The sequence below is a fragment of the Phaenicophaeus curvirostris genome, chromosome 5, assembly GCF_032191515.1.
Source record: "Phaenicophaeus curvirostris isolate KB17595 chromosome 5, BPBGC_Pcur_1.0, whole genome shotgun sequence".
Lineage (NCBI taxonomy): Eukaryota > Metazoa > Chordata > Aves > Cuculiformes > Cuculidae > Phaenicophaeus > Phaenicophaeus curvirostris.
In genome coordinates this window covers 69,474,666-69,614,985 of record NC_091396.1, presented here as the reverse complement: position 1 = coordinate 69,614,985, position 140,320 = coordinate 69,474,666, and the positions used below count along the sequence as shown (strand labels likewise).

The window sequence follows — 140,320 nt, the reverse complement described above, 5'->3', positions numbered from 1 at the left end:
GGCTGCTCCTTCACTGGGGATTCCTCATCCCAGCAGCTGTAATTTGCATTGAAACACAGGTAGTAAAAAAAATTGCCTTAACTGGCAGCTTGCTAGAAACACCCCCCAGCAGAGCCAGAAAAGCTGCATTGTGCCCTACTTTGGGACCTAAAAAGCAGTAGGTGACAAACAGCAGCAAGGAAAGCATGAACGGTGTCCCAAAACCCAGAGCGATGCTCCAGCAGAGCATGGAAAAGGAAAATCAGCTGGTGGGCACACCGTGTCCTCCACGAGCCCCAGCAGCGTGGGGACTGCTGAGCTCCCTGAAGCCCTGGCACCCCCTGAAGAACACAGGGCACTGGGAGAAACAAGTGATGATTAAATCCTTGCAACTAAAGCAATTCAATGGAAGAACTCAAGCAGCTGCCAGCAGTGTGACTGGAGCTGCAGGACCAGGGATTTTAGGAAAAACACAACTCAAGCCATGAGAAATTTAACCAGGAAACAGCACCAGTCATGGGGGAAACCAGGCAGCCAGGGCAAGGCTGAGCATCTCCCATGAACCCTAGAAGTTATGACTGAAGAGGATGCTACAGTGGTTCCAACAAGCTCAGAGCAAGGTCTCCAGGAAGGCACACAAGCCCTGGAAGGTCTATAGGCTCAAATCTCTTGACACCTGGAAGGCGGGTTTGGATGTGGTTTGGGTTTTCTAGGTTTTGAATCGCCATAATAAAAATACTACTAGCATAGAAAGCATGGAAGCTGTACATGAGCAAATCACTGCTACACCTTGGAAGCCCCAATACTCGGCTCATTCCTTTGTCTTGCAATAAAATGCTTTTTCCCACCACCACCAGCACTCCCATGAGCATCAGCAGCAGCGCTGAGGGGACACAAGGACAAACAGAGAATCTCTGCCCCCCAAAAAACTACTATAGCTTCCATCAAGTTACTTGTGGCACCACAGAAAGGGTCATTTTCTCCTAGAAGTCTCATGGAGCTCCACAAAAGGAGGGAGATGCAAATAGACCCTTGTAGCAAAGGGCTCACAACAAATGCCAAGAACACTAAAAAGTCCAACAGGGTTTTTCACAACAACCTTTTAGCAATGGACACAAAAGCCTTCAAGCCACCAGCTGGAAAATCAAGAAACAAAAACAAAGAAACAAAAAAAAAAGAGCCACAGACAAAGCAGGGGAAGAGTGAGCTTACCCAGGTTCAGACTGAGTAAGGGCTTCTAGGAGATAAGACAGGGACCCCAGCAGAGGAAAAGACACACAGACCCTTCCAGAGGTAGAACAGATCAGAGACAAGTCACAAGACTTTAGAAAACTTTCCCCCTTCCCAGGGAGCCCCAAACGCAGGGGTGCTCCACGGGGGATGGTGAACCAGGGATGTATGGTGAACAAAACACAAGCAGAGCCCTCACCAACCTGATGCATCCAGCAGATTCCAGCCAGGGGAGGCTACGGAGACCAGCAGTCACCTCTGAGAGCCTGGTCATACCCAATCAAGGTGAAGCGACCAGCCCGGTCTAGAATCCAAGGCAGCAAGAAGATACAGCAACCCACAACATGGGTCTGGGCTGAAAGCAGGAGACTAGATGCAAGCACATCACTAGCAAAGCTCTGAGTGGTGTCCAGGCTGGAGCTTAAATGGAGGTCGGTCTGTGCAGGAGGGGGTGGGGCTGCAAGATGATGAGGCTCCAGATGGAGCTGGTGAGGGTGATGAGGCTCCAGATGGAGCTGGTGAGGGTGATGAGGCTCCAGGTGGAGCTGGTGAGGGTGATGAGGCTCCAGGTGGAGCTGGTGAGGGTGATGAGGCTCCAGGTGGAGCTGGTGAGGGTGATGAGGCTCCAGGTGGAGCTGGTGAGGGTGAAGGGCCCCTAGGTGCAGTTTGCCAGGACAATTGGGACATACAAGGGCCACATAAACCTCATGGGAGGCTTGATGTCAGTGTTGCTATGTACATTGTGCACTAAGTCAAGTAGAAAGCTGCTCTGGGGTGCTGGGGGGCAAACGCTGCTTCTTCTCTGCTTGCTTTTTTGGGGTTTTCTTAGTAGCAAGCCTGCATCTCTGTTGGATGCTTCTTCCTTCCTTCCCCCATGGGGAGCAGTGATGGCCACAGGACCCACCCCTGCAGCACCTGGGGGCGAGTTCCTCCTGTCTGAGGTTTGACACCCCAAATCTGTGCACAGCCGGGTGCTGCAGGCAGGGATGTGTCAGGGTGGGGGGCCCAGCAGGGCTGTCCCTCTGTCCCATGAGCCCTGAGGCCACTGTGACCACCAGCACTGGGCTGAGGAGGCAGAGCCACCTGCAGCGTCTGTTCTTAGGGAACTTGGTGATGTCCATGCTGGAAACAGCACCCCCAGTTGCAGCAGCATCGTGGGGACCCACAGAACTCCCACAGAGAGGAGAAAAAGCCAGCACCTTCTTCCTTTTCATAGGGAAATGAAGAAAGAACCCAGCAGCTATCAAATTCTCCCGAGTTCATTTACCAAAAAAGCATTTCTCTTGGCTTTGGTGCTGAGCTCTCCCCCAGAACCCCTCATTTCCAGCAGTGAAAAACAAACATGCAAGATCCAGGCATGAAAATCATCTCCTTGGTGCTGGGAGGGAACGTTTTGGAGCCAGTATCACAGGCACTTGCTGTAGCATCAACACCAAACTTCTGCTGCCTCTGCCTTGTTGGTTTTTTGAGCCTTTTGAGGTGACCAGAAGGGGCTTTCTGGAGCAGGACAGAGCCTGGTGAGGAGATGACAGTGGCATTTCAGAGCCCAGAGGTCCATGCAGGGGGTGGAGGTGAGAGCTCAGTTACTTGTGTTTATACAAAACGGAAGTTTTGGCACTGAGATGGAAGGTGTTGATGAATTGAACTTATAACACTCTTGCAAAATATGATGGCGTAAGCTGTTTTACACTAAGAAATGGCTGAACATGTAGTTTGTAGGAAAAAAAATAGATAAGAAATATTATCTGGTGCAGTACAAGATAAGCCTAAGAATGTGAGGACTTAAAAACAACACATTGGTTAAGAAAAATTTAATATGTAAATATTAAGGTCAGGCCCTGGCCCAGGTTGCCCAGAGCAGGGGTGGCTGCCCCATCCCTGGAGGGGTTCAAGGCCAGGTTGGATGGGGCTTGGAGCCCCTGATCCAGTGGGAGGTGTCCCTTCCAACCCAACCCATTCTGTGAGATGCCTGGGTACATTCTGAAGTGCACGCACACACCCTACCACTTCCTCTAATCCCTTTATTATGAATTATCTGCCTTGTGCAGACAAAAAAGTGCATGCAGTGCTTAAATTCCTTAAACCATAAACCCATTGTATCATCAGCCTGGTGTTTCTGAGCCTGTGTATCCACCTAATGGCGAACCCATTTTCAGGATTAAAGAGGAAAACAAAAATAACTCAGTAGCTTCCAGCTAGAAGAAAAATATATTATTCACTTCATTAATCAAAATCTAGGTCACTTGCCGAATGCACATAATATTAAGGGAGACAAATTAAATTTTTCTCTTAATAAAAGCCACTATTTCAGAAACTCATCTCTGTGCTAGGAAGCTGGTCTGCAAAAATCTCAGTGCTGCTAGCTAACTCTGATGCCTTGCTTTGAATTAAGCCCCTTGCTGTCCTTTTCCTGTGGATGTAATGATAGGGAAAGCCTTTCCACTGGACATGGCCAGTGAGGTGATGCTCTCCTAGAGGTGTAACGGGGAGAAAAGTCCTGCAGTGCCTCCTGCCCCAGGGTTGATGAGGCTGTTGAGTCTGCATGGAGGAGAACTTTCATCCTGACCATGAGAGAAAGCAAGAGACTGAGGAGAGGGGACAGGCAGGAGCCCCCCATCCCCTTGGTGTCTGGGGCTGTCCACAGCGGGCATGAGCAGCTGAGGATGGTTTCTTCCAGGGGATAGGCTGCTGGGATGCAGCTCACTGCTACACCACATCTCAGCTTAGCCTCGACTCTGTCTGTCCCAGCAAAGCCCTGGCGTGCGAGTTACACACCAGCCGGGGCTCCAGATGGACCTGATGCTCAGTCTTCTGGTGCGCGTTGTTTGTCCCTGAATTGTACACCCATTCAGGTCTGGAATGGTCTAGAGATGCAGGGAGCAGGAGGAGTAGGTCAAGGATATAACAGTGACGACCAGACCCAGGGGCAGCAAAGCAGACCAACTTCTCTCCCTGCTCAGGGAAAACATCTCTTCCCATGAAGGGCTAAACTGTGTCCACTGGGTACTTTTGAGCATCTCCCTGGTCAAGCCAGTTCGACACGTGTAAAGAAACAGTTCAATGTGCATAAAGAAACAGCTCAACACGCATAAACTACAAAAGCTGAAGCAAAACCCCAATCAGGCTCTCTGCCATCCAAGAACCCTCCTAACTGATTTTCTTTAATGAATATGAAACGCAGTGCTACAATTCTTAATTAAATTTGCATTTCTCGGTATTCAAGTACGTTGCCAGAAGATGTTCAGCCAGGTCCTTCCATGGGAGCACAGAGAGGCGTTGTAAGTTTTCAGAACTTGTCTTCCTATTTTCACTCTTAAAGCTGCTTTTTGTTCTTCGCTCTCTCAGATTGAAGCTCCAGGCACTAAGGTTTTGCAACTCATGCAAGTTCTTCCATCAGAACCGACAGAGTCTTAGAGAAAACAGCTATAATTCAAAGTTTCTTGCTTTCACTCAGCCCTTGTTTTTCTCAGCTGTCTCCAGGGCTAGCTACACTTTTTTATGCAAATGTTCTGTGATTATGCAAAAAGATCTAATTAGATTGATTGATATTGTTGTATCAACAAAACTCAGCCCTACTTTCAAATCCCCTGGAAATATCGTGTGCCAGGCAGTACCATCGTACCATCGTTTCAGGCTTTCTCTTTGGGGACTCTGGTTTGCACTCATTATTGTTTCAGAAGCAGTGGCTGCTCCTCACATCACCTTGCTTAGAGATCATATTTCTTTAATCACAGCTTCTAGTTGTGGTTGTTAATCATCTCAGGTTTTTCTGGCTCTCTCTGATGCTGCCAAGGTGAGGAGAGGGATGTTGGGCTGTGGCGCCTGCACTGAGGGCATCAATAACTGTGTTGCTGCCAGGTCTGGGGCCAGAGATGAGTATACCCCAAATTTTCCTTGAAAATACGAATTCTGGGGGTTATGTGGTGAGATCACTCCTGGCTCCTGCAGGGACAGGAGCTGGTGGCTCCCCAGGTCAGATCAATGTAGCTCATAGCTTGAAAATGAAGTTTTCTTGGGTGGAAGAAGCAGGAAAGCCCAGTCTTTAAAGACAAGCTCCCGTGTGTCTGGATGAGTTCTCGTGTAGCCTGCTGGAGGGGAGCCTGCCCACAGATTGAGCTCCAGAGGTCCCTTCTCGTCCCCACCAGCTTGTGATTCTGGGATTCTGGGATACAACCCACACATGTGGGAAAAGGATCTCTTGCGTCTTCTCACTAGCTGCACTTAGCTCAGGGCTGCACAGTGGTACGCTCTGCAGCAGGATGGGTTCACAGGCTGACACTCCAAAATCCCCCCTGTCCAGGGGGGACAAGCATCAGACAGAATAATAAATAACCTCATCCCATCCACCTGCAAATAACACCCTCACTTCACTAAAGTTCTCCGAGGATGCTCCCTGGACATGGGAGTTTTCTCCTCCATTTGTTGCCAGTGCGTTTTCTTTCCCCCAGTTTCCCAATGACTGTGTCTCAGCCTCCAGCTTAACACAGCGGTGATGATACCAGCTCCACCCCATCCAAAACACAAAACACAGGCTGTGCTGGAGACCTGATGTTGCAGTCCTTGTCACAGAGGGGCAAAGACAGCAGATGACTTCTTTTACCAGCGGCTCCATGCTGACAGGAGCAGACCTGGCCGCTATTCCCAGCCCTGTCACCGGTGCCGCAGAAGAGCCGAGATGCATTTCTGACATCTCTGTACCATCTCTTTCCCCTCTGCAAAAGAAGGGAGGGAGATGCTAATATTGACATAACTTTTTGGAGAGGCTTGGAAAATGATTAGGTTAGCATTGCTACTAAAAAATCTCCCTGTTAATTCATGTAAGTGGAAAGATTCCCATGAAACCGAGCGGGTTTAACGTTCTGCAAATACCCTGCGAGCGGAGGCAGGCGGTAGCTGGGAAAATCTGGTTAAACAACCACCAAGTGTGTTTAGGGACTCAGCTCACAGCAGGGTCCCTGCAGCTCAGACGGTTTCTGCTCGCCTAATGCTTGTATTTCAGCATATCAGAAACACCTATAGAGGGAAATAGTTGTGCCTGACAATAAAAAGAGATGCCCAGAATAGAGAGTTCAGAATAAGATCTTTGCTCAAGGATATGAGAGCTGGGGTTGACTGGGGAGCCATGTGAGCTTCTTGGCTCTTGCTACATGAGCAGGTAGCCCAGGTGGCCAAGAAGGCCAACAGCAGCCTGGCTTGGATCAGCCACGGGGTGGCCAACAGGAGCTGGGAAAGGATTGTCCCCCTGGACTCGGTGCTGCTGAGGTCGCACTTTGAATCCTGGGGAGACCTCATCACTGTCTACAACTGCCTGAAAGGAGGTGGGTGCTGGGCTCTTCTCCCAAGTAACAAGTGATAGGATGAGAGGAATTGGCCTCAAGTAGTGCCAGCAGAGGTTTAGATTGGATATTAAGAAACATTTCTTCACTGACAGAGTGGTGAAGCCCTGGCAGAGGCTGCCCAGGGTGGTGGTGGAGTCTCCAGTCCTGGAGGGGTCCAAAAAATGTGTGGCCGTGGCACTTGAGGACGTGGTTCAGTTGGCACGGTGGGACTGGGCTGATGGATGGACTGGGTGAGTTTAGGGGTCTTTTCCAACCTTAATTACTCTGATTCTGAGATTCTAGGCCCATGGGATCTTCAGGACAGATGAGGAAAAGGGCCAGCCAGTACTCAGAAATGGCCCCTGGAAGTTAAGAGAGAAGCTCTGATTTCCACTGAGAATATGAAACACAGCGCCTAAAGAAATAAGAAGAATAAAATATAACCTCGTTTGGAAAGCTGCCAGTCACCCACCCGAGGCAATAAGGAGAATAAAGATAAATACGCGACATAAGGAAAACATCAATCCTTTAAGAGAGTTGACATTTCCCCAGTATGAAGCACGAAGAAAAGCTCAAGAAGAAGGAGCAGGTCACTGCCTAGTTAAAAGGATCTGGTTTAAAGCATGTTTTTCAGTACTTCTTACTATTGCTTCTTAAGATCATAGTAAGCTATCCCAGCGCTGAAGACCATCCAGCTCTTCCTCTGTTTGAAGGATGCTTCCCAGCTCAGTGTTACCAACACGTTCTCTTGGCACATTTCTGACTGTTGTGCCAGCATTGCGAATGGAAATATTAAATAAGATTGGTTCTCACTGTTGTCTTTCGGCAAATCCACTGGTAATTCCCTCCCGCCTACAGCTTCCCCTAACGCTATTGTTTTTCAGCTCTCCTCTGGGCAATTATTCATCTCCTTGGTCAGATTATGGCTTTTCATTATTACCCGTCCCCTCCAATTTAAGCAGTAATATCCCATCTGGTACAGTGGCAACTGCTCTGTTCCCTTAGTCCCTGTATTTAACATAAACCATCCTTACTGGAAATAGAGATATTTACATGCACCTCTCTTTGGCCAGGGTGCAAATTCCCTTTAAATTCTGCCTACTCTCAAAGTGCAGAATCTCCACTTATTTCGCTATTTCTGTCTACTTTTATAAACTTTTTTATTTATATGAACATTTGGTGTTTAACAACAATAAATGAGCCTGTCTGGAAGCGCTCAGCATTGCTCTCTCTGTTTCCTGATGTCAGAGCTGCTGGATTTGGTGGTCGGTCCTTTCCCTCATTCGTTGACCTATCCCCTATTCGTTATCCCTATCTCCTTCTGAGGTTTGTTACCTTGAGACCCCATTCTATGTAGTTTTGGCACTGTGGACTCAAACAAACTGGGGTTTGTCCATGTTCAGCTCCCTGAGGTCTCCCAGCCACATAACTTCAGAACAAACTCTGAGCTTCTCAGTTTGTCCCGTTGGAATTCAAAGCTGGATGGAGAGCTTGGATTCTTCGTTTACTCCTGCCCGCCTCCCTAATTCTTTGAAGCACTGAAATTTAAACTGAAGTGACTCACAAGTGCTCGGTTCAGGGCTTTTTCTCAGACACCAATTCTTTAATGTTTTCTCCTTGCTTACCCAAACACTCAAAATGCCATTATCTCCTATTGATCAGCTGGGCTGCCAGGTACATAAATCATTTGACTGCCCTGCTCTCAGGAGTTATTGACTTGCCATTCTTGCTGCAACATTTTTTGTTGTATTTATCCATGGGAAGATAAAGTCTCTTCTACTGATTTGATTCCCATTTACCCATACAAAGGCAATAAACGTGCATACTTCCACCCACCTCCGCCCACCCCGAGGCTCTGCTGTTTCTCCACAGAATCATTTCATCCACTTTTACTGCTTTTTTTTAACCTTGTCATCCAGCTGCTCGCCCTCTTTCCTTTACCCACTGCTGTTTGTTATTATCGTTTGATTCTCCTGTCCATGGACCATGAAAGCAGGGAATTGTATTACGAGAAATATCACAAGAGGGAACAGCAAAGAATAGAATGCTTAATGCTCCTTAAATATTTTGAAAAGGATCTTCTAAATGCAGGGAGCAGAGGCTGTTGGCAATGCTCCTTCAAATTAATGCTGCTTAAATATGCCAAATTTGGCTTTGATCTTATTCATTCCAATCAGAAATGAAGCAGAGCTCTTGCTCCATTTTTTTTTTTTCTTCCTGAAAAAGATCAAACTATACCTCGTGTCCAGCAATTAACAGTTTGGGTTTGAACTCCACGAAGTTCAACATTCCACTTGAAATGCAAGGCTAGGACGCCTGTTAATGGGAAGTATATTAACCATGATTTATGCTGAGCTTAAACATTGTGGGGTGACACATTGAAGTGATTTTGACTTATTTAAAGGTCTCTGATAATTGAAAAGGCAGAACAGGGTTGCCCCTAGAAGAGGGGCGATGTGCAGTTCAGTGCATCCATCAAACCAGACTAGAGGACTTGGTTTTGAAGTGTAAAAATCCCAAGAAAATAGGTAACAGAGCGCTGTGGTGCTGCCCTCCTTGTGTGCTGCTTACTTGGTGTACCAAGTGCTTTGTGCAGGTATAAATATTGTTGTATATATAAATACACTAAAGATACTTTAGAGATCTTTCCACAAGGAAATGCTTTCAGTAAAGATCCCACATGGAAAAAGCTTCCCACCCAGGCAGGTTTTCCCAGGCAGCAGCTGCGCATCAGCTCAGCCTCAGAGCTCAGAGCTATTGCTTGCGTTGGACTTTCTCTTTAGAAAATAACAAGTCGAGCCCTTTGTAGGTGGTTAGAACATAAAATCGAGGAATATTAGTTTACCTTGCAGCCGCCAAGCTAGAAGGGAACACTGGGTGATTCATTCCCATTCCCTTTACAGCAGCATTCAGGTGCTGTAATTTGTCTTTTTTCCTGAGTGCTTTGATAAGCTGAGCTGAAGAGCATCTGCGGAAGTGTAACCACGCTCTGTGCAAATACCATGAGAGATGGAGCGTCTACTTGGTTTATCAGTGGTCCCAGCAGCTCCTTCAGCAACAGGAGGGTGCTTAGCAAGCTAAGCACCGCGTTTACCTGGGAATCCTTTATCTGCGGTGGTTGCTGTCAGGGTTGGGGAAGATGCTCTGTGCTTTGCATCCTCCAAACAGCTTTTCTCAGATAGTGATGGCATCTCAGTGCCTGTGAGGAGCTCAGGTGCTTTCTCAGAGGAGCATGTGTTACCTTGCAGGAAAATAATCATAGAATTGCAGAATGGTTTGGGTTGGAAGGGACCTTAAAGATCATCCAGTTCCCACTCCCTGCCATGGGCAGTGTCTCCTGCTGTTCCCCTGATGTACCAGGCAGGGGCATCCCCTTGGGATACTGGACCTGCCTGGTTCCTGCTGCTCATCCTTATGCTCCTGCACTGAACGGATGGGAATGTGTCCAGTAGCTCCAGCTTCCCCAGACGCCCCTTCCCAGTTCCAGCGAGCAGCTCAGCATGCGACACCCCTGCTGGGCCAGCTCTGCGTCTAACATCTGACGTGCCTAACAACAGGCATTTATTCTTTAATAAAGTTCAGCAAAAAATAGTATTTGCTTTCTGTTTCAGTGTTTCATCTCACTGCCGACTTTTATGGGATTCTCGTAAAGCTTAAAAGCTCATCTTGTAATGTAATCAAGCTAAAAAGTCATGTTATCACAACAATGTGATTGCTCATGCAATATGGTAGAGGCGGCTTAAAAAAAAACATATGTTCCCTTCACTATAGAAGAGCAACAGGATGCTGTAAAGTTGATGACTGTTGTTAAATGTCATAAATGATAATATTTTATTTAACTCCGAGTAAAACTCAGCTGACAAAAATACTTTATGGCTGCCTATTAATGTGAATAACAGCCATTCATCATCACTAATGCAGGGAACAAATCATGAGGGCCAGCTGTTTAGTAAAAAATTTATTTTGCGCTGTATTTATCTTTGCCATCCAGCCCAACGACTTCATCTTGTGTAAAGGTTCTTCCCTTGGCTTGTTTGCACTGAATATTTGATGTCACAGCTAAATGCATTCATTTCTGTTCAAGAGAAAATAAATATTTCCCTAAGTTTATCCTGGTGTCAGAATACAAACAAAATGACTAAAACTGACACACAAAGCCCATTGTAGCACTACAGTCCTCCAAACGTTCTTTTATGGCATAGGACAAAGAAGAAGCAATGACACATTTGGTCAATGAAATACATGGTCTGACACAAAAAGACAGGACTAACTCTATCGCTCAGGAACCCAAACTGGAAGATGAGGGAAGGGTGTAGACCATTTCTGACCTGTCAGCGAAACAAGGCTCCGCTCGATCACTTCCCTCAGTGCCAGTGGATGCACGTTCGAATAGAGATGTTTCCTTACCCTAGGTCAGAAAATGTCAGCGTGCAAAGGTGAGCAGGGAGTGAACAGTAAGATTCTTGTGATGCTGAAGAAATCCACGATGGAAACTTTTCAGTTATTGACCGAGGCTGGTGGTGAAGGGATCCCAAAGCTCCAGTGGGTGCTCAAAGGAACCCACTTGTTGTCAGGAGAAGACGTGGAAGGCAAACTGAGGAAAAGCCTCAACAGCCTTTCCAAAAACGCTCTGCAGGATTGCTTTGAGCTTTGGCAGCATCGTGTGCCACCTCAGAAGGAGCTGTGAAGGTGATCATAGCCGATTTTCTTCATTTGTTAAACAGAAAGGGTTAAAAGCACAGTTTGTGCCAGACTTCGTACTTCAAATAAAGAGAGGTACTCAATTTAAAGTTTGAAGAAGGAAAAAAACATAGTTCGTGTGCAAAACCATCCATGATATCAGAGATATCGGATGGTGGGCACTGAGAGAAGGCTGCAAGACATCAGGGAATTCTTACTTAGGGATCAGTAATTCCATACGTGCACTCTCCCAAGCATATGTACACAGTCATATGTCAGGAACCCTCTTCCAGCAGAGGGAGGGCTGCATTTTCAGACTATTACGCTTGACAAGAACATAAATATAAATTCCTGCAACTGTTTGCAATGCAAAGAGGATATGGATGTGCATCCCGGTCTGGGGCGTGTGTTAACCCAGCCTTCCCACCAAAATGCCTGTTTGTGCCACCACCACCCCAGGACAGCAGAAAGCAAACGCTCCCAGAGTGCTTCTGACTAAAATCTGAGGGGGCTCAGCCAGACCCTGCGCGCTGAACCCCCCACCAGCACGTCCAGGTGGTGCTGCAGCTGCAACGCCCGGTGGTGCTGGCTCTTAGGGGAGCTTGTGCAGGACTCTCCCTGGGAAAGGAGATGAGAAGAATATGGGTTCTCTGTGCCACCTTTTCCCAGCAGTAAAAAACAGGAAATGGGAACAGAAAATGTTGTATTAAGCAGCTAATTTTGCCACGGAACTCAACACGATGCGTGATGCGATGGGTGACTCACAAGTCCGATGTGCTGTGAGAAGAGGAATCACACTCAAAGCTGAGCTGGAGACGTGCACGCATAAAGAGAGGAGCAGCATGGACAAAGCCAGTTCCCGAGCAGGAGGAGGTGGGAGGAGGATGGGCTGGGCTGGAGCAGCTGCTGGGGATGGAGACGGATGCTCCACCAGCCGTCTTCACAGGTTCCCTTTGTCTGCAGCGAGTAGAAGAACTTCTGCTCACTGATTTTCTTGCAGTGTGGAGCAGCATGATTTCTTCTCCCTTCCTGCACTCTCCTTTCTCATGCACTGGCATCCTTGGTCAGAGTTCAGTTCCTGCAGACCCACTAAATCCTCTGCCCAAGGCTGTGAACGCATCCAGCTGTGAGGCAGCCGCTCAGCGTGGGCAGCAGGGAAGAGGAGCATGAAGGTTGGGCTCACGTAGCCTGTTCCTACACCTGATTTCCAGGCCTTCCCTTGCTACGGCTCCCCAGAAATATTTAGCAGGTGCTGCAACCAAGCTGACCTCTGCGGAGGGACCGAGCCGTGCACCTCTGAGCGCTGTTTTTGCCTGAGGTACCGCAGGGAGAGCAGAGCTGGAAGATGCCCATGGAGCAGAGGATGAGTCCTCTGCTGCCAGCTGAGCGGAGGATGCCAGAAATAGGGGGAAACGGTGCCCTGGGGTGCATGAGCTCCTTGCCGCTGATGGGAGGTGAAAGGGGAGCCGATACCTACGCTCACCTGTCAGAACCTCCTAGGCTCAACGGAGTCAAGCTGGCAAACCCCATCTCTCCTCAGAGGCTCTGAAAAGGTCGCTGCACATTAGTTGCTCTGTCCTCTTCTGTGCCACCAAAGCATGGGAGCCGCAGATTTTGTGGTGTAAATGGAGCCCGTGGAGGTTTCTGGCAAAAATTGATGGGACTCATGCACATCTGAGACAGAAGGAGTCTAGACAAGCACTCAGAGGACAAGGAGGCATCTCTCCCTGCAGCGCTCAGCTGGTTCAGTGCTCACAATGCTGCAATATCCCTCACCAGCCTATCAGAAATAACCGCAGCTTAACCCAGAAAGAAACCAGGAGCTGAAAACAGTGGCTGCCTCCTGACCTCTCAGCTCAAGCTTTGTAATCTGAACATAACAACATTCATAGAATCATAGAAGGGTTTGGGTTGGAAGGGACCTCAAAGCCCATCCAGTCCCACCCCTGCCATGGGCAGGGACACCTCCCACTGGATCAGGGGCTCCAAGCCCCATCCAACCTGGCCTTGAACCCCTCCAGGGATGGGGCAGCCACCCCTGCTCTGGGCAACCTGGGCCAGGGCCTCCTCACCCTCATTGCGCAGAATTTCCTCCTAACATGCAATCTAAATCTTCCCCCTTCCAATTTAAAGACATTCCTCCTCATCCTATCACTCCATGTCTTTGTAAAAAGTTCCCCCCTAGCTTTCTTCTGGCCCCTTCAGGCACTGGAAGGTCACTATAAGGTCTCCAGGTCCCTACGGAGCCTTCTCTTCTCCAGGCTGAACACCTCCAACTCTCTCAGCCTGTCCTTGTATGGGAGGACATTTATTATTCTTCATTATATGGTGCACAATGTTGTACCAAAGTATCTTCAGCAGGCTGTAACAGGGAAAAGCAGATGGAAGCCAGAGACGGGCTAATTAAGCTCGATAATAGAAATGTTAATTAAAAAACCCTGAAGAAGAAAGGACATTCTGTAATCTCCCAGTGCTCTCAAGTGAGGCAAAAATGTCCAGCTGGAAGAAACAAAGTCTAGTAAGAAAGATTTGGGAAGAGTTAGGCAGGTAGGGCTGGACTTTGCTCTGAAACCTCCGTGAGGAGGGAGCGGGGGCAAGGCAGGACCCTTCCCTGGGGGTGCAGTGGGGAGGTTTAGGCTGGACATTAGGGAAAAATTTTTCACAGAAAGGGTCATTGGTCCCTGGCAGAGGCTGCCCAGGGAGGGGGTTGAGTCCCCTTCCCTGGAGGGGTTTAAGGGACGGGTGGATGAGGTGCTGAGGGACATGGGTTAGTGATTGATGGGAATGGTTGGACTCGATGATCCGGTGGGTCTCTTCCAACCTGGTGATTCTATGATCCCGTGATTCTATGAAAGCCGCTATCAGGGCTCAACATCCCCCCTGCAGCTCCCTCCTTGCCCTGTGCCACCAGTGACCATGTCACCACTGTCCTTGAGGGTGACAAGGCTTCGAGGGGGCACTGAAGAGCAGCTCAGGGGTGCTCTTACCTCCACTGAGCGATTCCTGCCACTGGGTTCTGATTCTCACTTCCAGGAGAAGAGTTAAAAATAAGGTTAAAGCTGAATAACCCAGCAGATCATTAGTGTTTTATAAATTAGAAGGGAACTGTGAAGCAACAGTTCTCCTGAGCCCCTGCGGATGGCAGAGAACTGTCACTTCTCAGATGATTAAGCACTGCTTTTGCTGAGTGCGGGACTTAAAGTTACCTGACCTGAAGAGAAGTCAAAGCCCTCTTATTTGGAAACTTCCTTATTGCTTTGAGCTCTTTGCATCCCATCTGTGCGCCCTCTCCTCCTTGGCCACCCCCTGCCCATGTGGAGGTCCCAGTACAGGTCCCCCTGCGCGATCCTCATAACGGTGCTCAAGTAGGTTCAAACTCTCAAAAAATGCTAACCTATGGGTAAAACATGGACAAAATTTCAGCCCTGACATTCCATTTGAAGGGGTTTTTTTAAGAATTCTAGAAATATTTCTGAAAAAAATAGCTTTCAAGAGACTTTTGAGCTGATTCTGTTTGCTGGGTGCAGCCCGCCCGGAGCTGCCCCATCACGCTGCGATCTGCATCCAGGAGCCCGTGGCTGCAAAAACACCCTGGGCTGCCCTCAGCTACAATTCCTGCTCTGAATCCAGGCAAGGTGCCTTTCAGGAGGAGACTTCAGTCTCCCCCTGTGCTCTGAGAGAGTTGGGGTTGCTCAGGCTGGAGAAGAGAAGGCTCCAGGGAGACCTCTAGACCAGCTTCCAGGGCTGAAAGGGGCTCCAGGAAAGCTGGGGAGTGGCTCTTGGTCAGGGAGGACAGGGACAGGACAAGGAGAAGGGGTTTCAGCTGCAAGAGGGGAGATCGAGATGAGATTTTAGGGAGAAATGTTCATAATGAGGGTGGGGAAGCCCTGGCCCGGGTTTCCCAGAGCAGTGGAGGCTGCCCCATCCCTGGAGGGGTTCAAAGCCAGGTTGGATGGGTCTTGGAGCCCCTGATCCAATGGGAGAGTGGAACTGGATGGGCTCTGAGGTCCCCTCCAACCCAAATAATTCCATGAAACACAAACCAGTAAGTGCCACTGGGAGGCATGGAAGTGCAGGTGTGACACCAGCTCTCAGCATTGCCCCACAGAGGTTGGGGCAGGACAGGATCCACCTGAATGCACTGAAAAACCACAGCTGGGCTCTATTGTTTCCGTGCCCTGGTGTTACAGATGTAGAAAGGAGGTAATATTTGTTCTAAGCTAAATCCACCGAGAGCAGAGCTGCAACCAGCCGTCCCGGGAAGGTTCGGAGGCCAGAGAAGATTGATGGCATTTGCTGGACAAATTACTCAGCTCCCTGCAAGGCAGCTTGGTTACAGTGCTTATTAGCTGCAGTCGAGCACCAAGGCATCTGAGGAATATCAATTAGCAGGGAGGAGAGAGGTTTCAAAGACCCTCTATAATTTATCTGTGAGCTGGATTAAACTAGGAGCAGAAATTAGCTGAGTCAGCGAGTCCCTGTATTAGCTCGGTGCCCCTCCAAGATGAATATCGAAACCTTTCCTGGGCTGCTTGGAAATGAGTTCAGCTGAAACCCTATTTCATGAAACCAAATTGTCACCAGGAATGTACTGACCGGGGTGACCCTTTGATCCTGCAAAAAGCTGCTGTGGTTATTGCAGGTAATTAAAACGTGGTGCCTCGGGGAGCGGAGGGGTCCCACCTGCACAGCCAGCAAGAGGGTGCTCTGGAAATGCTGCTCAGGTTCCTCGGGGCCAGATCCTGAGCTCTGTCTCCATGCCAGCAATCACTGCAGAGCTGGCACAGGACCGGGATGGTCTCCAACCACCCGAACATCCAGCCCTGGTTTCATACTGCAACAGCAGTTAGAAAAAACACACTTCAATCAATAAGAAAGCGGTGGGGTAGATGCTGTAGAGGCTGCATCTCCACCTGTTGTGGTGGGATTTCAAGCCTTCTAGCCTGCCTTTTCCATGTTTTCTCTTTCTTTGAGCGCACATCAGTGCACAAGAAGCTCCCCAGCTTGACCGAGGACACGGTAGCATGGATGGAGGTTGTGTTCACCCTTCCTCACTGCATCCTCTGCCTCACCTCTCTCTCTCCTGCTCAGCAGCACCGTCGCTCCTCTGCCCGTGCAGCATCACTGTCCCCGTCACCCTCCACCTCCCGTCCAGTTTTGCTCATACAGGTCAGAGACCGCGGAGCCACCGACACGTTCAGAGGACCATGTCCATCCCTCCCCTCCTCGCCACTCTGCCTACAACCCGCTTTCATCCTGTCTTAGCAACGGAGACACTTCACGAGCCTCTCAATCACATGCAGCATATTCTGTAGTGTGGGAGAAGCACTCGAATTGCAGTGCCCAAAGGAACACAGAGAACACAAACCATACAACTTCTGTCAATTAATACTCATGTAGCTTTTAAGAAAGCAACCAATCTTGATTTTATTAATTTCCAGTGATGAACAATCCATTACAACTCTTGTTAAGATGTCGCAGTACTTCATTACCTGCAGTGATTTCCTGCTTCTCATCTGAACTTGTCTTGTTTGAGCTTCACTCACCCGATCTCATTAGGCATTTACCTCCCAGGTGGAAACGCTCTGTATTGTTAGTGGGTACTCAGGCAAGGATCAGATTTGTTCTTTCTTAACTCTCTTTTGAATTATCCATCCTTTCCCCATACCTTCTTTTCCTTCTGCTGTCTCTCCTCTGAGCCGGTGTTTGTCCTGATTTTCCTGATATCAGAGCTGGGCATCCCATCCAAGGCACAAGGAAACATGACCTCCATCCCCTCGCTTCTCAGATGCTCCAGTATCTGCTTCTCCCCTTCAAAACTCTTCAGCCAGCCCATAAAACTGCCTCCCTTCCTACAGCTCAGCAGCAGCCAGCACAAAGCTGATGGAACAGACATTCTCTGACCAGCTCAGTGCTGGACAAAGCTGCTCACCAGAAATTGCAGACCCCCCGAGGGGTGCAGTCTGCACAACACTCACGTTTAGTGGTGTTCTGTTTAAAGCAACGTAATTCTTAACTTCCTACCCTCCAGGGAACGGTACTATCGAACACTAAACCGTGAAGTCCTGCCAGGGCTCTACTAGATTGGCCTTCACCCTGCAAATTTTCTGCTTTACTCTTTCTCACTTTGCCCCTTCCCTCTGTTGCAAACAATATTCCACCAGTGGACCATGCTCTGCTGCTTGGAAGGACACCCTCATCCAAACACTATCAGTTCTGGAGCGTGACTTGCCTTCCATTAAGACAACAGATGCATTTACCTGTGGCTCTGTGGATGGAAAGCATGCAAAACACACCTTTGGAAGAGCCTGCTGGGAGGAGATTCACTAAACGGAGAAAATCTGGCCTGATCAGAAGCAAAAGCTGCAGATGATGTGATTTACCAAAGGAGAGCAGATCAAAGCAAGGCAGCAGCATTGCTATCAAATCCCTGCCATGGGGTGCATTGCCTCCACCTGAAGGAGCCGAGATGGTGCTCAGGATGCTCAGTCTCACAGATTCACACCTGGACACAAGGCATGACTTACCCTCTGGGATATCAGAGGGTGAGAATGACCGAGCCTCCATCAGCAGGGCACACAGACCCCCGCAGTGTGCTTGTAGACATGGGCTGGTAACAGAAAATAGAAATAAATCCTGCACCCCCGTGCTCTCTCTGCTCCCCATCGGTGTCTCAGTGAGCAATGATGCTCTGCCTGCTTAGCCAGATCTCCATGGCAACCACCCAGGCTCAAATTAGCTAATGACAGAGATAAGCTGGAGAATACTTAGGAATTTCTTATCAAATCATTACTGCCATTCCAGTTTGCTTCATTTCACAGCGCGAAAACATCTTCTTGCTTGTGCAGAAATTACCTGAGACCACACTGCGAAGTGTTTGGTTTGTGGCTTGGCTGATTTCCCCGTAACAAACCTGAGTGAATTATAAAAGATACTGAGTGCTCACAGGCACGAGAAATTGAAGTTTTATGTATGTCATTATGAAAAGCCTCTATTAACTCACCTTGAGAAGAGCACATATTAAAATGAAAATATGTCTCTTCCTTAACTGCCTGTATCTACTCACTAAATTGGCTGGTTTTTCATGCCACATACTATTATAAGTGAAATAAGTTGTTTAAAAGGTTTCTCACTGTTTATTGTTTGTCGTGTGGTTCCTAGAAAAGCAGACTCCAGCATGCGTCATGACACAGAGCGTGGCTTTGGGGCTCGCAGCCTACGTGGAGACAGACTCATGCCTGCTGACAGATCACACAATTGTTAGGTTGGAAAAGACGTCTGAGATCCTCGAGCCAAACCGTACCTGTCCACTGCAGAACCAGGTCCCTCAGCACCTCACCTGCCCGGCTTTTAAACCCTTCCAAGATGTTTGGCTCTTGACCGTGCCACCACCTCCTTGCTGGGCAGGCTCTCTGACCGCTGGGGTGAGAGGACCTCTGCTTTGCCACGTTGCTCTGCAAGTGCAAAACTCTTGGAACTATTCAGGTGTTATTTTCCATTTCCCAAATAATCCTACTTGAATTTCACAGAATTTTCCTTTCTATCTCCTTCACCCGCTGGGCTCTTGCCCCCTCCCAGGGGCTCCTGACCTTTCCTGGAAGCAGATGCGAACATGCCTTGCTCTGGTGTCTTGTGCCATCAACCTGTGTAAGGCTCCTTCTCTCGCTTGTGTGCAGCCCCAAAGCAGAGAAATCTGAAATCAATTCTCTATTTGCTGGTGCCTTGTTTAGTTTGATTTGGACTTTGCTGAGGCAATCGGGAACCAGTGATTTTCATCACCTTTGGAAAAGCTCTTGGGAAGTGACGGTGCAGGGTGCCACACGCCAACACTTGTGCCGCAGCTGTGGGGAAGGGTTCCCTCAGCCAGCGAGGCAGCCACGTGCCCCTCTTCCAAAGAACCCCTCTGCACGCCCCAAAAATCCACCAGTTATCTGAAAGCAAAAGAAAATAAATATCTGTTTGAGTTCTGCAGTTTTGGGAGGGGTCGTGAACCGACACTCTGAATTCGCTTCTGTAGGAAAACGAGGCTGGTCTCAAGCTTCCAAACTGGCCAGCTTGGTGCTTCATCTATGGAATAACATCAGAAACAGAAAACCAGCTAAATGTTAAGGATCTGTTGGAGCAAGTAGAGATGAGGCCACAAAGATGATGTGAGGGCTGGAGCAGCTCTGCTGTGAGGCCAGGCTGAGAGAGTTGGGGTTGTTCAGTCTGGAGAAGAGAAGGCTCAGGGGAGACCTTAGAGCAGCTTCCAGGGCTGAAAGGGGCTCCAGGAAAGCTGGGGAGGGGCTCTTGGTCAGGGACTGCAAGGGTGGGATGAGGGGGAGCAGTTTTATATAGGAAGGGGGAAGGCTTAGGTTAGACATTAGGAAAAATTCTTCACAATGAGGGTGGGGAGGCCCTGGCCCAGGTTGCCCAGAGCAGGGGTGGCTGCTCCATCCCTGGAGGGGTTCAAGGCCAGGTTGGATGGAGCTTGGAGCCCCTGATCCAGTGGGAGGTGTCCCTGCCCATGGCAGGGGTGGAACTGGATGAGCTTTGAGGTTCCCTCCAACTCAAACCATTCCATGATTCTATGACACCATAAGGATAATGGCCACGGATGCCACTGGGGCTTCGCTTAAGGTGACACCGGTGGCCAGGCTGCCCCTGCCCTGGTGCAGTGACACACAGGGACGCTCCCAGGGTTCAGCTGGAGCATCCAGACAGCCCCATCAAAATGCAGCATGGGCAGTAAACAGGAACAGTCCTGAGCTTGGAGAGAAAGCTGACAACTGCTGCAAGCCTTTCGCGGTCGGGATGGGTCTCCCCACGGCGTGTGGGGATCGCGCAGCAATATTTGCTCCCAGGGAGAAAAAGCGCTGCCGAGGTATTTCTTGCTGCCACAGCAAAAAAAGAAAGAAGCAGCATTCAGTGCATGCAGAGTGGAAAACAATTTTTTTAAGCCTGAAAGCGGTCTTTTTGATGCTCTTTTTTCTCAGAGTCTGTTTAGTAATGCAGCGGACTGGGAATGCGAGGGACCCTGGGAGGACACAGTCCCCTTCCAGCACAGCCACCTAGACAACAATAGGTTGCTTTGAGTGCATTTCTTAGGAATTTCTGAGTGGGTAAAAGAGAGAAGTTTTCTCTTTTTAGGCTTCGTTTCAGTGCTTTCATATTTGGACTACACCTTTCCACTCAGCATCTTCCCTGCATCCGCTGGGATAAGCATCGCGTGCTGAGGAAGAGAAAGCATGCCCGGGCTTAGCCTCCCGTGGAAAAGGACCATTATTAAATTGTTCCCTTTCTTTCCCCTTTGTAGTTCGCTGATCCTGCAAACGAAGATGACTGCTGGCTTATTGAGGCTTGTGCATCCCGGGCTGTTGCAAAGGAAATTGCCTTCTTGATCTGGATTGGTTGAGCCGGAGCAGATAAAAGGGGTTGCTGAGCAGTGGGTCAGAAAAGCCAAGCCACTGCTGTTTACAGAGTTTCTGCAGCCCTTTAAAACTTGACTTTAGCTTAAAACGAGATCCTTATTTAATGTTTGCAGTTAACTGTGGTAGATCAACGTTCTCTTCCTCTAGGCTGGAGAAGGTCAGGTTGGGTGAGCTCTGAGCAACCTGTTCGAGTTGAAGGTGTCCCTGCTCACTGCAGGGGGGTCGACTGGATGACCTTCATGGTCCCTTCCAACCCATCCATTCAATCATTCTACAAAAGAGTCACAAATATTCATTCCATCACCAAAAAATCGCATGCAGAAGGTGTGGACACAGACCTGGCCTGAGGTTCCTCCTGCCTGGAGGTGCTGCTGCACCAAGGGGCTCTCAGTGAGGGGTTCTTGGGGTTGGTCCCTTACTTTGTTGTATTTTTTTACCTTTCAAGACTGAACATATTGCCCACAACTGAAAGAAAAATAGCAACGAGGAGAGGTGTATACATCATTTGTCCATCACACGTCTTTAAAACTCATTCCCTTCTCACTCACAGTAAAAGAACTGCAAAATTATGTGAAAATAATCTCCCATCACAATAAAAATGGCTTTTTAGGTAGAGACAATTTCAAAGCAAGAAAAACAGAACGCTGTGAAATAACTCAATATTCAGGGTATCAGACCATCTTCATCAACCTGCTCTACTAAATCAACTTGTCAATAGAAAAGCTTGATTTAGTGGGTTTTGCAGAAGTGCTGTGATTCGTTATTGAAAATTCTCAGCAAATAAAGTTGTGCACACAGGCAAATCACCGCCTTCTTCCAAAATATTTGCTCGGAGATTTAATTTGGAAGTGGAATAACTTATGACATTTATTACCCGATCATTGAATGACAAGTTTAAACTTCAGTTAAATATTCAGTCTTCTTTTAATATGGTGCTTTCACTGGTTTTGTATGGCAAAGGACATTTATTATTCAAAGAATAAAGTTCATGTATTGGAAAATAAGCACAGGATGAAGAAAGTGCAATATTGGAGAGCACTGGGTGTATTTTAGCTCGACTGCAAGCTACTTTTGAGAATAATTACTCACTAAAATATTGTCCTTGGGAAAATCTTGTTAACTTGGAGCACACAGGGTAATTATGATGTACTGTAATTTCCCCAGGCCCCCACGATCGTTCCTGGTAAATGCCCAGTCAATCTCCTGTGCTGAGACACAGGACCCATCTCAAACATTTCATGTATTCCCATGGGATCACCTCACGTGACTGCTTTCATGAACTGTTAAATGCCATCTTAAAATGAAATACAACCTTTTTCCCTCCCCTATTTTCCTGTCAGGAAGCACTCTATAATTTATTTGTTCTGAACTTCTCCTGTCCAGCCTAAACTTATCCGTGGAAATTTTATATCCGCTTGTCCTTGTGCCAGCACTGCCCAGTAGGATAAATAATTCCCTTCCATCCCTGGTGTCCACCCGCCAAATGTATTTCTCCAAGGTAATCAGATCCTCTTGTAGTTCCCGCTTTGCTCATTAATTAACCCATCACACCCATCCTTTTAGCCTCACATCAGGGGAGAAGCTCTGCAGTTGAACTTATATCTTAGATAGAATTCATTTTTGCTGGGCATGAGTAGGAGACGCCGCTGGTCCAGCTCAGAGCCCAACCTCCTCCCAGCTCAGGACCCAGGACCACATCTTCTTCCACTCCTACATGCCCCCACAGCTCAGTTTAACAATGCTGGATGGTTTCTGCACCCACCCTGTGGAACAGAGCCCAGGGCACTCCGATATCCACCTGCCATCATGCGAACAGGCAAAGAAGAGAAGAGGGAACAAGCTGTCCTCACTCGCACAGATTTCATTATTTCTAAGTGCAGATTGTACCTCTCCAAGGCTCCTTCCTTTCACTTCTAATGAAGCCAAATGAATTCCTCTGTTATCTATGGAATACACGTGCGTATAAAACAAAATATTTACAAGGAGCCGGGCTGAGGGTATTTAAAATAGCAATCTGTAAGCATTTTACTAAATTAAACCTAGGAATAAAACCCAGGCTGTCTCACAGGGAAGAAGTGTTACCATCAAAAATAAACTTCCCCAGCCAGAAAGCTCCTAGAGGCACCCACTAAGAAAATCTCAGCACTAAGCATTAACACAGACACCCCAGAAAACAACATGCTTGGAACTACAGAATCACAGAATGTCCTGAGCTGGAAGGGACCCAAAGAGATCATCGAGTCTAACTCCTGTCCCTGCACAGGACACCCCAACATTCACTCCGTGGGGCTGAGGGTGGTGGCCAAACGCTTCTGGAATATTGTCAGGCTGTCCCTGGGGAGCCGTTCCAGTGCTCCACCACCCTCTGGGGGAAGAACCTTCTCCTAATCTCCAACCTAACCCTCCCTTGGCACAGCCTCCTGCCATCAGAGGTGATGTTTCACCCGTCAGTTTCCACAAGGGAGTGCAGAGCACGCGAAGCTTGAATTTCAGGTTTGCTGCAGTCGTCTTTGCGTGAGGTGGGCTTTTCCTAGGATGCGCGCGTGCGTTTGTACAACACTACAGCATCTTTTTGGCCCCCATTGAAATAAACCACATCAGACAGTCTGGGTCCATCTCCCCTCCTGCAGGACATGAGCCCTGGGACCACGGGACATGAAGCTGCCCCATGCCCTCCGTGCCGGGCAGTCAGACAGGCACCCTGGCACACACAGACAGCCCACTAGGTATTGGAGAGGCTGCCAGGGCAGTGGGGGAGTCTCCATCCCTTGAAGGGTTCAAAATATGCAAAAATGCAGCACCTGGGGACAGGGTTCAGCTGGCACAGCAGGGCTGGGCTGGCGGTTGGACTGGATGAGCAGAGAGGTCTTTTCCGACCTCAATGATTCTATTTTCTGGTGTCTTAGAGAAAAAAAACAAACCTTCCTTGGAGACCAAGCACCTCTGACCTTTCATACCTTGCAGCCTGGGGCAAACCATCACCCCCGACGTTTCTGCTTTGCCCACAATTGCTTTGGCAATTTCCACTGACACTGATACAGGCAAAGAACCAGAAACTCACCCTATAACTGGGTTTAGCGCTCTGGCTGGTCATCTAGAGACCAGGACCAGTTTCTGGATGATGTGCAGCCACCACCCCTCCCCACCAGCACCCTGGGCATCACTCATGCATCGCCCTACCCCTGAAGCTGTACCGGCTGCTGCTGCAGGCACTGGAATAGTAACAGGTCCAAAGGCCACAGATGGCTCTGCAGCCAGCTGAGACCTCCCTGGAGGGACAGGAGCAACCAGCTAGGCTGCCACGGGTCCTCCTCAGCCTTGGTGAGGTGCTTAAAAATTGCTTCTTCAGTTTCCCCACAATAAAGCTTTTTCCTCATGAGAATATATTTGTTCTTGTCCATGAAGTGCTTTGAAGATTGAAATTGCTAAATATTGTAATTTGTATCAATTATACTAGGACTGAAATTTAAATTAGAACCAGGTTTACTTTTCAGCGTAGCATCTAATAAGCTTGATGCGCTTTCTTCTAAGCCCTCTTCAGCTCGGCCCCTGGCTGCTCCCCCACCCACCTGGGAGCAGGAGCGGGCATCCCTCCCACCGTCCCGATTCCACTCCTCCACTCGAGGCTAATGAGGTGCAACGAGTAAAGATGGATCAAAGCATCCAGCAGCTTCTCGGTGTCTTTACAGCTAATGGCTGTTTGAAGGCTCATCAGCGAAGCAGATGTTGCATTTGAGCCTCGAACTGGCGTGTGGCACAAACCCCGCGCCCCGTGACGGCAGCGCCCGCGGCACAGGTGCCCCCCAGGGAGGCACCCTGATATCAGCTGCCGATTCCTGCAATGAGGAAGGAAGCATATGGGAAGTATACATCCCTTTACCGTGCTTTGTGTTTCTGTGCTGCAGTCACATCCATCTGGAACCGGTGGAGAAGGCAGGAAGAGAATATTTCATTAATTCATTTCATGCACTCCTGTCGTGGTGACGCGGCAGCCCAGAGAGGGACGAGGCAGAGGTGGCTTTACAGAGGGGCTGCCCACGTCCCTGCCCCGCTGGCCGCCCGTCCTCTGGCTGCTCCTGCTCCCCGCTTGCCCTGTGACACCTGCACCAGAAGATACCAGCGTGCAACCAGCTACAACCCATCACACACAGTTTCGTGGGCAGCACCAGCCGCTCGTGTCAGCAACTTTTCTGATCCCAGCTAGAACGGAGACATGAAAGGAGGGAGCATCCACCAAAGCCCCATCTCCTTCCTACCTGGACATAACACTAGGATGAGGCCTTAGTTTTTCTGGGAATACTACTTGTAAAAAATATCCACAAAGCTGATCCAGGGGCTGGAGCACCTCCTGTACAGGGACAGGCTGAGAGAGTGGGGTTGTTCAACCTGGAGAAGAGAAGGCTCTGGGGAGACCTTAGAGCAGCTTCCAGCACTGAAAGGGGCTCCAGGAAAGCTGGGGAGGGGCTCTTAGTCAGGGAGGGCAGGGACAGGACGAGGGGGAAGAGTTTTCAGCTGAAAGGGGGGAGATTGAGATGAGATCTTAGGGAGAAATGTTTTGCTGTGAGGGCAGGGAGGCCCTGGCCCAGGCTGCCCAGAGCAGGGGTGGCTGCCCCATCCCTGGAAGGGTTCAAGGCCAGGTTGGATGGGGCTCAGGTTCAGATTTACATCTATATTTCACCCCAAAAAAACCAAACTGCCTCTTTCTCTCCCCTCACTTTACCTGCTCATATCCAGAAGTGCCACTCAAAACCTGTCTCCCAAGAGCAACAGGCTTCACCCAAGGAATTTCTTGGTGTCTGAACCAACGACTTTTTAAGTCCACAGCCATGGCCTGGCCTGGGGACGAGGAGTAATTGGAGGGAGCGAGTGCCCCCACCCAATCCACAGCAGAGCCTCGGCGGTGCCAGCTCCCACCTGGGCAGCAAGGGATAGTTCCACGACTCACATGCACTGGACCCGCATCTCTACATTGCTTGTATTTCCTGAACAAAAATATCAGGCTGACTATTAAAGCTGAAATGAGGCATTATGAGAGCTTTTAGATTTACACAGTCAATGCTTCAAAAGAAATAGATGGCTCCATTATAATGAGAAAGAAAGAGAAACCCTTTCCAGAGCCTGTTGCAAAAATAAAATCACCATCAATGTTGTCTGCTCGACAAAAAGTCTGATTTAGGGTTTATGACAGACATGACAAAACAAGTGCTCGCTTCTCAGTATCATTCATGAGACACGACGCTGGATTGAAGAAACAGCCATAAGTAAGGCAGTAAAATTTTGTTAATTAAGCATTTAATGTGTCAGAGCCCTGGAGCTGGTGCGGGGCTTCGCTGCCGCTCTATTTTTAGTGGTCGCTGAGCTGAGCAGCAGTTCATCTGCCCACACTCGGAAATTATGGACTTGGAGTTAATTACGAATTTCAAAGAGCTACCTGAGAAAGTGGTTATTACAGCAAGGAAGAGGCTAGCAAGGCAGCCAGGGGAGAAGTGCGGCTCCAGCAGACACTCTGGAGCTCCCCAGATCTTCACCCCCTGCCCAAGAAACGCAGCACCCGCTGCCCGCGATTGGTCTGGCTTCAAGTGGCAGCCCCAGGGGAGAACACAGGGAAGAATCCTCTGCTTATGACATCCTTATTAGTGTGCACGTTGAAATGCATCAGCCTAACGAGGCCGTGCCAGTACAGCAAACCGCTGGCTCGAGCGCTGCTGGAGCCGCTGAGTATCAGAAGAATTTGGGGAGGGGAAAGAAAAGCTATTAGTTAAACCCAAAGAGTCACAAAGTAATAGTGAAGGCTGCAAAAAAATACATTGGTTTCACTAATAGCTGCTGCGTAAAATGTAAAGGGGAGAATTTAAACACACTCATATTTTATTTCAAGGCACGAGCAGCCACGAGCTACTCTCCGAGCAGCACAGACACAGCGCAGGCAAGATCTATCACAGCTCCCCGACAGGAACAGCCAAGCCACACGTTAAATTAGGCAAGAGGCAAAAAGGCACATTATTCTAAAACGCCAAAGACGCTCGGCCTCCTTTTCCCTTCAGCATCCAACCAGGTACTGCAGATGAGGCTGCAGCTGGAATTGGCTGCGATGAGAATAAAGAGGCACTCGGGGCACAGCCAGGAGAAAGCAGGGACCTCTCCACATGCCTGAGCCCCCAGGAAACCAGGGTCAAGAATATCTGATGGAGATAGCTGAAAATGTCAGTCTCTAGTAAGCTTTCAGCATTATTGCTCTTTTTGCTGTTGAAAATAGAGCTTGGGGGAAGGGTTCATCGCTGAGGCACTTGGCTGGGATGCAGGAAGCAAAGCCAGTTTCTGTCTCCACCAGATCCACCGTGGGACTTCAGGGAAATCGTTGTTTCTCATCCTCTCTCTGCCTGCAAGCCCTGTTTACATCATCCTAGCAAGGAGGCAAATTTCTAGATAATAATTGGACATACTCATAGTTATAATGCATTATGGACCCGGCAAGCAAGATAACTAACCCTCAAGCTCCATGGAGGTGGGAGAGGAAAGCAATGTATCTGTCTGCTCATCTCCTAAAGGCATCTCCATCCTCACGGCACCTACACAAGCTGCTTGCTTTACAGTCACCAGGAGTTTGGGTCAGTAATGACTTTTATTACAAAGAAAACAGCACCAGTGAGGGTAACTACCACAAACTGGTGAGCGCACGCGCTGCCCCGTTGCTGACAGCACAGACCTTTCCTAAAGCCATCACTGCGAATAATAAGGCAACACCCTGACCGCACTTGAGTTTTGTTGTGTCTCTCACAAACTGTGTCCTCTCCAGCCAGCCAGCTGCTGTGCTGATGCCCCCAACCTTCTGAACCAGCCTCTTCCAGCAGAATGGGGGGTTGTCCACGCTGGGCACACGGGGGAACAGGCACTTGATGTCGAGGGCAGCTGCTCATAAAAACTAAAACGCTGAAGACAGCAGAAGCTATCTCTGAACTTTGATCACAGTGACTACACCGTGGCAACACAGTGACACGTAATTTATTACTTGCCAAACACTCTGATGCGCTGCTAATAAAATATGTTCAATAACAGCTCTATATTTTTAAGGAGCTCAGAGCCTCTTGCAGTCAAACCCACAACTACTCATTTATTCAAGACCAAAATGTACTCAAAAGCATTCACACTGTGTATTGAACAGTCTGTTTGTGGCTGATACTCCAGGAAAACTGACGAAGAACACTTTATCCCCATGTGAAGATCTCCCAGCAGCCAGGGCTCGGGCTATCTGTGCCTGCCTGACAGCCAGGACAAAAGAGTTTCAAAGAAGCAGTTTTAACTTCCCAGCTCTTTCTGAATCCGTGATACGATTTCTCAGTGAAGTTGCTCTTCCTTTGGAAATTCTTCCAGAGCTTTTCAGGCAGGCACCTCGCTCCCTGCTCATGCCCCTCGGCGAGCACCCCTGGAGGAGTGTGGTCCTCGGTGGTGGGAGCTGGCGTCTGCCCCACCACGCTGCAGCAACCGGCCACCTCAGCAAAGCAACCAGACCACTCCGGCTCTCCTCTACATCTGTAAATCATAGAATTGTTAAGGTTGGAAAAGATCTCTAAGATCATCCAGTCCAACCATCAACACAACACCAACATGCCTACAAAACCATGTCCTGAAGCACCACAGCTGCACGTTCCTGAACCCCTAGAGGGACAGAGATGCCACCACTGCCCGGGGCAGCCTCTGCCAGGGCATCCTCGCTCTGTCAGCAAAGAAATTCTTTCTAATATCCAATCTAAAAACATCACTGGGGTTCCTCCCCAGGGTGATTCCTTTACCACTGCCTCATCCCCATGGAGCTCAGGGATTCCTGCTGCCTTCCTACTGCAGCGCGCAGCTCCCCAGCTTGCACCAAGCGATCGGGGAGCTCTTGGTTTCAGGAGGCTTTGCAGTGCCTCCCTTTCACTCCAGGCGTTCTGGATCAGTCCCACGGCCTTAACAAAGAGCAGCAGATGCAGACTTGGCTTGCAAACATTGCATCTTGAGAAGAGACGCTCGCCTCCGGGGACCAGCAGGTAGGATCTTCAATATAGTTTAATTATTCATGCTAATGCTACGGATAAACACCCTTTAAAACTATTTAACAAATACATGTAGAAGCTTTCCAACTGCAAAATGACACTCAGCTGAATTAATGAGCTGCATAAAGAGTGGGATTTATGTCTGCTGAGTTAAAGGGGGCAGGATGCCAGGTACAGTTTTAAATCTTGTCCCCGCGTGAACACTGCGAAGGAGCTGATGCCAGGAGGGCAGCCCAGAGGAGGGGCCCCTCAGCCCTCTGCTCTGCACAACCGAGAAATGCAAGACAAGCAACAAGTGCTTACAAAACACAGTGGCTGTCACATAGGAAGAGGTCTGGCCCCAAGGCATGCAAATAATCATCGATTCATAGAATCACCTGGTTGAAAAGACCTTTGAGATCAAGTCCAATCATCCCTGCTCACTACCAAACCACATCTCTGAGCATCTCATCTGCCTGTCTTCTAAGCCCTCCAGGGATGGGGACTCCACCACCTCCCTGGGCAGCCTCTGCCAGGGTCTGAGAACCCTTTCCATGAAGAAATTTTGCCTGATGTCCAATCTGAACCTCCACTGGTGCAACCTGAGGCCTTTTCCTCTTGTCCTATCGCTGTCAATTGGAAAAAAAGACCAGCAGCCACCTCACCACAACCTCCTTTCATGAAGTTTCAGCAAACAATAGAAAAGGCTGGTACCTTTGGAGAGGTTTTAATAGCTTTGTTGAAGCACTACATCCAGATCCTGGATTTAGAGTCCCAGGGTTCAGGAGCATCTTTTCTTCTCATCCTCTGCAGCAGATCCTTGTACTCTGTCCCTGGCTGAGCTGCTTTGGCAGCTGCTCCTCCAGGCTGCCCACCACTCCACCACTCAAGCTGGCTGACAGCAAATGGTCCCTTGGAGTCACCGAGTCCTAAGGAATGTAGGAGAAGCATCAGAAGGGCTGTGAATCCTGGAGAAGGAGGACAAGGTGTTCTGGGGTAGGAGGGCAGCAGCAGTCACTGCAGCGCACGCACACATGCTTGTGGGACACAGGAACATGATTTTGGGTCAGACACTCTATCCTTCTGGTCTGAGGCACTGGATCTGTACTGTGCCAAAGCATCCACCCCACCAGGAGAAGCCCTGGGCTGAGCTCCCTCAGCCACCAAGCTGGACCAGCGATGCCATGGAGGTCAGAAACCCCTTCGCTGGCTGCAGCAGAGCCCTCTGCCCCACACCTTCTGAAACTTTCCAGCAGTTTGTGGTGTGGGAAAAGCTGCTCGTTACCCAGCAGCGCTAAGCAGATGGTTCGCAGTGATGAGCATAAGGCAGTGCCGAGCTAATTGCTGCGCTAGGAACGAGAGCGCTCTTGGCAGACTGCAGCGACCAGCACGGAGCTCCTAGCCAGAGGCAAGCAAACCTCTCTGCCTCCTCCTTCCTTCAACACCCTCCTTGCAGAGGGCACGTGTTGCTCTGAGAGCAGCAGCCGCTTTTGCTCACTGCACCCATGCTGATCCCCACACGCGGCTACCGCTGCCCCAACACTCAGGATAGGGGGACGAGGACAGGGGCAGAGAAATGGGATGGGAGGGTACCAAGGGCATCCTGAAGCAAGGCAGAAATCTCTGGCTGGTGGGGAGCTCTTTCTTTGGCAACAGAGAAGAATCACCAGCTGAAAAATACAATTTGCAAGAGCTACTGTAAAGCAAGAACTGGGTGCGTACCTTGGGTTTTGTTAATCCTGAGCAATAGCAGAGCTGGGGAGAGCCCAGCAGCAGCCGTGGCTGCAGAAAAGCCCCACACCCAGAGCAGCCTACAGGCTTTCCCTGACCCCCTCCCCGCTCCACAATTAATTGTCTGGTCTTCTGTCAGAAACTGAGGCAGAAAGAGGAGAAACCATGGAAAGAGAATGAACCGCGAATGTAAAACAAATCCACCCCAATTATTCAAACAACGCTGATGAGCGTAACACTCCAGCAAATTGGGGATTTGTCCCCAGGCAGAGAGATTTCAGTTCACACAGCAGCCACCTGCCTTTTTATCTATTCCCGTCACCAAATTCTGTCTTGAGCCAACTTCTTGAGCACCCTCCCTGCTAGAACTCCTACCCCCTAGTGGAGTTTCTGCCTGCAACAGGGCTCCAGATCCCAGCTGCCATTTACACTGCAAGACCTCCAGTTCCCAAATCACAGCTCTCCTTGGCAAGGTGACCCCATCACCTCAGGTGAGGAGCTCACCCACTCTCTCCTAGGGCACCTCACCAGCATTGTCATATTAGGGCAGCAGCTCCATGAGATGCCTTGAGCTTGGAGGGTACCACAAAATAGAGAAGAAATTAGTCTGAAGGTGTAGAGCTCATTTAGGTAGAATGCAAAGCCTGGAATAGTGCTTATAGAGGTGAGGAGAATCCCGTGGCAACCCATCAAGCCCTAATGCAGACCAATAGCATCACTGTGGTCTTTCTCAGGCCTTCCAAGAGGCACGTTTCACACCTCCTGCTGCTGCAGAGCATTGCACAGACACCACAACCCCAGCCAGCCAAGGTCTTCCCCTACACATTGTTCTGTTGGCAATGGGACGTGGTCAGGTAGGATTTGCAAGTGCGTTTGGGATCTCACATTCTGTCTGTGTTCAGAAATAGCTGGGGGGAGGTAATTCCTGCCTTCCTTTCTGGGCTACTGTCTATAAAATCATGAAAAGAACCCAAAACTCCTTCCTTCCCCTCCTCCCATCACGCCCAGTGATTGTTTTCTCACTTCCATCTGGGGAAGTTCAAAGGTAGCTAATGAAGGTCCCCCCATGCTGCGCAACAATCAGCACACAGGGGAAAATTGTAGGAGCCAGATAAATCAGTGGAAGCTGGGTGCCGCTCCGATACACCTCCCTGCGCCAATTACAGCAAACAACTCTAAAACCTCGCTCTGCAAAACAAATTGTTCTTTTGCTACAAATACAGGGAGGTTTGGCTTGCAGCTGCGTGAGCCGTGTTTTCCAAGGAAATACAGAGAAAGCTTCCCCGTTCCTTTGAACAACCCGAGTAACAGAGAAAAACACAAGCAGTTCCCCCACCAAAACTGGGTTAAATTCCTATTTTTTTAAATTTAAATTTATTTAATATGCATTGATTTAATTTAAATGGATAGAATGAAGTGGAACAGCTGAAAGAGGAGAGATTGAGATGAGATTTTTAGGAAGGAATGTTTTGCTGTGAGGGTGGGGAGGCCCTGGCCCATGTTGCCCAGAGCAGGGGTGGCTGCCCCATCCCTGGAGGGGTTCAAGGCCAGGTTGGATGGGGCTTGGAGCCCCTGATCCAGTGGGAGGTGTCCCTGCCCATGGCAGGAGGTGGGACTGGATGGGTTTGAGGTCCCTTCTAACCCAAACCATTCCATGTGTCTATGATTGAATGAATTAAACGTAACAGACCAGTCTGATATCTACAGTACCTTCCTGGCACCCACAAAATTATTTACACATACAAACACAAGCCTACAGACTCAATCAACCCTCCCTTTGGCTCTCCCGCTCCAAGAGGACCTAGATTTCACCTCATCCCTGAGTCACAGCACTCTGTCTACATCCCGATCTTCCCACTATCTCCAACACCTCAGCCCTACTCATTCCCCTCTCCAAGACACAGAGCAGCCCCAGCTCTGCAGCTGGAGATGTGAAGAGAGATTTCATTCCTCTGCCCTTTCTCATCCTATTTTCTCCTACTGTTTCCTCCATCTGGTATCCTCTGCCGCATGCTTTGACCATGCCTGCAAGGTTAAACTCGTCTCCAAAACCAGACTTGTTCCCCCATTGATCTACCTGCAGGCTACAACCAAGCCAAGTCCCTTTTCAGCAGGGCTGTGAGATGTTTTCTGGAAAATCACCCTTCCCAGCCACCTCCCCACGCCTCCCATCACACCGTGCTCATCAGGTCTCACCAAGGAACATCCTCCTGACCTCAAGAAAGCACAAGAAGGAACGCAGAGCTTCTATCCCTAATTACTAACAGGCAACTTGCTTTTCTAATTTCACTTGTTCACTACGAGAGCACTGACTATCGTGGCAGATGTAGTTTTTAGAACGAGCAACCCTCTCAAAATATGTCCCCTAAAGCTAAATTTTTAAAAAGCTGTTCCAAAAGGCTGATTTCATACCATTCCAACCCTGTAGAATCATTCCAGCTCTACCCTCACCACTAACCTGGGAGCCTACAAACAGAATTTCTAATGCAGAGTTCTGAAATCTGAATATATGCTTCTTTTCACCCACACCAACATTAGAATTCTGCTCCCAGTCAGCATCAAAGGAACAGCTCACGCTCTCACCAGCAGAAGCAGCTCCTCTTGCATCAGAAATAGCCTGGTGCTCGTGAGCTTGGAGTGTGCTACAGCAAGTACCTCTTCCCATCTGGTCGAGGAGCACAGCTCAGGTGTGTGGATGGCTGGGAGAGATGCTCAGAAAAAGCAGAGTCTTTTCAGATGGTGTTGGTATAAACAGGTAGGAAGAGAGTTCACCACCCTATGTGTTTTGTCATTATCGACATGCTGCATCTTCCTTCTTTTTGCAGGAATCTCAGTAAATAGCTCTGCTCCTCTCACTCCCTTTTCAACCTCAGCTGGAGATCCTGCCTGAGATTTCAGCTGTGAGAGGATCCTCCAAATCACAATCCGATTCGTTGCCAATTAAAGTGCTTCAACTGCCAGCTGCAGAGGATTAATCCCATGGGTACTTTCATCCATCGCTCTTTAATTGGTTGAGCCTGAGTTCCTCGCTTTGAACGTCAAGGATCAAGGGTTGGGAGCACAGGAAAGGCCAGAAAATGATGAAAGTTCAAGGAGCAAATGTCTGCTCTGCTGAGGGACCTGAGGGCTGAGCTGCAGTGATTGGCCAAATACTGAAAAACCGTGAACCTCTGTACCTTCAGTTTTATTGGAAACTCCGTAAGAATATTATTCTACATCAATATTTGGTGAATGAGTGCTCAGCGTGCTGCTTGGACACCGTCATCATTTGAAGACCAGGTGATTTTATGGGAAATGGGCCAAAACACTGACCCCCAGGCACAAATGTGTCCCACGGAGCCTCAATAATCGGTCAATAACTGCTGAAAACCGCCTTGCAGACTTGAAGCTGGAGGATAAGGGTGCAGCAGTGGCAGCTTCTGGCTCATCGGGAAGATTGGCAGGAACCCAGGCAGCCTGGGAACCCTCATTAAGAAATGCTTTTGTCTTTTATACTTCTAATTTCTGGTTTAGGTTTGTCTATATTTCTAGTTACTTTCATGTCATGTGACAGATTTCCATGCTTTGTCTTTTATAGAGCTTCAAAACATTGAATGGACTTGCATTTTAAGTAGGATGTGGATTTCCAACACAAACTGTGCTTCTCCCTGAATCCCCCACTTCAAAGGACAAGAGCTCAGTGCTGGTATAAATTTCCTTTAAAATCCATAAAAACATAAAAACACAAGTTGGAGGGAAGAAAGTGAGAGCACCATGTAGCCCAAGTCATGGATAAAGCCACATCAAAGCGCATGAAATTAAGTCAAAAGGCTGCCAATGTTCATCAAATTGGCTTGAAGTCACCAAATCTGAAAAATCAAAAGGGGATTTTTTTTTTTCCTCAGGATATTTCTGTTTTCTTTCTGGAATCCAAGTGTTCAGTGCGAAAAAAAAACAGGCTGTTCAGTGTTTTGGCTTGAATAAAGGAACGTGGAGAGGGGTGGGGAGGTGGAGATCCAAATATATCGATGATGCTGATCCACAGAGCCCTGCCTCGCGCCGATGGGGGGCAAAGAGCCCTGGGGCAGGGAGGAAAAGGGAAAGTCGGGTGCTGAAGGCCAGGCTCACCCACGCTGCCTTCCCAAAACCTGCATTAAAAACCTCATTTCTTTATGTTTTAATTGCAAAATTTATCGAGGTTTTAAGCCTCTTCAGCTCACCGCCCAGCTTGTTTGGTTTGCGCGGCTCATTCCGAAGAAACCTGTGCTCTAGAGCGTTCCCGCAGCCTGCAGCTCGCAGGGAAGCTGTAATTCATGAGCCACTCCTGCTCCTTAGCAAGCTTACGCTCTTATGTGAATAATTAAAAAAAAATATATTAAGAACCCTGTGGCTGCCTACAAAGCTGTGGGTGAACTCTGTGCTCATCTGTGCTGTATGTACAGCTGAAAATCCCTTTTTAACTTGCTCTGTCACCACTAAATATGACTGCTCACACTGCACAGAACATCTTTTATGGCAGCGAGGAAAAAAAAAATAAAAAAGTAATTTGGATAAAAGAAGTGCAGAAACAAATTTCCACCAAAATCTCAGTGCAAACAAGAACCTGCTCCCCGTGCAGGGTATGTAATCAAGGTTTTATTACTTCTAAATCAGCATGGCTATGCAGAGGTGGAACGCAACCGCTGGTTAAAAATAGCTCTTTTAGTAAATTAACATCGTGAGAACATTGAATTACAAGGAAGAAAAAAGCCCAAGAGAGCAAATGAAAACTTAAAATGTAGAGGTGGAAACTCCAGGCTACAGCCATCGCGATATGTGCCCAAAATCAACTTGAAAATGCACGTAAGACCTGCCAGGAGTGACAGGACCTGTGGGGGGCAGTGAGGGGTCTGGGGGGGACACTGAGGGGGTGAAGGGGGGAGCAAGGGGGTGCTGAGAGGGCACAGAGAGGGAGCAGGAGGTATGGGGGGTTGTACTAAATCTCTATTCCTCGGCTGGGGAATTCAGAGAAGTGCTTTTTCCACAGCCCTGAGCTTATTTTCTCCCTGTAGTAGAAGAATAAAAGCAGGATAATTCTTCCATCTTCTCTTCTCTTTCTCTTCTCCTTTGAGTTATTGCTATTGGCTGTTCCAGGGTAGAGATAGCTCTGCATGTATATACAGATATACGTGTGTCTGCGTCTGTGTGTGTATATAAAACCCATCAATCACAGTAACATTTGGTTCCTTGAAAGCAGGCCAACAACAACATCAATTTTTCTTTTCTACTTATGAAATAACTCCAAGGTCAAAGTTCTCCAAATTACAATAATTTCCTGCTTTCTAGTCACGCCAAGAAAATCAGATTTAACATTTGAAGGAGCCACTTGGGTTCTTACTTCAAGAAGCAGAGGGGAAATGCACACAACGTGGATTAGACGGGGCCTTTCTGAGGGGTTTTGGGTGGTTGGGTTTGGTTTGGGTGGAACTGGATGGGCTCTGAAGTCCCTTCCAACCCAAACCATTCCACAAGTCTATGGCAGCACAGTCACTGCATCTTTTAGGAGCAGATGGAACACAAATAACATTAAGAGTAGGGAATTCTTCTAACCCAGAATGATTATTCAGTGCAAAAGGAAATACTTTGACAAGACAGTCACAACTCAAAGGGGTGGAAAGCAGGTAGACACAAAACTTTGATTTGCACCTATATATTTGAATCTGCTAATTGTGCCCTCTGGGAGCCGAGCCTTTTGAAAACAGTATTTCTTTATATGTACATGAAATAATCCCCTAATATTTCAAACATAGTCTTTATGTATAAAGTAAACATATGTTGATCAGTTATTTCTAGAAGAACATGCCATCTGCTAGTTGACAACACATTCCTTTGAGTGCAGTGATTAGTGATGGGTGAAAGTGGAAAACCGTCTTCTACAAAATTTTGCTCACTTGTAGATGATTTTTTCAGTTTAGAATCCAAAAATATAAATCATAAAAAATGATCCAGAGGTTATTTAATCTGACCCGTGGTTCTGAGGAGAGAACACCTCAACAGATGTTCTCTAACCTGCTCTTGCAAACAGCCGCCGGTGGACACGCCAGAGCCTCCTAGCCAGCCGTCAGTGTTTTACAAGTCGAACCATTTCAGCTTTATTTCAGGTTAATCAGATGCATGATTTAGGCAAAATCTAATTGTGTTGTGGTAGGAACGAGTGATTAAAATATAACTGCAAGAAATGTTGAGACAAAAATTGAATTCGAACTGAAAAGAATTGGTGTTTTAATTTCCAACTCTGACTAGGATGAGGGGGAATGAGTTTAAGCTGAAAGAGGAGTGAGGCTTGGCACCCACCCCGTCCAGCAGGGTCTTACTCTGCATGGTTTAGTGTTTGATAGGAATGGTTGGACTCGATGATCCGGTGGGTCTCTTCCAACTTGGTTATTCTATAATTCTATGATTCTAAGTGCAGGAACGAGCTAAGAGCTTTCCTCACCACGAGCACAGAGCGTGCCAGGGGTCGCAGCAACCAGCAAAGCAGAAAAACAGTATTTTATGTTGTTTTTCTGGCTGGTTACACACAGACCTGCAGAGAGGATCGATTCAGAAGGGTACGGCCAGGGGAAGGGAGGTAAAAAAGGAACGCTTCCCAAAGTCACTCGAAGTGAACACCAACCCTTTTGCTCTCAGGTAGCTGCAAAGGTCTCGTTCGTCCACCTAATTCATTCGGTGGCGAGGTCAGTGTGCTCTCTTCAACCCCACAACTGCCCCAAACCGTTCCATGATTCTATGATTATATAATTATCTGAAAATAACAGAAAACTGTTCCAAATATTTTATTTTCTTAATAGAATAGTTTCAGCTGACAGGGACCCGTGACAACCCCCTACTCCAACTGCCCGACCACTTGAGGCTGACGAACATTTAAAGGGCATTGTTTAAATGCCTGTTCAACACTGACAGGCTTGGAGCATTGACCACCTCTCCAGGAAGCCTGTTCCAGGGTTTGATCACCCTCTTTGAGCCCCAACACTGAGCCACCATGGAGAAAACCAGTGTGGGAGCCGTAGGCTTTCTGGGTGGTCTCGCAGTACCTCTATCAGAGCGAACAGCAGTGATTCAGCAGGTACACATCCATCATATCAACATTTAGATTTTGCAACATGAGCTATGTGGCCATAAACCTTACAGGAAAATAACAAGGCTTGTAGAACGTGTCATGGCAAAGCCAGGACAGAACTATCTGAAGACTTCCAAGAGTGGGCAGAACATACGTTAATGATAGGAAGAAGAGATCGCTGCGCGTTACTGACAGTATAAAGTGTTAGTAATTCCTTAGATATTATTTTGCTCAGTTTACTTGTTTCCATGGCATATAAATGTACTGATTTAACACCTAATGACCAGCTCACAGAAATACATATGCAGCGCTTTTCCTCCTCTAATGATACTTCCCACGTTCCTAATGGCCATAAGTGCGCGGCTGAAGAAAGGCTGGGATAATCACATTATATATTACAGCCATTTAGTTGTAGAAATGAAGCATGAAATAAACCCTTTAGTTCATTAGCCCTGGTACAGTAGCACAGCGTGAGGCTGCTATCCATAATCACCGGTAATCCACGCTTAACCTGTGGCATTCTTTATTACCAGACCCATGAAGCAGCTCAGCTCATCCTGGAAATGCAACGGGTGCCCCTAGGAAGTGGCTTTTAGGAGGGAAGAGGCTGTATTTCATAACGCCGCGTGGGGCATCAACTGGGAACATCTGGATATCCCCAGTGGGGCCCAACGGAGACAGGGATAGGAATGGGAAAGAGGGGAAAGGAGAGTCCTCCTGCCCCTGTGCTCCAGGCAGCTCAGACCCTTGGTGCGATGTGGTTTCTGGGCTGGGTGCTGCTTGAGGGCCACAATATAGGAACTTCCAGTTCCACAACAGAGAAAGGGATTCTCTTCTGGGATTCAGGAAACATCCTTGGGTTACTTGTAGAAGCATAATTCCATAGTTTTTTGTGACTAATGCCAAGCTACATCTCTGTTCTGAGGTTTAGTATGTGGAAAGCTGAGTTATGATCCAGCTTTAAGGAGTCTGATCCATAAAGCTTCCAGTGGCACAAGAGCACGTCCAGCTGCCCTGAGACACCTGGGGAGAAGGACAACAAACACTCCGATCACAAGAAAAAAATCGACCTGGCCAGAGCTTCGTATTGGTTGTGAGGTCCTTTGTTCTGAGTTTCTGGGCTCTGAAAACAGAAGAGGTATAAACCCTAGAGCCAAGAGCCACAGCGGCTGCTGAGCCCTGTGGGGACGTGCATCTCTGCAGCATCAGCAGGAGGCACACGGACACATGCTGTGGGGCTTCTCCTCCACCACTGCCCAGTAAAACAGCCCAATGCAAAACAGGTTGTTGTTGGCGACACAAGCCTGGGGCAGCAGCCTACGCAGCATCTTCCTTTTACCCCAGCACCCCGGGCAGGGCTGCAGAGGAGGGATGGCAGAAGACCAATCTGTAACCCTCTCAGTCAGCACTGGGCAGCACCGGCTGCAACATCTCGCTTCCCACCTCCAGCCGATGAAGTTTCCTGCAGGGAATTTCAGCTAAGGAAGGGCAGGGTCAAATTGTTATCATCTGAGGGCTCAGGATGAAGCACAGCACCACCACGTTCCCAGAGCAGAACCCTTTTTTCCCCCACAGTGTGGTCCCTCGCTGGGAGAAGGTGATGCCAGGACTTTCAGGCAAGTCAATCTTGTTGACCAAATAGTCATGAAACAGTTTCGTTTCACTAAAAGCAAATTGAGTAAAATCAACATGCAAGAAGGCAACTAGTTATAAACTGATCTGTAAACAAAGCAAAGGTGCACAGCAACCAGGGGATCAGACTCAGGCATCATGGGTTTAGGGGAGGAAGGTCCTTCCTGACCAAACCAATCCCCCTCTATGAGAAGTTTGCACATGCCACCAACTTGGATGGAAGTGTTGTTCTGCTTGAGGGTGTGGAGGGTCTGCAGAGGGATCTGGCCAGGCTGGATCCATGGGATGGAGGGCAGGAGGCTCTGCAGAGGGATCTGAACAGACTGGATCCATGGGATGGAGGGCAGGAGGCTCTGCAGAGGGATCTGAACAGACTGGATCCATGGGCCAAGGCCAACAGGATGGAGTTCAACAAGGCTGAGTGCCAGGTCCTGCACTTGGGTCACAAGAACCCCGTGCAGCTCCAGGCTTCAGAAGAGCAGCTCAACAGAAAAGGACCTGGGGATGGTGGTTGACAGTGGCTGAGCATGAGCCAGCAGTGGCCCAGGTGGCCAAGAAGGCCAGCAGCATCCTGGCTTACATCAGCTGTGGTGTGGCCAGCAGGAGCCAGGAAGGATCAACTCTTGGACTCAGTGCCGGTGAGGCTACACCTCAAATCCTGGGTTCAGTTCTGGGTCCCTCAATCCAAGAAGGACACTGAGGGGCTGGAGCGTGTCCAGAGAAGGGAACGGAATTGGGGAACGGTCTGGAGCCCAGGGGATCTGGGAGCATCTGAGGGACCTGGGGCTGTTTAGCCTGGAGAAGAGGAGGCTGAGGGGAGACCTCATTGCCCTCTGCAGCTCCAGCTCAGCGTACCAGCAGCACCACTTTATTTTCCTTCTGCAAACCAAAGCCTTTTCATAGAATCATAGAATCACCAGGTTGGAAATGACCGACCAGATCATCGAGTCCAACCATTCCCATCAATCACTAACCCATGTCCCTCAGCACCTCGTCCACCCGTCCCTTAAACCCCTCCAGGGAAGGTGACTCAACCCCCTCCCTGGGCAGCCTCTGCCAATGCCCAATGACATTTTCCGTGAAATTTTTTTTGCTAATGTCCAGTTTTGTTTCATATCCATCTTTATTTCTTTTTTTGCCATCTCTGCCCACATCACAGCGCGACCACAAGGTCTGGCAGAGGACTTGACTGCACCCCCTTGGGAGAGAAGGTGTCAAAACATCCAAAACAGACATGACCGAAGAGCTAGAAACCTGGCTTTTTTTTTTTTTTATCATCTCTTCTTTTAACAGTCACCTGGTAATGATGAGAAAAAATGGTATTTTCCAAAGAGGAACAGAAGGCACTTGTAGGCATTCCAGGACAAGAGAATATTTCAACACATATGCCGTAAAATAGGTGCGTATTATCTACAGTATTATTCTGTGGCTCAAATTGTTCTGTCTTTTTTAGGGAAAAAAACGAGACAGTTTCCATTGGAGGGCAGGGACTACATCTCCTTTAATAATTTCATGCCAAACCATGTAAAATCTAACTCCTGTTCCTGTGTTCTTTCAAATCTGCACCCGGTAGAATAGAAAAGGACCAAAAAAAAAGTGTTTAGAAGAACTCATTTTCATGCTCTGCAGGCTCTAACCTTGTCTCCAAAAGCCAAGGTTGATGCGTCCCATGCCAAATTAAATTGAAGATGTATGCAGTAATGAAAAGGGTAGCATTCCATGAAAATCCCCACTTTTCAGTTAAAGAGGCCATGGTTTATTAGGTATGCAAAAATTACAATGTCAGGGTAACTTTGCAAGTTTAAGCTTTTTTCCTAAACGCTCAAGTCTTTTGCTGGAAGGAAGAACCTAGCTTGAGGTTTTCATCCTCTGTTACCTGGATACCCTGCTTCAAAGAGAAAATTGCTCTAACAAAACCACAGCATTTGTCTTCTAAAATGAGAAGGAAACACCCACTGATGGGGGGAAATGAGGATCCCTTGGCAGGGTGGGGACCAAGCATCCCCTGATGGGGTGGGGGAAGAGAATTCCCTGACAGGAGGGAACGGAGCGTCTCCCAAGGGGATGTGGGCCAAGCATCCCCTGATGGGGAGGGGATCAAGGGGATCTCCAACCGGATGGGGACTGAGCATCCCCCACCAAGGTGGGGATTGAGCATCTCCCCACAACCTCAGCACAGAGAAGTTCATGACTACGTGGTGAGACATCAGCGGAAATTTCTGTAACCTGAGAAGATTTTGCTTCCCAAGGTGGAATAAAAGCCCTGACTTCCAGATCTGGATGTAGCGTTTGACCTATTTACATGAATTCCCTCGCTGTGAGCAAGCTACAAATGAGAACAAGAGCTCGTTACCGTCTGCATAGCTAGAGGAGCACCCGAGGGAGGCCGGGAAAAGCAGATCCCTGGGTCAGGGAAGCAGCAATTAAATGCAGTCACTGAGGTATTGGTGGCTGCGCTTATAAATACTATATACTAGGGGTTTCAATTATTTATAGATATTTATGTATATATCTAAACATATCTTATGTATACTATGTGTATATAACATACAGTAGATATATTATATATACTATGTGTATATAACATATATTTTATATATATTAATATGTATAGTATGCATATATAATATGTATATTCTATATATTAATAGACTAGGTGTGATCCCACATGACTCAGGGCATTTTCTGTCCCATCCCTTCTGCTTCGGGGCAGAGGGCAGGGGAACAGAAAGGGTAAATGATATTTTACTGCATTTGCAGAGTGAACCTCTACGCGAACAAATGGAAAAGAGGAGCAGATTCAAACTGATTGCCACCACTCTAAGCTGCAGAGGACATTTAATCATCATTTCCCTTCCAAAGGGAAAATGATATGAGAAATCTGCAGGGCCTGAGATTTGCATCTAAGGCCAATGTGCTTTCCCTTTCTCATCTCCATTCCCCTTAAATCTTTTATAAGGGTCATTAAGGAATGTTGTGCATAGCACAGTCATAGCAAATAAACTTATGCCCATTGCCAGCTGCCTGGAGCGCGGCAGGAGATCAGATAGATATTTTGGTACCCCTGAAAGCTTCCAGCAAGAGCAGGATGTTCTGCACAAGCCATTCCAGGCAAGACCCTGCCTCTCCACAAGAAAGATCCTCAGCAAGCTTGCTGATGACACCAAGCTGCAGGGCATGGTTCACACGCTGGAGGGAAGAGAAGGAATCCACAGGAACCTGGACAGGCTGGAGAGATGGGGCTCTGTGAACCTCATGGAGTTCAATGAGGCCAAGAACAAGGTCTTGCACCCGGGTCGGGGCAATCCCAAGCACAGATACAGGCTGGTGGATGAAGGGTTTGAGAGCAGCCCTGAGGAGAAGGACTTGGGGCTGCAGGTGGGTGAGAAGCGACATATGAGGTGGCAATGTGTGCTCACAGACCAGAAACCAACCATGTCCTGGGCTGCCTCCAAAGCAGTGGGACCAGCAGAGAGGGAGGGGATCCTGTATCTCTGCCATGCTTGAGAGACACCCAACCTGGACCCCTCATCCAGTTCTGGAGTCCTCAGCACAGGAAGGACATGGAGCTGTTGGAGCGAGTCCAGAGGGGACCAAGGAGATGATCCAAGGGCTGGAGCAGCTCTGCTCTGAGGACAGGCTGAGAGAGTTGGAGTTCTTCAACCTGGAGAAGAGAAGGCTCCCAGGAGACCTTAGAGCAGCTTCCAGTGCTGAAAGGGGCTCCAGGAAAGCTGGGGAGGGGCTCTTGATGGGGGAGGGCAGGGACAGGATGAGGGTGAATGGTTTTAAGCTGAAAGAGGGGAGATTGAGGTGAGATCTTAGGGAGAACAATTTTCCTGTGAGGGTGAGGAGGCCCTGGCCGAAGTTGCCCAGAGCAGGGGTGGCTGCCCCATCCCTGGAGGGGTTCAAGGCCAGGTTGGATGGGGCTTGGAGCCCCTGATCCAGTGGGAGGTGTCCCTGCCCAGGGCAGGGGTGGGACTGGGTGGGCTTTGAGGTCCCTTCCAACCCAAACCATTCCAGGATTCTATGATTCACCAAGTGTTCCACACCACCCCACTGCCTCGGTTCCCACGGCTCCACCCTCTCAGCTCCTTCATTCCCCAGTTATTGCATCAAAAAGCAAATTAGAGCACACTGCCCAGCACAGGCAAGTGCAGGCAATGCAAGAAGCCCTTCCTGACACCGTGGCCATCACACACGCCTGCAGGCCACCCCTGCGAGAAGCCTGCTTGCTGCTGATGCTGTGGTGAGGAGCAGCATTGGCCTTGGCCGTGCCTTCTCCTGCACAGGGCTCTCCAGACCCCTGGCTGTCCTTGGAGTGTGAGATTATCCCATGAAGACCTTCAGACATGGCTTGTAAGCCATAACAAGTTGGTATAATTCATATTTGCTCCACATGAAACCTGCATAAGCGAACCAGGGGCTTTGTGCCTTGTGGTGGTTTGATGTGTGCTCCCCATAGGGGTCGGGGAAGCACCGCTGTAATTTATTCATATCCAGGCAAGCAAGTCTCATTAAGTAGTAAAACCTGCATGTGGAAAAAGCATGTGCCATGGAGTGCTGGGTGCTCTTTAATGAAGAAAAATGAGGCCGCCACCAAATACAGATTCACAGAACCACTTGGTTGGAAAAGACCTTTGAGATCATTGAGTCCAACCGTACCTGGCCACTACTAAACCAGATCCCTGAGCACCTCATCTGCTCGTCTTCTAAACCCCTCCAGGGATGGGGACTCCACCACCTCCCTGGGCAGCCTCTGCCAGGGCGCGGGAACCGTTTCCATAATGACATTGCTCCTGATGTCCAATCCGAACCCGCCCTGGTGCAGCTTGAGGCCATTCCCTCTCATCACTGTCACTTGGGAGAAGACACCGCGAACCACCTCACCACAAACTCCTTTCAGGCAGTTGTAGAGAGTGATAAGGTCTCCCCTCAGCCTCCTTTTCTCCAGGTCCTTTAGCTTCTCCCTATCACCCTTGTTCTCCAGCCCCTTCCCCGGCTCTGTTCCCCTTCTTTGGATGCACCCTGGCCCCTCGATGTCCTTCTTGTACTGAGGGGCCCAAAACTGAACCCAGGATTGGAGGTGCAGCCTCACCAGCACTGAGTCCAGGGGTTGATCCTTCCAGCTCCTGTTCAGCCACTGTCAATCAGCACCCCAGGATCCTTCTGTACAAGGCAGGGGGAGCCGGATCTCTTAAAGATTTTCTCCTCAGGGCAGTTGTTCCCTGCTCCCAGTCATGTTTCAGGACTTCTGCAGCGTGTCCCTCCCACCCTTCATGGTCAGGCTCCTCTCAGAACGCTGCCCAGCGGTGGTACAGGTGCTGCCCCACCAGCCCCAAGCACTTTGTGTTATTCCCATCTATGCAGGGCTGCATCCTTCCCACGTCCAGGCTCCACCGGCACAGCGCTCGAGGCTTTTCGGACCTCTGGCTCGCCTCCCGAGGACAGTTAAGCCACGGATTTTCATCTTGCTTAGCATCCATCACCGAGAATAAAGTAAAAATCCTGCCATCATCTTTTCCTTATTTTTGGTGCAGTCGACGAGCTGTTTCTCTGCTTCAGGCCAAGCGAATTACAGATGATTCAGGACTGCATATGAAATACCAGTCTGTATTCAAAATTCCCTTTCTATTTTAATGCATTTGAGGTTCAGCTGGCTGTTCGCAGGGAAAGGAATAGCACGGGCCAGCTGTGTGGTAAGACGGGCTTCAATCAAACAGCAGCCTGGAGGGAAACGGCTTGGGTCGGAGCCTTCCCCGCTGCCCCAGGGCTTCCATGTAGGAACCCCTCCACTTCTTGATGAAGATGTGCTAAAAAGTAGATTTTTTTAGGTTATCAAATGGTCAGGTTAAAGGAGTCCAGGTGAGTTTGTTATGATTCTTCACCAACGAGAACAGAGAATCACAGATTCATAGCATCATTAAGATTGCAAAAGACCTCTCAGATCACCAAGTGCAGCTGTCAGCCCAACCCCACCGTGCCGACTAAACCAAAGTGCCACAGCCACCCAGTTTTTGAACCCCTCCATTTCTTCACCACTTCTGGTTTTCTTCATCATTCTGTCAGTGAAGAAATTGTTCCTAATATCCAGTCAACGGCTCAAAGTCCATAATGAAGATCCATGACTAGCAGTGTCCCTCAGGGGTCTGTACTGGGACCGGTGCTGTTTAATATCTTCACCAATGATACTGACATCGAGATCGAGGGCACCCTCAGCAAGTTTGCAGATGACACCAAGCTGAGTGGGGCAGTTGCCACACCAGAAGGACGAGATGTCATCCAGAGGGACCAGGACAGGCTGGAGCAGCGGGGCTGTGAGAACATCATGAGGTTCAACAGGGCCAAGTGCAAAGTCCTGCACCTGGGCTGGGGCAATCCTCGATTTCAGTACATGATGGGGGAGAATGTGATTGAGAGCAGCCCTGAGGAGAAGGACTTGGGGTGCTGGTTGATGAGAAGCTCAACAGGAGCCAGCAATGTGTGCTCGCAGCCCAGAAACCAACCATGTCCTGGGCTGCATCAAAAGAAGCGTGGCCAGCAGGCTGAACGAAGTGATTCTGCCTCTCTGTTCCTCTCTTGTGAGACCTCATCTGGAGTCCTGTGTCCAGTTCTGGAATCCTCTACATAATAAGGATATGGAGCTGTTGGAACGGGTCCAGAGGAGGCTACAAGGATGATTCGAGGGCTGGAGCACCTTCCATAGGAGGACAGGCTGAAAGAGTTGGGGTTGTTCAGCCTGGAGAAGAGAGGGCTCCAAGGAGATCCTACAGCAACCTTCTGGTACCTGAAAGGGGTTACAGGAAAGCTGGAGAGGGATGATTCATTAAGGCTCGTGGTGAAAGGACAAAGAAGAACGGCTATAAACTGGAGAGGGGCAGATTTAGACTGGACATTAGGAAGAATTTCTTCACCATGAGAGTGGTGAGGCACTAGAACAGGTTGCCAAGGCAGGCTGTGGCTGCCCCATCCCTGGAGGTGTTCAAGGCCAGGCTGGATGGGGCTTGGAGCCCCTGATCCAGTGGGAGGTGTCCCTGCCCATGACAGGGGTGGAACTAGATGATCTTTAAGGTCCCTTCCAACCCAAACTATCCTCTCATCCTCTCACCTGTTACTTGGTTGAAGGGCCCAGGACCCACCTCACCACAACCTCTTCCAGCAGCGGCAGAGAGCGATGAGATGCCCCAGGCCCCTCAGCCACTCCTCCTAAGACTTGTGCTCTAGATGAATCGTGCCCTCCACACATGGTGGGACACCCTTGGTCATCACCACAGCCCTGGGAGCCCACTGGCAGCATTGCTACAGAGGCTTCTGAGAGCCACACTTGGCCCGGGGGCCACCCCTGCCTGCAAACATCCAGCCCTTGCACACACCCAGGGGATTAAATGTCCCATTATTTTTCATTGAAATATTTGTCATGCCTACTGAAACACCTCTCCAAAAGCACTGATATTTATCTAGCATATTGAAAAATCATTTTAATTCTCAGAAAATCTATATTTCCCCCCTCCCTGGCAACCTGGCATAGATAAAAAAACAATGAACAATTCTCATTTGTTTCATGCATTTTTGAACACTGTGGCAACCACTGTCAGAAAATTTAATCATGGTACTTTCATAATGTTTATTTTGCTCCATGGAGCACGGCCGGGGCAAACACAACTTCCCTACAGTCATATGAAAAGATAGCCCAGTACTTCATGAAGATGTGATACTGAAAAGACCTGCAGAAATTAAAGCTTACAATTGGAAGTGGAACATTAATTGCACCCTTCTTGTGCTCTTAGAACTACCTGGAATGGTTTGAGTTGGAAGGGACCTCCAAGCCCATCCAGTCCCACCCCTGCCATGGGCAGGGACACCTCCCACTGGATCAGGGGCTCCAAGCCCCATCCAACCTGGCCTTGAACCCCTCCAGGGATGGGGCAGCCACCCCTGCTCTGGGCAGCCTGGGCCAGGGACCCTCTCAGGAAAACATTTCTTCCTAAGGTTTCATCTCAATCTCCCCTCTTTCAGATGAAAACCATTCCCCCTCATCCTATCCCTGCCCTCCCTGACCAAGAGCCCCTCTCCAGCTTTCCTGGAGCCTCTTTCAGAGCTGGAAGCTTCTCCAAGATCTCCTTGGAGCTTTCTTTTCTCCAGGTTGAAGAACTCCAACTCTCTCAGCCTGTCCTCAGAGCAGAGGTGCTGCATTGCAGAGGTGCTCCTGCCCTTGGATCATCTCTGTGGCCTCCTCCAGAGCCATTCCAACAGTCCCATCTCCTTCTTATGTTGGGGATTCCAGAGCTGGATGCAGGACTCCAGATGAGGTCTCAGGAGAGCGGAGCAGAGGGGAGGAATCACTTCCCTCAACCTGCTGGCCACACTGCTTCAAATGCAGCCCAGGACACCGTTGTTGTCTGGGCTGTGAGCACACATTATCATAGAATCACAGAATGGTTTGGGTTAGAAGGGACTTTAAAGATCATTCAATTCCAACCAGCTCATGTCAAGCTTCTCATCCCCCAGCACCCCGAGCCCTTCTCCTTGGGTTTGCTCTCACTCACATCATCCCCTAGCCTGTATTGAAACCATGGATTGCCCCGACCTCTTCCCTGCACCTAATTTAAAGCTTTCTTGTGGCAGGTAAGTTTGCCATCATGTTCAGAAATGCACTTCCTGGCTGTGTAGGGAAAGGGTAAATGAATCTCAAAAACTGCACTTCATGTGAGGCACTTAGTTATCGTTAAACTAATTCCACTTATATCAGATGTGAAACTGCCTCCGGGTTCATATATCTCAGCCTCACTTACCTGGATTTAGCAGATAATAATAAAGGAACCATTATACGTCTATAGCACCATCTGTGCTCTTCCACTGCTCGGCATCGCTAATTAATTCTGCCCTGAACAGCCTCCTGGACCGGCCACGGGCACACGCAGGTACCAGCCGTGAGTCCCAGGCCACCTTTCCTTCGAGGTAATTCATTTGCGTTTGACATTTCAGAGTTCTCCGGCTTCATAAAATTTATTTCTAACTTGTTTCATGTAAATCAAATTGCAGGAGACTCCTGCCTCCAGATTATAAATGATCACATTAAACCAGAAGATGCTCTTGGCCACGAGGACTCTAAAGAATGTCATTTTGTACAGTTCTTTATTTTTTCTTTGTGGAGAGGGAACTTTGTATATTCCCAAATCAAGTCCTTTCCACATTCGTCTAAATAGAGATTGTGAGTTAGCACATGGAGTATTCTGGTGAGACTCCCCTGCAGTGCATCCAGTTCTGGAGGCCTCAGCTCAGGAAGGAGATGGAGCTGTTGGAGCAAGTCCAGAGGAGGCCACGGAGATGATCCAAGGGCTGGAGCAGCTCTGCTGAGGCCAGGCTGAGGGAGTTGGGGTTCAGCCTGCAGAAGAGAAGGCTCCAGGGCGACCTCAGAGCAGCTTCCAGCACTGAAAGGGGCTCCAAGAAAGCTGGGGAGGGGCTCTGATTCAGGGAAGGAAGGGATAGGACAAGGGAAAAGGGTTTTCAACTGCAAGAGGGGAGCTTGAGACGAGATCTCAGGGAGAACACTTTTGCTGTGAGGGTGATGAGGCCCTGGCCCAGGTTGCCCAGAGCAGGGGTGGCTGCCGCATCCCTGGAGGGGTTCAAGGCCAGGTTGGATGGGGCTTGGAGCCCCTGATCCAGTGGGAGGTGTCCCTGCCCATGGCAGGGGTGGAACTGGATGGGCTTTGAGGTCCCTTCCAACCCAAACCATTCCATGATTCTATGATTGAGAGGGCTGGCGGGTAATGCCCTCCCAGGCACCCACAGTTAGGGTAGAAAATGCTAAAATCTAGTCCCTGCACCCAGGAAGGATTTGGGGAGATTAAACCATGGATACAAGCCAGTGTTTTGATCACGGTCAAGGAAGGAAACTGATTGATCAGGCAGCCAAGCAAAATCTCCATCCCCTCCTGAGAGCATCCTGCAGGGGGGACCCCCTTAGTGCCCACGCCCTGGGGGTCCCCAGGCCCTGGTGGCCACTGGTCCAGCCCCTGGAGCCCCAAGGTGAACGGGCAAAGAAAGAGGATCAGCTCAGACTGCCCCAGCCCAGCTCACACTGCTCCGGTCCAGGTGCCTCAGGCTGCTTTTTTCTTGTTTCTTTTAATTAAGCAGGAAAACATCTCCCTGCGCTGAAGGTAATTGGCAATGCAGCCTGGGCACCGAGGAACTCTGTAAAAATTAACGTGGGAGCCTAAATTAGTTTCAGCATTTTTAAGTTGCTGAAGTGCACAGGGGAAAAAACCAACCAAAAACCAATGCAGCAGCAAGAAATATTCGCTCTGAGCTTGGTTTGCTTGAGGCTGCAGGGAGGGAGGAGGGAATCCTGAGCAGCCCCAACCCCACAGCTTCCAGCCAGCTCAGCCAGAGTCAACACAGCACCAGATCTGAAACATCAAGACCAGCCGTGCCCGGGGGCACCTACAGCCACTGCTCCAGTCCCGGCTGCCCCTCGCACATCTCCGTTTCGGGGCTGATCCACATCTGGGCACTATACAAGCCCTTCGGAGAGGTCTCGGTGCCTCCTGCTCCTGGGGAGGACGCCAAGCGGGTGATGCTCCTGCTGTGTCACCATGGACAACTGGGATTTAGGATCATGGGATCACAGAATCGTTACAGTTGGAACGATCATCCAGTCCAACCTCCATCCCAGATATTTCTAGGGAAATATGTGTGTCCCCCCTGGGGTGGCAGGACCCGCGGGAGAGCGCTGGGGCACTTAATCCTGGAGCTGTCAGATCCACCTTTAGGGGAAAAGGGAGAGTACCCTACATCATGATGCTTTAGCTGAACAGGACTGAGGGAAGCACAAAGCTGGAGGCTTTGGTGGATGAGGTGTATAAATAAGGAAAACACTCTGGTTACCAAGCGCACATCCTGGAGATGTTCTCCTGCCCCACATCGATTTAATCACTCTTCCCTGAAGACCGAAGCACTCCCCCAGCCACGGTTGCTCAGCCACAGCTCAAAGCACTGGAGCACCCTGGGGAGAGAGAGAAGGAGGGCAGAGCATGTCCTCTCCCTTCCACCACCTCCACCCAGAGCTCCAGCCTGTGCCAGGACTTCCCCACCACCCTCACAGGAAAACATTTCTCCCTTATATCTAATCCAAATCTCCCCTCTTTCAGCCAAAAACCGCTCCCCATCGTCCTACCCCTGCGCTCCCTGATCGAGAGTCCCCACCTGCAAGCATCGGACACACTCAGGTTGAACCCGAATCCCCCAGGTCTGGCACAGCCTCCAGTTCACCCAAATCTCCTGCCTATTTTAAGGCATTTATTTAAAATTAAGTTTTGTGTGCAAGTTTATTAAAGAAATGTGGTTTATGGATTTAATTAAAGCACTGCATATGAGACCTTGCTAATCCTGTTTGTGCTGCAACTGTATTAAAGTGCTAAAAATCAATATATTTGAGTTTAAATATTTTATTATGGCAAGCTGTTAAATATTAATGATGTAACGAGCAATCAGTGTCACCGATTCTGTCTGTTCTGTAGGAAATCTGCAGGAAATCAGGTAAAAAATAACTATCACTGCTCATTTCGGTGGCCAGACAGATTATTTGTATCTTGGTTCAGGAAACAAATGTCGTTGGTGATCTGCTAATCAAGTAAGTCATGAAAGCACCTCCCCGCGGCTGTTCCCCACCTCGGTACCCAAGGATGGGGAGGCACAGGTAGCAGAGCAGGGCTGGAGGGTCAGGAACACGTTCTCACACACCAGCCGCCAAGGTGCAAGACGTGACGTTGCATCGTGTCAGATGCCGTGTCCTCACCTACTACTCTGTGGCCCCAGGGACACCCTCAGCTCTCATCTCACCAATTGCTCCAGCAGAAAATTGACCATTTTCAGCCTTTCTCGTGGTTTTTGGATTTTGGGTTTGTTTTTTTTTCTGTGTTGCTCCCACGGGGAAAGTTCTAGTAAATTCATAAAATTGTAGAATGATTGAATTGTCTGTTTGGAAAAGACCCTTCAAATCATCGAGTCCAACTGTCTCTGCCCACGGCTAAACCAGATCCCTGAGCACCTCATCTCCCCGTCTTTTAAACCCCTCCAGGGATGGGGACTCCACCACCTCCCTGGGCTCTTCCCAAGCCTGGAGTTGCCGGGGTTGTCGTGGTGACCCAAATACACAACCCAACACTCAGACTTGTTGAACCCCACATGGCTGGTCACAGCCCATCGATCCAACCTGCCCAGAGCCCTCTGTGAAACCTTCCTGCCCTCCAGCAGATCAGGGCACCTGATGATCCGGTGGGTCTTTTCCAACCTGGTGATCCTATGATTCTGTGATTCTATCTGCAAACTGCCTGAGGCAAGCAGGTGGCTGCAGCCCCGCTGGCTCATTAACACACAAACATCATCTCGAACCTTCCTGGGGCAGATAAAAGGCTATTTTTAACACCCTAAATCTGGCAGCAGCAGCCATCTGTGGCCTGATGGATCAGCAGTGCTCTCCCCCTCCGAAGGTCACCGCCAGCTGCCAAAGAACTTTAGAAGTTTTACACCCAGTCCTTGTCCCTGAGATGAACAATCCTTAACGACGATTCTGCTCAGAGAATGTCAAATTATCCTACACAAAATGAACCGCAAACACGGGTTTGGTAATCATATTTTCGAGAGATCGGAGTTTATTAATATACATGATCTTGTAAAACCTGGCTCCTGCGGAACAGCAATGAAGGAGGCAATTTGTTTGCAATCAACTCCTAATTCTAGAGCAAGTCAATCTTCCTCGCCATCCTGGCACCTCCCATGGAGCACACGGCGGGGTGATTCCCACCCAGCCCAGCCTCTCCGCCGTGCCTTGCTCCGGGGAGGACAGCGGGTGACGATGCTCCCAGGGAAGGGGGCTGAATGTCAGGAGAAGGACAACCCCAAGGCGTGGGTGGACGAGGTGCTACGGGGCATGGGTTAGTGTTTGATAGGAATGGTTGGACTCGATGATCCGGTGAGTCTCTTCCAACCTGGTTATTTTATGATTCTATGATTCTATGATCAGCTGCTTTTGGAGCACGTTCCATAGCTGACCATCGTTAACTGTGGTTTTAAGTCCATCTCCAGGCTTAAGTGAGGTGGGAACTATCTGATCATTTGAAGATATTGGCCGTGGACACGTTGGCCGTACAAACATCCATGTCTGAGGCAGTCTGGCCACAGTCCCATCACTGCTTCAGCCACCCCTTAGGGTGCTGCACCCCACAGTGCTGCTCTGCAGGTGGCTGATGTGCAGCCTCTGAGGCTCCATCAACTCTTGGTCACAGCCCAGGGTGCATCCAGACTCCTGAAGCATCTCCAGTGTCCACCTGAAAGCAGGGCACGGGGGGGACACAAGGACCACGAACCTCTGTGCGTGGTACGATGCTGCTGGGAGCAACACAAGCCTTAGCAGCTTTATCCAAAAATATGGGTCCTCTCCCATTTCAAAGCTAGATGTGACTACCTTAGGCTTCCATTCCTCCCGTGGTACAAAGACTCACCACTCCAGTGCTGTGCCTGGGGCTCGGGGACCCCTGGGTGCCCCTTTCCTTGCTCACCAGTCCTCACATTCAGCGTCTGTTTGCACGTTTCCTTCATGGGAGGTAGTTAACACCCTCCCAGGGAAATTTATGCATTGAGTTTCTGACATGGACGTGTTCATCAGGACCGTGCATCTAACTGTTAATCTGACTAATAGGGCTGAAATGTCACACTAATAGCGACTCCCGTGCCTTGTGGTTTTCTCCTATCAGTCAACCCCTCATTAACCGGGAATTGGAAATATTTATCTCTTCCCACACTGTGCATCTTTTTCTCAAACATGATCTAAGTTGACATTTCCAAGGGGTGAAAAGGCACCAGGGATGGTTGGACTCGATGATCCAGTGGGTCTCTTCCAACCTGGTTATTCTATGATTCCATGATTCTATGATGGGGCAGGAGACCAGCCTGGCATGGGGATGGGGTCTGGAGCCCAAGAACAGGTCAGGGGAGGTCATCTACTGGGTTTCGGATCTCAACTCTCCTTCAGACATGGGCATGAGGCCATTCCTGGTCTCAAGGTGGGACTAGATCTTGGTTCCTTTACTGGAGGACAGTGCATCCGTGGCCAGCTCCACCCCAGTCCAGACACGGTGGGGAACCCCATCCCCTGTCCCCACCAATCCCTAGATGAGATCTGGCAGCAGCTCCTCCAAGCAGAGCTGTGGTCTGTCCTGCTGCCCTGCACCTCAGTTCACAGCTTCCACACAAGGGGGAGAAGGAGCAGGTGCTGAGCTCTTCCCTCTGGTGACCAATGACTGGATCCAAGACAATGGCAGGAAGATAGCATGGGAGGGTTAGGCTGGACATCAGGAGAAGGTTGTTTCCCCAGAGGGTGGTGGAGCACTGGATCAGCTCCCCAGGGAAGGAGCCACAGCGGGATGGGGACAGGGGTCCATCCCCTGCCCGCAGCAGGAGGAGAAAGCACAGCCCTCAACTCCCAGAATTCTGCTGTCGCTTCTCACTAGTGCGTTTTCAGAAATGTTATTTCTACTTTTCAGTTTGTGTTTTCCAGGTTTTTTTCTAGGAAAACAGAAGAGTGGAAAGGGAAAAGAAAAAAAAAAAGAAAGAAACAAACAAACGATCAAATGGAACGGATTCTGCTTGAAAAGTTGTTAAAATGTTCCAATGGAGAAAAACCAAGTGCCTGTAACTCCTACCACTGGATGCAGTGATTTTTCCTACTCTTGTTAGAACATCCCTTCCACCAAGGGAGATCCTTGGCCATTACATTAAGATTTTTGCTATGAGGAAAATCCCACCTTTGCAATTCAAACCGAACATGGTGTCCTCGTTCCTGACACACGCCCTCCCGGCGGCGCTGAGCCCCCGGCTCTAGAGGCAGCTCGGCTCCTGTGGGTGTCCCAGCGAGGACGAAGGAGCACAGCTGATGGGATGCTCTACGCCATCTCCCAGCTCTGCCCCGGAGGGACAGAATCATGGAACAATTGAAGTTGGAAAAGACCTCTAAGTTCATCCAGTCCAACCATCAGCCCAACCCCACCATGCTGACTGAACCCTGTTTCCAAGTGCTGTGGTCACACAGTTTTCAAACCTCTCCAGGGATGGAGACTCCACCACCTCCCCGGGCAGCCTCTGCCAGGGCTTCACCCCTCTGTCAGGAAACAAATATTTCTTAATATCCAATCTCAACCTCCCTGGCACAACTTGAGACCATCTCCTCTCATCCCATCCCTTGTTAACTGGGAGAAGAACCCAGCACGCATCTCACCACAACCTCCTCTCAGGTAGTTGGAGAGAGCAATGAGGTCTCCCCTCAGCCTCCTCTTCTCCAGGCTAAACACCCCCAGCTCTCTCAGGCCCACCCTTGTTCTCCAGACCCTTCATCAGCTTCATTGAGCTCCTCCAGGAGCTTCAAGGTCCTGCAGAAGCTCCAAGCTTGGCTCTTGGATTCTCCCAGGGCAGCAGATTCCTGCAGGACCCTGAGCCGGGACCAACGCTCCCTGAGCGCTACTGATAGAACAGCTGAGTTTGCCAGTGATTGTCCTCTGGACATACTGTTGCAAATCTTTAGCTGAAAAAGGGGAGATTGAGATGAGATCTTAGGGAGAAATGTTCTCCTGTGGGGGTGGGGAGGCCCTGGCCCAGGCTGCCCAGAGCAGGGGTGGCTGCCCCATCCCTGGAGGGGTTCAAGGCCAGGTTGGATGGGGCTTGGAGCCCCTGATCCAGTGGGAGGTGTCCCTGACCATGGCAGGGGTGGGACTGGATGGGCTTTGAGGTCCCTTCCAACCCAAACCATTCTGCTTTGGCTGACTGGGAGGGGGACCAGGAGGAGCCACCCAGACCCCTGGGGGACCCCTCCAGCTGAGCCCAACCCCAGCCCAGGGTCCTGCCCTGGGTCCCCGGCCAAGGCACCTTCTCCCTTTCTGGAGAGATGCGCGAGAAGCTCATTCGGGAGGTTTCAGGCGGAGGCAGGAGCTATGATGGAGCTTTGCTACCATCTGCCGGCCCCACCGGGCAGCTCAGAGCCCAGGGCTGGACCAAAAGAAGCTTCTGCCCCTCGGCTTCAGTCCCAAACGCGGATCAGAGCCTCCCGGCAGCCGCTCTCCCAGCAGAGGCTCCTTGTTCCGTCCTCCAGAATCATGGGGAGCATCACAGAATCGTAGAATCACCAGGTTGGAAGAGACCCACCGGATCATCGAGTCCAACCATTCCCATCAATCACTAACCCATGTCCCTCAGCACCTCGTCCACCCGTCCCTTAAACCCCTCCAGGGAAGGGGACTCAACCCCCTCCCTGGGCAGCCTCTGCCAGGGACCAATGACCCTTTCCGTGAAATATTTTTTCCTGACGTCCAGCCTGAACCTGCCCTGGTGGAGCTTGAGGCCATTCCCTCTTGTCCTGTCCCCTGTCCCTTGGGAGAAGAGGCCAGCTCCCTCCTCTCCACAACCTCCTTTCAGGTAGTTGCAGAGAGCAATGAGGTCTCCCCTCAGCCTCCTCTTCTCCAAGATAAACACCCCCAGCTCTCTCAGCTGTTCCTCTTCTTCTCCAGCCCCCTCCCCAGCTTTGTTGCTCTTCTCTGGACTCGCTCCAGAGCCTCAACATCCTTCTTGTGGTGAGGGGCCAGAACTGAACACAGGATTCGAGGAGCGGTCTCACCAGTGCCGAGTCCAGAGGGAGAAGAACCTCCCTGGCCCTGCTGCTCATGCCATTTTTGACCCAAGCCAACAGCAAGTCTTATTGCCAGAAGTCTACATGTGTTCCTTGATGTCCCCAAATCCATAAACACCCTCTGTAACGAGTGGCAGAGGAATGTTATATCACCTCCATTACCAGAGTGTGACAGAGCAGAACAGTCTCTGCCAATACCCTGTGGTTTTGTGGGTCACAAGAAGGTTTTATTTCCCTCACAGAGCCTTGTTTCCCTGTTTTCAGACAACCAAGGGACACAGAAGGCAGCTTTAGAGCTGCTCCTTTTACTTCTCATTCGATCTCTATGTCGAGGTGGCTTCTTAGAAGAAAGGCAAACATCATAAGCCAGCTACAAATTTCTTATACCTCTGTCAGGTCTTTACATGGGCCAGCAAAGAAGCTCTTTAGATCTGATAGAGCAACTAAGCATCTCTGGAAAACGCTATTAAAAGAACATGAAACAAATGAAAACCTGATACAGAGTTAATGGTAAATACAAGGCCTGGCAGCTCAGCACGGCTTCGCCCTTTTTGCCGTGATATTTTATACTGGCATCGATTGGTTGAGGGATGAGACAGACCACGGAATTCTCTGCGGGGTTTCCTTGAGTACCATTTCACTTCGAGGTTAAGTAAGTCCACGAGCTTGGATCACACTGGGAAGTATTTATTAATCACTTTAATGGTGAGGAATATAGTGGTCAAGCAGTAAACACCACCTCTGACCATCTACGTGGGCAAAGCGGGTCCCTGCTAACCCTCCAGCAGTGCCCAGCTGCAGGTTAGAACCAGCACAGCATCAACCTGCTCCTCAGGAACAACAATCCCTACAGCCACTCTCCCACATGCTGGGAGGACAAGCTGTTTGTATGGAAACAGCTTTTAATGGAAACACAGGCTCCCTAGGTTGGAAAAGACCTTTGAGATCATCAATTCCAACCTTACCTGCCCACTACTAAACCAGATCCCTGAGCATCTTGTCCACCAGTCTTTTTAATCCCTCCAGGGATGGGGACTCCACCACCTCCCTGAGCAGCCTCTGCCAGGGCCCGAGAACCCTTTCTGCAAAGAAATATTTCCTAACATCCAATCTAAACCTGCCCTGGTGCAACACGAGGCTGTTTCCTGAGGGGATTAATCACATGGACTTCAATCTGATGGATTGAAGACCTTTTATTGAGCTTAGCTGTTTCTTTATAAACCCTTTTTAGTTACACAACTGGGTGTCCACGAGGGTATCTACAGTGTATTATTGGCTAAAGGTAGCTGTCCATAAAGCTATTACTAACATATTATTGGCTAAATTACCGCACATGCTAAGAAATCAAGTTACACTAAAATTAACTATGTTGATAGTTCTCTTCCATTGTTTTCCTTTCAGTTAGTACTCGGTTCCCACCGAACTAACTCTTGTATTCCTTCCAGCTGGCCTTTGCTTATCAGAAGGCTGTCTTTTCTCCTCACCGAACTGGCCTTTGTTTATCTTTCAGTTCTCTGTTTCAAGGCCTTGTTAGAATTGCTTGGTATCAATCAGACCCACAGCATCCAGGCCTTCTTCTCTGTAAAATGTCTCCACAATTTCCTGTCGTCCCATCCCGTTACTGGAGAGGAGAGACAAACACCCACCTCGCTACAACCTCCTTTCAGGCAGTTGTAGAGAGAGCCAAGGTCTCCCCTCAGCCTCCTTTTCTCCAGGCTAAACAACCCCATGTGCCTCAGCCACTCCTAAGGCTGGTTCTCCAGCGCTCAAGTGGTGAATACACCATTTATTTGCGGGCTTTATACCTCTCTTAGCAGAGGCAACTCAGGGGCTGCTAAAGGTGCATCAGACCTCTGGTGTTCCACGTGTGTTGTGTCTTACCTGAGGTACGGCCTTGCTGCCATCAGCTCTCATTCCTTCTGCCATTAACAGGCTCCTCTGCTCTCCTCTTTCAGAATCATAGAATCACCAGGTTGGAGAAGATCCATCGGATCATCAAGTCCAACCATTCCTATCAATCACTAAACTATGTCCCTCAGCATCTTGTCCACCTGTCCCTTAAACCCCTCCAGGGAAGGCAACTCAACCCCCTCCCTGGGCAGCCTCTGCCAGTGCCCAATGACCCTTTCCGTGAAAAATTTTTTCCTAATGTCCAGCCTGAACCTCCCCTGGCAGAGCTTGAGGCCGTTCCCTCTTGTCCTGTCCCCTGTCACTTGGGAGAAGAGCCCAGCTCCCTCCTTTCAGGTAGTTGTAGGGAGCAATGAGGTCTCCCCTCAGCCTCCTCTTCTCCAGGTTAAGCAACCCCAGCTCTCTTAAGAAGCAAACCAATACTTTCTCCTCTCAACAGCCATTTTTATTGCTTTTGACACCACTGGAGGGAAAATCATAGAATAGTTTGTAAGAACTACGCACTACTTCTGTCCACACTGCATGGATAAACGTAGTGTTCCTGTGAGCATATGGAGCGAAGACGAGGGAGCTGAAAATTACCTATCAACAAAAAGCAAACCCGTACAAGTTAATGCTACACATCCTGCCACAAACAGTCTGTTTTCTACGCTTAATTGCAGTGCATTCCACCCAGTTCTTCTCTTTCCCCTCTCCCCGTCAAAAAACTCTTCCAGGAAGAACACCTTGCAAGATACGGGGCGATTCATCTTCGTCTTGCTCCTTTTTACTGCAAAGTGGAAAAGATTCTTGAACAAACTGCCTGCACATCGGACACTGCTGGAAATACTTAATGCAGCCATCACAGAGGCATGTGTGCCGGCAGGGCAGGAGGACCCAGTTCACCGCGCCGTTCTGGCAAACAACACAGTCTTTATTGGTTTCTTCGGGCATTTCTGGTTCATCTTCAGCCAGTCCGGCCTTTTCCAACAAGCTCCTGTCAGCGCTTCTCTCACCGGGCGATGTATCTCTTGGAGAGGGCATCGTGCTATTTGCAGACATGAAGAGTTGCTAAAATACACATATACACAACCATTTAGAAATCACAGACTCTCCCCCGATACCTGAACACACACACATGCAATGCAAGTTGCCTTGGGTCAGGTTCACTGGTTTCCACTGGGTCAAACAGTGGCCTTCAGTTAAAGCTATTTCAGAAGCATAAAATGACATAAAACACTGGGAAAATATTAAAGATAAGTCATCAAATCAATGCACGTGCACGAACATTAACAGAACCACCCAGGTTTTAAGCAGCTCAGGTTTCTGTTTCATCATTCTCTATGTCTAGAGAGACGCTTCTATCCGCTCCTGGGCGTGATCTTTTAATAAAGCCAGTAAACTACCATACAGCAAAGATGCCCAGAGAGAAAAATGCAGCTGCCCCAGTATTTCCCTTCAGTTTGAGCAGTTTTCAGAATGGCAACCGCATGTAAACAGAAAGCTTAAGGGGAGCAAGAGGGAAGTTTACATGGATCAACACCGACAGCAAAAAAATGGTCAGGACAAGCATTTCTTTCGATAAATCTATTTCTGAGTGAATGCTACTTAAGTCAACTGAAACAATTTTGCCTAATTCTAACTTATCAATACCATACACTGTTCTGTTACGACAGTAATGAAGAAGTGAATCATAGAATCACAGAATCAAAGAATGGTTTGGGTTGGAAGGGACCTTAAAGCCCATCCAGTTCCAACCCTCTGCCATGGGCAGGGACACCTCAGGACGCAGCTTACCTTAAGATCATGGTATTGACCTTGAGCTAGAAGCAGGTACTGATATAATATTCTGCAGGAAAGTCTGTAGCTCTCGTCAGGAATGTGAATTACAGCCACCATCGCAATCTACTCAAAAAAAAGAAGCTATGTTTAATCACTTTCCTTTTTGTTACAATCCAACAATCATAGAATCATAGAATGGCTTGGGTTGAAAGGGACCTCAAAGCCCATCCAGTCCCACCCCTGCCATGGGCAGGGACACCTCCCACTGGATCAGGGGCTCCAAGCCCCATCCAACCTGACCTTGAACCCCTCCAGGGATGGGGCAGCCACCCCTGCTCTGGGCAACCTGGGCCAGGGCCTCCCCACCCTCATAGGAAAATATTTTTTCCTAAGGTTTCATCTCAATCTCCCCTCTTTCAGATGAAAACCATTCCCCCTCCTCCTATCCCTGCCCTCCCTGATCAAGAGCCCCTCCCCAGCTTTCCTGGAGCCTCTTTCAGCGCTGGAAGCTTCCCTCAGATCTCCTTGGAGCCTTCCCTTCTCCAGGCTGAACAACTCCAACTCTCTCAGCCTGTCCTCAGAGCAGAGGTGCTCCAGCCCTTGGATCATCTCCGGGGCTTCCTCTGGACCCGTTCCAACAGTTCCATACCCTCCTATGTTGGGGATTATGAAGTGTCACCGATTGCCTTGCAAGCAAAACACAAATTTCTCTGGAAAGGGTTATGGAAGGACCCCCTAGGCTGACTCAAGAGTCACTTGTCTGAAAATAAAAGCACAGTGAGCTCGCACGCTGTGCCTAATGCCCCTCACCACGCTGAAACCACGGAATAGCCTCGGAAAACCAGGGGAAAAGCAAAATTCAGTATTACTGTAGTTCTCAGAAAATGTCAAAAGAGAAATGAAATAGTGAAGAAAGCTGTTTTGTTTACAAAGCCAAATCAGACTTGCACTTCAAAATCCACTGCCTGGCTAATTACATGCAGAGTTTAAATATATATGTGTCTGTATATATGGACTTGCACTAACTGAAATTACTATCCTTTCACAATAAAGTCCTTTTTTCCTTAACCACAATACCTCAAAAAAAAAAGTAACAACTTCCCTCACACTAGTAGCTTCGGTTTGGAACCTGAAAGCCATAAGATCTCCATTAAAAGGACAGATTTTGTGTTTGGATAATAAGACTTGAAAAGCTAACAGTTCTCATCATGTCATCCCACCATAACACGAGTGCTTTTTCAACCCATAGTTTGTTCAGACACCTAGGCAACTTTTTAACTGTGCGTGGAACCAGCTCCTAACGCAGGCATCACCATCTGCAAGCGAACATCTCCTCTGTTATGCTGTCCTCTACTACAGAATATTGAAATATATTCTGGTATGATCTAGCAGAACTGCCACGCCGTTTGATTACAGAATCCCTTCCCCTTGAGCACCAAGTTTTCTCTCTCTCGGTGTAAACACCTGCACACCAGAATCAAATTACTTCTCCATCTTCTGTTTTATACCCAGGCCTCAGATCTAAGGCTGAATTCACCACGTAATCATCGAATCAGGGAATGGTTTGGGTTGAAAAGGACCTTAAAGCCCATCCAGTTCCAACCCCCCTCCTCCCACTGGATCAGGGGCTCCAAGCCCCATCCAACCTGGCCTTGAACCCCTCCAGGGATGGGGCATCCCTGGGTAGATTTAGATATATAAGGAAGAAGTTTTTCACTGTGAAGGTGGTGATGCGCTGGCATGGGTTGCCCAGGGAGGCAGTGCTGGCCCCATCCCTGGAAACATTCAAGGTCAGATTGGAGGGGGATCTGAGCAACCAGATTGAGTCAAAACTGTCACTGAACACTACAGGGGGGTTGAACTGGATGGGCTGCAAAGGTCCCTTCCAACCCAAAGCATTCTGTGATTCTATGAATTTGCTTCTAAGCTTGTTTGTGTTCAAGCAGTCAGTGCTATCAGATCATCAATCAAATGAAAAGAAGGGAGATAAAAGTGTGCCCCAAATCATTCCAAAAAGAATGAATTTAGAAGGGATAATGAACTGCATATGACAAGTCTGGAACTGCTGTAACTGTGAGAGATTAGTAGGAAACCTTTCTGTGGCGCTGGGTATCTCGTATCAGCCTACTGCAGGACCTTCACACCTTCCTGTATGTGACCTGGACTTGGCTACAGCGAGACATTGCGTCCCATGTTACACAGACCCAGGCTGTTGCAGAGGTAATTTCTCTGTTCCCAGCAGTCAAGTCAGCATTCAGCTCTGATATCTGTGCCAGACACTAAGAAAAAAATCCTCCTACTTTGGCAACAGCAATCCAAGAGATCATATCGGCACAAGAGCTCCACCACAGGTTTATGGGATTGGAAAAATCAAAGTAACAGCTTACTAACCTACCACAACCCTAGCGTGTCTGACCACAGGGCTCACCAAAGAGACCTTTACTCAGGGAAAATAAAAAGCAACTTCGGAATGACAGACATAATTTTTTACATAACTATTATCCTTGCTCCCCTGGAGTCATCAGTGACAAAGTTAGGGACTGAATTCTAGGGAAAGGAAGCGGTTTTCAAGCAATCATAGAATAGTTTGGGTTGAAAAGGACCTTAAAGATCGTGCAGTTCCAACCCCCTGTGATGGCAGGGACATCTCCCACTGGATCAGGGGCTCCAAACCCCATCCAACCTGGCCTTGAACACATCCAGGGATGGGGCAGCCACCCCTGCTCTGGGCAACCTGGGCCAGGGCCTCCCCACTCTTATAGTGAAGGAACTCCTCCTTACGTCTAGTCTAAATCTGCCCCTCTCCAGTTTATAGCCATTCCCCCTCGTCCTGTCACCACAAGCCTTTGTTAGCAGTCCCTCTCCAGCTTTCTTGTGGCCCCTTCAGGTATTGGAAGGCCACTATAAGGTCTCCTCAGACCCTTCTCTTCTCAAGGCTGAACAACCAACTCTCTCAGCCTTGGTTTTATCCAAGCCTGTCTCCTGAAACAGGGCCTGCAGTCATAGGACGACGGGGAATGACTTTAAATTGGAAGGGGGATGATTTAGAATCATAGAATTGCTACATTGCGAAAGACCTTTGAGATCATTAAGTCCGAACGTACCTGTCCACTACTAAATAATAGATTAGCATGATTTAGGTTAGACATTAAGCAGGAATTCCTCCTGATCCAGTGGGTGGTGAGGCACTGGCCCAGGTTGCTCCAAGAAATCCTGGCTGCCCCATCCCTGGAGGGGTTCAAGGCCAGGCTGGATGGGGCTTGGAGCCCCTGAGCCAGTGGGAGGTGTCCCTGCCCATGGCAGGGGTGGGACTGGATGGGCTTTAGGGTCCCTTCCAACCCAAACCATTCTATGATTCTATGAAACATTCCGGCAGTAAATACAGGGACCTTAAAATATATTCTTATACAACTTACAATATCATATATTTCTCTGTCTTCTTCATCAGCCAACGTCAACAATGCTACCAATGGATAGCGAGATCTAGGCACCAGGCCAAAATCTTCTGGTAACTGACAATATTTCTCTTCCTTGTCATTTTTTTTAATGCTTTATACATGTCATGGAAAACAATCAGTGTCACTGCAGTTGTAGACAAACACAGTGTTTCATAAGAGTATTTTTCATCATATTTGTTAATACAAACATTGTGCCGAGAGCTGCCGAATGTTCACAACTCTCAGCATTCCCTGTGCCAATAAATTAGCATATTTTGTCAAAACAAGCTAAAAAAGGATACAAGTACTGCTGTCGATAGAGGTATTCGCTATATAGAGCGTCCTCCAGTGCCTGAGGAGTCTTTATTCGAAAGCAGTAGACGTGTTTCTGCAATGCTTCGTGGAGCTTCTGAACGCTGCAGCCCCAGTAGCACGTAAGAACACAGTCTTCCAGGCAATCGGGTGTCAGTGTTATGCCCTCTTGTAGAAAGAAGATAAGGATTTTGTTAGCTCAATCACATGCAGGAATTCTAGAATTGCTAAGTGTACATTCTTAAAGGGCAACAAGCAGAAAACAACTTCACTGTCCCTGATTTTTATTAGTATAATTTAATCTTCTAAGAACTCAGACTAGGTTCAGTGCTTAGGAAAGCCATGGAGAAGAGGCAGAGGGTGCAAAGAGATGAAACAGCCAATTAAGTGAACAAAAGCAGTGTGTGCATTTTATGAAGGGCCAATTTTAATTTCTGGTAATATTTTACACACTCCCTGGCAGACCCGAGCACAACCTCTAGCCCAAAGTCCATTCCCTCCTTAAATAATGGTATTAATCGGATCACCGGCCTACAACACTCTCTGTGGTCTCAAAGAATGAGACCCTCTCAATCATCCAGAGGGAGGATAATGAGGATCTACCAGTTCCTCTTCTTTTCTAAACATCAGGTATCCAGCCATTAAACTCATAGAATCACAGAATCATTCAGAATTCTAAATACTTTGTGCACAAACAGGAGCAGAACTCTTGAAAAGTCCCACCAATTTCAAGTGCTCAAAAGCCTGGAAAAATCATAAAATCATGGAATGGTTTGGGTTGGAAGGGACCTCAAAGCCCATCCAGTCCCACCCCTGCCACGGGCAGGGACACCTCCCACTGGCTCAGGGGCTCCAAGCCCCATCCAACCTGGCCTTGAACCCCTCCAGGGACGGGGCAGCCACCCCTGCTCTGGGCAACCTGGGCCTGGGCCTCCCCACCCTCACGGGAAAACATTTCCTGCTAAGGTTTCATCTCAATCTCCCCTCTTCCAGCTTAAAAGTGTTCCCCTCGTCCTGTCCCTGCGCTCCCTGAATTATCCAAGTTACCTGACAGCAAAGTTATCGGGCTTGAGTTTCAGTACTTTTTCTTGTTGTTTTTACGCAGGGGGAGGGGTAAAACCACCGCTGCCTTTTCCCATTCACAAAAGGCTCCGCATCTGTGTGGGTGGGAGATGCTCAGCCTTGCTCACTACCCCTCAATGACGAAGAAAGGCTTGGATTTCACTTTCTACGTGGGTGATCTCAAGGGTGTTAGGAAATATTTGACTTCTGATCCAAACAGATATTTAAATTCCATGTCCATTGAAGCACAGACACAAAAGGGAGGGAGATATTCCTTTTAAAGGACTACACGTCCAAATATCACTGGAGATCTGGACACAGATTTCAGTGGGCAGCAAATATCCTATAATGAATTCCACAGAATTCTACACTTCAGTACAGTTCACAAAACCACCCACGGCAGCCAGGAACCCACAAACTGAAAAATCTGTTTTAGCAGGAAGTGTTTCATTAATGAGAATTAAACTGCTCTTAAGTATCCAAACATTTTGCTTTTAAAAGCACTACTTTTATAACCTGCACAAAAATTAACTGATGGAATGATGGGAGAAAGTATGTTTCTGAGGGATTTTGACAAAGGAAAAGGGATTGGATATTAGGAAATATTTCTTCACTGAAAGAGCAGTGAAGCATTGGAAGAGGCTGCCCAGGGCAGTGGTGGAGTCTCTAACCCTGGCAGGCTTCAAAAAGCCTGTAGACGTAGCACTTCGGGACATGGTTCAGTAGGCACAGTGGTATTAAGCTGATGGTTGGACTGGATGAGCTCAGAGGTCTTTTCCAACCTTAACGATTCCATGATTCTAAGGGTGAGATCGAGCTAACCCCACACTAAGTTCAGGAACCCAAACTGACAAAACCAAAGCACATCAGAAATCCACTGACTTGTTACCGAAGCTGCAGCAGGATAAGGGATTTCTAACCCAAAAGGATTCTTCACTTGTCTCATCTGCTTTTTCAATACTCTTGCACTGCATTCAGTTTCTTCCGAGTTTCGCAGAATAACGGGAACATCCAAACCAAAACTATGAGACATGAAACAAGACGAACAAGTGGGTTAAGCCTTAGTGGTGACGCATTTGAATTTTTCTCCAGCTCCAAATAGAACCATGGAATGGTTTGGGTTGGAAGGGACCTCAAAGCCCATCCAGTTCCACCCCTCCTGCCATGGGCAGGGACACCTCCCACTGGATCAGGTCGCTCAAGGTCCCATCCAACCTGGCCTTGGACAAACAGAGCTGGCTTGGTTCTGCAGAATATCTGCTAGGACACATGTAGAATACAGCCTGCCAATCCGAATCCAGCTTTTTGTAGAAGAGACTTCATAGTGATACAAAAAGTCTTTAAAGGGTGAACACTTGGCTCCTGGGTTTCCAGAAAGGGAATAAAATTAATGAGAATAGTTAATGCCCTCTAGTGGTAAGCGGTCAGCCAGAGCTTCCTCCCCAGTGATACTCTGCACGTCCTGCCACAGGACCAAAAACATCGCTGCTTGCAAAGACCGAACAGCTTTAATGGACTGGCTGCTCAAATGAAGGCTTCAGAGTAAATCATTCAGCTTTAACCGCAACTGCAGCCAGCAAGACATTTTTATGGGAGGCCAAGATCCCCATTTCCCACACAAAAGCCAATTCCAATAATACGCTGATATTAAACCAGGGGCTCTAAAGCCTCTGCTTTGAGCCAAAAAACATGTCCAAAATAACCAAGACTCCAAACCAAAGCTGAGACTCTCAGGTTCCATCAAAGCCAAAACTAGCACCAAGTGATGTTCTTACCCAAAAAGGATAATGAAGCAAAAGTTTAAAACTTTAAACACTCCATGAATCAGATGATCTGAAGGCTGAAGCACCTCTGCTATGAGGACAGGCTGAAAGAGTTGGGGTTGCTCAGCCTGGAGAAGACTCTGGGGAGACCTCAGAGCAGCTTCCAGCACTGAAAGGGGCTCCAGAAAAGATGGGGAGGTACTTTTTACGAGTGCCTGGAGTGAAAGGACAAGGGGGGAATGGTTTTAAATTGGAAGGGGGGAGATTTATGCTAGACGTTAGGAAGAAATTCTTCATGCTGAGGGCGGGGAGGCCCTGGCCCAGGTTGTCCAGGGAAGATGCGGCTGCCCCATCCCTGGAGGGGTTCAAGGCCAGGTTGGATGGGGCTTGGAGCCCCTGATCCAGCAGGAGGTGTCCCTGCCCATGGCAGGGGTGGAACTGGATGGGCTTTAGGGTCCCTTCCAACCCAAACCATTCTATAATTCTATGAATCAAAATAAAAATCGAAGTAAAGAACACTTTGGGCTAATTCCTGACATCAACTGAAAAAAACAAGATTTTCATATAGCTTGGGGCTTTTAAAGGAACTACTACAGAGGATCAGGATCCACAAAACAAACTCCACAGCAGACGTTCTTTTACGCTTAGCTAAAATTAATTCCCTTTTTAAGGTGATAACAATAACTTTCAATGACGAAAAGCTGATTAGAGAAACCGTCCCAGATACACAATCAGAAGACTGCTTTGAGACGGAAGGGATTTTCTTAACTGCATTAATCCAGCCCTGCCTCATTAGTGAGGCAGCAGGGAGAGGCTGTGAAAGACTTCTGTTAATGCATTATAGAGAACAGATATTAATTAGCTTAGACTGCCCTGCCCTGACTTTGTGCTGCTGCACTGATGAAGCGATGGCTGTTTAACGGCTTCGGATTTTGGTTTGTGCAGGCATCAGCCTGTCAGGTGTTGGAAAACTCTGAATGGCAGGAAGCATCGGCTCTTCCCTCCATCAATTGTTTCCATTCCCTACATTGCAACAGCAGCTGTTACAGTAAGATGGGTCTCACACCAGTGGCTCAAGCCAAAACGGGCTTCAGCATCATCAGTTTGAAAATCACTTAAGTAATTTTGTGTACAATACAGATCTGAACCAAACAAAAGACTTTGTGGCTTAACTGCTGCTTTTTCCCCGAGTTTAAAATCTCTTCCAACTCCTGCGTGTAAAACAAGGAGGAAAAGCAGAGCCTTCGCTGCCATCCGGCTGCCTTCTATGGATTCATGTTGGAGGGGTGGAAAACCATCAGTCAAAGTGAGAGTGGCTGGAAAGCTGCCTGGCAGAGAAGGGCCTGGGGGTGCTGGGTGACAGCGGCTGAACATGAGCCAACAGTGGCCCAGGTGGCCAAGAAGGACAGTGGCATCTTGGCTTGGATCAGAAAGAGCATGACCAGCAGGAGCAGGGAAGGGATTGTGCCCCTGGACTTGGCACTGATGAGGCTGCACCTTAAATCCTGGGTTCAGTTTTGGGTCCCTCACTATAAGAAGGACATTGAGGGGCTGGAGCGCGTCCAGAGAAGGGAATGAAGCTGGGGAAGGGGCTGGAGAACAAGGGCTGTGAGAGGCAGCTGAGACACCTGGGGTCGTTTAGCCTGGAGAAAAGGAGGCTGAGGGGAGACCTTGTCACTGTCTCCAGCTGCCTGAAAGGAGGCTGTAAGGAGGTGGGTGCTGGTCTCTTCTCCCAGGTGACAGGATGAGAGGAAATGGCCTCAAGTCACACCAAGGGAGGCTTAGATTGGATATTAGGAAAAATTTCTTCAGTGATAGAGTGGTGAAGCATTAGAAGAGGCTGCCCCGGCAGGTAGTGGAGCCACCATCTCTGGAGGGGTTTACAAAACAGGTAGATGAGGGGATCTGGTTTAGCAGTGGACAGGGACGGTTGGAGTGGATGGTCTCAAAGGTCTTTTCCAACCAAGTGATTCTATGAAAATATTCCACTTTTTGCAACAGCAGCTACTTCTTGTATCAAACCCCTACTGCTAACCCCTTCCCACCCCAGCTCCCAATCCCTAGGGATCCCAGCTCCCATTCCCGCGGCATCCCAGCTCCCAATCCCTAGGGATCCCAGCTCCCATTCCCAGAGATCTCAGCTCCCATTCCCACGGCATCCCAGCTCCCATTCCCAAGGGATCCCAGATCCAATTTCCAAGGGATCTCAGCTCCCACTCCCACGGCATCCCAGCTCCCACGGCCACGGGATCCCAGCTCCCCCTTTCTCCCTCCCCAGCCTCACCACCCCAGCACGAGGCCGCTGGTGACGAGGAAGCAGACGAACACCACGGCGATGTAGAAGAGCGGCGAGTACTCGTACAGCGTCACCAGCAACCCGGCTGCCATGGGGCCGCACCGCCCGCCCCGCGCGGGCCCCGCCGCACCGCGCATGCGCGGCCCGCAGCGCGCCTGGAGAGGGGCGGGGCCGCGACGATGATTGACAGCCCGGGGGCGGGGCTCCATTGGCTGCTCAGAGGCAGGGGCGTGGCTAAACTGTTGATTGACCGCCCGGGGCGGGGCTCCATTGGCTGCTCAGAGTAAGGGGGCGGGGCTAAATTGCTGATTGGCAGGCGGGGCGGGGCTTCATTGGCTGCTCAGTGTCAAGGGGCGGGGCTCCATTGGCTGTACAGCGCCAGGGGGCGGGGCTCCATTGGCTGTACAGCGCCAGGGGGCGGGGCTAAACTGCTGATTGACAGCGCGAGGGGGGTCTCCATTGGCCATTGACAGCCAAGGGGCGGGGCTCTGCTGCTCACCGACAGCCCAGGCGGGGCTCCCTCTCCTATTTCCACCGAAGCCTCCCCAGCAGCCTGGGTCAGGACAAAGCATTTCATGGAATCATAGAACAAGATCTTAAAGCCCATCCAGTTCCAACCCCGTGCCGTGGGCAGGGACGCTTCCCACCGGATGAGGCTGCTCAAGGCACCATGCGACCTGGCCTTGAACGCTTCCAGGGATGGGGCAGCGGCGACGACTTTCCTGGTCATCCTTTTCCAGGGCTTTTTTCCAACCTAGCGATTCTCTGACTCCGTGCCCCGCGGCCGCCCCCCGACCTTCTTGACCCTCCGCGGCCCCCGTCGGCGGCGGGAGGCCAGGGGGCGGGGCTAGGCCGGGGGCGGGGCTAGGCGCGCGGCGCCGATTGGCTGGGAGGGAGGAGGAGGCGGGGTCTCCGCGGCGCACGCGCAGTGCGGGGGGCGGGGCGGGGGGGGGAGGAGGAGGAGGAGGAGGTGGCAGCGGCTTCCGTTGGGCGCGCGCGAGCGGCGGTTGGGGCGCGCGCAGCATGGTGAGGGGCGAGCGGGGCTTGGGATCCAGGGAATTCGGGGGGGTCTGGCTCTGAGGGGGATTCGGGAGGTCCCGGCTCTGAGGGGGATTCAGGGGGTCTCGGCTCTGAAGGGGATTCAGGGGGTGTTGGCTCTGAGGGGGTCGGGGGTCCTGGCTCTGAAGGGGATCGAGGGTTCTGAGGGTTCGGGGGTCCCGGCTCTGAGGGGGATCGAGGGTTCTGAGGGTTCGGGGGTCCCGGCTCTGAGGGGGATCGGGGGTTCTGAGGGGGATTCAGGGGTTGGGGATCCTGGTTGTGAGAGTTTGAGTGTCCTGGCTCTGAGGGGGATCGGGGGTTCTGAGGGTTCAGGGGTCCTGCCTCCAGGGGGATCGGGGGGTCCCGGCTCTGAGGGAATCGGGGATCCTGGATGCAGGGGGATTGGGGGTTTGGAATCCTGGTTCTGAGGAATCGGGGTGTCCTGGCCCCAGGAGGATCGAGAGGTCCTGGCCTCAGGGGGATCTAGGGGTCCTGGCTCTGAGAGGGATCAGAGTCCCTGGCTCTGAGGGGGATATGTTGGGGTCTGGACACTGAAGGGAAGAGTAGGGGCAAGGCCCCGTTGGGAGAGGGTAGGGGGAGTGTCAGGGTCTAGGCCCTGAGAGGCAGAGGATAGTGAGGAGGGGATCAGAGGTGTCAGGCTCTGAGAGTCTGGGTCCTGAGAGGAGCGGATGTTTGGGCTTTGAGGAGGTGAGGGTGGTCGGGGTCCTGAGGAGGGGGTGGTGTCGACGCTCAGGCCCTGGTGAGGCATGTGGCATGTCAAGGAGGTTGGACCCTCAAGGTGGGGGCAGTCTGGGACCTGGTGGGTTAGGGGGAGCTGGGGGCTGGGCCCCGAGAGAGGGAAGGGATGGTTTGGCCCTGAGGCCAGGTTGCGGGGTCGGTGTCCAGGCCCTGAGGAGGAGACGAGGGTGGAGATTTGGGATCTGAGGATCCAAGCCCTCAGGGGATGGAGTGGGGAGGCGTATGGGTTTCAGGTCCTTAGAGGAAGGGGGTATTGGAATTAGAGGATCTGGGCTCTCAGAGGGAGATGGGGGGTGTCTGTCTCTGGGCCTGGATCTTAAGAAGGAGGGGGTGTCAGGGTCCAGGCCCTGGGGGTACAGAGGGATTGGGGTCTGAGGGTCCAGGCCCTGACAGGGGTGTGTGTCTGAGTTCTGAAGGGGGCAGTGTCCAGGTCCAGGCCCTGAGGAGGTGGGGTGGTCAAGGTCAGGGTACTAAGCCCTGAGGAGGGGTGGGTGTCACAGTCTGGGCCCTGAGAGGGAGAGTCAGGCTCTGAGGATTTAGCCCCTGTGAGAAGAGGTGTCTGGGCTTTGAAATGGGGGTGTCCAGGTCTGAGCCCTGAGGAGGAGGAGAAGGAGTGAGTTTGGGGTCCTGAGGAGGGGGTGGTGTTGAAGTCTGGGCCCTGGTGGTGGGGATGTCAGGGTCCGGCCCTGAGAGGTGGGGGTGTCTGGGCTCTGAAAGGAGGGATGTTGGGGCCCAAGCCCTAAGGAGAGGGAAGGGGGTCAAGTCTAGGAGGTCTGTGCTCCGAGGTGGGGCAGGAAGTGTTTGGGTCCAGGCCCTGAGAAGGGAGGTGGATGTGGGGGTCTGGACTCTAGGGGGATGGACCCTGAGAAGGTGGGGTGGGGGTGTTGAGGTCCAGCCCTTGAGGAGAGTGTGGAGTGTCAAGATCCAGGTCCTGAGATGGGGGTGGCATCTGGGGTGTCTGGGCCCTGAGGAGAAAGATGGGGGGAGAATTGAGCCAGGGATTCCACAGCTGAGGCATGAGGCTGGTGTCCGTGGGCAGCCAGGCCTGGCAGGATGGAGAGGAAGGGTCTGAGGAGAGAGCAAGTGCCTTGGGAGGGGTGGGCATCGTTCTCTGCCCTATTCTTCTCAGGGGCAGCTGGTGCCCTTTGGTCTGGGGGTTCTGCCTAGTTGTGCTGGGCTCGCCTGCTGCACTGCTGGCAAAGGGACCTCTTGGGGTGTTTTCCTGCTGGGCGCTGGCAGCCTGTGGGGGGGAGAGTGAGGAAAGAGCTGTTTAAAAAGGAAGTGGCGACCTGCTCTGTCCAGCAAATGTCTCAGTATGTGTTGGGAAATTGTGAAGGGTAATGGTGAGGATGGTGGCTGAGAGCGACCGAGAGCAGCACCCTCTGCCTTGTTCAGCAGCTGCACCTGCTGTCTGTGCAGCGCTCCTGCTTCCTGGCTCAGCTTTCCTTAGTTTTTATTGAACCAGGCACTGGTGAGCCAGCTTAGCCCTGGCAGATGATCCAAATCTGATGTCACCATGTGTTTTGCAGGCACAGCCTTCAACTTCTTTTAAGGATTTATATTTGTGTGGCTGCATGGAGCACTGCTTAGCCTGCAGTGTCTGCTGGAAGGTGTTGGGAAGCTCCTGATCCTAGAGAACTGGGAGAAATGCTTCCTTTGGAAAAGAGCATTTGATACAGAGTATAGCTTCAGCTTTAAAATGTAGCCTTTGTTTCTGTGGTGTTTTAAGTAGAGACCTCCTGGTGAGAGTGAGAGTGGGTATTAATGACATTTGTGGATACCAAAAACATATTAATGACATTTGAGAGCCAAAACCAATCTTTCTAGTTATGGGGAAGCACAATGAAGGCTGCATACACAGTGCCTGACCTGTCTTCTCACAGCAGAGCCTGATTTCCTCTCCGGCTGTTGAAAGGAAGCAGAGGCACAAGCCTTTGTGCCAGAATTTGATCCAGGTGGAAGCCTTTTTAGGAGCAATGACAAACACAGGATATTTGCAAGGTGATTTTTGGCGGTGTGGAGGGAGAGACGCTCCTTTTTGAGAGAGAAGAAAGGTGCCATTTCAGCTCTTGAGTTTTGTCTCCTCGCATTCCGCATCAGCTTGTTTGTGTAAGCAGTGATTTGTCTCAAAAAAACAGCTCTTCAGTGGAGCTTGTGATAAGTAATCCTGCAACCGGTTATGGAGTTTGAGCAATTTTTTTTAAAGCAGTCTTGAAACACAGTTGTTCTGGCACAAAGGCCTTGATGCCTTAGGAATGTAAAATAGTATGAATAAGCTGGAGATTGAAGTCGTGGTCAGAGGTAACTTAAACTGACAGTGCTCTATTTCTAGTGTACATAGGATCATGGAATGGTTTGGGTTCGAAGGGTTCTCAAAGCCCATCCAGTTCCAACCCCTCTGCCATGGGCAGGGACATTTCCCACTGGATCCAGCTGCTCAAGGCCTCAAAGCTGGGGTAGTTTTACGCACAAGTAACTTTGGAGGTGCAGCCAGTGCCTGTGGTTTGTCATATGATATGTCAGCAACACTCCAGATGTGGACAAGTTTGCAGAGAGTAGATGTGATTCTATGTCTGCATTTCAAGGCTGGAAGACAGCTCTAGAGTACTTGGAGAACAGAGGTTCACTCTGTGATTGCTGTTAATAACCGAGCGACCTGATCCATTGGGAGGTGTCCCTGTCCATGGCAGGGGGGTTGGAAGTGTATGATTTTTAAGGTCACTTCCAACCCAAAGTGTTCCACGACTCTGCATTAAATAACTTTTCTGCTTCTGGCTGGCTTGCCATCTCCATTGTAGTGACAGAGGGTGTGTGTGTAAAATGTTGCTCAGGAAATGGCAGCGGTTGGCTTGGTACAGTGTAAAAATTGCATGTGTCGTAGAAGATAACCTGCATGGTTGCTTGTGAAATATTCATTTCCTTCCCCATCTTCAGTGCGATGACTAATATGTTATCTGGACATTTCTTCTGAACACTTGGAGTTAGAGACTCATAAACACATGGGGGAAGGAACGTGTGCTTCTTGATTAAAATGGCTTAAATGCTTTCTGTGTGTGCAAATCTCAAACATTCAGTTAGTGCTGCTGTGGGTAAAAGTCAGCAGTGAGCCCTGCTTGCTCTCTTCTTCTAAAATGCTGATAGGAGCTCCTGTTATTTTAAATGCTTAAGTTGTTTTGGCCAGTTCATTGCCATTCTAAGGGGCTTCCTTATTGCAGGCCTTGTCTTGGCAAATAGACTGCAAAATTTGTTTACTTCTAAGAGCTAGAAGATAATCCCACTTCAGGAGTAGCTAATAAATATTCTTAGTTAGTTGTGTGGCTTTGGGGAGGGACAGTAAAACAGATAAATGTTCTGGGTTTGTGTTTTTGAAACTGCTTTCATCAATGGTTTTTCTGGTTTATGCGTATGCTCTGAAACTTTGGACGAGCTGCGTGCGGTTCCGCCTCAGTAGGATTTGTGGACACATGTGTGACAAGGGTGTTTTTTCTGGTTTGCTAGAAAGGTTTATCTTTAGCTCTGCCATTTCCCTTTTGCAGAGTGAATCTCTGGTGGTTTGCGATGTTGCTGAAGACCTGGTGGAGAAACTGAGAAAATTCCGGTTTCGTAAAGAAACCAACAATGCTGCCATTATAAGTAAGTTAAAAACACGTCTGACAAAAATGGCAAGATCTTGCAGAAAACTCTGTGTCCTCTTTTCCTTCCTATTTATGCTGCTGCTTTAGCAGGTAAATGTCCGCCAAGGGTCTGCTTTTTGTATTAACTTCAGTGTTTCCAATTCTGCCTGTAGTTTTAATAGTAAAGCAACGCTGTTCTCATGATACCAGACTTGATCTGCTCTTAGTAGAGTGTTTGTACTTAATTGCAGCTCAGAGTCTACCACTGGTTGTAAAATGACAGTAAAAAATGTCAAGGCAGAGTCATTTTGAGTTTATAAATTTTGCAGCCTTTAAGTAGAGGAGTCTTTGACATTTGAGAAGGGTGCATTGGAGTGCACAGCACTTGGGCTGTGCATTTCTCTTGACTTCAGTGATTTTGTTAAGTCATGGGGTAGATAAAAGAAGCAGAACGGAAGCACAAGGAATATTCTTGCGGAGGGAATGTTAAAGTTTCATGCACACACTGTATTAATCGATTGAAAAAACACTGATATGTGTTTTGTTTTGATTTCTAGTGAAAATCGACAAGGATAAGCAGTTGGTGGTGCTGGATGAGGAGCATGAGGTTTGTTAAATGAATTGTAAATAAGAGTATCTTCAGCCTGCAATGTATTATTGTCTCTAAGGTACTGCCTTAGTTTCAAATTGTTATCAAACTCTTAATCTAATTTGGGTCATGAATTTACTTAAATGCATGGTCACTGCATGTAAAGCACAGCACTGTTAATGGTGGGACTATGCAGAAGCAGTCGAGTTGACTAACTGCGCAAAAAAGTTACTTAAAAGCCCTTACGATACAGCTATGTAAACGGCGTCTTTGGCATCCGTTTGCTTTTTGAAGGAATTCTTGCTGTTTCCACGTGGATCTGCGTGTCTGACTCTGAGCTGATCTGCCATCAATTAGAAGCGAGGATCACTAATCCTCTGCAGACTCTAGATTTGATAGGTGGCATAATAAGGTCAGCCCAGCATGTCGTGTGTCTTAATGGTACGCAGAGAAAAATTAAATCTTTCCCAGGGATTTGAGCATTATCCATAGCTCTTATTCGCCAGAATGTAGAAGTTAATGTAACGTTGAAATAGAATGGGGACTCTCTTTTGCTTGCTCAAAGAAGAAGGACTGAATTTTGCAAAAGCAGCGTTTATGCAGCTGATTTTAACAGATGCTTTTTAGCGTGTGCTTCCTTACTTTTGTTTAGCATTGGAGTTAGAAGCGTGGTAGCTGCCAGCATCTCCAACTAGAGCCAAAAATGTTTTCTAAACTAGTTATGCCTAAAATAGGGAAGATTATTCACGCTAACATTAATTCTGTGTGTAGTCATAGGAATCTGTTGGCACACAAGATTTCCTAAAGTGCTCTGGTAATTTGTGTGAGATCGTTATCGGTTCAGCTGTAGGAGTACAGCTGATTTACAGCCGCATCACTGTTCCGTTACTCTGCTTTAGCCTTCACAGTGCACCTGCAAGTGCACGAGCCTCTGTTCAAGTGTTGTTGTGTTTCCTGTTACCAGGGTATTTCTCCTGATGAGCTAAAAGACGAGCTGCCTGAGAGACAACCTCGATATCCTTCTTGTGCTGCTGGCATTTGGCCTTGCTCACGCCTGGAAACTGTTCAGGATGTTCAGAGTTGGACTTCACCTTTTTAGGCCAATACGGGCTTGTAGTATGACTTTACTGGTGTGTGATTTGTGAGGTAACCTAGGGATCCGTCCTCGTGGTGCACTGAACGTTTGTCCTTGCTGGAACTGTGACTGGCACATTTAAGCCTCTCCTGAGGTTTTATTTCCTCTTAGACTATATAAAGTTCGGGGAGGTAAAGAAAAGCCAGTTTACCACTAGTATAAAGAAGTGGGTGCACCAGTTTTGTGTATGGCTACTTCTAAACATAGCTAAGTGCCGGTGTGACTTGGGATCTGGTCTGGTACTTTCTCAGCAAGTGACCCTTGCTGTTTTGCTGCAGTTACTGATCTCAGGAGTGCTGTGGGCATCTGAGCTGGGGAAGAATCCTTGTATTTAAATAAAAGGGAGAAGTAAGTTATCCTTTAACTCGATGAAACAAGAGGGGTGCTTAAGTTAGAAAGGGAAGAAAATATGTGCCTCCATTATCCTCAAAAATTAGCTGGCACTATTCCACGTGCCACTCTGAATCTTTCCTTTCATGACCATAGTGCAGTAGGAGGCTGTAAAGCAGGAGCCCTAGCTAGAACTTGAGTTCAAACTCCACAAAACACCTGAAACAATGAAGTGCTTAGTCTGCAAAGAAAGAATTTAGTTTTCACTATGCCAGAAACTCATTGGTGGGTGTAGGAAGTCTTTTTACAAAGCTGGGAGAGGAATATTTGTGATGAAAGGGTGATTTTAGCTCTGATGTGAAACAGTGATACAGAGACAGCCTCACACCAGCTGTGGTAGAGGTTGGTGGGGACAGGTGGGATCAGTTGTGAAAGTCAGGTATGGAAGTGAGAACAGAGGGATGACTTATCAAATCTAAAATATCTTCTATAATGCCATATTTATTTGTGGCCGCACCAACCTCTGATCACCAAGGACTCTGATCACCTAATAAAATCATTAATTTCTTAGTTTCTTTAACCTCAGAAAAAACATTTATTGTTTATAGTTACAAGTATCAGCATGATGATGGAAGAGTCTCTTATCCGTTATGCTTTATCTTCTCCAGTCCAGTTGGTGAGTGAACATTGTGAATGGTGGTTCCCATGTGCTGTAAATTCAGGAATGTTCTTTGCTCTGGGAGAAATAGGTGCTTAATACTCAAATACTGTTTCAGAACCTTCAGGCTAGATTTGCTTACGCCACTGCTGGAAGCAGGGCACTGTACAGTTGTGGAATTAGCTGGAGACCTTTGGCAGAGGGGATTCTACTATATTAGCTCCCTCTTCACCGTCAGCTCATGGCAAGTGACTGCTGCAATGTTTGATGTTAGCTCTAAGCAGAAATACAGGTGCATGTGGAAAACACCAACTCAACGTGCACAACAGTAGCTTCTGGAAATGATTTTTAAGTACTAGATGTGAAAGTAAGAGCAAGGGTGACAAAGTATCTGAAGAAATGGGTCACTTATGAACAGAAGCTTCAGGTTTTGATTTGGATTCTTTAGAAAAGAAAAATTTGTTATTTTTGAAGTGCTGCAGTCAAAATAACTAAAATCCCTTTTTTTTTTCCACACAACTACAGGATGTAAGCCTGAGCAGCAGATGATGTATGCTGGAAGCAAGAATAAGCTTGTACAGACAGCTGAACTCACGAAGGTATAACTGACCAGTTGAAATAACTCCCTCCCCCTTAAATACAAGTCACAGAAGCTCTTTCTTTTGTGTCTTGCTTGCACCTATTGCAAGAAGGGTGTTCTGAGGCTTTGTAATTAGAGTGAACAGGTTCTGTGTTAGGAAGAAGAGTTGTAGATGTGGAGATTTCTGGAGGTGTAGGGTACAAGAAGAACCGTGTTCTCTAAAATGTCCATCAGTAGGATGGATGCCTTTACTGCAGGGAATGAATTCATTGATGGGTAGAATAGAACAAAATCTTAGTGTGGTGTGAGCTGGTTTCGCTGCATGTTTTATGGGGTTGTATATGCCTTCAGAATCAGTAACACGTAGTGCTGAACAATCCTAAATCCTCTGTTTCCTTCCTCCACTATTGAGACCAGAATAAATCATTGCATGCACTAGGTCTAGATATATTTTTTTTTAATTGCCACCTGTTGACATTTGGGAGATCTTTGAAATCTCTGCTTAACCAGCACCTCAGTTTGTTAGTTAAAGCTCAATGGAGTCAGTGGTCCCTGCAGGTTTTTCCTAGAATGTGAAATGACTTCACTGTTCCTCAGCAGCACCATTCCCTTTTGGTCATCCTTGTCCTGACTTTATGTGCTGTAACATCCCAGTAAAAGTGTTTATTGCAGCACTAAGAGAACTGTAAACTTCTGCCTCTTCTGGCTGAACCTCATAAGAAAGGACCTCCCTGTTTTAAATTAGACATCAGGTTGGCAGGAGTAAATAGGGGAACAGAAGATAAGATGACAGGAATTAATACAGCCCCAAGAAATAATTTTTTAAGCCTGTTGAGACTGTATTTTAGAGGACTGAGAACTCTAGCATCTTTGATAGAAAGGAAGAATTCCTTGAGGAGGAAGAAGGGGGTTATCGTAGAATCATTGGGGTTGGAAGAGACCTTTAAGATCATCCAGTCCAACAGGACTGAGTGAGAAGGAAGAGTTGCTGAGGAGCTGAAAGCCTGGGGGTTAGTGGTGTTGGAGGTACTGTCATCTGTCATGGAGGAGAAATTCAGTCTGAAAGTCTTTTGAATGAAAGCCTTGGAATGGGTGTGGAGGTCCATGATCATCTAGCTGGAGAAGACAGTCTGTCTCCAGTTCGAGTTGCTGACTTGCTCTTCAAATGTGCTTTATTCTTGCCACTCCCTGAGCTGTTTCATTTTAGCTCATGCCGTGACTTCCTGCTGGTGTGATTTCTGCACGTGACTCAACGGAGTCCTCTCATTTTTTCAGTGGTTTGCTTAGCAGCTTGGCTTCTGTTAAGCTATTCTGTTCTTATTGTATGGAATTTTGGGATTTCTCCTTATGTTTTAATTTAAAACCCCAAATCAGTATTAATTGTGATAGTAGTGGATCACTATCTGAATACAAGCAGCAATGTCCAGAGCCCACTCAAGCAGAGATGGAAAATGAGGAAGAAAAGGTATGAAACTTGGATTGTTTCCTGAAGAAGATTAAAATGGTGAAACAGCTGAGGATGGGACTAAACAGGACGTAAATTCCAAAGAGCATCTTCGCAGAGAAGCTTGTTTTGTGAGTCTTACAGAATCCCATCATTCCCGTGGCCCGAGCGTGCTTTTTGCAGCTGTGCTTCACGCTGTTAGGAGGGCAGGTAACAGCTCTAGTGCTGACATAGCTTCATTTTCAGCGTGTCAGAATCAATCTCTAGGTGCAATCTTTTTCTGTTTTCATTGCCTAGAGGAACACTTTTGGAGACCTATGGATTTGTAAAATTTACTTACTCTTGTGAAAACGTGATCCATCTGTGGGCATCTCAAAGACTGCAGTTAGCGCGGTACAGAATTAACTCAGCCTCTCCCCAAGGCTATTAAAAACCCGAACAGAACAGCTGCTTGCTTATTTGGAATGCAAAGAGCATATTGGTGTCTCTGATCTTGTTTTCTGCTTCAAGGCTGTGTTAAAGGTTTGTTTAAGGCTTCTGCAAAGCTTTGACTTGGTGGTTTTTGGATTTGTTTGTTGGGGTTTTTTTAAGTTTTCTATTTTGAGGTATCCCAGCCTCGTTTCTTAGAGGGAAAAGCGTATGCTACTAGATTTATGGATTATGAATGCTATGGGTTTATTTCATTTCAAAGGAGGAATAACTGAACTTTGGGTTTAATTCAACCCAGAAGTTAAACTCATTTGTGTTCTTCAAAGAGACAGTGTTCTTGCTGAGATAATGCATGTGAGATGGTGCCACTTCAGAGTAATTTTGACACGTATGTGTGCTGTTTCTCACATATTCCTAAAGGAGAAGAATGAAGCCTAGGAATAGGAATTATAGGGTTCTTGTTCAAGCTAGAATGATATTATACTCCTTGCCACTTAGTCTTGTGTGTTTTCCACTGACATTACTTCAGCACTGATTTTGGAGGTCTTTTCCAACCAAACAATTCCATGATCTTATGAATATTAAGCCATCCTTTCAAGAAAGCACATGAGAACTCTGGGTTGGATCCTGGTTTCTTACAACTCAAAGGACCTGTGTGGGAAGTTATTGATTGTATTATGTTCTTATCCCTTCAAAGTACCACCACTTCAAGAATTCATGCTGTGAAATTTTGTTTAGGTATTTGAAATAAGAAATACAGAAGATCTAACTGAAGAATGGCTGCGTGAGAAACTGGGCTTCTTCCACTAAGAAAACCTCTGTCACAAGTATTTATGTACCATCCTGATAATACTGGAACCAGACATGAATACTTACATCTAAGAAATGCACTGTATTTACAGCTGTCTCCTGCAGCATATCCCTTGTGCAAAGTTTGTGCAAAGAATAGCAGATCTGTCTCCTTGAAGTAACAAATCTTTGCAGCTGTTTCCTTATTTGTACCTGTCAAAAGGGAATACTCCTCTGCAGGGACTCCTTTTGCACTCTTGTGACTAATATTTCTATAACTGAAATAGCTCCGTTCTGGATTTATAACTATCTACAAATGTAATTTGGAAGCTGACGCTAACTTTTTCTGAGCTACAAATGCACCCTTATGACATATTCCAGCCATTTATATGCAGAAATCGTGTACTGTCTCTTAACTTCTCAGACTTTTTTGACTTTATTTCTTCTCAATTTTGAAAACTACTCTCTGGAAGCATTTAGTATTCACAAGACAAAACCTTTGTACAGCCAATCCATCTGTTTATCTTTCCATTAAGTCCACGTGAACTTCCTCAAATTCCTGTTACTAATTTGTGTCATTCCAGTGATTCCTCAGTTGACTGAGTCAATCTCTCTAAATTTCAGGGCAAAGCTTTGGCTGTCCAGTTCTCGTGCTGATAACAGCCTTACAGGAACTAGGTGATAACTAAGGGCTGATTTACAACTCTGGTGACTCTCGTACCAGACGTCTTGCAACTATAACTGATTACACTGTTAAGAAGTTTACCTCTTTCCTCATTTCCTCTTATATGGACACCTGTTAATCCTGTGTGCCTTTAATTTGTTAGCTTTAAAATGACTTGAGAATTTTACACTGCCACTTACTACAAATTTGGTATAAATTTTGTTAAAGAATCCGAGTAACTATTTTTTCCTAGTGCCTGGTGTTGCAGTTGACATCTGAAAAAAGAAAAGCTGACCTCATTTTCTTTGGAATTCAGTCATCTACTCCATTTGTAGGAGTTGGGAGGTTAAAGCTTTTCATGATAATGGATGATTTATATCTCTTTTGTTATAAAAGTTGGCCACTCATAGCTTTTGAGTACTTTAATTACAGTCTCTTAACTTTCTTAACTGCTTGTTGGTCAAAATTACATTCCAGATGAAGCTTTTGCATACGTGATCATTTCATTTTCGTTTACTTACAGGTCATCTCTTTGAAACAGCAAATATTCTAATGTGAAAATAGTATTTAACTTTTATAAGTAACCAGTCTTTTTACAGGTCTGTTTTATATAGAATAGAGTAGTTGTCTGATGCAGGACCTGTTCAGCCTGTGCAATGGCGAAGGGAGTGCTCATGTGACAGTATCTCACTATCTTGCTCGTGAGTGTCTTGTGCCACTGAGGATCTGCGTAAGAGCAGCTTCCTGTTGATAACGTACCTTAAAATACAGCTGCCCTAACAAATCTGTTCAGTGAGGAGGAGTGCAATGTTCAATTTGGAGGCCAGTATTTCATGCTGTGAAACCTTTCCTTAAAGGAGGTTAATTTTTCATTCGTAAACATACGTTGCGTTAGTTGTTAAAACACTTAATTCCTTTAAGATCACAAGGAATTCATTTGCAAAGGTCCGCAGTGTTGATAAATCTCATCTTTAGTTTGATGTTACTGCTCATTAATTTGTATACAAATCTGACTTGAGAGGAGCTTTTCAAAATACATGTTCAAATGATCCAGTTAAATCGATCTTTCAGTGCAGGAAAGAAATGCTTGTAATTAAATTTACATTTCTCTGGTAACGTAGTGAACTGGAAAAACAATTTCATTTCCCTGGATAAAATAAGTGTTGATTATGAAACTGTTACTTGATTGTTCTGTACTAGAGATCAATAAAAACAATGTCTTTTGTGACAAGCATTGCATAAATAAGACTTCGGCTTAAAGAATAGTCTCGTTCTAAGCATCAATCATGAAACAGCAAGGATCTTGTTTTGCTGGCATTGTGCTAAAGGTGAAGCCTGTCAAGAGTACAGCGTGGGAGAGAGGGAAGCTGCTGCTTGTAATGTTCAGCTTGATTCGCGGTGGGGAAAACCAGATTAATAACTTTGATTGTCCTTTGTACATTGGTGGGCTGGCAGCAGCCAACTGCAGCTTGCTCAGGCTGGCGCAAAAAAGGAGTCTGTCTCGGGAGGAGAAGGGAGGAGCTGCTCCAGGCAAATGACTGAATTTGATTCCTCGTCTCTGGATCACTCCACCTTCTGCTGGGAAAAGATTGCTGCTTGTGGCTGTATCTTCAGCCTGAGCTCTTTTCGCTTTGGATGTTCTTGTCGCCTCCACTTTCTGCCTTGGGTGCTGCCCCTCAGGCCTTGCAAAAGGTGAACAAATCCTGCCAAGTGTTCAGAGCCCACTTCCCTGTGAAAAGCGATGTTGGTGCTGCTCAGCCCACTGGTTTTATTCTTCAAACAATCTTGCTTGGTAGCTTCTTCCTCTCTCTGAGCTGTGGAAGTGAGGAAGCAGCTACAGGTACTTGGAGAAGGAGTGTGCAGAAGATGTTTGCTGTTCTAGGCTTGTTTGTGGTTTCCTTCTTTTTAATGCAGTCTCTTGACACAACTGCCGGCTGCTCCCTGTCCCGAGTTCTCTAGGTACAGGCAGTGCTAATACTTGATTAAACAAAGACATAAATTATGTCAAAGTCTTTCCTGCACAAATAATACTTGTTTTCATAATGTATTTTCTCACCTTATCTTTAGAACTGTATTTTCTGTACTGCTGCCCCTGAAGATGTGTGGGAGGCAGCCGTGTCCGTGTTCAGAAGGCCAGTATGTTCTGACTGCGCTTTACATGCGAGTCACCCATCCATAATCGTGCATTTGTCTTATTTTCTGATCTCTAGAGAAGGTTCAAACTGAAGGACAACATAAATTAACTAATGCCACCAATGGGAGCCTTTGTAGCTAAAAGTCTGAGAGTCAGCGTTTTCCGGTTTGAGCTCCTATTTTTCAGGAGTTGATAGATCAGCCATAAAATCCTTGGCTTGGAGTTAAAGGTCTCTCATCGTGGGAGACTTCTGCCACAATTAATCTGGTTTGCTTTAAATATTGAATAGTTAGCTGGGGTACAGTTCTTGTAATCCTGTTAATGGAGGGTAAGTTGAATTAAAGCATGAGTTTGCATGTCAGCCCATAAAATGGACTTGTATTGTTTGAATATTTTTAACAAAAAGAAATTAAATGCTGGTATTTGACAGTTTAAGTGTGTTTTCTGGATCACGAATGCTGTTTTGATCTATCAAAGTAGGCAATAATGCGGGTGTTGACACCTTTTCACTTCTCCAAAGGAGCATCTCCTGGATTTGTACCAGATTCCATTTTTGTATCTTTAACTGTAAAAAAGCTGGTCCAGAAACAATGATAAACCAGTAAAAGGAGTCTGGATTAAACATACAGAAGCAAGGGAGTCAGTTCCTCGCTTAGTGCGCTCAAAAAAGAGATGTCACGCGATGTGGTTTTGGTGCATCCATGTAGTAACTGTGAAATGGAGGTGTGGGAGGTGAAGGGGCGCGGTGGAACTCTTGCTTTTGTTCGGTGATCTGGACTCTGACAAGGTCCAGGCTGGTGCCAGTGCAGCAGGTGGAAGGAGGCGTGAGAAGTTCACTGAGAACCTGGCAATTCCATGACCGTGTCCATAACCAGTACAACTTCCACGTGCCGTTCAGTCTCCGTGAGTTCACATAGCATGTCTACCTTAAACCAAATCTTTTTTGCTAAGCATGGTGCTTGTATTGGTTTCAATAAAATGTTTAATGAAGAGGTTCTGTTGCCCTGTTTTAATTGCAGAGTAGCGCGTCTGACGGGGGAAAAGCCATGGATACTGGGTATGACCTTCCTCCTTTTCTCAGCTGCCTTAAGTTTGCCTTGGATGTGCGGCTTCGTTTTCAGTCCCGGCTGGGCTCCTTCGCTCCCTAAAATAACTCCTCTAGCCATCTGTTGTGATGGGTGGCAGCAGGGAGAGGAGAGCAGCAGACAGGCTGTGGGGGCTCCGCCGTCCTCCTCCGCTGCTTTATGCTTTGTGTCACAAAACCCCGTGCATGTACTCGAGCTGCAAGACAGCGTGGGAGTCGATGTTATTCCGAGATGCCGCCCAGGCTGCTGTGTTGCACCTCTCCATGCGGTCGAGAGTCCTGGTGTAACAAGAGCTGTGAAACAAGAGAGCAGGGGCCACCTGAACGGTGTTGGAGCTGTTGTCAGGGAAGCCCCTGGAGCTTGAAGGTATCCGGGAGCTCGGTTGTGTCTTCTCGCAGCTGTTGGCTCATCCCTTTCCTGCCCAAGAGGCCACCAGATTGAGCTGATTCCCTTTCCTCACTCTTGATAACTGTTTCTTCCTTTGCTGACCTTGAAGATTATTTTTCCAGATTGATTTCCTGTATCAATTTCCTATATTGATTTCTCCTCTGTTGAAAAAAGCTACGGAAGGCAGCACGAGGCTTTCAGCTGTGGCTCCTGCCTTTCATTGTTTCTGCCAGTGCTGAAGATTAGCAGTAATGGGCCACAGATTGAAGTCCCCCCCTTCTGCGTGGCCAGCAGGGCAAGGGGGGGGATTCTGCCTCTCTATTCCTCTCTTGTGAGACCCCACCTGGAGTCCTGTGTCCAGCTCTGGAATCCTCAATATAAGGAGATGGAACTGTGGGAACGGGTCCAGAGGAGGCCACGAAGATGGTGAAAGGGCTGGAGCAGCTCCTGTGCGAGGCCAGGCTGAGAGCGTTGGGATTGTTCAGCCTGGAGGAGAGAAGGCTCTGAGGAGACACTATAGTGATTTTCCAGTACTGAAAGGGGCCTCAGGAAAGATGGGGAGGGACTGCTTACCAAGGCCTGGAGTGATAGGATGAGGGGGAGTAGCTTTAAATTGGAAGGGGGAAAATTTAGATTAGGAAGAAATTCTTCACACTGAGGGTGGGGAGGCCCTGGCCCAGGCTGCCCAGACCAGGGGTGGCTGCCCCATCCCTGGAGGGGCTCAAGGCCAGGTTGGATGGGGCTTGGAGCCCCTGATCCAGTGGGAGGTGTCCCTGCCCGTGGTGGGGGATTGGAACTGGCTGGGCTCCAAGATAACTTCCAACCCAAGCCATTCGATGATTCTGTGATTATAATACATTTGCATAGATGTAGTTAATCACTGAGGTCTGGTTTGTTCCACCACGGGGTGGGAGAATCATTGTCTCTGAACTGCTGTAACGTCTTTCATTCTTTCAGGGACTGCAAGTGTCCTCTTGGTTAACCTTTTAGTGTGGAGACATCTCGTACAGAACATGATGGAGTTCGGCTGAAGCTCCCTGACAGCCCCAGGGGTTCCTCGGCAGGAGATGGAGGGGAGAGCAGAGCAATTATCAGCCGGAGAGGCTCTGGATGCAGAACAGATGCGAGCTCGGGGAAAACACGACTGTCTTTCACGGCAGATTTACTACCGCGGTGGGGACATCACATCAAGGCGCTTTGAAAGGCGCAGTGGTAACTGTTCCTGCTGTTACGTGCAGGCAGCGAGCGCCGTGAATGCAGCTTCTCCTCCCTCGTCTGCAGCACCGAGCTCCACAATTAATACAACGCACCCTTGAAACCCCCATGCCAAGCAGCATCTGTCGTCGTCACCTCTTTCCTGCAGAAAGCGGGAAGCCAGCAGAAGAAAATGGGGCAGAAAATGTTTGGATGAAAGGGAAAGGGTCACCAGACACCTCCCACACTTTTGCTGAGGCCTTAGAGGGCAGAAATAGAGCAGAAAGTTAGGGGTCAGTGCCCTTCATGAGCATAATAAGCAACAAGGGAGATTTAGCTTTTCTTCAAAATCAGGTTTAAATATCCACGTTGGAAAATGCTCCTGGATAATTGGAAGGAGAATGTGCCCATCTCACTCACAAACGCGCTCTGCCTGGCCATCTGCTCTGACGGCAACAAATCCTGGATTGATTTGCGTATGTGATTAATTCTGGATCGAGGGATCAGCAAGAGACAAGATTGATGCCCTGCCTCCAACTGCGAATGGGCAGTTGTTTGGTTCAGAAGTACAAAACCAATAGTTTGGCTGTTACTGGGAGAGCAGGAAAACAGACCCAGCCACTCCCTTTCCTCCTCTGATGGCCCCATCCCAGGGTCTGTGAGGACAGTTTGAGAGGAGCCACCTTTCCCTCTCCAAGAGGTGAAACAGAGCTGTTCTCATTTTAGGGAGCTCCTGCGCCTTGAATTAGAATCATAGAATCATGGAATGGTTTGGGTTGGAAGGGACCTTAAAGCCCATCCCTTTCCAACCCCCCTTCCATGGGCAGGGACACCTCCCACTGGATCAGGGGCTCCAAGCCCCATCCAGCCTGGCCTTGAACCCCTCCAGGGATGGGGCAGACACAAATTCCCTGGACAACCTGTTCCAGTGTCTCACCACTCTCATGGTGAAGGAATTCTTCCTAATGTCCAGTCTAAATCTGCCCCTCTCCAGTTTATAGCCGTTCCCCCTCGTCCTATCCCCACAAGCCTTTGTGAACAGTCCCTCCCCAGCTTTCTTGTCACCCCTTCAGGTACTGGAAAGTCACTATAAAGTCTCCTTGGAGTCTTCTCCAGGCTGAACCACCCCAACCCTCTCAGCCTGTCATTCCTATTTAATTGCTGTGTGATTCAGCCTGTCATTGCTATGCCGACGTGGCTGTTGCTCTCCTTGCTGCAGGTTATTCCAAAGGCCTGGGAGCAGCTGGCTCTGTGACATTGTCCATGTGGCAATTGGAATCATAGAATGTCCCGAGTCAGAAGGAATCCCCGAGGATCCTTGAGTCCAACTCAGTGCTGAATGAGGGATGTGAGCCAGTCACCCCCTCCCCGCTCCCTGTGCCCAGAGTCGTGGGTGGGGGAACTGGTGCTGATACAGAGATGGAGCAGGACTCAAGAACAACTAGGGAGGTGAATTTCATAGAATCTCTAGGTGAGAAAAGACCTTTGAGATCATCAACCCCAACCGTACCTGTCCACTATCAAACCAGATCCCTGAGCACCTCATCTACCCGTCCTTTAAATCCCTCCCTGGATGGGGACCCCACTGCCTCCCTGGCACCTGTGCCACTGACTGAGAACGCTTTCTGTGAAGAAATTTTTCCTGATGTCCAATCTGAACCTGCCCTGGTGCGACTTGAGGCCATTTCTAGCACCGGCAGAGCCTGGAGCTGATTTGATAACACAGAGAGTGCTGGTGAGAGCAAAGGAAGATTTGTAAGAGAATTTAGATGGAGATGAAAGCTCTTGAGATCCTACTTAGTGTGATTTAAGCATGTAAATACACGTTGGGCCTGAAGAAGCCTACTCAGGGCCATGTGGGATGTCTGTGGGAGAACAGGGAGACCAAAGCCTCCTGTGTCCCATGCTGACTTCTCATTCCCCCTCCAAGGGGCTGGTGAGGCTGCTCCTCGAATCCTGTGTTCAGTTCTGGGCCCCTCACCACAAGAAGGATGTTGAGGCTCTGGAGCGAGTCCAGAGAAGAGCAATGAAGCTGGTAAAGGGGCTGGAGAACAAGAGGAGCGGCTGAGAGAGCTGGGGGTGTTTAGCCTGGAGAAGAGGAGGCTGAGGGGAGACCTCATTGCTCTCTACAACTCCCTGGAAGGAGGTTGTGGAGAGGAGGGAGCTGGGCTCTTCTCCCAAGGGACAGGGGGCAGGACAAGAGGGAATGGCCTCAAGCTCCACCAGGGGAGGTTTAGGCTGGACATTAGGAAAAAATTCTTCACAGAAAGGGTCATTGGTCCCTGGCAGAGGCTGCCCAGGGAGGGGGTTGAGTCCCCTTCCCTGGAGGGGTTTAAGGGATGGGTGGACGAGGTGCTGAGGGACATGGGTTAGTGATTGATGGGAATGGTTGGACTCGATGGTCCGGTGGGTCTCTTCCAACCTGGTTATTCTGTGATTCTATGAAATCTCTAAGTGTGCTGCGGATCCACCGGGGACTGCAAGAGCTGCTGGGGACAACGCGAGGTTGTGACAACTGGGCTGTGTCTTCTGGCTCTTAACAGGACACCCGGCTCTCAACAGCTGCTTCTTTTTTGCTACAAGGCAGAAGTCCCGTGTGTCCTCCCTGCTTTTGGGCACACATGGTGGTGATGTTCCATCTGACAGAGAACTGGATGCCTCATTTATCCCAGTAGCTGCCTGGACTCTACCTTAATTCAATGTTTCCACCACGTCCAGCAGTGATGGGGTTTCTGCTGAAACGATTAGCAGTGAAATAACAAACAAGGGAGACTTTTTAGGTGGTGCCATTTGGTATGAGATGTAACACCAGCTTAAAACACTGCCAGGGGGTTCCAGCTTCCATTTATTCAGGCTGATATCACTTTACTGGTTGATATTTGGGTCAGAATGTGAAGTGTGCCCAGAGCAGTGGTGGCTGCCCCATCCCTGGAGGGGTTCAAGGCCAGGTTGGATGGGGCTTGGAGCCCCTGATCCAGTGGGAGGTGTCCCTGCCCAGGGCAGGGGTGGCACTGGATGGGCTTTGAGGTCCCTTCCAACCCAAACCATTCCATGATTCTGTGGTTTGGGTAACGGAGAATGTTTTGGGGAAATCCCGCTCTCCCTTTGTCAAGGAGCTGCTGAATCCTGGCACACATCATAAAACGGTTCTGGAAAACACAGTTCCCGGTCCCTGTGCCTGATCACACGCTGGATTTGTGCCGTGAGGTCAGAATTGAACAGCCAGCCATGAAGAGCAGCTCTGCCCAGCAAGAAAAAAATCCTGTTGTTGAAAAGACAGGTTGAGTGTTTGGGATTTGGCCGGTGAAAAGAAAACCGTCGCCATCTGACAGAGAACGTCGGGGGATTGAGGCCACGGGTGGATTCCGTAATGAGATGCGGGAGACGCCTGGCAGCATCTGGTTTCAAAGCGGAGTTTTAAATGCGACTGTTGTTTCTCTCAAGAGTCAATTCCCTGTGTAAAGGGATTTATAGCCTTAATTTGTTTGTGTGGTCACCCCCCTAATGGTAGAAACTAAACAGATGAGTTAATTAACGCAACAGGATGCGGTTCAGAAGGGAAGTTGATGCGCCTGCAAGTCCAGGGCTTTTTCCATCCTGGTGATCAACAATGGTTCAGTGCAGCAGCAATTCTCCATCCTGCATTTCAAAGGTCGTAGAATCATAGAATAGTTTGGGTTGGAAGGGATCTTAAAGCCCATCCAGTTCCAACCCCCCGCCACGGGCAGGGGCACCTATACACACTATAGACATAGCTATACACACCTACAGTCACCCATACACACCTATATACACACCCATACACAGTTATAGACACATCTGTACGCACCTACAGACACCTATAGACACCTACAGATACTCATACACACTTATAGACACACCTATACATACCTACAGACACTCATACATACCTACAGACACCTATAGACACCCATATACACCTACAGATATTCATACACACTTACAGGCACACCTATACATACCTACAGACATCCATACACACTCATACACACCTACAGACTCACAAACACACCTACAGATTCACATACACACCTACAGACACCTACAGACACCCATACACACCTAAAGATACCCATACACACTTATAGACTCACCTATACATACCTACAGACACCCATGCACACCTATAGGCACCCATACACACGTATATACACCCCCATACACACCTACAGACACTCATACGCACCCATACACACATATACACACATCCATACACACCTACAGACACCCATACACACCTACAGACACCTATAGGCACCCATACACACCTATATACACCCCCATACCCACCTACAGACACCTGTAGTCACCCATACACACGTATATACACCCCCATACACACCTACAGACACCTGTAGTCACCCATACACACGTATATACACACATCCATACACAACTACAGACACCTATAGGCACCCATACACACCTATATACACCCCCATACCCACCTACAGACACCTATAGCCACCCATACACACCTATATACACCCCCATACCCACCTACAGACACCTATAGCCACCCATACACACCTATATACACCCCCATACCCACCTACAGACACCTATAGCCACCCATACACACATATATACACACCCATACCCACCTACAAACACCTATACGCACCCATACACATGTATATACACACCCATACCCACCTACAGACACCTATAGCCATGCATACACACCTATATACACACCCATACACACCTACAGACACCCATACGCACCCATACACATGTATATACACACCCATACATACCTACAGACACCTATAGCCACCCATACACACGTATATACACCCCCATACCCACCTACAGACACCTATATGCATCCATACACACATATATACACACCCATGCCCACCTACAGACACCTATATGCATCCATACACACCTATATACACACCCATACACACCTACAGACACCCATACGCACCTATAGACACCCATACACACCCATACACACGTATATACACACCCATTCACACCCATGGGCGCTGCAGGGGGCGCTCTGCCCCTCCGCTGCGGCAGGGGGCGCTGTGAGATCTGCGGGCTCTGCAGGGAGAGCTCTACCCCCCGCGGCGATAGGGGGCGCTGCAGGGAGCGCTCTGCCCCTCCGCTGCGGCAGGGGGCGCTGCGGGCGGACGGTGGCGCCGCTCTGCCCGCCCCTTCCCTTGTCGCTGTCTCCCGGCGAGCCCCGCGCGCGGCCATGGCGGACCCGCGGGACAAGGCGCTGCAGGATTACCGCAAGAAGCTGCTGGAGCACAAGGAGATCGATGGGCGCCTCAAGGAGTGTGAGCGGCGCGGGGAGGGGAGGGCGGCGGCGGGGAGGCCGCACCGGGGCCCGCGGGACCGGCGGGGAGCGGCGGGGGAGGAGCCCGGCGGACGCGCTTCGTCATGGGGGGGGAAGGGCGGGAATGGGGGGTGAGGGGAGGGAGGGGGGGAAGGGAGAGCGAGGGGTAAAGGGGGAATGAGGGGCTGAGGGGGAGAAGGGGGAATGAGGGGCTGAGGGGGTTGAGGGGGAGAAGGGGGAATGTGGGGCTGAAGGGGAAAAGGGGGAGACGTGGGGACGTGGGGCTGAGGGGGAGATGGGGGGACGTGGGGCTGAGGGGGAAAGGGGAATGTGGGGCTGAGGGGAGGAAAGAGGAGAAGGGGGAATGTGGGAAGAGGGTTGGGGGAAAGTGGGAATGTGGGATTGAGGGGAAGGGGTGGGGGTAAGAGGAGGAGATAAAGGGAAGGCTAAGGAGGGGAAGAGGGGGCTGAGGGAAGGAGGGGGGGAAGGGGAGAAGGAGGGGAATGGGGGACTGAGGGGTGGAAGAGGGTCTGAAGGGAGGTGGGAGGTAAGGGAGGAAGCGGGGGCTGAGAGGGGAGGGAGGGAGTTGGAGAGAGGGGTAAGGAGGGGTCTGAGGGGAGGGGGAAGGGGGCTGAGGAGGGGAGGGAGGGGCTGAATGGAGAGTGGGAGGGTGGTAGAGAGAGAAAAGGGGTGAGAAGAAGGGAGAGGTAAAGAGGGGGTTGAGAGGAGGAAGAGGGGCTGAGGGATTGGGGAGGAGAGACATAAAGCTGGGCGATTCTCTTTTCTCAGCCTTTTCTCTGGGAAGTTTTTCTATCACCTTTTTCTTTCCCAGTTATTCTGTCATCCGGCAGTAACATATCCCCCCTGGCAAATTTCGGTGCCGTATAAGGCACTGATACCTTTGGATCTGAGATTTTTAAATTCCAAACTGGGCTTCTGGCTGCCTTCTGCAGTGTTTTCACTGATCAGAGGAGGCTGTGCAGGCCCTGGAGCGGCCGAGCAGGGGCTCTGCTGTGCCTGCAGGAGGGTGGCTCCTGGGGGACGCAGCTCTGCCACTGCCTGCTGCTTTTGTGCCTGGTCTGAAGTTACAGTTGGATTGAATGTTAGCAAAGCCCTCTGTTGCTTTCCTTTTCTAGTAAGGGAACAGCTGAAAGAGCTCACCAAGCAATATGAAAAGTCGGAAAATGATCTCAAGGCCTTGCAGAGCGTCGGGCAGGTGAGAGAAATGAGGTTGTAGCAGCCTGTTGGGGTGGCAAGCAGCTTGAACTAGGAGAAAGGATTTCAGTGGTGGCAGTCATCTCTTGTGTCCTCGAACTCCTCTTAAATGTTTTGCTCTGATTGATCAGTAGGCTAGTATCGTATTTATTCTTTTCCAGATTGTTGGCGAGGTTCTTAAGCAGCTGACAGAAGAGAAATGTAAGTATGCTGGAGTGTTTTGTGCTTGGAAATCTTTCAGATAAGCTTTGTAATTCAAATTTGGCTAAGAGTTTGGAGGAGTAAAGAATCAGTGTGTTGGTGAACACTTCTGGGAGGAGGTGTTGATCTGCTGGAGGGCAGGGAGGCTCTACAGAGGGATCTGGACAGGTTAGGTCTGTGGGCTGAGAACAAGGACTTGAGGTTCAACAAGACCAAATGCCGAGTCCTGCACTTGGGGCACAACAACCCCATGCAGCTCCAGGCTTGGGGAAGAGTGGCTGGAAAGCTGCCTGGAGGAGAAGGACCTGGGGATGTTGGTTGAACATGAGCCAGCAGTGTGCCCAGGTGGCCAAGAAGGCCAATGGCATCTTGGCTTGGGTCAGAAACGGCGTGGCCAGCAGGGCCAGGGAGGATATTCTCTCTCTGTACTTGGCACTGGTGAGGCTGCACCTTGAATCCTGTGTTCGGTTTTGGGTCCCTCACTCCAAGAAGGACATTGAGGGGCTGGAGCATGTCTGGAGAAGGGAATGGAGCTGGTGAAGGGGCTGGAGAACAAGCCGTATGAGAAGCGGCTGAGGAACCTGGGGCTGTTTATCCTGGAGAAGAGGAGACTGAGGGGAAACCTCATCACTGCCTGAAAGGAGGTTGTGATGAGGTGCATGTTGGTCTCTTCTCCCAAATGACAGGCAATAGGAGGAGATAAAATGGCCTCAAGTTGCATCAGGGGAGGCTTAGATTGGACGTTAGGAAAAATTTCTTTACTGAAAGGGTTCTCAGGCCCTGGCAGAGGCTGCCCAGGGAGGTGGTGGAGTCCCCATCCCTGCAGGGGTTTAAAAGACAGTAGCTGAAGTGCTCAGGGATCTGGTTTAGTAGTGGACAGGAAGGGTTGGGCTCAATGGACTCGAAGGTCTTTTCCAACCAAATGACTCCATGATTCTATGATTTAGATAAAAATATGTAAATAATAAATAAATGTATTATTATATTATTTTGAAGTAGATATATAAATTGTATATATATAATATATAAGTAACGCATACTGGAAACTTGGAGGCATAATTCGGAGCAATGAATCAAGGAAATCTGGTTGGTTTTTGAGTTGTTTTTTTTTTTTTTGTTCTTCTCTCTAGTTATCGTGAAGGCCACAAATGGACCAAGATACGTGGTTGGCTGTCGTCGCCAGGTAGCTGATTTCTTTGAATATTCATTAAAAGTTTGCCGTGGCCTGGAATGTTGGCACTGCTTTTGGTAAACTGGGTTCTAAGTTGGATTCAGTATTTCCTTCTTTAAGCTGGATATTCCTGTTTGATACTGGTATCTGCTTGCCTTCTTCTTTTGTAGCAAAGCAGTCCAGAGCATTCCTGGAACATTCTTTGTGTTTTATTCTTTTCATTGAGCTGGAACTCTGTCTTTCTGTCTGATTTTGAACTCCCTGAAAACTGATCATCGTGGTGAAAATTATTAATACTAATCATCGTGGTGAAAATTATTAATACTAATCATCGTGGTGAAAATTATTAATACTAATCATCGTGGTGAAGATTATTAATAGAGTGACCTGAGTTGGAAGGGACCCACAAGTCCTTGGAAGCAGTTCTTGACATCCTTGTTGTTCAGATACTGTGTTAGTAAAGCTCAGAATAAACAGGTTTCATATTATTCAAAAGGGGATTTAAAACCTTTATGTAATCTCTGTGATGGTTGTTGGAGGCTGCGTTGTGTGAAATGCGAGACTGCTCTCTGCACCAGGTTTCTTAACAACAGGGTGAGAAATGCAAGTGATTTGTGTTAATCCTGCAGAATTTGGCAGGGTGTGCTGGAACAGGACTGCCGATGTCTTTCAAAACTTCGTAAAACTGGAGCCAGCAGGGAAAAGCTACTGGTGAGGCAGATGAGGTAAAAGGTAGCAAAGGAATAACAACTGGAACAGCTGGCTGAAGGTGGAGATATCACTGGATAGGTGAACACGTGGCAAGGATGGAAGGCTTGGAGAAAATAGATTAAGGACATCTATTCACTCTTTTCAGCAGTCCAGAAATGAGAAAGCTGTTGGGACAAGTGGACGAGGCTCTTAGGGGGCATGGTTTAGTGTTTGATAGGAGCAGTTGGACTCAATGATCCAATGGGTCTTTTCCAACCTGGTGATTCTATGAGCAAAGAGCGCAAACTGCAGGAAACATCTTGGCTGAAAGCAGGCGTTGTCTGGGAACGTGGTTCTAACGGAAACGCTTTCTTTGCAACCAGCTTGACAAAAGTAAGCTGAAGCCGGGGACGAGAGTTGCTCTGGATATGACCACGCTGACTATTATGAGGTAGGTTTCTGCTCTTCCGTTTATCTTGTAAAAGGGGAAAAATAGCGAGCTGAGTAGGTTGTACAGGGATTTGACAAATTGGTTCTATCATGGTTTGTAAATGTTTTCTGCAGAGCTGTGCTTAAGTAAGGACAGTTACTTTGAGATAAGACTTAGGTGTCTGTTATGTATGGTTTAAAAAGAAGCTGGTTGGTCTTTAAAAAATATAATCCAGTTGCAACTCAGCATTTTGAGCAGGTTTTGTTTGGTTTAAAACTTGAAAAAGTTTGCTAGGTTTGGGGTTTATTCAGGTTTTTTCAAAGTTATCAAGGTGAAAGGAGAAGATATAGTTTTCATACCTGCTCTAAAATGTCTTGCAATAACTCTATGCAAGACTCTGTGCAGTGAGAAGTGTCTATTCAACTCTTCATTGCAGGTATTTGCCAAGGGAGGTGGATCCGCTGGTTTACAACATGTCTCATGAAGATCCAGGGGATGTTTCCTATTCTGAGATCGGAGGATTGTCAGAACAAATCAGAGAGCTGCGAGAGGTATCCAGTATCTCAAAACCACTTGACAATACATTCTGAGTGAAGTTTTTCAGTGCAAAAAGTCTCACTGAGGTTTATCCTCAACTATTGTGCTGGGGGATGTGAAGCTCAGCATGAGCTGGCAGTGTGCGCTCACAGCCCAGAAGATCAACCATGTTCTGGGCTGCATCTAAAGAAGTGTGGCCAGCAGGGCGAGGGAGGGGATTCTCTCCCTCTGCTCCTCTCTCCTGAGACTCCACCTAGAGTCCTGTGTCCACTTCTGGAATACCCAGCATAAGAAGGAGATGGAGCTGTTGTAATGGGTCTAGAGGAGGCCACTGAGGTGATCCAAGGGCTGAAGCACCTCTGCTATGAGGACAGGCTGAGAGAGTTCGGGTTGTTCAGCCTGGAGAAGAGAAGGCTCCAAGGAAACCTTAGAGAAGCCTTGCGGTACCTGAAGGGGCTCTGGGAAAGCTGGGGAGTGGCTCTTTACAAGGGCCTGGAGTGATAGGATGTCGGGGAAGGTTTATGTGAGACATTAAGAAGGAATTCTTCGTGATGAGGGTGGGAAGGTCCTAGAACAGGTTGCCCAGGGAAGCGGTGGCTGCCCCATCCCTGGAGGTGTTCAAGACCAGGTTGGATGGGGCTTGGAGCCCCTGATCCAGTGGGAGGTGTCCCTGCCCAGGGCAGGGAGTGGGACAGGATAGGCTTTAAAGTCCCTTCCAACCCAACCCATTCTATGATTCCATGAGTTGATAACTCAGAGTCTCAGTTTGTTTCTGTCTCTTGACAGGTAATAGAATTGCCACTGACTAACCCAGAGTTATTCCAACGTGTGGGAATTATCCCTCCAAAAGGCTGCTTGCTCTATGGTCCCCCCGGTGAGTCTCATGAGAGAGTAGCGAATGCTTTGTCGTCAGTCTCAAACTGTGGCAGCTGCCTTGCTTGTTTCTTTTTAATTTCTCTCTTTTTTGAAGTTGCTAGGGTGCCGTGTCCGTTTACTGGTTAAACAGCTTCAATCTCTTCTCTGTCCAGGTACAGGGAAAACACTTTTGGCAAGAGCTGTCGCCAGCCAGCTTGATTGCAACTTCTTAAAGGTAATGGGATTTCACTCTGACACTCACACATCCACACGTCCGTAGTCTGTTTGCACTCCAATCTCTTCACTTGTGTGTTCTTTGTCTTCCAAAAGGTGGTTTCAAGTTCCATAGTGGACAAGTACATCGGTGAAAGCGCTCGACTGATCCGAGAGATGTTCAATTATGCCAGAGATCATCAGCCGTGCATCATCTTCATGGATGAGATAGACGCCATCGGTAAGATGGACAGCCAGATTCTCCTTTTAATGCTGAAATTGCCTATAAAGCTAGAGTCTGGCTTCTCCAAGGAGAGCTTGTGCTTGTTCCTTCAGAAGAAACAACAGGGCAGGCAGTTCAGCTTCCTCCTGGAGCTTTTACAGCTAGTGTAGAGCCATTCCAGTTTGTATTTGGCTTGGATTTTTTTGCCTGAAAGAAAAAGCATTTTAAAGTATGTGTGTTTAAATCTTTAAACAACCCCCCCTTTTCCTCATTTTAAAAGGGGCACCTAACAGTCTTCAAACTTAGTATTATAAAGTGCTGTAACTGGGGATTCTGATGTGCTGCAGGTGGTCGTCGTTTTTCTGAAGGCACCTCAGCAGACAGAGAAATCCAGAGGACTCTGATGGAGGTGAGTGGTTAAACCCTGCCCGAGTACTGTGCAGTCCTTATCGAATAAGAATGCAGGTGTGAGCAGTTTGCTCTGGTCTGGGTTGGTAGAACTTGTCTGAGCTAATAAACTAAATGTCAAGCTGGTGCTGCTTTTGCAAAAAGCTTCATGTCCTGATGACTTGGCCATGAGTTCAACTTGGAGACCGATTGAAAGAATCTTTAAAATGACTAAAATGATTTGGGGGTCTTTTCTCTTTCCACGGTGACTTGACTTTGCTGCTGCTTATTGTGTCTTCGTGAAGGTGTGGAGGGCTTCCTCCTCCTTAAAATGGGGAGAGCCGTGTTTGTCTCCTCATCCCAAAGATGCTCTGTGAATTTTTAGAACTGTTATGGTTTGATTTTCAAAATCAGGAGAAGTAGTTGTGTTTCTTTGTTTCTCTGCTAATTGCCTGGGTAAACTGGGTTGTGTGAAGGGAATTTTAGAAGCGCTGATGACAATTAGGAGTTCTGAAGCTACTGGGAAACTTCGTTGGCCTGAGTTTGCAAACACTTTGCGCGATTCCAAAGAACATGTCTGCCTTGCATGAAGAATTCAATCACTGTGATCAAATAGCAAGTACTTTGAATATTCACAATGAAGTGTCTCTATAAGCATGTATTAGTATTCTAGAGGCCATTCTCCGAGTCTAACTTGAATGTCACAGACTTAGCTCAGTACAATAAAATTGTGTCAGCCGGCTGCTGGCTCCTTTCGTACTTGCACCCTTTTCCTTGCCTTCTTGTCTTGGCTGAGTCTTTCACGTCAGAGCTCTGCTTCGCTCTGGATCTTTTTCTCTGGGCAAAGCATTCCCAGTCTCTCCCTCACGCTCTCCTTTATTGCCTGCAGAACATACAGGGAGCTGTGGCCTTTCATGAGAAGGTTGAAGCGCTTTTTTTTCAGATCCGTCTTGATTGCTTTTAGGTCTTGATTAAAATACGTAGGCAGAAAACAAGTCACAGTAGAAGGTTCAGGGTTATTTAAAGCCAAACTGCTGTTTCCCATTAGTTATTGAATCAGATGGATGGATTCGATACCCTGCACAGAGTTAAAATGATCATGGCTACTAACAGACCCGACACGCTGGATCCTGCGCTCCTGCGGCCTGGAAGACTGGATAGAAAAATCCGTGAGTTACTGCTTCACAGTGGCTGGAAGGAGATTATTATCCCTAGGAGTTGTGCTTTTCTGTTTTTATTAAAGCTGCAATTCTTTCCAGATATTGATCTACCAAATGAACAAGCCAGATTGGACATCTTGAAAATTCATGCAGGTCCCATCACTAAACATGGTGAAATAGGTAAGTAGGAAGCCACCTGGTTATCTTTCCTGTTGGAACGGGTGCAGAGGAGGCTACAAAGATCATCTGGGCACCTCCCATAAAAGGACAGGTTGAGAGAGTTGGAGTTGTTCAGCCTGGAGAAGAGACAGCCCCAAGGAGACCTTATAGTGACTTTCCAGTATCTGAAGGGGCTCCAAGACCTTTGAGGTCATCAGGCCCAACCATAGCCCTCTTCTGGAGCTGTTCCAGCAGTTCCATATCCCTCTTATGTCGGGGGTTCTAGAACTGGATGCAGGACTCCAGGTATCTTTGGCCACTGGAGTGGAATTGGGGTAGGATCATTTCTTTACACCATTTAGCAAGGTGAGCTGTCAGATGGGTACTTGCTACGTTTCTGAATGTGGTGCGAGAAGGCTGCAATGCTCAGCTTTGGTATCCAGAACTTATCATCTAGGTGGGGTGTGAATTGCATTCAAATCCCAAGGTAATGATCTGTTCCAGCACCAGATTCTCCTGCGCTTGTCCTGGTGTCTATAGAAGACCCTGCTCTGACAGACTTTGCAATGTTCAAAGTTACTTAATCTCCTCACCTTTAGTTTCTGCTTCCCAATTACAGGGAGACTTGTTTATAACATATTGTGCTATATGAAATTAAAATAAAGGTGAAGAATTCCTAATCTTTGGGGGAGGGGTGGGGGGAAGGCAGGGGGAGAGAGGGGTTTCCTAAGGTAAAAATTGCCAGCTCAAGTGTTTTGAATTTCATAGAATCATAGAATCACCAGGTTGGAAGAGACCCACGGGATCATCGAGTCCAACCATTCCCATCAATCACTAACCCATGTTAAACCCCTCCAGGGAAGGTGACTCAACCCCCTCCCTGGGCAGCCTCTGCCAGGGACCAGTGGCCCTTTCCGTGAAAATTTTTTTCCTAATGTCCAGCCTAAACCCCCTGGCGGAGCTTGAGGCCATTCCCTCTCGTCCTGTCCCCTGTCCCTTGGGAGAAGAGCCCAGCTCCCTCCTGTCCACAACCTCCTTTCAGGTAGTTGTAGAGAGCAATGAGGTCTCCCCTCAGCCTCCTCGTCTCCAGGCTAAACACCCCCAGCTCTCTCAGCCGCTCCTCATGTTCTCCAGCCCCTTCCCCAGCTTTGTTGCTCTTCTCTGGACTCTCTCCAGAGCCTCAACATCCTTCTTGTGGTGAGGGGCCCAGAACTGACCCCAGGATTCGAGGAGCGGTCTCACCAGTGCCGAGTCCAGAGGGAGAAGAACCTCCCTGGCCCTGCTGGCCACGCCGTTTCTGATCCAAGCCAAGATGCCATTGGCCTTCTTGGCCACCTGGGCCACTGCTGGCTCACGTTCAGTCGCTGTCAACCAACACCCCCAGGTCCCTCTCCTCCAGGCAGTTTCCAGCCAGACTTCTCCTAGTCTGTAGCTGTTCAGGGTTGTTGTGCCCCAAGTGCAGGACCCGGCATTTGGCCTTGTTAAACCTCATCCCATTGGTCTCAGCCCAGCGGTCCAGCCTGTTCAGATTTCCTAATAAACACCCTTGCAAAAATCAGAACTTGCTGGGGGCTCAGCAGGCAGCCAGTGTTTTAGAAATCGACTCCAGAACCTATGACCATGGCCATGTTATTAGTAAATACCTGTCGATAAAATACCAAGCTTAGATAGCAAGATGTTAAATGCAGCTGTTATAAATGGAGAGGAAGTGAGTTGTAATCACTTGGAGATGAGTTTTCTGGTTTTCCATCATTTTAAATGATAAGATGGTTGATAAGGTCATTGATGGAGCTTTTCTTGCATTTTATGATGATGCTTGTAAGCTCAATTTAGTAACTTTGGGATTTAATTCCATAATGTGAGCTTTTGGCTGCAATGAAAGGGGTGAGGCAGCTGAAGACTGCAGTCAATTTAATGTCTCATGGGCATCTGTTTGCACTGAAATCAAAGCATTTCTTTGTTACCTGGAGATGTATTTCCTTGGCATCTGGAACAGGAAGTGTGAATATATTTCTAACTGGCATTCGTGTTTCATTTACAGATTATGAAGCAATTGTGAAGCTTTCAGATGGCTTCAATGGCGCAGACCTGAGAAACGTCTGCACCGAAGCAGGTATCTCCTTACCTCCTCATTTCTGTGTGCTAAATCTTGGTAACATGCTAAACGTGTGAGCTGTTTCTCTCATACTTCTGTCCATGGATCAAGAGGTCAAAAGTGTTCGGCGTGTGTTTGCTGATGCTTTTCGTGTTCAGTTCCAAAGGGCTGCGTATTCTACAGCCTGTCTGGTGCCTCTGGACTGCTGAGTATAAGCAGCAGCTGGGTGATGGGCCCTGAGGCCTTGGTGGAACAACTTGAACAAACTCTCTCTTCTTTTTTCCGTGTTTTCTTATGACCTATACGGTCATGCAGAGCTTCATTCCTTACGTCCTCCCTCTCAGGCTACAGACAAGTAGATTTATGGATAAACCAGCTAGGAGCATGATGTGGTTTAACTCCAGGTGGGAACCAAGCAACACTCGCTTACTGCCCCCCTACAGTGGGATGGCAAGGAGAAAACCAAACCAAACTCATGGCTTGAGATAAAGAGAATCTAATAGGGCAGCAAAAAGGAGAGAGAATAATATTAGAATGTACAAAACAGGTGATGCACAACGCAATTGCTCACCACGTGGTGGCCGATGCCCAGTCTGTCCCACCCCTGGGACCTATTTTACGCTTCTTTCTCTTGAATACCGAGGGTTTGCTGAATAACACAGTAAATACACGCTCATAGCTTAAAACAATTGACACATTTCTTGGTGATCACCTAATTCAGAAGGGTGATTTCCTGGAAGTTTACTCTTCTTCCCAACATCCAAGGCATAGAGACAGTGTAACTTGGATCCATTTGAGTGAATCTTCAAGCACTGTCTTCTCCGTGCCGTTGCTGCAAGCAGCACAGACTTATTCTTGCTGTTGAATTGTTCTTCCCAGGTATGTTTGCGATCCGTGCCGATCATGACTTTGTAGTTCAGGAAGACTTCATGAAAGCTGTTAGAAAAGTGGCTGATTCGAAGAAGCTCGAGTCCAAGCTTGACTACAAACCTGTTTAAATTAACTGTATAATCTGTGATTGACTGCACGCGTCGTACTGGGTTAATGCATAAAAAGAGATAAATAGCGTACCTTTTCATTATCATTTACGGTGTTTGTGTGTCATGTAGCTAGGAATTTGGTAACGCTGGTTGCAGTCAGTTGTTTTCTGTTCATTTCTGAAATAATAATATTCATCACAGCACCGGTTAAGTACAATGTGTGGAGCTGTGTTCTCTTAACTGTGGAGTCAATTTACAAATGTGCCTGAAGGGGGTAGTGGATTTTAAGAAAGTCACTTTGTTTCTTGACTTTTATATCAGTGAATTTCCTTTCCCCAAGCAGTTTATGAATAAAACTTGTTTAAATTGGCTTATCCTGGTGTGCCTTCTCTGGAACTCTTAAAAAGAGAATTGAATTCTCTGTCTTCAGTGCTCGAAGAGCAACTTCTCTCTGGCGTAGGGGTTGTGTTGGGTGGAACTGAGTGGGCTTTGAGGTCCCTTCCTACCCAAACTATTCTATGATTCTTTGATTTCAGTTGCTCTATCATGACAGAACTGTCTGATATCCTTCCCACTTGTGCTGCTTTAGACACGCAGAGTGGTGTCCTGATACTTCTGGAGCTCCTGACGGGGCTTTGCCTGTGCACCTTTTGAGGCTGGAATTTGGCTGTATCAGGTTGTCTTTCACGTATTAACAGAATAGTTTGGGTTGGAAATGACCTATAAGATGATTGAGTCCAACCATCAGTCCGGCTCTATGAAGTCCACCACTAGACCGTGTCTCCAAGTGTGACTTCCTGGGAGTTGGCTGCTGAAACTGCCGGAACAATCATTGGAAGGGAAAGAAAACCACAGGGGTGAAGGTGTTGGTGTCCTTAAGGGCATGTGTTACTGCCTTATTTTTGTTTTCCAGTCAGTTCTACCTGGAAGGGATGTGCATGCAGCTTGGCTACTTCTAATTATCCTAACGGGATTAGGCTGCGCATGCTCAACTGCCAGACACGTCTGTTATAGATTAAGTCCAGATTTGCCAGGGAATACCCCACTTGAGAATCTCCCTGGCAGGTTGATGCTATGGTTATATTTTTTCCCCTATCCCTATGAAACCAAACAGGCAGCACAAGGAGCTGGAACTGGAGAGGCAGCAATATTTCCATGTTCACATGGGTAATGGTTGTTACAGGCCTCTTGTCTGGTTAGTATGGAAACCTTCCTGTCCTGATGGAGTGTAAAGATGCTAATCCCAGTTTCAGTAATATAGAATAGTTTGGGTTGGGAGGGAGCTTAAAGATCATATAGTTCCAACCCCCCTGCCAAGGGCAGGGACACCTCCCACTGGATCAGGGGCTCCAAGCCCCATCCAACCTGGCCTTGAACCCCTCCAGGGATGGGGCAGCCACAACTTCCTTGTGACAGTGTCTCACTACTCTCATGGTGAGGAAATTCTTCCTAATGTCTAGATTAAATCTGCCCCTTTCCAGTTTATAGCCATTCCCCCATATCCCGTCACAAGCCTTTATGAATAGTCTCTCTCCAGCTTTCTTGTAGCCCCTTTCAGGTACTGGAAGGTCTCTAGAAGTTCTCCCCGCAGCCTTCTCCAGGCTGAACAACCCCAACTCTCTCAGACTGTCCTCATAGCAGAGCTGCTCCAGCCCTTGGATCATCTTTATGGCTTCCTCTTGACCCGTTCCAACTGTTCCATCTCCTCCTTACATTGAGGATGCTAGAACTGGACACAGGACTCCCGACGAGGTCTCAAAATATGGGATGTCCTGAGTTGGAAGACACCCACAAGGATCAAGTCAGCTTGGTCGTGTTCAGGCACTAGAGGAGAGGAGACTGAGGGAGAACTTCATCGGCCGTTACTGCTTCCTCACAAGGGGAGGAGGAGGAGGCAGGTGCTGAGCTGCTTCGGAGCTGTTCCAGAGCTCCACCACCCTCTGGGGGAAGAACCTTTCCCTAATGTCCAACCTAACCCTCCCCTGGCACATCTTCCTGCCATTCCCTCCGGTCCTGTCCTTGGTCACCAGACAGAAGAGCTCAGCACCTGCTCCTCCTCCTCCCCTTGTGAGGAAGCAGTAACGGCGATGAAGTCTCCCCTCAGTCTCCTCTCCTCTAGGCTGAACAGACCAAGTGACTTGAGCCGCTCCTCATACAGCTTCCCCTCCAAATCTTTCACCAGCCCTGTGGACTCTCCAGGAGCTTTAGATCCCTTTGATCCTGTGGGGCCACAAGCCCCGCCCCCTCCCTCTAAGCCCCGCCCCTTGTGTGACCACGCCCACACCAACTGGCTCTACGTAAGCCCCGCCCCCAGAGCGCGCGCTTTCTAAGCCCCGCCCCCTCCATCTAGACCACGCCCCTAGCCGACCCTAAGCCCCGCCCCTCCTTTAAGCCCCGCCCCTCTAAGCCCCGCCCCGTGCCGCGCGCGCGGAACCGGTTGGAGCGGAGCCCGGGCCGGAAGGGGGGGGCGGCGGGGGAGGAGGAGGAGGCGGGAGCGGAGGGAGCGGAGGGAGGCGGCGGCAGCCCCGGCGGAGGCAGCATGGCGGCCGGGCGCGAGCGGCCGAGCGCGCCTCCGCCTCCCCCTCCCCCCGCCGCCGCCGCCGCCGCTCCCGAGCCGGGGCCCGCGGGGCCGCAGCCCAAATAGCCGCCGCCCCGCCCGGCCCTGCCCGCCCGGAGAGAGCGCGGCCATGGAGCTCTCCAGGCCGGCCTTCCCCGCGCTGCCGCAGGCCAGAGAGGACTCCGAGGTGAGCGGCCGCGGGGCCTTCCCGCCTCCCGGGCCCTCCTCCCCGCCCGGGGCCCCCCCCGGTCCTCGGTGTCGGACCCGAAATGGGGCGGATCCCGGCCCTCCTCTTCTGCCCCTGCAACTCTTATGGGTGCGGGGGTTTCCCTTTCCCCCCCTTGCCTTCTCCACTCTCCTTTTCCCCCCTTCCCTTCTCCACTCTCCTTTTCCCCCCTTCCCTTCCCCTCCCCTCTTTTCTTTTCCCCCCTTTCCTTTTCCTCTTTCCTTTTCCCCACTTCTCCTTGCTTCCTTCCCCTCATTCCTTCCTCCCCTTCCCTTCCCCTCATTCCTTCCTCCCCTTCCCTTCCCCTCATTCCTTCCTCCCCTTCCCTTCCCCTCATTCCTTTTCCTCCCCTTCCCACCCCCTCTTTCCCCCTTCTCTCTTTCCCCCTGCTGTCTCTCTTCTCTTCCCTCTGCCCCCTGCTCACCACCCCCTTTCTCCCACGCTGCTCCCCTTCTTCTCCCTCTCTCCCTCCCCCCTCTCCCAGACCCCCTTCCCTCCCGTTTGGTGCCCCTGCCCCTTCCCTCCTTGCCTCTCCTCTTGCCCCAGTGGCTTCTCGTTGCCTTTATCCCTCTGATGGTGGCCCCAGCTGGTCCTAACGTCCCTTCCATGTCTCGTGGCCTGTGTGTTTGCCACATTTTGCTTTCCCTCTCCCTTTCCGTGGTCACCGGCCTTTCCTGTCCTCCATCTCCTCTCGCGGGGAGCCCCAAGGCTCCCGACCGCTTCTCCTTGCCTTTTGCCCTCTGATGGTGGCCCCAGATGAACCCGACGTCCCTTTGGTGTGTCGCAGGCTGCCCGTGAGCCCCCCTTTTGCTCTCCGCTGCCTGCTCCCTCTCCCTTTCCACGGTCACCAGCCCTGTCCCTCATTTGTTGCTGGCTGCTTGGTTTTGTACTCGCAGAAAGGCTGCGAGCTGCCAGCCTGTCCTCTCCCAGTCGCCGTCTGCTGACCCTTAGATACTCCAGGAACACTTTGGCACTCGAGGAGACGTTTTTATGGTGTTCCAGAGCCAAGACTTCTCTGCGAACTAAGGCAGACGGCGCTGTCTGCGAAGATTAAGCTGCGCCGTGTCGCGGAGAGTCGGTTGGGTCAGCGCGGTGTCTGGTTTCTGAACTTGGCTTCTCCCCGCTGACCCCGGGTGCCGGTGTGGGGTGTTTCCACCTGTCCTGTCCCGCTCTGATAGCGTCGGATACGCGCGACAAAATGGTGTGGGGTGTTTCCACGCGTCGCGTCCTGCTGACAGCGTCGGATACGTGGTACAAACGGTGTGCTGTGTTTCCACGTGTCGTGTTCTGCTTTGATAGCATCGGATATGTGGTGTGAAACAGTGTGGTGTGAGCTTCCATGCGTCGTGTCCTGCTTTGGTAGCGTTGGATACGTGGTGTGAAATGGCGCGGTGTCTTTCCACGTGTCACGTCCTGCTTTGATAGTGTTGGATACATGGTACAAAACGGTGTGGCGTGTTCCTATACCTTGCATCCCGCTTTGATAACGTTGAATATGTGGTACAAACGGTGTGGTGTCTTTCCACGTGTCACGTCTTGCTTTGGTAGCATTGGATATGATTGACCATGAGCCAGCAGGGGCCCAGGTAGCCAACAAGGCCAATGGCATCTTGGCTTGGATCAGAAACGGCGTCACCAGCAGGTCCAGGGAGGTTCTTCTCCCTCTGGACTCGGCACTGGTGAGACCGCTCCTCGAATCCTGTGTTCAGTTCTGGGCCCCTCACCACAAGAAGGATGTTGAGGCTCTGGAGCGAGTCCAGAGAAGAGCAACAAAGCTGGTGAAGGGGCTGGAGAACAGGCCTTATGAGGAGCGGCTGAGAGAGCTGGGGGTGTTTAGCCTGGAGAAGAGGAGGCTGAGGGGAGACCTCATTGCTCTCTACAACTACCTGAAAGGAGGTTGTGGAGAGGAGGGAGCTGGGCTCTTCTCCCAAGGGACAGGACGAGAGGGAATGGCCTCAAGCTCCGCCAGGGGAGGTTTAGGCTGGACATTAGGAAAAGATTTTTCACGGAAAGGGTCATTGGTCCCTGGCAGAGGCTGCCCAGGGAGGGGGTTGAGTCACCTTCTCTGGAGGGGTTTAAGGGACGGGTGGACGAGGTGCTGAGGGATGTGGTTTAGCGTTTGATAGGAATGGTTGGACTCAATGATCCGATGGTTCTCTTCCAACCTGGAAGATTGGAATCTATGATTCTATGGTATGTGGTGCAGAATGGTGTGGCATGGTTCCATACATCATGTCCTGCTTTGATAGTGTTGGATACATGGTGTGGTGTCTTTCCACGCGTCACGTCCTGCCTCGATAGCGATGGATGTGTGGTGTCTTTCCATATAGAATCATAGAATTATATGTCTCGTCCTGCTTTGATGGTGTTGGATACATGGTTTAAAACCATGTGGTGTGTTTCTGTGCCTCGCGTCCTGCTTTAATAACATTGGATGCGCGATACAAACGGTGTGGTGTGTTTCCATATGTCGTGTCTTGCTTTGATAGCGTTGTGTATGTGGTGTGAAATGGTGTGGCCGGTTTCCATACCTTGCATCTTGCTTTGATAACATTGGATATGTGGCACAAATGATGTGGTGTGTCTCCACGCATCGTGTCCTGTTCCGATAGCATCGGATATGTGGTGCAGAATGATGTGCTGCGTTTCCATACGTCGTATCCTGCTTTTATAGCATCGGATACGTGGTGCAAACGGTGTGATGTGTTTCCATACCTCACGTCCCACTTTGTTGGCCTTGGATACGTGGTGCAGAGTGTTACGGTGTTTGTGTGAGGAGCGGATGGTGTGTGAGCTCTCCAGAGGTGGTGGTTATTTCATGAACACCAGCGTGTGTTTCTGTTTAAATGGAGTTATCAATGAACATTCTAAGTTGCCTGAAGTTTGGAAGTTACTGTGTTTTTTTGGTTTTGTGGTCAAGACAAACCCCTCCACAGCATTAAGGTGTTATGAGCGATCTTGGTGGTTTTCAGAAAGTTGCAATTGGTTTCTGTCTGAATGCAAATCCTTTACCAGCTTAACGCTTTTAATTTGTGTATGTTTAAGTATCTTTTCTTTCTGGAGAATCCCATCGTGTCAGCAGGAGTTACTTCTGAAAACGGCTAAAGGAATTGGGGTGGGTGGCTCTTTGAACCTGTTCGTAGCTAGAATGGCTAAAAGGGAAAGTGCAGTTGGAATGGATTTAAAAACAGAGGTCACTGCCGGTCTAATGACTCTGCTGATGAAACTTGAAATAGAATCATAGAACGGTTTGGGTTGGAAGGGACTTTAAAGATCATCCAGTGGGACACCTCCCACTGGATCAGGGGCTCCAAGCCCCATCCAACCTGGCCTTGAACCCCTCCAGGGATGGGGCAGCCACCCCTGCTCTGGGCCAGGGCCTCCCCACCCTCAGTGTGAAGAATTCCTTCCTAATCTCCAACCTGAATCTTCCCTCTCCCAGTTTAAAGCCATTCCCCCTCGTCCTGTCGCTACATGCCCCTGTAAAACGTCTCTCCCCAGCTTTCCTGGAGCCCCTTCCAGTACTGGAAGCTGCTCTAAGGTCTCCCTGGAGCCTTCTCTTCTCCAGGCTGAACAACCCCATCTCTCTCAGCCCGGCCTCACAGCAGAGCTGCTCCAGCCCTCAGATCCTCTCTGTGGCCTCCTCTGGATCTGTTCCAACAGTTCCACCATCTTCTTCTGTTGGGGATTCCAGAACTGGACACAGGACTCCAAGTGGTGGTTTCATGAGAGGTATAGAGGGGCAGAATCCCTTCCCTCGCCCTGCTGGACATGTTTCTTGGGATGCAGTGCAGGACACGGTTGGTTTCTGGGCTGTGAGCGCACATTCCTGGCTCATGTTGAGTTTCTCATTGATCAGCACCTTGGGTCCTTCTCTGCTGGGCTACATACAATCACATCGTCCCCCAGTCTGTACTGAAACCATGGAATGATATAATACAGACTGGATTTTTGGTTGTTTTTTTTTTTTTCCAACACCATATTATCATAGAATCATTTGATTGGAAAAGACCTTTGAGATCCAGTCCAACCGCACCTGTCCACTACTAAACCACATACCTGAGCACCTCGTCAACTGGTCTTTTAAATCCCTCCAGGGATGGAGGCTCCACCACCTCCCCAGGCAGCCTCTGCCAGGGCTTCACCACTCTTCCAGTAAAGAAATCTTTCCTGATATCCAGTCTAAACCTCCCCTGAGACAACTTGAGGCCATTTCCTCTCATCCATCCCTTGTTACCTGGGAGAAGAGACCACCTCACCACAACCTCCTCTTAGGGAGCTGCAGAGAGCGATGAGCTCAAACGTTTGTGTCTGATTTGATCTAAATACATGACACTTGGGAGTGTTTGGGGGGCACAGAAAAGTTAAAGCCAGTGGGAGATGGTCAAAGTTCTCATGGAGCTCACTTACTAAGTGCAGCGTGGGAGGCTTCAGCCTTTGACCTGCGGCCAGATCCTTAAGAAGATGCTTTAAGAAAAGCAAACTAAGGAGAGCAAAATCATTCTGCTCACAAAATGTAGTTACTCATATAAAGCCGAGGAGCACCTCTTGTGTGTTGGTTGTGGTGAGGAGGCCCTTAAACGAGGGGTGCTCTCTGATATTGTTTCAGGAAGGTGGTTATGTATGGTTTGATGGTAGGTTTGATATCAAGATGTTTGGAGGGGGAGCGGAGGAGAAGGCAACTGGGAGAATGAGTCCCTGGTTTCCTTCCTGATGTGGGCTGCTCCGGAGTAAACGCAACTTTGTGGTGGTTTTAAGTCTAAATGCCACCTGCAGCTCCTTCTCCTGCCAATACCGTGTGACAGCTTTAATAATAATGCTAATACAGCCAATATATGACTGCACAGCTTTGCAGCCACTAGTGCTGCCGCAAGGGCAAGTCAGAGAGCAGGCAGGGCTGCAGGGGTGAGCGCTGGGATGGGTTCAGGCAGGCTGCAGAGATGTCCTCTGGATAAATAGGTCAGTTTTCTGGCCCGTAGGTGGCTTGCAAAGACCCTAATACATAGACAGTAGTAAAAATCACTGGCTTACTAGACTGCTGACCTTGGCTAATGGTACTTTTTGGAGCTTCTGACATGCGATGCTCATACGTGATCGTACGTGGCATGCACACTGCTTTTAAGCTTCGATTGATAACATCTTTTTCTAAAATTGGTGCATTTTCCATGTTGAGGTCTCACACTTCCTTAAATTTGAGAAGTGCTGGGTGTTTTTTTCCCCCCCAGGATAAGCACTTATGGCTAAGGACTTGTTAAAAGAGGGTTGGGTTAATGACTGTTAGAGCATGCTGGTGTGTTAATAGCAAGACATCATAGTTTGGAGGAGATGGTAAGGGAGGTCTGGAATAAATCAAGGAATTTGATGGAAATTATTTTCTCATTAAATTCCCATTGGAAGGGGGAAGATTTGGATGAGACATTAGAGAAATTCTTCACGCTGAGGGTGAGGAGGCCCTGGAACAGGTTGCCCAGAGCAGGGGTGGCTGCCCCATCCCTGGAGGGGTTCAAGGCCAGGTTGGATGGGGCTTGGAGCCCCTGATCCAGTGGGAGGTGTCCCTGCCCGTGGCAGGAGTGGGACTGGATGGGTTTTTAATCAAAATGAGGCTTGCGAAGAGGACCTGGACGGTCCTTGGCTGCCTTGATGTAGCCCGGCTGGCTAGGCTGTTTAAAAAAGAAAGGGCATGAAAAGGGACATGCTTGCACCATTATAAGCAATTCTGCTATCTGAATAGAGTTTTTCCTTTACCAGTAAAAGTTGTTTGTTAGGGTTCATTCTACAGAGTCTTTGTGAACAGTGAATTATCGAGACCTCTTGATGTAGCGGAATTGCCGTGGGGTGAATGCAGGAGAAATACTACGGGGAAAAACCTCATCTCGGCATCTGTGCAAGTCTGTTTAGAAATGAAAGAATGCAAAAAGTGTGACAGTCCTGCCCCTTGGCTACGTGCTTCGTGTGAACTGAAGGATTCTGCCTTTACTCTGTTATTGTGCTTTAGCAAAAGCCAGTGATGAAGAGCCTGTGTGCTAACTGGGATTTAACAAGCTTGGTGAGGTGTCTTTGGGAACAATGTCCATACTGGGACCAGTGCTGCTTAATATTCTCACAGATGATGCAGACAGCGAGATTGAGGGCACCCTCAGCAAGTTTACAGGAGACACCAAGCTGAGTAGGGCAGTTGTCATGCCAGAGGGACAGGACGTCATCCAGAGGGACCTGGAGAAGTGGACTGGTGTGAACCTCATGGGGTTCAACAAGGCCAAGTGCAAGGTCGTACGCCTGGGTCGTGGCGATCTGCAGTTTCAATACAGGCTGGAGGATGGTGTGATTGAGAGCAGCCCTGAGGAGAAGGACTTGGGGTGCTGGGGGGTGAGAAGCTCTACAGGAGGCAGCAATGTGCGCTCACAGCCCAGAAACCAACCGTGTCCTGGGCTGCATCCAGAGCAGCGTGGCCAGCAGGGAGGGAGGGGATCCTGCCCCTCTGGTGAGACCCCACCTGGAGTCCTGTGTCCAGTTCTGGAATCCCCAAGATAAGAAGGAGATGGAACTGTTGGAACGGATCCAGAGAGGATCTGAGGGCTGGAGCAGCTCTGCTGTGAGACCAGGCTGAGGGAGTTGGTGTTGTTCAGCCTGGAGAAGAGAAGGCTCCAGGGAGGCCTTAGAGCAGCTTCCAGCACTGAAAGGGGCTCCAGGAAAGCTGGGGAGGGTCTTTTTACAAGAGTGTGTGGCGACAGGATGAGGGGGAATGGCTTTAAATTGGGAGAGGGAAGATTTAGGTTGGAGATTAGGAAGAAATTCTTCAGCATGTGTGTGGTGAGGTGCTGGCCCAGAGCAGTGGTGGCTGCCCCATCCCTGGAGGTGCTGAAAGGGGCTCCAGGAAAGCTGTGGGGTGTGTGTGCGTGTGAGCTTTTTACAAGGATGTGTACTGATAGCATGAGGTGGAATGGCTTTAAATTGGAAGGGGTGAGATTTTAGTTTGGACATCAGGAATAAATTCTTCATGGTTAGGGTTGCCGGCTCATGTTGAGCTTTCTATCCACCAGGACCCCCAGGTGCTTCTCCGCAGGACTGCTCTCAATCTCTTCATCCCCCAGCCTGTGTCAGTACTGAGGGTTGCCCCGGTCCAGGTGCAGGACCTTGCTCTTGGTCTTGTTGAACCTCTTGAGGTTTTCACGAGCGCATTTCTCCAGCTTGTTCTGTGATTTTAGTTACCAAGAAGCTCTTTGCAGCGTAGCCAAGTTTTGCCTGTCCACTCATTTGTATCTCCAGTTCATTTCAGCTGGAGATTGGCTGTAGGTCGGGAAGGGAGGGCTTTGAATTGTGTTTTGTTCCCTTCGCTGTTGGTGGTTGCTTCATTGTGGGCCAGTAGTTGAAGTGTGAGGATAGTCCCTGGCATTTCGCTTCTGCAAACAGAAAATGCAGCAGATCAATATTGCAAATGCCCTCAACAGAGCAGCTGGGAGATCCCTAAAAATCATCCGGCAGCGACTCACACTCCGGTTTGAGAGGTGTCAGAGGTGAGTGGCTCCTCTTTGAACCTTTGGGATTGTTGTGTTCCTTCTCTTTACTTTTGTCTGGTGAGTTTTGGAGATTTGCTTCTTCCAGTGAGCTGCCACTTGCAAGGAGCGCCGTTATCTGCCCGGCGCTGGCATCAGCAGTCGTATTCTTAGTGAGTTCTTGTGTTTGATCTGGTTAAATGAGAAACCTGCAGTTATTATTTGTCTACTGGGAGCTTCAGACAGTGTGATGAATGAATTCTTCACGATGAGGGTGGTGAGACACTGGCCCAGGCTGCCCAGAGCAGGGGTGGCTGCCCCATCCCTGGAGGGGTTCAAGGCCAGGTTGGATGGAGCTTGGAGCCCCTGATCCCGTGGGAGGTGATCCAGGAGGGTGGGACTGGATGGGCTTTAAGGACCCTTCCAACCGAAACCATTCTGTGTTTCTATGATTCTATAAAATCCTTAAAATGAGAACCTCTGCTTGGGTTCAGTCTGCATTAAGGCTGCTTTACATAATTTTTCATAAAATTTGAATAATCCTGCATTGTTAGGTTTAAAAGCCTCGAGGGGCTGTCAGGCAATCACCGGAATCACTCTTTCAGTTGTTTTTGCACTTCTCTTGGATTGAATGTTTTTTTTCATGCATCATCTCTCAGTTATTTACTTTGCAAACTGGATCCCATTGGAAACCTCACCTCTTTGGCTTATTGGATAACACTGAAGACTGATTTCTGGAGGCAACACTGACTTCTTTTTCCTTGTTCGGAGCATCCGTGGCATCTGTTGTCTTCTGGGGTTTGATATTCCTGGCTGAATTCTTGCCTGCTTGTTTTGCACAGCTTACAGCTGTTGGGACTAACGTGATTTCCCACTTCTCAAGCATTTGATAGAGATACTTGTAACATATTGTGAAGTCCCTTTGACCAAAGTACTGATGAATTTGTGCTTTTCTGCTGCTCCAGATTCAGATTTCCAAGTTCTACAAGTATATCAATGGAGTATAAACCCACTTTAAGCACTTGTATACTCCTGGTGTACAGCTTCAGCTTTTTAGAGTTTATTGCTCACAGTTTTGGTTTTATACTTGGACAAAACTGGGCTTTACTTGCTTTTTGGTGAGTGAATTATGCTTCTGGATACGCAGTGAGACAAGAGGATTATGCTAAAACACTCTGAGGTCAGTCTTCAAAGGATGCAGTTCCGTAAATATCACCCTTTTGTCTCAGGATTTCTACTTTATGCTGCCAGAAGCTTTTATTATTACAGCTGGAACGCGCAGAAACAACTTAGCTACCTCTCTGTGTCTTTAGCAAAGGCTGTTTCAGTGCCTCTTATTTCCCTGTTTGCTCTCCCATTTGAGGTGGTATTCAAAGAATTGGGGTTGAGTGGCTTAATGTTTGTTTGCCATCCCAAATTCAATTCAAGTGGTTTCCAGCATAACTTTACTAAAATCCTTTCTAATTCCACTCCTAAAAGCTGGCAGGACCGCAAGGTGTAACTGTGGAAGCACAGTGGAATTTTCTAATGTGTCTTAGTAAGAAGAGCTGTAGAATCATGGAATGGCTTGGGTTAGAAGGGACCTTAAAGGTCATTTAATTCCAACCCCCCTCCATGGGCAGGGACACCTCCCACTGGATCAGGGGCTCCAAGCCCCATCCAACCTGGCCTTGAACCCCTCCAGGGATGGGGCAGCCACCCCTGCTCTGGGCAGCCTGGGCCAGGGCCTCCCCACCCTCAGCATGAAGAATTTCTTCCTAATATCTAACCTAAATTGTCACCTTTCCAATTTAAAGCCATTCCCCCTCATCCTGTCACTCCATGCCCGTGTAAGAGGGTTCATATGAAACGACGCTGCAGTTTCAGGGCCCAGTTTTGCCTCGGTGTAATCCTCACCTCGCTTCGGAGCTGGAATATTTAGACTTTAACTTTCTCATCATTTTGGGGAGATTGGAACATATCAAGAGCGGCATATGGCAAGGTTTTTTTCTTAGCCACTGGTGTGTGTGAGCGACCAGGGAAGTTATGTAAATAAATGCATGCAGGCTGCTTGGTTTGATGGGTTTGACTATTGCCTTTTTTGTTTTCCCTCCAGCTGGTAACTGATCTCAGATCCAACTCCTTCATGTGTGAGGGTCAAAAAATGAGTAAGAGCCTGTTAATAGCGGACAGTGGGAGTTGTAGAGAAGGAAAGACAGGAATAGTCTGCCAGAGCGATTTTTTATTCAGCTTTGGCAGCTCTGTGAAACGGAGCGAAGGATGAAAATGTTGATCCTGGCATTTGCTCTGGTCGGTTCTGACGGGTTGAGCTGGGTCGTAGTAAACAATTGGCTGGGAATAGGTGGTTCCCAAGCGCTGAACCATCATAGATTGTGGGTCTGGGCTTCTGTGGAAGGCTGCGATGTGCTGGCTATGAATAAACTGCCGAGGAGGGTCGTGTCTTTGCGGCTGAGCACTGGTGTATGTGTGTTATGAGGATCCTTCAGCTGTTACTGTCCAGGACAGAGAAGGGTGGAGGTTCACTTCAATGGTTTGTTGTGTTTCTGGAGACTATTGGTTTCTAGAGTTCTTAAAGCTGAATCCTGTATCATAGTATCAATGAATGGTTTGGGTTGGAAGGGACCTCCAAGCCCATCCAGTCCCACCCCTGCCATGGGCAGGGACACCTCCCACTGGATCAGGGGCTCCAAGCCCCATTCAGCCTGGCCTCGAACCCCTCCAGGGATGGGGCAGCCACCCCTGCTCTGGGCAACCTGGGCCTCACCGTGAAGAATTTCTTCTTAATGTCTCATCTAAATCTCCCCCTTTCCAATTTAAAGCCATTCCCCCTCATCCTATCACTCCATGCCCTGTAAAAAGTCCCTCCCCAGCTTTCCTGTAGAGTATTCAGTCTGAACTTCGTTAGCCTGTATTCGGAGAGACAGCGTGGATTTTAAGGGAGTTACCTGCTGTGCTTGTTAGCTTCTAACTGTTTTTTTCAGTGGCTGTAGGAAGACAGTAGACAAAGGAATCTTTCTGCTTCTGTGGCTGGTTGAGAACGTTCTAAAGCTACTTTCTTTTTTTGTTTTTCTCCTTCCTCACTCCTCTGCAGGGAGGTTTCTAAGCAGAAAGCTGAGGTGTGGCTGTGCAGCGCATGGGCTATTCTGCATAAGCTTCATCGGGCACAGTCTTTGCTGTTTAGCCTGGAGAAGAGGAGATTGAGGAGAGACCTTATCGCTCTCTACAACTACCTGAGAGCGGGTTGTAGAGAGGTGGGTGTTGGTCTCTTCTCCCAAGCAATAGGTGATAGGACAAGAGGAATGGCCATCGGGGAGGTTTAGATTGGACATTAGGAAAAATTTCTTCACCGAAAGGGTTCTCAGGTGCTGCCAGAGGCTACGCAGGGAGGTGATTGAGTCACCGTCCTTGGAGGTGTTTAAGATGGGTAGATGAAGTGCTCAGGGATATGATTTAGTTGTGGACAGGTACGGTTGGACTTGATCTCAAAGGTCTTTTCTCACCCAATGATTCTGTGGTTGCTGTGGAGTGTGTGAGATTCCTTCATAGCAGCTTTCGAAGTAGCATTCCTTGCACTTGAGGGTTACTGGTGTCCATGAGAGTGAGGCAGCATCATGCCTGTTCTACCAGCTACCTGCTATACGATCTGCAGGGAATAGATTTGGCTTCTTTTACATAAAGTCCACTTACAGATCTCTGCCTGAGTATGTTTTTCCCTTTGTATGTTTGATAGGAATGGTTGGACTCGATGATCTGGTGGGTCTCTTCCAACCCGGTTATTCTATGATTCTATGATTCTAATTATGTTTTTATTTTATTTTTAAGGATTGGACCTATCCGATGAGGAGAGAGATGCAGGTATGACATGCTTCCATTTACCATTTGAGTCAAAACCCACCCTGTGTTCAGTAAGAAAAAGAAAGTTCCCTTCAAAAGAGCTGGTATCAAACCCAGCCTTTAGGGGCAGAGCATCAGGCAGCAGCACGGGAACAACGTGTGAGGGTTACCTGCTTGGAGTGCAGGAGCGTTGGGGTCTTTGTTGTGCAAGTCCTACTCTAAAAAAAAAAAAGCAACTTTGTCCTTTTCATCAGAATCCCCAAAATACTACGTTTTTGTCTTTTAGGAGATAATTGCTGAAAACATAATGGAGCTTTGCTTTTTAACTTCAGTTTTGTTGGAAATAAATGTTCTCAAATAGGATGAACTACTGAAGTTTTGCTGCTGTGGCGTCAGCACGGTCTTTGCAGAAGAGAAGAGCTACAGACTTTCATGTCTCTTGTTGGGGAGGGAAATGGTTAAAAATTGTTATTTCCCTACCATTAGGACAAAACTAGAAGATTTGCTGTGCCTGAATCTTACTCCACAAGAGCAATTTGGTATTAATTACCAGACATGATTACATACCGAGTTAAGAGTTCCCTTCATTTGGTCTGGGGCTGGGTAAGGTGTAGTAACCAAGCTGGAACTTAGGCCAAATAAAGGATTGGGTTCCTGTTCCTAAACAAGATCTCCTGCACAAAGATCACATTTCTTTTATTTTGCCAAACCAATTCCCCTCTCCCTCATCCTGCTATAAAGACACTTAATAACATGTCTCTCTAGGAGGTAGTTTACGTGTTTCCGTGGCCGTAGCTGGAATTGAGTGCAGTGTGTTCCTTCAAATAGTTGTGAGTTGGTATTAAATGTCTGTTTTTCTGCCCTTAGGAAATTTTACCTGGGTTATTTTTAGGCCCGTATTCTTCAGCTATGAAAAGCAAGGTATGGTATGCAGAACAGTGTCTCGTGGGGAAGCTTTTCTGTCATTCTTTAATGTGTCCATGCATTGGAGTGTTACCTGTAGAGGTGTAAATTGGGTAGAATTACTCCCCTTGTGAGAGCAAGTCAGAACTACCACATTGGGCCCCTTCTAGGGCAGTTAATATTTACAAGGCCGGGTTTTCCTGAACAGTCTTGTGAGTTGGAAGAGTTAAATCAGGAGAAAAAGAGCCCAAACTCAATTTTTTCCTGGGTGTTGTTCATACACGTGCTCTCACAGTTCAGCTTTGCCTGCTCCTTGAAAACCAGAGCGGAATGCACTTTTGAGGTCACCAGAGCACTAATTGCAGGGAGGTTTTTGTATTAAAAATTGACTCATAGAATCATGGAATGGTTTAGGTTGGAAGGGACCTTGAAGCCCAGTTCTACACCTTGCCGTGGGCAGGGACACCTCCCACTGGATCAGGGGCTCCAAGCCCCATCCAGCCTGGCCTGGAACCCCTCCAGGGATGGGGCAGCCACCCCTGCTCTGGGCAACCCGGGCCAGTGTCTCACCACCCTCAGTGTGAAGAATTTCTCCCTAATCTCCAATCTAAATCTCCCCGCTTCCAATCTACAGCCATTCCCTCTCATCCTGTCCCTCGTAAAAAGCCCCTCCCCAGCTTTCCTGGAGCCCCTTTCAGCACTGGAAGCTGCTCTATTGTCTCCCTGGAGCCTTCTCCAGGCTGAACAACCCCAACTCTCTCAGCCTGTCCTCATAGCAGAGCTGCTCCAGCCCTCACATCATCTCCGTGGCCTCCTCTGGACTCGTTCCAACAGTTCCGTACCCTCTTCTGTTGCGGATTCCAGAACTGGACACAGGACTGTAAAATGTTGGAGACTTGCACGTTGCTGATCAGGCACTGTGTTCTCTTTGCTCAAGCAATTGGAGCTGGGAACTCACACCCATGTTGGTAAAATAATATAAATTGCATCCAGAAGGAGACACATTTCCCAGGGAGGTGGTGGAGGCCTCATCCCTGGAAACATTCAAGACCGGGCTGGACGGGGCTCTGAGCAACCTGGTGGAGTTGAAGACATCCCTGTGCCTGCAGTGGGGTTGAATGGATGGCTTTTAAATGTCCCTTCCAACTCAAAGCACTCTGTGATTCTATAAAGTCAAGCACTGCTACGACAAAGCTTTTCTCATCATTTAAATACCATCTTGCTTTCAGTGCCCTGGTTCCAGCAAGGATCCAATGCCAGCTGGAAATCCCTACTCGCAATTTTAGGAAGAGCGAAGGGTGGGCAAACAAGTTAATTGAAAGCCTTTATGTCTATGCCTTTTATTACTGCTAGGAATGCTTTATCTTGCAGCTCCTCATGGTTGTGTTTTGTCCCTTTGAAAAAAAACTTTTCACACTATACTTAGTGCATTAGAAAGCTCGTTCTGATTTTCCTTGAGGACATGATATAGCCCTGTTGTGTGTTTCAAGTTTTTTGTTACTGTGCAATAGATGGGTTCGGTAATTTAAAAAAAAAAAACCAACCTGTTTTTTTCTCTTTTTCCACAGCTACCTATACTTCAGAAACATGGAATAACCCATGTGATATGCATACGGCAAAACATCGAAGCAAATTTTATTAAACCAAACTTCCCACAGTTATTTAGGTGAGAAATGACGAGAACGTGCTGAACTGCAAGCACTGAAAAGACTTTTAAACACCTTATTCTATATTAACAAGATTTTGGGTTTGTGTGGTGTTCTTCCCTATATTTTCCCGTTGTCAAAAGCGTTTGAAAAATGTGCTAAGGTGTAGGAGGGCTCTTGAATCCAAACCATGAAGCTTATTCACCCGTTCGACTCTAGACACAGCACCACATAGGAGAGGTGTCTGTTGGTTTATAGTGGCTGCCTTCAGTTCTACAGTGCTTGGTCCTGAGTACTGTTTGTCCTGCTAATAAAACATCTGAGGTAACGTAATCGGAGCGTGTGTCCCTCTCCAAAAGTCGTGTAGAGCCCCAGTGAAGAAGCCTGGCCCACGTTTACAGCCCGAATGGGAGGATGCAAGCATGTAGTACGCTGCTTTCAGCCCGAGCTGAGTCACCTGTAGCCCAGTGCTTGCGAATCCCTTCCATTCCCAGAGGGGATTTTGCACCTGGGACACGGCGGCTCTGGATGGCCGTGCGGACCAGGGAGCAAGAGACTGGAGAGCGGCCCAGCAGAAAGGGGTCTGGGGGTTCTGGGGGAAGGAGAGTTGAGCACGAGCCGGCAGCGCGTCCTGGCAGCCAAGAGGTGACCTGGGGTGCATCCGGACTGTCCCGCTCTGCTCCACACCTCGAGCGCTGGGGGCAGTTTGGGGCACCACGGGATAAGGGTGTCCAGAGGAGGCCATGATGTTGGTGTGGGTTTAAAGGGGAAGAAGGGTTATGAGGAGCTGCTGAAGTCACTTGGTCTGTTCAACCTGGAGAAGAGGAGGCTGAGGGGAGACCTCATCGCAGTTACAGATTCCTCACAAGGGGAGGAGGAGGAGCAGGCGCTGAGCTCTTCTCTCTGGTGACCAAGGACAGGACCCGAGGGAATGGCAGGAAGATGTGCTGGGGAGGGTTAGGTTGGACATTAGGAGAAGATTCTTCACTCAGAAGGTGGTGGAGCTCTGGAACAGCTCCCCAGGGAAGCTGTCATGGCACCAAGCCTGACAATATTCCAGAAGTGTTGGGGCAACACCCTCAGACACCCAGTGTGAATGTTGGGGGTGTCCTGTGCAGGGACAGGAGCTGGACTCTCATCCTTGTGGGTCCCTTCCAACTTGGGTCCCTCTGTGATTTTGTCAGGGGATGCTGGAGAATTTTCCTCACTCTCTTCCTTGTTAAGACCGCCCCAGAGGCTGCTTCTTTGTTGGGCTTGGGGAGTAAAGCCAGGAAAGCAGGGCTGGCTTCTGTCTGCAGGTTTGAATGTTGTAGTGGGGTTGTGAATCAGCTGTGCCTTACAGGTGACAGCCGCTCGGTCTTACCTGTGCCCATAGCCGCTGTTTTTGTTGTAGGTATCTGGTCTTGGATATCGCCGATAATCCGGTTGAGAACATAATACGATTTTTCCCTATGGTGAGTATTTGTGTGGTTATGTGAAGAACGTGTGTTAATGGGACTGGATTGGGAACAGAGTTGCCCAGTAAGGCTTTTCTGACCTAAGAGATACTGGTTTTCAGCCCACTGGGTGGTGGGAAGGGCTGTGAACTCTGGTTATTGCTGCTACAGTAAACATAATTAACTCCTTTTTACAAGCTCAGAAACTGAGGCTGAGTTGGAAGAGCTCTGTCTTGCTATGGTCTCAGCTGTCCCAGCCTTGGCCCCTTCACTATGAGAAAGACATTGAGGGGCTGGAGTGTGTCCAGAGGAAGGAACAGAGCTGGGGAAGGAGCTGGAGAACAAGGGTTATGGGAGCAGCTGAGGGACCTGGAGCTGCTTAGTCTGGAGAAAAGCAGCCTGAGGAGGAACCTTATCACTGTCTACAACTGCCTGAAAGGAGGTTGTGTTGAGGCAGGTGTTGGTCTCTTCTCCCAAGTGACAGGTGGTAGGACGAGGAGATGGCCTCAAGCTGCATCAGGGCAGGTTCAGATTGGACATCAGGAAACACTTCTTCACAGAAAGGCTTCTCAGGCCCTGGCAGAGGCTGCCCAGGGAGGTGGTGATGCCCCATCCCTGGAGAGGTTTAAACGATGGGCAGATGAGGTGCTTAGGGATATAATTTAGTAGTGGACACGTACGGTTGGACTTGATCTCAAAGGTCTTTTCCAACGCAGCAATTCTATGATTCTAACCTGGCAGTTTTCCACAGACTTCATTCACTCCATCACATCTTGCCTTAGCGACTGGTTAGACCCACTGTTGTAACCAAAAACGTGATTGGAGACTGTCTAAGAAGAGACCGTGGAGTCTGGGCTGCATCGCTGTCCAAGTCTGTTGGGTTTTATTTGTTGTTTTGGGTTTTTTTTGTCCCTCGGCTATTAAGCAAAGATGTTTGGAAGTTATTTCTCATTTTAGGGGCATAACATGTGACATAATGAGGTGCTGAGGGACATGGTTTAGTGTTTGATAGGAATGGTTGGACTCGATGATCCGGTGGGTCTCTTCCAACCTGGTGATTCTATGATTCTATGATAATGATTGCAAAAGGCATGCACCTACTGGATTTTCATGCGTTTTTGTTCCTAGTTTTTCACTAACAGTTTTAAGGGTGGTTAAAAATACAGAAGAAATGTAAATACCCATTTATTTATGGATGTGATGTGTCACTCTGTATAAACGGAGCGTATTATTGTCACTGTGTTTAAAAAGCGATGCAAAAACTCAGCCAAGTTCAAACGCAAGTGGCAGTAACATCTGCAATGATTGGAAACTCTGAGCCTTGTCATTTTTTTCCCTTTTCAGACTAAAGAATTTATAGATGGAAGTTTACAAAGTGGAGGTAAAATCATATTCACTTTTTTCCTTTATTTACTAATATACTGTTGTTAAAGCTTTAAAACTAACTTGGTGGTATGTGTTAGACTTGTAAGTGTGAGGTTTCCTTAAATTTGGCTTTTTATTGTGCATGACTTGAATTATATCATATAAATTCAGAGCAAAGCGTTCTTTCCTTCTGCTTCCGATGGGAAAACAAACCTCTCTGTATATCTGGGGTGACCTTCACTTTAAGCACAACTGTGTTCTGTGCATGAGGGTATTTTTTGTCCCCCATCTGATGAAGGATCTTAAATCTGTGTTGTGGTCCTGGAATGCGTATTATGCTGCTCAAAGTCCTCAGCGGAGGAGGAACGCATCCTTCTGGAGCCCCGGGGCAGTCATGGACAGTGTAGTCAGAAGACTCATGGGTTATTCTGAGAATGGACCTTGCTACTGTGTAGTTCTCTATCGCAAAGGAAAACTACATTTCAAGTAATTTTCTTTTGTTTTGCCCTTCTCAGGAAAAGTCCTTGTCCATGGAAATGCAGGGATCTCTAGAAGGTAGGAAACTGTCTATCCCGCTTATTAATTTTTCTTTAACCAATGAAGATATATTTTGCTGAGGTTTTTTTTTTATTTCTTTTTCAGTGCTGCCTTAGTTATTGCGTACATAATGGAGACATTTGGGTTGAAGTACAGGTAGGAAGAGAGTGTGATCATGTAGATAACCCGTTCCACCCCTGCCCTGGGCAGGGACACCTCCCACTGGATCAGGGGCTCCAAGCCCCATCCAACCTGGCCTTGAACCCCTCCAGTGATGGGGCAGCCACAGCTTCCCTGGGCAGCCTGGGCCAGGGCCTCCCCACCCTCAGTGTGAAGAATTTCCTCCTAATGTCTAATCTAAATCTTCCCCCTTCCAATTTAAAGTAATTTCCTCTCGTTCTATCACAATGTGCCCATGTAAAAAGCCCCTCCCCAGCTTTCCTGGAGCCCCTTTCCATACTGAGAGTCTGCTCGAAGGTCTCCTTGGAGCCTTCTCTTCTCCTGGCTGAACAACCCCAGCTCTCAGCCTGTCCTCGTAGCTCATAATTTTGGAGGGAACGTGACCAGTTGTGTATTGAGGTGGGAGCCAGTTGTTACCTGCTGAGACCGAGTGAGGACTTTACAGATTATCCCATGTCACTTGTCTGCAGGTTTATTTACCTCCCTGCTTTTAGGAAGGAGCAGGTGGAAGCTGCTCATGGTCATGGGAGGCTGTTGTGAGCAGCGTGTTGGGAAGGGGCTGGCAGGCTGCGACGGGCTGTGGGCAAATAGTGCTTTACAGCCACAGCTTCCTATACTGCCCAAACAATTCTGGTTACACAGACCAGCTCTGAGGAGCTTTTAGAGGCTTCATGCTTCCGAAGAACCTCCTGAAACCACTGAGGGTTTTGTCACAGTCTGCTTTCTACTGAAGTATTTTCTCTCTCCTTTTGTTAAGGGATGCGTTTACTTACGTTCAAGAAAGAAGATTCTGTATTAATCCTAATGCTGGATTTGTCCATCAACTTCAGGTGACTTCTTTTTCTTTGTTCTGGTCATCACTCCAAAGCAATTTGATAAACCCTCTTCTTGCAAAACTGCAGTTTCTGCTTGGGCTTAACATCTACTGGATACGCGTGCTTCAAATGTCTGAAGCCGTCCTAGAGCTTGGGAGGAAGATGAGCGGGTCCCCTAGTTCACGAGACTTAAGCTTTAGACAGAGCAAATCCAGGAATGGAGGAGAGAGGAAAAACGCCATTCCACACAGTGATATCGTGAAGGTGCTTTACTGTATTCCAGGACCTTATATTGAGTACCCAGGACCTGTATTGTGTTCCAGGATCATACAATCATAGAATAGTTTGGGTTGGAAGGGACCTTAAAGATCATTTAATTCCAACCCCCCTGCCCTGGGCAGGGACACCTCCCACTGGATCAGGGGCTCCAAGCCCCATCCAGCCTGGCCTTGAACCCCTCCAGGGATGGAGCAGCCACCGCTTCCCTGGGAAACCTGGGCCAGGGCCTCCTCACTCTCTTGCAAAGAATTTTTTCCTAATGTCTAATCTAAATCTCCCCCCTTCCAATTTAAAGCCATTCCCCCTTGTTCCATCACTCCAGACCCTTGGAAAAAGCCCCTCCCCAGCTTTCCTGGAGCCCCTTTCAGCACTGGAAGCTGCTCTAAGGTCTCCCTGGAGCCTTCTCTTCTCCAGGCTGAGCAACCCCAACTCTCTCAGCCTGTCCTCACAGCAGAGCTGCTCCAGCCCTTGGATCATCTCCGTGGCCTCCTCTAGACCCATTCCAACTGTTCCATATACTTACGTTGGGGATTTGAGAACTGGACACAGTGGGGTCCAGTAAGTCTCCAGGTGAGGTCTTAGAGCTATTTCTTGTCCCCCTTTAGGTTGTCTTTTTGCTCTGTCTTCCTGACAGGTTTTGTCATTCACGTTAAAGCAACAAGCAGCTCTTCCTCCTAAATCCCTGCCTGGCTCTAAGATCCTCTCTTTCCTGCCCTGGTGAACTCTTGAGCTAGTCTGTCTCATCCTCGCAAAGCATTACGCCAAATTAATAGCAATATGTGCTGTTCAACTCTTTCAGGAATATGAAGCCATCTATCTAGCAAAATTAACCATCCAGATGATGTCGCCGCTGCAGTTGGAGAGATCCCTTGCCGTTCCACCAGGTCAGAAGCTTCTCTTGTTGCGTGCGATGCCGTCTGTCTTGCTGGCCGTGGGGAGGTGTGACCTGAGGGACCCTCCAGCAGGAAATCTCTGATTTTGGGAGGGAGGGAGGCAGCAGTTGGTGTCCAAACTGCGTTCAGCCTTCAGCACTTCATCTCCATTCTCCTGTGGTGTTGCCTTCTGGACAAGGGTCTTGCCTCTCCTTGTCCTTCCAACACCCCACGTTCCCTGGAGGAGTTGGGAGTTGATGGGTTGAAGGCAGCCAGTGTTCAGGGCATCCTTAGAATTAAGGGAGTTGCTCCGAAAAGAGTTTTTCATAGAATCATAGAATCACCAGGTTGGAAAAGACCCACTGGATCATAGAGTCCAACCATTCCTATCAATCACGGTGCCTTTAAACAGAGAACAAGGGATAATACCATGTAAAAATATTACCTAATTCACGGAGATGCGCCAGCAGCAACGTGTCACAGGTTAGCTCTGGCCTGGCTAATTTTGGCAGCTAAAACTGAGCAGTTGAGCTTCCAGTTGCCTTCCTCCCCCAGGGAAAGGGCAAGGAGAGGAGAAGACTCGTGGGTTGGAAACTTCAATTACAGCTTTAATTAAATAATAGTGAAATAATAAGAAAACGGTAAAATAGATATATGGAAATCATGCCCCCACCCCAGCTGTCGATGACCGTGCGTCACCACAAATGCTGCAGAGCAGACACGAGGGGAAGGATCCGAGGTCAGGAGGGAGCTGGGCTCAGGAACTGGATTCTGGAATGCACGGACGCAGATCAGGTCCTCACTGGATGTTGGTCATTGAAGAACAGAGACCCTTGTGATCTCTGTTTTGTGCTGAGGGTGCGGTCTAGGGGCTGGAACCCTCCAGTCAGCTGGGGTCCTGTCTCCTGTCCCCTCTTCCCTTCAGCTGTGACCCTTTTCCTCCCCTTTCCCTTACGGCTCCACCAGCCCCAGGGTGGCCTCGGTTTCCGTGGAATGAGTACAGGCAGCAGCCTCTCTGCATCCCGGTGCCCCAGGTGACCCCTTCCAGCCAGAAACCCCGTCTGAAAAGCAGGCAGTTAACTTCCAGACAATGAAGTTACTCAGACAAGACTGAGCTGAAGTTAGAAACTGATTCTGCTTTAGCTCAAACCACAACATAATCCCAGCTGAAGGCTAAAAAAGGAGGTTTGGGGAGATAAAGGGAGTGGAGATGATGGTGAAAGTTTCCTTCTAGGAAACTTCTCTTCCATGTGGAGAAACGGCAAGAGAAGTGCTGCCAGCAGCTGGGTGTCCCCAGAGCGAGCGTCTTCGAAGGGCAGAGTCCTTGCGAGAAGGCAACAACAGCTGCCCCGTGGTCCCGTGCAGCCGATGTTTTCAGATGTATCCTCCCTCCTCTTTGCTTTTGCAGGAAGTTTAAAGCGAGTGCGTGAAGAGGATGAAGAACTTTGAACGGCGCACGTGGCAGCCCCGCGAACAGGGGTATCTGAGGACAGCACTGTTTGTATTGCGAATTCCTGCTGGGAAAGGTGAAGAAAACTAAGGAAAAGGTATCAATAACGCAAAGTGAGGAACACACCCATAGCTTCTTTTCAATTACATGTTGCTTTCAGATGTAAATCTGCCTCTGCAACACACTAAGCATCATTTTTAAGATGTTGGACTTCTTGAATGAATAGATAGCACTGATTGTTTTACTCGTTTTTTACACTTTACAGTTTTATTCTAAACCAAGATTTTTGGACTTGCAAAGAGGTATTATTGCAGCAATGCACTTTTCATACTTGAAATTTCTTTATTTGTATGATATAAAGTTATTACTTTAAAGAAAATGCAAGCTGGGGGGGGATTTGTTTATAAAGTTATTTGTGTAATTTATAACAAGAGACTTTAGTAAAGAAAAAGTTTGCTAAGATTCACCTTGTTCTCAGTCTATATTTTGGTCGCGCTTGTGGGATTTTGGTTTAGGAGCCGTGCTGGGCAGCTGAGCTACAGCACTGACTGAATCATGGAATTGGTTGGGTTGGAAGGGACCTTAAAGCCCATGTAATTCCCACTCCTCCAGGGCAGGGACACCTCCTGCTGGATCATGTCAGTGTTAGCTCTTTACCTCATTATAAAACCTTAATTGTAAACCGAATTATTTGGAGCCTGACATGGAGACCAAATGAAGAGAAAACACTGCTCTAAAAATCTCAATTTGTTTTATGCAAGTTAATCTTTGAGCACTGATTAATTACTTAATTAAATAGTCATGCTAAATTAATACAGAGGGCAGCTACTGATTTTACACATGTTAAGACCCAATTCTTCTAGCTAGCGTTAAAATGTTGCTTGTTAAATTACTTATAGGTTGATTCTAACAAGCTGAACCAGCCTCTGTCATCCAAGCAGGTGTTCAGCCTGGAGAAAAGGAGGGTGAGGGGAGACCTCATCACTGCCTCCAACTGCCTAGAAGGAGGTTCTGGGGAGGTGGGTGCTGGTCTCTTCTCCCAGGTAACAAGAGATGAGAGGAAATGGCCTCAAGCTGCATCGGGGCCGGTTCACATTGGACATCAGGGAAATTTTCTTCGCTGAAACGGTTCTTGGGCCCTGGCAGAGGCTGCCCAGGAGGTGGTGGAGTCCCCATCCCCGGAGAGGTTTAAAAGAGAGGCAGATGAGGTGCTTAAGGAAATAATTTAGTAGCAGACAGGGACTGTTGGAATTGATGATCTCAAAGGTCTTTTCAAACCAAACGATTCTCTGCCTCTAAGCCTGTACAACTCCAGTTTTCCGTAGTGACTCCCGACAGCCGAGCAGCCGTGGCCTGGCCCTTTCCTCTCCCGCAGCTGCTGTTGCCGTAGGGCTGGCAGCCTGCCAGGGCTGGGAATGTCACCTCTGGCACACAACAAAGAGCTCTTCAAAGCTGAAGGGGCTGGAGGAGCTGGATTCTGTCCAGCAGAGACAGTCATCCAGCCACACACCCCAGCTTTCTTCCTTTGTGTGACAATGATCTCAGCTGGGCACACAACCACCTGCTCCTCACTTGGAGCACTTTTCTCATTACCTCTTAACGATGGCCTGGAGCCATTTAGAATCATAGAATCACCAGGTTGAAAAAAACCCACCAGATCATCAAGTCCAACCATTCCTATCAAACACTAACCCATGTCCCTCAGCACCTTGTCCACCCGTCCCTTAAACCCCTCAGGGAAGGTGAAGGCTGCTCGGCCTCAGGGAATGGTTTAACAGGGACACCTCCCACTGGATCAGGGGCTCCAAGCCCCATCCAACCTGGCCTCGAACCCCTCCAGGGATGGGGCAGCCACAACTTCCTTGGGAAACCTGGGCCCTCACAGTAGTTTTTTTTTTTCTAAGATCTCAATCTCCCCTCTAGCAGCTCAAAACCTTTCCCCCCTCATCCTATCCCTGCGCTCCCTGATCCAGAGCGCCCCCCTCACCTTTCCTGGAGCTCCGCTCAGTCCTGGAAGCTGCTCACTTCGCAAAGTGCGAAGTGTCAGACAGGTGCTTAAATCAATCCTAAGTCTCAAAATATTTGTTCCAATCTAGGAAAGGAAAACAAAGGTGGAATACAGTGGGTGCGCCCCTACTCATGGTACCCACAGCCAGGCACGACACCGCAGGATGAAAAGCAGAGCAGGCACATTTGAGTCTTCATTTATTCAGCTTAAACAAAGATTTTTTCTTAAAAAATAATCAATAAATAAAGCAGATGTGACCAAGGAGACGCTACAGCGAGGGAAGAACCATCAGGAATGTGACAGGGAGCCCCCGCCGCGGCTCTCCACACCACAGGGAGAGGGCACAGTCAGGCCTAGCTGCTCGCGAAGACGCCTGGCTGGCTGCTCTGGACAAACCTCCACGTGTTTCTAATGCCCCGTTTGCAGGGTTTGTCGCGCTTCACACCAAACGCCGCCCTGGAGCCCAGGGCTTTGGCCACGATTCGCTTGCCATCGCTGGCAAAAGTGCTAATGATCATCCAGTCTTATACCAGGCTGGATTGTACCTTACAGTAACAGGCACGAACTGCCCATCCCAAATCCCATTCCCACGGAGTATCAGCCGGAGCCGCACTGCAGACATTCCAGTTTCCCAGTTCACTCCGCCCCGTTGCAAACCATCGGGTTAGTTTGTCAGAAACAAAGTCATTATCCTGAAAACAAAGTTATCAGCTAAAGTGCAGGAGCCCTGCAGTAAGAAATACACATCCATTGGAATACACTTGGAATATCGGCTTTAACAGAGCCCATAGGGATTCTCCTCTACCCACATGAGCAGGAACAAATCCCGTTTCTGAAAACGGTGCCTATAAAATGTTAGGCACACAAACATCAACAGTGCTTCCATGAGGGAAGAACAGAACAAACTCCCATTCTCTATTCCTAATTCCACATGGGAGAAGCATCCCTACCCAAGCTATATAATCCTTCCTTAAGCACAGACCGAAGGACAATCCCATGAGCCGTACCTTGGCTACCAAGAAAAGAAGCGCAAACCCTTTAGAAAAATACAATGCGAGAAAAGATTTGAGATAAAAATATATACCTTTGGTTAAAAACCATCCCTGTAACAAGGGTCCTTTGTAACCCAGCTGGAATGAAAAAGCTTCACTGAGACCGAACAGTAGTAATAATTAGTTCCAAGTGCTTATGTCCTGACCCAGCACTCCTTTCCCGACCCAAAGGACCCTTCTAGAATATCAGTAAAGTTTTTTTTTCCCCTCTGGGATTTACACATTTGACGTTTGTTATCAATAGGGATCATTATATTTGCAGCGATAAACTATATCAATTTTCCACAAAGAAAATGTTTGTAGCACAAGCTCTTCCACCAACAGTCTGTAAAATAAAAGAAAAAAAAAAGGACCAGAAGTTCTTAATTAAAGAACCTTTGAAACATGTAGTTTTCTTCCGATACTGAATAGCCAAACTTCTTGTAGAAATCCACATTTTTTGGCAGACACTCAAGTGTGATTTTGTAACAGTTCAGTCTCTTACTTAGCAAGGTAAGGGTGGACGTTAATCTGCAAGAGACAGAAACCCAATGGTTAAATCATCTAGTGACTGGTCTGGAAGGAATTTTAAAGCCCATCCAGTCCCACCCCTGCCATGGGCAGGGACACCTTCCACTGGATCAGGGGCTCCAGGCCCCATCCAACCTGGCCTTGAACCCCTCCAGGGATGGGGCAGCCACCCCTGCTCTGGGCAGCCTGGGCCAGGGCCTCCCCACCCCCACAGCAAAACATTTCTCCCTTAGATCTCATCTCAGTCTCCCCTCTTGCAGCTCTAAACCATTCCCCCTCATCCCCTTCCTGCACTCCCTGATCAAGAGTCCCTCCCCAGCTTTCCTGGAGCCCCTTTCAGTCCTGGAAGCTGCTCTAAGGTCTCCCCTGAGCCTTCTCCTCTCCAGGCTGAACAATCCCAACTCTCTCAGCCTGTCCTCATAGCAGAGCTGCTCCAGCCCTTGGATCATCTTGGTGGCCTCCTCTGGACCCATTCCAACAGTTCCAATGTCCTTTGGATGCTGGGGATTCCAGAACTGGACACAGGATTCCAGGTGGGGTCTCAGGAGAGAGGAGCAGGGGGGAACAATCTCCTCCCTCACCCTGCTGGCTTTAACACTGGATCAGTTAAAATTTAATCAGCTCAATCTATCAGACCTACAGGACTGAAGTCTGAAAGTGCTCCACGTTTTCCTTCACTACACAGGACAGTTGCTATCCCAAGAAAAAAGTATGAAGCCCTGACACCTTGCAGACAATTTTAGCGCCTGCTGCAAGCACCTCAGTTCATGTGACGTCTTCCTAACCCGCAGAGCTCCACCCTTGCTCTCCCAGGCTCCTGGCAGCCACCAGTGTGGGCAGGCGTGGGGATGGAAAGCAGCGGGGCGAGGGCTTGCTGTGAGTGGCAACGGTGGCGAAATACTTACAGTTTACCAAGCTGCCTTCCTCGACACTCCCTGCTCACTACGACATCTTCTATCCTCCCTCTCTGCGGAAACACAGGCAAGCGTCAGTCAATCGGAACGCCCTTGTGTACATTTCCCTACCACGCTGCATTTCATAGAATCAGCAGGTTGGAAGAGACCCACTGGATCATCGAGTCTAACCATTCCTGTCAAACACTAAACCATCTCACGCTTGGATTTCCTCCTGCCCGTTTGGATACCACTCCTCCGGTGGTCGATGTGCCCAGAATGCCCCTTCCAGCACCCAGCAGGAACTGTGCTCCCTATGGCCTTTCCCCACCGGATCTGTCTCCCTGTTTTCACACGTCTGGCTGGGAATCTGCAGCGAAACAAGATCCTCAGCCATCTGCTCCGTCAGAACAGAGCCTGACTGGTTCAACAGCTCACTGGAAGGGAGAAGGGGGCAGATATCATTGCTCTTTTTCCTTAAGAAAAGCCAAAACTTCCTTTTCTTGTTTAGCTGAGCACCCAAGGATGGGAGATACTTTTAAAATGCCTTTTTCACATCACCACACAGTAACACTATTAGCAATGACACCATAACACACGGAGCGTGGGGACAGCATCTTTTCCCCTCACTTTATGGCTGCAGCAAGAGAAAATACCTTTGCACAGGAGTGAGTGAACTTGTGTTCTATCACCAGTGTTGCTGTAGCAACAATCTGTCCGAGATTTGTGTCCTCTACGACGGTAACGTAGTAATCTCCCGATCTCTTCATATGCTCAAAGGTTTCTGTAGAAGCAGGCAGACAGCACATCAGTCACCGCTAATCTCAGATTAAGCTGCTGTGAAGTCTAACCCTTCTGACAGACTCTGCAGGGTTCGGAATCACAAGGAAGGTTGCCCCCAGGACACCAGAACCCGAAAGCCCCAGACTAACCTGGAAAAAGCAGGATTAAACAAATGCCTTTTCCTTAGCTGCTAAGAGAAGCCTCCTGCCCCAGATGGGCACTGTGATGAAGGCAGCAATGCCTCCAAATTCTCTCACACCTCAGCCAAATCAGGGAAGCGAGCTCAGGATGCTGGTGAGCTATGATCAAAGCCAAGCCTCCAACTCGCTGCCCGATAACTCAGTCAGAACAAGCCCTCACCCTTTCTGCCAGGTACCTACACCTGGGTCCCAAAGGCCAGTTACCACGTTGGGCTGTCCCAGCCCTTTGGGATAGCTGCAACGGGATCCAACGCTGAGTGCCAAAGGCTGCCTCAGGGGACCAGAATTAATAAACCCCTCTGGCACCAGGCACTCGGGAACCTCTCACCCAAGCAGATTTGCTGTTGGCATCCGTATCCTCCGGTTCCCAGCAACCTCTATGGAAATGCCAAGAAATAATGATATACTCACTGATAAACTGCTCTGGGCTTGCAACTCCGGTTTCAGTCAGCTGACCCAGAACCTTAAAAAAGCCTGTTACAAAAGAAGGGGAAAATCCACCCTCAGTGAGAGACAGAGACACACAATCAGCTTCAAATAGCACGGCGGAACCCGACGCAGCTGTCTGGAGAGCTAACATCCCCTGGCACCATCCAGTTGGGTTGTAAGTAAAAGCCTGTGCACTGTGTATTCTGTAACCTTAAACTCTTGCCCCGAGCAATGCATCAGCAGCGACCGTAGCTCAAGGGGCAAATGTGCAAGCAGAAAAAGTTAAAGCATGAAATTCTGTGATATTAAAGCCGTTTGTTCAGAACAGCCTTTTTGTACAGATCACAGAACTGAAGAAGTCATCGTGTTCTAAGCACTTGCTGGTTCACATTGCTTTGACATGAAAGGGAACAGGATGACCAGTGCTTCCCCTCTAAAGCTGCAGTGAACAGGAAGCCGTGGATTATTTGGAAGATTAGACTTGAATTTTAAGACTACTTCTGAGGTAAAACCGATCCTGAGGGTCACCCAACACAGTAAAACCCAATCTTGAGTGTCACCCAACACAGCCCCAATCCTTGGTGCTCAAATTCCTTCCTGATAAAAATAACACAGATCAGATAAAATGAGCTCTCCTAATCTATTAAGAGATCATGCAGCAATACATATTAGCTAGTTCAGCTTTCATTTGTCATTATCATTAAACAGGATTCTACCTCGATTTAAATCAGCCGTGCAAAGCGGTCTCAAAACGAGGCCATCTCCTGGATCCAAAGGAGAAATAGCAGGAGAAAACGTTGTCATGTTCTCACTCCAGTCCAGTTCATGCAGAATAGTCGGGTCAAACATTGGTGTGTCGTCAGGCATCACGGTTGCAACAGGCATCATGGCTGCAGCAGCTGTTCTGGAACAGAACAACAATTTGGTTTGCTCCTGTTTTCCTCTCTAACCGTGCTGTTTCCCTTGGTTATGTCATAGGATAGATCACAGAATGGTTTGGGTTGGAAGGGACCTTGAAGCCCATCCAGTTCCAACATAGGCAGGGAGACCTCCCACAGGACCAGGGTGCTCAAAGTGCCACCCAGCCTGGCCTTGAACGCCTCCAGGGATTGTGCCACGTGATGTTCTTCAGGGACATAAAGACAGGGGAACAAAACCAGAACCCCTGCCCACTTTATCCACAACGGAAGCCACTCAGCCTTCCTGGGGCTGGGCTGCTGGGTCAAACAAAGAGCGTGCGCACAGACACTGCATACGTTATCGAAAGTCAACATAGCACTGCTATGTTCATCTGGGAAGTTTTTTTCTTGGAAAAAGACCTAACAGATAAAACATTGACCAGGATATTTCTGCTCTGTAGCCCTCTTGAGAAGGAAAGCACGTCTCAAACTTCTCGCACTCACAACACCTCCCAACTGTACTGTTCACCTGGTGCAGAGAAGACTGTTTGCATTCGCGTTTCATTTAAAACCAGTGGTAGGAACGGCATTTTACAACCAGTCCCATCACATAAACATTTAGTATCTCAGCCAAGAGGCAGGACACACAGGCATGAAGCCACAGCTGGTGTCACTGCCAGCACACACGCCTACAGCCCGCCCCACAGTCATGTTTGCTCTGTATATTTACAACAATCCAACACTAGAACCTCACTGTCCATTAACAAGTAAAGCACAGATGCTGGTGAGACACCTGTTAATGATTAAAGAGGGATTTGGGGAACTGGGTATTATTTGGAATTATGGAAAGGAGGAAGATAAGGGATATATTTTCCCAATTGCTAGATACAGGAAAATTAAGTCTTACTGTGCCACCTGTGGAATACCAGGCTGGGTTTCTGGTATGAACAGAACACATCATGGGAACTTCTCTTAAGTTCTTTATACATCTCCAAACTCAGCTGCAACCCCGTGCAGCTCCAGGCTTGGGGAAGAGCGGCTGGAAAGCTGCCTGGCAGAGAAGGACCTGGGGGTGCTGGGTGACAGTGGCTGAACATGAGCCAGCAGTGGCCCAGGTGGCCAAGAAGGCCAATAGCATCTTGGCTTGGATCAGAAATGGCGTGGCCAGCAGGAGCAGGGAAGGGACTGTCCCCCTTGACTAGGCACCAGTGAGACTGCACCTTGAATCCTGGGTTCAGTTTTGGGCCACTCGCATCAAGAAGGACATTGAGGGGCTGGAGAGCATCCAGAGAAGGGGATCAGAGGTGAGAAATGGGCTGGAGAACAAGGCTTATGAAAGGCAGCTGAAGTTGTTCAGCCTGGTGAAAAGAAGGCTGAGGGAAGACCTCATCACTGCCTCCAGCTGCCTGAAAGGAGGTTGTAGGGAGGTGGGTGCTGGTCTCTTCTCCAAAGTTGCATGCAATAGGATGGGAAGAAATGACCTCAAGTTGCATCACGGGAGGTTTAGATTGGACATGAGGAAAAATGCTTTCATCGAAAGGGTTCTCAGGCCCCAGCAGAGGCTGCCCAGGGAGGTGGTGGAGTCCCCATTCATGGAGGGGTTTAAAAGACAGGCAAATGAGGTGCTCAGGGATCTGATTTAGTAGTGGACAGGGATGGTTAGACTTGATCTCAAAGGTGTCTTTCAACCAAACCATTCTATGACAAAGGACACACCAGTCATGCAATGTTGGACCGGCCAAATAAACATCAGAAAGAAAAATGTATTTGGGATGAACACTTCTCAAAATAAAACATCTTACAGCCCCATTAAGATGCCCAGTGAAAGTCCAGAGGGTGCTGGCTATGAGGTCTCTCAGTGTCACTGCAGCGTGCCAGCCTCAAAACAGAAGGTGGCTCTGGAAACCCAGCTGAAAAAAGCTTCTTAAAAAGGAAAAACACACTAACAGCCAGAAAATCTTTTTTTTTGTGCCACCTGCTGGTATACACTGGCTTTTAAATCATAGAATGGCTTGGATTGGAAGGGACATTAAAGATCATCTAATTCCAATGCCCACATCATGGGCAGGGACACCTCCCACTGGATCAGGTTGCACCAAGCCCAGATCAACCTGGCTTTGAATGCCTCCAGGGATGGGACAGCCACTATCTCTCTGGGCAACCTGGATCAGGGCCTCACTACTCTCACAGGAAAATATTTCTTCCCAAGATCTCATCTAAACCTCCCCTCATCCTATCCCTACACTTCCTGACAAAAAGCCACTCCCCAGCTTTTCTGGAGGCACCCTAAAATCCTCATTCTCATTTCAGTCTTGCATATAAAAGCAAGTCTTACATAAAAAAATAAATAAATTGCAGTTTATTAATTACACAGCAACACAAGTCTTCATTCCACATGAGTTTTCAAAATGAAACAGCAGTGTAAAGAAAACTGGGGAAAAAAAAATGAAGTGCAAAGAAAAACATTTCAACAGATGGGAAAGCCATAGCGCAAATCCAGGTCTCCCCAGTTCTTCTCCTGCGCTTTAGTGACCCCACCACTGCAAGCCCATTGCTACCATATTCATTACGTCACTGCTAAGCAAAACTGAAGTCACTCTGGTTCCAGTAATACATTTGGCATCTCCGTTCCTAGATCTCCATCATTCCAGTGTTGCCGTTACCCCCTCTCATTACAAAGCCTTCCCAGAATTCCCACCCTGCTCCAGTGGGAGGTGTCCCTGCCCATGGCAGGGGTGGAACTGGATGGGCTTTGTGGTCTCTTCCAACCCAAACCATTCCATGATTCTGTGAGTATTCATGACAACATTCAAACAGTGTCCTGTACAGAACGAACTAAATCTAATGAATTTCAGCTCAGGGTTACAGAACACAAAGCACAAGGAGCAGGAGAAAAGCACATGAAGGAAACAAAAACCGTGATGCCTTTCAAGCAGTTAGGTTTGTTCTTTTAAAAAACAAAGTGACAAGAGTTATTTTTCAAACTACATGTGGCACACCTGGACTGGGACAAAGTCTGAAGCTTCAAGCACTTTCTTGAGTCAGGAATAGAAATGCATCACACAAATAGGAATATCACTATATGGCAAGGAAAAGCTCGAGAGCTGCTGGTTTCTTCTCCAGTTCTGCTGAGCTGAGAACAAAACCACTGATGTCTCCCTATGCTGGAAGCAGGATGGGGCCACACCAGCACCCTTGGACATGTTCAGCCCCTCTCACCCACCCCTTCTTCCTCCACTCTGCTCCATGATGCCAGTAGGGAGTGAGCATCTGCATGGGGTCACCTCGAGATGACCAAGGGGGACGGTCAAGGGGTGCTTTGCCAGCCCCCTGTGGACACAGATGGGGCAGCAGAGCCCAGCTCTGCCCCAAGGAGCCAGAGGCATTCCCACATGGACCCACAGGGGGATGCCCACCTGAAGCAGCACCATACTTCATCCCACAGGGTTCATCCCTGCCCCTAACATCCAGCCCCTCAGGGGGTCCACACACAGCATCACCCCTCAAACAGCCCCTTGAAGAGGTCCCCTCATCACATAATCAGACACTCAAGAGGAGTTCCCACACACCCAGCCCCTTAGGGGCTCACACCCCTCAACCCCAGACTCTCAGCAGAGTCACATCTAGTCCCCCAGGGGAGGGGGCTCTTAGCCCTCACACTCAGCCCCTTGTGGGTGCCTCCTCATCCCCAGCCTCTCGCGGGAGGGGGGTCTCAGCCCCCACCCCTCACACGACCTCCGAAGTAGGTCCCCTCACCCCAAAACCAGTCTCTCAGCAGGCTCCCCTCACACCCAGCCCCTTGGGAGAAGGGACTCTCACCCCCAGCCCCTCAGTTGGGTCCCCTCACACCCAGCCCTTTGGGGGAAGGGACCCTCACCCCCAGCCCCTCAGTGGGGTCCCCTCACACCCAGCCCCTTAGGGGCGCGGTCTCTCAGCCCTCACATAACCCCTAAAGGCGGTCTCCTCACCCCATAACCAGTCCCTCAGCGGGCTCCCCTTACCCGAGGCCCCTTGAGGGAGGGGGCTCTCAGCCCTCACACAACCTTTCAAGAAGGACCCCTCACCCCATAACCGACCCCTCAGCAGGGTCCCCTCACACTCAGTCCCTTGTGGGGGTCCCGTCCCACCCCGGCCCCTTACCGGGGTCCCCTCACCCCTCACCGAGCTCCCTCCACACGCCGCCGCCCGCACCGGCTCCTCACGGACGTGGCAGGCGGGGGTGGGCGTGGCCCCGACGCACGCACTGACGTACGGACGTACGCACGCACGCACGCACGCACGCGCGCGGGCCGGCGGGCGCAGCCAATCAGCGCTCGCCGTGGCCCCCGCCCTCCCGGCGCTCCGACCCGCCCCCGGCGCGCGCGGATTGGTCGGCGGGAGGGTTGGCCACGCCCCCTCCCATACGCAAGCCCCGCCCCCTCGTGTCACGTGGCGCCTCAGTCCGCAGCCAGCGGGAAATGGCGGCCGCCAGGCGTCCCTGAGCACAACTGAACCAGAGCCCCGAGCGCCTCGTCTGCCCCTCCTTTAAACCCCTCCAGGGGTGGGGGCTCCCCCGCCTCCCTGGGCAGCCTCTGCCAGGGCCTGAGAACCCTTTCAGTGAAAGCATTTTTCCTCATGTCCAATCTAAGCCTCCCCTGGTGCAACTTGAGGTCATTTGTCCCCATCCTGTTGCATGAAACTTGGGAGAAGAGCCCAGCACCCACCTCCCTACAACCTCCTTTCAGGCAGCTGGAGGCAGCCATGAGGTCTCCCGTCATCTGCCTCCAGGCTGAACAGCCCCAGGTCCCTCAGCCACCTCTCATAACCCTTGTTCTCCAGCCCCTTCCCCAGCTCCGTTCCCTTCTCCGGACGCATCCCAGCCCCTTGGAGTGCGGAGCCCAGTACTGAACCCAGGATTCAAGGTGCGGCCTCAGCTGCACCAAGTACAGGAGGACAACTCCCTCCCTTCCAGCTGGTCACGCCATTTCTGATCCAAGCCAAGATGCCATTGGCCTTGTTGGCCACCTGGGCCACTGCTGGCTCATGGTCAGTCGCTGTCACCCAGCACCCCCAGGTCCTTCTCCCTGTTTCCCTGAAATAACGTCCTGCAGGAGTGAGGCGGGTGGAGGTGGGGTGGGCAGTGCCCCTCAGCACGGCGTGGGGTCCCTCCTTCAGCAGGATGAGGGAAATCCTGCTCTGTGCTGGGGGGGCTTTGATGGATCACACCCTCCTCAAAGCCTCCTGCTTTCCCACAAGGATTTGTGTATTGGGTTTGATTGAGAGCAGGACTTTCTCCCGGGGGAAAGGTAAATCAGGCCTAGACCACATGACAGAGGGACCTGGACAGGCTGGCTCGATCGGCCAAGGTCAACGGGATGGGGTTCAACACGGCTCAGTGCCAGGTTTTGCGCTTTGGTCACAAGGCAACGCTCCAGGCTTGGGGAAGAGCTGCTGGAAAGCTGCCTGATGGAAAAGGACCTGGGGGTGCTGGTCAGCAGCAGCTGAAAATGAGCCAGCAGCGGCCCAGGTAGCCAACGCCAACAGCATCCTGGCTTGGATCAGCCTTGGCGTGGCTGGTGGGAGCAGGGAAGAGATTATCCCCCCGTAATTGGTGCTGGTGAGGTCGCACCTCAAATCCTGGATTCAGTTTTGGGCCCCTTGCTACAAGAAGGACATTGAGGGGCCAGAGAAGGGGAACAGAAGTGGGGAAGGATCTGGAGCACAAGGATGCTGAGGAGCAGATGGGGGATCTGGGGCTCTTCAGTGTGGAGGAGAGTGAGGGGGGACCTCATTGCCCTCTGCAGCTCCCTGAAAGGAGGTTGTGGTCAGATAGGTTTGGTTGGTTTCTTCTCCCAGGTAACAAGTGATGGAAAGAGAGGAAACAGCCTCCGGTTGTGCTAGGGGAGGTTTAGATTAGATACTAGGAAAAATTTCTTCACAGAAATTGTTCTCAGGCCCTGGCAGAGGCTGCCCAGGGAGGTGGTGGAGTCCCCGTCCCTGGAGGTGTATAAAAGACACGTTGATGTTTCACTTAGTGACATGGTTTAGTGATGAGCATGACAGTGTGAGGTTTACGGTTGGACTTGATAATCTTAAAGGTCTTTTCCAACCTAAATGATTCTATGAGGTGAAAGAATGGTCTGTATGATGCTTTTCAGAAGCAGGAGGTCACTAGGCAGCTCAAGGGGTGTCATTGCTGACTGCTTTGCATACATTTCCCTGGGGTGAGGCCTTGAGAGGTCCTTTGGGAACTGCTTGGTGGGTTTGGAGGGCTGCTGTCTTTAATCCAGAGCTTGGCACGGCTCAGGAGGGGCTTACGGGTACCTGTGGAGGGATGGTTTAGTTAGAAGGCTTTCGATTAGAGGAAGGAAGATTTAGATTAGACATTAGGAATAAATTCTTCATGATAAGGGTGGTGAGGCACTGGCACAGGCTGCCCAGGAAGGCTGTGGCTGCCCCATCCCGGGAGGTGTTGAAGGCGAGGTTGGATGGGGCTTTGAGCAGCCTGGTCTAGTTGATCTTTCAAGTCCCTTCCAACCCAAGCCATTCTGTGATACTATGAAAGGACTACAGAAAATTTCTTCTGTCTCGTGAGGAAGTGCAGGTGGCAGCAGCTTTCATCACGAAAGCATCCCTTGCTCTGATAATTTTAATCTCTGGGGGACTGTTTCTGGATGCTCCATCACTCCCCTGGGATGATACCTGCTCTCCTGTGCTGGGATGGGCCTTGGTCATCCTCCACGGCTGGCGGGAGGCACGAGTGAGGGGTTTTTCTTCCTTTTCAATTAAAAAAAAAAAACACTTAGAGATTATCTTGAAAGCCTGTCTTATACATAGCTGAGGTCAAGACACACGTGTCGCAGGGAGCAGCAGCCCTCCTGAACAAGATAATTATGCAACGTGCTTCTGAGACATGATTTTCATTTTCCATGTTTCTTCTCCCCGTTACTTTACCCTGGGAATGAATCACTCCCCGTTACTGTGGAAACCCAGTAACATTACTTAGTTTCTACTCAACATGACTTAGTTTTGACTTCTTTGGGCCCCGAGCGGCTGGATGACACACGGCAGCCTCCCTGGGGTCCAGCACACCCGAAATCTGGGGGCGATGCTCGTCCGGTGGAGCCCGGGATGGGGGCTGTGTAGGTGAATTCCGAGACCTCTTGTTTGCAAGAGAAAGGCACAAACTGTGTGTGAGCTTTCCCCTCCCTGTTCCTTCTCTATTTACTTTGTTTTGAGGGATTAAGAAGAGTGGGAAGGTCCCATCCGTGCTAAAAAATCAACTCTGTATTCTGCTTCTGTGCATGGAAACAAACCAGGAAGCGCTGCCTTGGCTGGTTAAATGGGAAAACTGGGAGCGTGGGTGGATTTCCACAGCATGAAAAATGATAGGTGGGGGTTTTAACTCCCTCCACGATCCTTGATGGAGAGATTTTACGGATGTGAGGTAGATTTTGCGTTTTCCCTAAGTAACAGTCATAAGTCATGACTTTTTAAAAGCAAATCATGCCAAAACAAGGTCGTGACCACATGGGGTCAGCCCAGCTCTCCCCAGTGAGGTTCCAAGCAGAGGTCTTGGACCTCCATGGGGAATATGGCACATTTGGACAAGCCTTATCCACATACATCCTCGCAGTTTCCGGCAATCAGCTGTGCAGGGACATCCTGCCCCAGGAGGTGTATCTGGCCCGTGGAATTTAATAGCTGAACAGTGTTAACTTCTGTGCGTGTGTCTCAGCTTCTCACCTCCAGAGTTCCTGCTGTGGCACAGTGTAATGTTGCAGAATGAGGAAAAAAAATCCTTTAGTTTGGTTAAACCTCTTGCCCTGCCCTGACAGGACCATTTTTATGTTCATCCTGGAGACTAGTACTGTCCTATTTACCATCACAGGTACTGACTTCAGCTTGGCTTGAGGACAGAAACCTTTCTGCACGTGGATTTTGTAGCAGCGTGAGTTGAAAACCAGTCTGGATGGAAATGGCCTTCCCAGGGAAAGGTGAATTTGCCATGTTGTGGGTAGAGGTGGGAGCAGACCCTCTTCAACTGGATTTGCAAGCCTAGGGCAAAGAAACCTATCCAGAGAGAAGGGCTTAAACTGAACAGTGGCTCTCTCTGTGCCTCCAAAGCCGCCTTCTGTTTCAGGAACCCAGAGACCTTCTTGGAGAACAGCTGCTGTCGCAAGGGGATTTACCTCTCTCGGAGGTCTGTGCTTTACATCCTCCCAGGACTCATCCAAAACCCTCTGGTGAAACCTGGGCCAACCACACTGAATGGAGCGAGCTGTTTTTCAGCCACCTCCCTCCCCATGTGGTGGGGTTTAAGCTTTTCCTCTCATTTTAATGACATTGGAAGAATGATGGTGCTCTTACAGCTTTGTAAAGAAGAGGTGGACAGCTGGGAAGGACTCGATTACTGTACCCAGCAAGGGGAAAACAGGCTTAGCCACTTTGTGAAGGCTCCTGAGAGTCCACATATGAAACAGGCTTTGAAGTTGTGGCTGCCCCATCCCTGGAGGGGTTCAAGGCCAGGTTGGATGGGGCTTGGAGCCCATGATCCAGTGGGAGGTGTCCTGGACCATGGCAGGGGGTGGAACTGTATGAGATTTAAGGTCTCTTCCAACCTAAACCACTTCATGATTCTTAGTGAAAGCTTTGGGAAAGGCAGGTGGCCACATGGCTTTCACATCTTGAGACGTTTCCGAGTCCCACCCAGTGGCTTTTTAAAGGTCAAGCGATTAGCAGCAGTGAGGATTCACAGCAGCTAATGCATAAATCTCCCTGGGACTTCCAAGGCCAGAATTTGGTTGCTGCAGAGCAAGAGGAAAGTTGAAGTAACACATTTCCGCTTGTGTCACGGATGTGTTCATCTCTTCCCTGCCGGTTTCACCGCAGCGTATTTTGTGCAGAGGGAAAAAAGCCCAGGGAAGTGATACTCTCTGGCTGCTCTGTATTTGCCAGCGCTGGAACAAGGCAGGGAAATTGCAGATTCGTGACCATGGGACAGTCAGGAAGATTGGAAAGGAGCTGTGCACTTGCTTGATATATTTTAAATGTCTGGGACTGAAACACACCCTGCTTTATGAGGAGAGAAAAAAATGCTCTCCTTTCCTTTGGCCAATGACACAAGACAGTAAGAACGAATAAATCCTTGCCACAATAGAACTGTTTACATTCTGTTTTGGAAACAGATGCTTGATATACCTAGGGACCAGCCTCTGATTCCTTTTAACCCGT

At 48.9% G+C, this 140,320-nt stretch overlaps 5 protein-coding genes across 6 annotated transcripts; 3 read left to right on the top strand and 2 right to left on the bottom strand.

Annotated features, from left to right (window-relative positions):
- Window positions 1-58,063: 58,063 nt before the first annotated feature.
- On the bottom strand, window positions 58,064-68,414 carry CGRRF1 (cell growth regulator with ring finger domain 1). The gene is made up of 6 exons (XM_069856903.1): window positions 68,270-68,414; window positions 65,105-65,244; window positions 63,151-63,328; window positions 62,828-62,960; window positions 59,427-59,534; window positions 58,064-58,700 (listed from the first exon to the last, which is right to left on the bottom strand). Exons 1-6 carry the CDS (start codon window positions 68,371-68,373, stop codon window positions 58,350-58,352), a joined length of 1,014 nt encoding a protein of 337 aa, XP_069713004.1. The 5' UTR covers window positions 68,374-68,414; the 3' UTR covers window positions 58,064-58,349.
- Window positions 68,415-69,241: 827 nt separating this feature from the next.
- GMFB (glia maturation factor beta) lies at window positions 69,242-83,436 on the top strand. Its single transcript, XM_069856930.1, has 7 exons — window positions 69,242-69,307; window positions 73,615-73,711; window positions 74,250-74,299; window positions 75,246-75,297; window positions 76,342-76,422; window positions 76,930-77,003; window positions 79,596-83,436. Exons 1-7 carry the CDS (start codon window positions 69,305-69,307, stop codon window positions 79,665-79,667), a joined length of 429 nt encoding a protein of 142 aa, XP_069713031.1. The 5' UTR covers window positions 69,242-69,304; the 3' UTR covers window positions 79,668-83,436.
- Window positions 83,437-90,312: 6,876 nt separating this feature from the next.
- On the top strand, window positions 90,313-101,114 carry PSMC6 (proteasome 26S subunit, ATPase 6). Its single transcript, XM_069856896.1, has 14 exons — window positions 90,313-90,425; window positions 91,561-91,640; window positions 91,801-91,840; window positions 92,971-93,023; window positions 94,085-94,152; window positions 94,568-94,682; window positions 95,455-95,542; window positions 95,697-95,758; window positions 95,854-95,977; window positions 96,307-96,368; window positions 97,395-97,515; window positions 97,606-97,686; window positions 99,707-99,778; window positions 100,640-101,114. Exons 1-14 carry the CDS (start codon window positions 90,341-90,343, stop codon window positions 100,756-100,758), a joined length of 1,170 nt encoding a protein of 389 aa, XP_069712997.1. The 5' UTR covers window positions 90,313-90,340; the 3' UTR covers window positions 100,759-101,114.
- Window positions 101,115-103,257: 2,143 nt separating this feature from the next.
- STYX (serine/threonine/tyrosine interacting protein) lies at window positions 103,258-124,795 on the top strand. Its single transcript, XM_069856922.1, has 11 exons — window positions 103,258-103,484; window positions 114,839-114,871; window positions 115,718-115,771; window positions 117,322-117,419; window positions 118,793-118,853; window positions 120,180-120,216; window positions 120,716-120,755; window positions 120,843-120,893; window positions 121,675-121,747; window positions 122,811-122,895; window positions 124,292-124,795. Exons 1-11 carry the CDS (start codon window positions 103,428-103,430, stop codon window positions 124,330-124,332), a joined length of 630 nt encoding a protein of 209 aa, XP_069713023.1. The 5' UTR covers window positions 103,258-103,427; the 3' UTR covers window positions 124,333-124,795.
- Window positions 124,796-126,499: 1,704 nt separating this feature from the next.
- Window positions 126,500-135,350, bottom strand: GNPNAT1 (glucosamine-phosphate N-acetyltransferase 1). 2 transcript variants are annotated; one of them, XM_069856926.1, is made up of 6 exons: window positions 135,269-135,350; window positions 130,925-131,112; window positions 130,191-130,253; window positions 129,453-129,580; window positions 128,809-128,870; window positions 126,500-127,903 (listed from the first exon to the last, which is right to left on the bottom strand). In XM_069856926.1, the coding sequence occupies exons 2-6, from the start codon at window positions 131,094-131,096 to the stop codon at window positions 127,756-127,758; spliced, it is 573 nt and encodes a 190-aa protein (XP_069713027.1). In that variant the 5' UTR covers window positions 131,097-131,112; window positions 135,269-135,350; the 3' UTR covers window positions 126,500-127,755. The 2 variants fall into 2 exon arrangements, with proteins under 2 accessions (XP_069713027.1, XP_069713028.1); XM_069856927.1 differs by having other exon boundaries at window positions 130,925-131,107; window positions 135,269-135,344.
- Between the last annotated feature and the right edge of the window lie 4,970 nt (window positions 135,351-140,320).

What these genes read in the sequence shown, in the direction of transcription:
- PSMC6 (XM_069856896.1), top strand. Translation starts at nt 90,341, where the DNA reads ATGGCGGACCCGCGGGACAAGGCGCTGCAGGATTACCGCAAGAAGCTG. An exon ending in TTGATTGCAACTTCTTAAAG is followed by an intron (nt 95,759 to 95,853) that starts GTAATGGGATTT and finishes GTCTTCCAAAAG; the next exon opens with GTGGTTTCAAGTTCCATAGT. An exon ending in TCCAGAGGACTCTGATGGAG is followed by an intron (nt 96,369 to 97,394) that starts GTGAGTGGTTAA and finishes GTTTCCCATTAG; the next exon opens with TTATTGAATCAGATGGATGG.
- GNPNAT1 (XM_069856926.1), bottom strand. Translation starts at nt 131,096, where the DNA reads ATGATGCCTGTTGCAACCGTGATGCCTGACGACACACCAATGTTTGAC. An exon ending in CACGGCTGATTTAAATCGAG is followed by an intron (nt 130,254 to 130,924) that starts GTAGAATCCTGT and finishes CTTTTGTAACAG; the next exon opens with GCTTTTTTAAGGTTCTGGGT. An exon ending in TCACTCACTCCTGTGCAAAG is followed by an intron (nt 128,871 to 129,452) that starts GTATTTTCTCTT and finishes GTGTTTCCGCAG; the next exon opens with AGAGGGAGGATAGAAGATGT.
- CGRRF1 (XM_069856903.1), bottom strand. Translation starts at nt 68,373, where the DNA reads ATGGCAGCCGGGTTGCTGGTGACGCTGTACGAGTACTCGCCGCTCTTC. An exon ending in CTCTATCGACAGCAGTACTT is followed by an intron (nt 62,961 to 63,150) that starts GTATCCTTTTTT and finishes ACATGTATAAAG; the next exon opens with CATTAAAAAAAATGACAAGG. An exon ending in GTCAATACCATGATCTTAAG is followed by an intron (nt 58,701 to 59,426) that starts GTAAGCTGCGTC and finishes TGTGTATTTTAG; the next exon opens with CAACTCTTCATGTCTGCAAA.
- STYX (XM_069856922.1), top strand. Translation starts at nt 103,428, where the DNA reads ATGGAGCTCTCCAGGCCGGCCTTCCCCGCGCTGCCGCAGGCCAGAGAG. An exon ending in CTTCAGCTATGAAAAGCAAG is followed by an intron (nt 115,772 to 117,321) that starts GTATGGTATGCA and finishes CTTTTTCCACAG; the next exon opens with CTACCTATACTTCAGAAACA. An exon ending in ATCCCTTGCCGTTCCACCAG is followed by an intron (nt 122,896 to 124,291) that starts GTCAGAAGCTTC and finishes TTGCTTTTGCAG; the next exon opens with GAAGTTTAAAGCGAGTGCGT.
- GMFB (XM_069856930.1), top strand. An exon ending in CAACAATGCTGCCATTATAA is followed by an intron (nt 73,712 to 74,249) that starts GTAAGTTAAAAA and finishes TTTGATTTCTAG; the next exon opens with TGAAAATCGACAAGGATAAG. An exon ending in TATCTTCTCCAGTCCAGTTG is followed by an intron (nt 76,423 to 76,929) that starts GTGAGTGAACAT and finishes ACACAACTACAG; the next exon opens with GATGTAAGCCTGAGCAGCAG.